The sequence below is a fragment of the Gastrolobium bilobum genome, unplaced genomic scaffold (genome assembly GCF_033153095.1).
Source record: "Gastrolobium bilobum isolate Gb01-03AN ecotype WA unplaced genomic scaffold, APGP_CSIRO_Gbil_v1 utg3325, whole genome shotgun sequence".
Classification (NCBI taxonomy): domain Eukaryota; kingdom Viridiplantae; phylum Streptophyta; class Magnoliopsida; order Fabales; family Fabaceae; genus Gastrolobium; species Gastrolobium bilobum.
In genome coordinates, this window is record NW_026896131.1 from 71,914 (window position 1) to 201,739 (window position 129,826).

Genomic DNA, 129,826 nt, shown 5'->3' on the forward strand with positions numbered 1-129,826 from the left:
AGTATAACATTCAGATTGATAATGACCAAATTTATGACACCTGAAACATTCTACCTTGGATTTATCAGGGGCTCCTCCTCTGCCTCTGCCTTGAAATTGATCATTATTGGCTCTGAAATTAGTGGACCTTCCTCTGCCTCTGCCTCTGTCTCTACCTCTGCCTCTACCCCTTCCTTGAAAATTGTTGGAACGAGTATCGGTAGAAGCCTTTAATGCTTGCTCATATGTGTCTTCCTGTTTGAACTTCTGTTCATGCACCACCAATGAACTCTGCAATTCATCAAGTGACAAATCATCTATATCTTTAGATTCTTCTATAGCACAAACAACAAAGTTAAATTTTGCTGTTAATGATCGAAGAATTTTTTCTATGACAGTTATTTCTTCTATCCCGTCTCCATGAATTCGCATTTTGTTGACAATGGTCATCACGCGAGAGAAATAATCTGCAATTGATTCTCTCGACTTCATTCGAAGTGTTTCGAATTCCGAGCGTAAAGCTTGAAGCTGCTGCCTCTTTGCTCTTGCAGAGCCTTGATACTTCTTTTTCATGGAGTCCCAAATATCCTTGGAAGTTTCTTTGGAAAGAATGATTTCCAAGATAGAACGGTTAATGGCCTGGAAGAGATAATTCTTCGCCTTCAAATCCTTCAACTTTACTGCTTCATGAGCTGCTCGTTGTGCTGCTGTCAACTGAGCTCCTTCTGCTAGTGCTGGTTCAACAACACCATTGGTAACTACATCCCAATATTCCTTGGATCGAAGGAAATTCTCCATCAACATGCTCCAATGATCATAATGACCATCGAAACGTGGAATGGCTGCTTGCACAAAATTAGAATCTGTGGCCATGACTCTTCACTTTACTCTTTTTTTCACAACTCAATTCCCTCACGTGTTTAACTCTCAACCTGGCTCTTGATACCACTGTTGGGAAATTCGTTCCCTCAAACTCCAATGTTAAGCAGGTCCAGGGGAAGCCCGTGGCGGGGAACCACCACCAATGAGCTAAGGCTACACCAACCGTAGCAAGTGAATCCGACACCATGTCTCAACCCAAAACCTTAAGGCATTGGGTTCATGGGTCCTTTCACTTATATACTCTTCACTTAGCTCATTACCAACCAATGTGGGACTCATCACACTTGAATATCTCAACACTTATATCCAACATGTGTTGGAAGAAGGGAAGAATATTGCATTGAAGAACAGGCAATTGAAGCTTTACACCAACAATCCAAGCAATCATTGGTATGCATACAAGAGTACAAAGTGGAGCCACATAACATTTGAGCACCCTGCAAGTTTTGAAACACTTGCTATGGATCCAAAGAAGAAGGAAGAGATTCTAAATGATCTTGTTAAGTTCAAAAATGGAAAAGAGTACTATGCTAAGATTGGGAAGGCTTGGAAACGTGGTTATCTATTGTATGGTCCCCCAGGAACAGGTAAGTCTACAATGATAGTTGCCATGGCTAATTTCATGAACTATGATGTGTGTGATCTTGAATTGACTGCAGTGAAGGAAAATGCTGATCTAAGAAAGCTGTTGATTGAAACATCTAGTAAATCAATTATAGTGATTGAAGACATTGATTGCTCTCTCGATCTTACTGGCCAAAGGAAGAAGGAAAAGGGAAAATATGAGGTGCCAAAAAATCCTATTAAGAAAGGTAAAGCAGAAGAGAATAACGGGAGTAAGGTAACTCTATCTGGGTTATTGAATTTTATTGATGGGATTTGGTCAGCATGTGGAGGAGAGAGGATCATAATTTTCACAACCATCTTTGTGGAGAAACTTGATCCTGCTCTCATTAGGAGAGGAAGGATGGACAAGCATATTGAATTGTCCTATTGTTGCTATGAAGCTTTCAAGTTGCTTGCCAAGAACTACTTGGATGTTGAATCACACAGTTTGTTTCCTACTATTGAGAAGTTATTGGGTGAGACCAACATGACACCTGCTGATGTTGCTGAGAATCTGATGCCTAAGTCAATTATTGAAGATTCAGAGACTTGCTTGAAGAATCTGATTGATTCTCTTGAAAAGGCTAAAGAGGAGGCCAAGAAGAAGGCAGAGGAGGAAGCAAAGAAAAAGGCTGAGGATGGAGAAGCACTGTTGAAGGCTGAGAAAGAAAAAGAACAGATGGGTCAAGAAGAAGAGGTGAAAGATAATGGAAAATCTAAGGAAGAGGTGAAAGAGAATGGAAAATCCAATAATTGGTCAAAGCTAATGGAAAATCTAAGGAAGAAGTGAAAGAGTACCATCCTTTAATTTGAATTAGTAGGAATATTATTTCCAAGATATGCATGCTTTGCATCTTTTTTTGTAAAATCATAGTTGAATTATGCTGCTCTAATGTAGTTTTAATTGCTCTTCCTTTGTTATCAAAGTAATAAATTGAACTCACGATTCAAGGCTCATGTTTACCTTTTTTTAGCGATAAGGCAAAACAAGTCCTTTCTTTTTATTATTATTTTTCATCTTTCTTTAGATGTTTGAGTTTCAATGAAACATCTCATACATTACGGAGGTGTGCAACTTTTTTTCATGAAATTTGATAATTATTCTACGAATATTGGTTTTGATCTTCACTAAAGCCCAATAGGGCGTAGTGTGTAAGAAGAACCTAAGAAACTTAAAGCTTATTCAGCTTAAGGTAGGCTTTCTTGGAACTCATATATATTCCTCACTTATAGTCATCAGCCTCTCTATTCTTCGCTTGGTGGTTGCAGAGGCTGAGGTAAAGTCATCTCCCTGAAAGTTAGAGAGTGTCCACACACTTCCTATTTCCCCTTAAGGCATAGTCTGGAAGATCTGCCACTGTCCAGCTTCAAGAAGGTTGTTCGTGCTACGACGCTGAGGTGAGCAGTTTGTGAAGATGAATTGGGAAGATTTTGCACGAGATCTTTGCATAAAAAGGTAATTGTAAATGATGATGATCTTTTGCATCCCAAATCGCAATGGTCTAAACGCTTCCGCATATGTAATTGCTCCTACAATTGGTATCAGAGCCGGATTGCGCGTTTGGATGTGGATCTAGTTTTGATTTATAATTTTCATGTAATTAGTTAGCATCGTGAATTTTGGCACCTAGCTTTCTATATTTGTTATTATATATTGCCATATATCCTTTATAATTCTTTTTATAAAAATCAATGCTTTTATTTGATTTTTGGCTTTAATCCATGGTAGAGATTATAATGACCCTCACATTTATTATGGATTTAATATTGAAGGATAACTATAAAGTAAAAGAAATAAAGTCACTTTGGGTGAAAAATGAGTTAAAATATCAATTAAGGGGTAAAAATACGGGTAAATAAAGTTATCCAAAAAGTAATAGTAAAAATAGAAACATGACTAGAAAAATATTCTAGTCCATTGGGAAAAATAGGCTTTTAGGTGCTAAGAGGAGTAATGAGTGTTCTAAAGACCTTTTGGGACTATCATAAGACTAAGTGAATATGTGGAGATTTGTTGAACAAAGAACCACCCACTCATGATTTAATATGATTAAGTAAAAAGAAAATAAACAATAAAGTGTGTGTCTTGTATATTTACATGGCATTATATCATTTTATTGAGTTTTGTGTTGAATTCCTTCTCTAGGTGTGCGTAGGGACTGTGAACGTTTGGATTCTCGTGGAGCAAGATAAGTAGCTTGTTCTTCAAGTAAGCAAATTGTAAAGCTCCAAGAGGTAAGCTCTATGTTTATGGGGTTCGCTCCTACTTTGTGTTCCGCTATAGTGTACGAACTGTGGTCAGATTGCATGATATGTATGAGATATATGATATAGATGCATTCATATAGAGCTATATGATGTTGTGATATGATATGTTTTGATGTGTTAAATTTGATATGTTTTGATGTGTTTAATTTGATATCTTTTGATGTGTTTACTTTCATATGTTTCGATATGATTTCTGTAATGATTTCTGGACATTGATTTGTTTATGCACTGATGTCCGCTTGGGGTCCTCCCTTGGGATTGACTGTGTATATATCTATTATATGTTGAGTTCCGCTTGGGGTCCTCCCTTGGGAACATGTGCACTGATTTCCGCTTGGGGTCCTCCCTTGGGATTGATTGTGTACACTCTGTTATGCGATGATCTTTGGCCATTGATCCTATGTACACCGATGTCTTCTTGGGGTCATCCCTCTGGACTGATAGTGTACATCTCTGATATGTTTTGGTTCCTCTTGGGGTCCTCCCTTGGGAACATGTACGTTGATTTCTGCTTGGGGTCATCCCTTGGGAATGACTATGTATATCTCTGATATGATATGCTTTGTTATGATGTGATTATTGTGATGATTTTTGTATATGATATTTGTTACGTGCGTTGATTTCCGCTTGGGGTCATCCCTTGGGAATGATTGCGTACGTCTCTGATAAGATTTGTGTATATGCTTTGTTTAGTTATGATATTTGATTATATGATATGTTATACGAGATATGTTCAGTATAGTATGATATATGATGTTTTGTATATTATGTATCTGACTGTCATGCAGGAAGTGAGCCAGGGTATGGAGAGTTCTCTATAAACCTGGAGCTTACTAGAGATTCGTCTCTAACCCCGTTTGGGGATATGATTTCAGGAACACAGCTAATTGAAGAGCCCTCATAGGATAAGGACACTACCCGTGGCTAGAGGTACTAGTATGAGGATATGGAGTTCTAGGTAGCCGGAGGCTACTATTTATTATAGATGTTATTTTTGGAGAACATGTACTGTTGTATAGTGTTCTATTCATTTGGTGATCATGATGTCTGATCTTTTATTTTGTATATGGCCTGTATATTTTTTGTACATGTCTTTCAGTTGGATGCATATACATTTGAGTATTCAGGCATGTTGATATGATGACATAGTATTCAGTTTATGTGTTGGATTGCATGTTGTTAGACATAGTGGCACGGAGCCAAGTTATGCATGCGCCCATGGATGGGTATATGATCCTATATGGATATCCGGTATGTCTGAAAGTATATACTGTATAAATTGTCTATCAGGGTACCTTGAGAGTACTGTATAAATTGTCTATCAGGGTACCTTGAGAGTGGGATTTGCAAATCCCCAGTTGTCCGATTTACAGAGGTTACTCTGTCATATTTTCGTCTCCATCAAATAAGAATTAAATTAGAAGAAGTATGCAATGTGATATGTCATGTGAAAAAGGATTAAAGAAAAAGAAAAAATTAGCTTGTATTTTCGTAAATTAAGTCTTCCGCTGTTTCTATTTGTATCATATGTATGTTAATTGAACCGGCTCGAGACGAGGATGTTACAGAGATTTAGTTGTATTTTCTTGGGTTGTAACAAAGAGGCTAATCCCTTATGATTAGGTTCTCTCCTTGATTTTTATTTCAATTTTTTATATATATTTTCGTTGTATTACAAAATTGTAATGAAATAAGACAAAGAAGATGCAAAAACAAGACATTCATTGCTATTTTGTACTTGTTCGTAATGAATACAACCTCCGATCTAAAATCCGACCGTAGGAAGATTCAACATTTCAAACTCAAATTGCAATGCAAAGTGTTTAAAAAAATACAAGGTTCAAGCTCAAACCCGCGACAAATGCATACCAGATTCGTTTGATTCCATATTCGAACAAGAAGACTTTAAACGTTGCGCTGGAAGTGAGAGCAAAGAGAGACGGGGCAGAGAGTCGAGAGCTGCGCTGTTAAATGGAAACCCTAAGGCGTTTTTTTCCTTTTATACCACGGAATAATTAGTATAATAACTTTAAATTGAACCAGACTTTTTACGAGTCAAAGTGGGTTCACGGGTTAACCCGTGACCCGACACGATTTTTTTCGTGTTAATTTTTTCCAACCCTAACACGACCCATTTATTAAACGGGTTGACCCATACACGAAAATTTCGTGTCGGGTCCGGGTCGGGTTGGCGGGTCGTGTCACAAATTGCCACCCCTATGCGGAGGCCGAGAGAGCGAGGACCATGGAGTTGAAGGATGACTGAATTAAAAAAACATTCCTCTTTTATATTTATATCAAATGAAAATTGTTACTTTAATACACAAAATTTTGTTATCAAATATTTATATTAGTTCCTTTGTAGAGATTAATGTGGTTCTTTTTTGAATCTTTGAGGGATTATAATTTTTTTAAGGGATTAAAATAGATTCTGTGGTTTTTATTGAGGATTCAAAAAGGTGTTTATTCTAAATTTAATACAGAATTCTTGTTTATAAAAATTTGCCTTCATATAAAATGAAAGGTTATATTTATTATCTTTGTTTTTTACTACCTATTATTATTAAATATTAACTTGATTTTAATTGATTATAATTTATTGGAATTTAATAATTAATTAATAAGTGTCATTTAATAAATTATAATTGTTAGATTGTAAATTATAATTGATTAGAATGATGAAAATCGGTTAAGATTTGGTAGTAAGAGAAAAAGTAATAAGTATAATCTCCTCCTTATATAACGGTGGGAAATCATAAATGTGAAGATAGAAATAAATATAATTGTTGGATCGACATAATTGTTGACCTAATAGTGAGTTTGATTGATAGTAACTTTAATGGATTGTTATAATATTCTTCCCTAAATAAATATCAAAATAATAAAGTTCATGATTATGGATTATATAAATTTAAATAAATTCTTGAATCATACTTAGGAGCATTTAGATTAAATTTATATTTTATCTGGCTAAACTATAATAAGCCCGTAAAGGGTTAAAGCCCAAGAATAGGCCCAAATACATACAGGGCTCATGAAATGCGCAATATCGTCATCGCACAAAGGACTAGAAAGTGTAATAACCTTATTGCGTCTAAATTGCCTTATATGACTTAAAAGCTAAGGAAGGACTCTATGACAGACAAAGATCCACCGTGCCATAAGCCAATACACTAAAGAAAACTCCACCTTGCCACCATTCTAAGATGGTAGCCTAACATATAGATGTATAGCCAGAAAGGCACTAGCTGAGAATAGATAAGCCTGCAGCCCATAAACAATCAATTAGAAGACATATCACCTACCAAAGGTGGCGTCAGACTTACTATATAAACGAAGAGTACATACACAGGTATGATCATCTAATTCCAGTAAGTATACAATATTAGCTTAGCATTGATACTGACTTGAGCGTCGGAGTGTCATTGCAGGTACACCTAGCCAGAGCCATCGCCAAAGAAGTTCCACATCAGTTAACCACAAATCAGACGTCAACAGCCCACGAAGCACTTACCCATTCCAAAAGTCTTCACTCATCAACCGTGTGTGATTAGACCCAGCCCATATTGTATGGGACTGATCAATATTTAATCATAATAAAGTGTACATTTTGACAAAAAATAAATATAAAAATAGGAGCATAAAGTAATAAGTTCTAGTAAAAAGGAGTGTTGTTCAACGCTCGTTAAGTCTACTTTAAAAATATAATTTTGTATATTAATATAGGTTTTAATGTTTCTACAGTGAATGTAATTAAGTTATTAATATTCATTCTTAAAATGATGTGGTTTTGTGTTGAAAAATTAAAAAATTATAATTAAAAAGACTATTATAACCTTGAAATAAATTATAATTACAAAAATACCTTGATTTTCGTCCCAAAACGATGTCGCTTTAAGCTCAATGTAAATAACTTATCTACATTGACTGTAGAAAAAAAATGAACCTATTAATATAATAAAGGGAAAAAACGAACCATTAATATAATAAAGGGAAAACTATTTTGTGCTTGTAAAATGATGTAAGTTGTGTTCTTTTAGTTTTTTTACTCTATTATGTACTTCCGATCAATGCTGTGAAAACCGGACACTGGCCGGGCCCGGAACCCAATGAACCGGTCATTTGAGTGGTCCGGTTATCATAATGGGTCGGTCAAGTATCAGACCCGGTACGACCCGGTGCGACTTGGCCGGTTTTGGTGAAAAACCAATGACCCGACTAGGGTTTTTTTAAAAGAATATTTTCAAAAAAAAAAATTCCAAAAAAGAAAATCATAATTGACATATTTGAGTCATCTGTTACTTATTGACTTACATAAGTTATATACCTACAATATTAATATTATCTCAGTTATGTACTATGCAGGAAATTTTGATTTGATAGTTAGAGATGTCGTTTACCGAACTTGAAACACCAATATAACAAGCATTATGTGTTTGTTTGATCATTTATTCGACAATAATGTATAATTTATTATTTTTTATATTAAGATATTTAGAATTTATATTATTTTTTTCAGCTATTTGATTATATTTATAATTTTTTTAATATAAATTATAGATTTATATATAATCACCAGGTCATGCGGTTCAACCAGTGATCCACTGGTTAAACCAGTGACCCAGTGACCCGGTATCTCGATCGGGTCATTGACCGGGCCGGTTTTATTAACATTGCTTCCGATAGTACATAGTTATAACTTATGAAGCACCGTCACTTCAAAAATTCTGAGGTGTCGTGTTCGACACTCATCGGCACTCTGACACTTCCTGACACTCTAATACTCGTTGCAAAGACTCAAAATTAAGGGTCATAAGCACCCTTTTATAGACTAATTAAAAATTGATTCAAAATTCTAAATCTAAAATTCTAAAAATAACAAACTTTCTAAAATAAATATAACAGTAATTAACATCTAAAAATAAATAAAAAATTATAAATAAATAAAAAATTATAAATAAATAATTCAAAAAACATCCCAAATCTTTAATCTCAAATCACGCAAATATGTTGCTTTCCTTTTCTTCCCAAACAAATCACAATCATATTTGTTGCTTTACTGGGACTTGGATTCAATTGTAATTTGTTATATTTCAAATCATTGCCTCTTTGAACAATTGGGCCATACTATTAGGTCACAATTCTAGTTGACTACGAGTTTCTCGAATCAATGGATGGACCATGTACAATGGGCAAACTATAAGTGCATCATGATAATAAGCACAACTCAATATGAATGCTGAAGCTTAATGTCAAATTAGGAATCTTATCATATTAACTCAATGAATCTTTTTCACAATCTGCCTGTATGTAAATTCAATAAATAATCAAACTGAATAATCTCATAACATAAATAATGTATCAAGTCATGGAATTACAACACATAGACCAAACAAATTCTAATACAATAATACAACTCTAGTCTGAAATAAAAATAACTTATTCAAATGTGGTATGGACAACCCTCATGCTCACCAAATAGACAACATAATCAAATCATGTCTCAAGTACAATAGCCATAGAGATATAGCAGCAAGGCAGAAATCATGATAAAATGGCAAAGTGCATGCATCATCTCAACTCAACTCTGGCCTTCTGCCACTATAGGTCTCAACCTCAGAAGTACCTATACCTGAAAATGTGCCCCCACATGGAGTGAGATCTCTAACAGAAATATTAGTAAGACAAAGGGTCCTCAAGGATCTCTCCACCCCAAGCTTACTTGTGCAATATAAGTTCAAAAATGATAACAGTAGTATAATAGCAAATATCTGTGCAATGCAGCATATGTCTATCTCAAATGTGTCATCCTACTGGCCAGAGAATAAAATGTAGGCATTACGTACGTCTACAACCCATAGTATAAGGAGTCCACCATATACCTCACACACGGAGTTACCATCTTTCATGTGGCCCGACATGCTCAGGGATTACCGTCTCGTGTGGGATACCCCATATACATATACATATGGCAAAAGCACTATATCATAATCCAGTTCAATAGCATATCCAATATTCATAATATAAACAGATATATTTTTAGAAAATCATATCATGCATATAAACCATCCATCCATAAGGTATGGTGGAACCATCAATGGGTAAAACCGAGAACACAAAAGCTTACCTGCAGTGCCAAAATCCCTATCCAAAGGCTCGGTATACATAGATACACCAACAGTCACATAGTCCGACAATTGCAGTCTGTTTATTTCATGAATATTATTAAAAATCAGAATTTTGAATTTCATAGCAATTGGATAACGTTTTCTTTTTCGTTTAATGACCGCAAGTCCTTCCTGAAGCCATAATTATAGCATTTTAAACCTTTTTATTATTTGTATTACATTTCCAACAGTAACACTAATTCCCTAGGGTATCATATCCTAATTGGGGTTTCCCTACGCATCAGAATTGGTTTCTGGTCTTTTCTGACAGGGGTAATCGATTATCATGCAGAGGGTAATCAATTACCTTACACGGTAATCGATTATCATGTGTAAGGTAATCGATTACCATGCGGACAGAATACGAAATCTGCAGATTTTTCTGTATAATCCGCGGGTTCCATGGCTTCCAAGGGTCCAAGGTCCGATTTTTCATCAAACAGAAGTTCAAACCACATGATTAAACATAGATATACTATCTTTTACTTGAATAATTAATGTTTCCCCTTTTTTACTTCACAAAATAAGCCATTTTTAAGAAAGTGCAAGGGAAATGATTTATAGTTACATATGCACCTTTGAAAACAGAAAAATGGGAAAACTTTGAGGACTTTGAAGATGCTCCAAGTTACTGACTTGGTGGTGCACGAAAATCATACTCAAAGGTAGGTTCTTTCTTCACAAAGTTTGTTTCTTGAAGCTCCCTAAAGTGTAACAATGGTTCTCACACTCAAAACTCAAGTGGACAGCCCCTAACTCTATGCAAACAGAAACTCAAAACCTTAATAAATGGTTTTTCTCCCACAAAACTAAAGCTTTACAAGGATTGATGATGATTCTATAGCATAGGAATATAGAAACATGGAGAAAGGTGGCTTCGTGGCTAGGTTTCATGAAAAATACTTAAGTCTTCATGGAGAATGGGAGGTGGCAGCCATGAAGATCAGCCTTGGGATCTGAAAATTGACCTAGGGTTTTGTATCATTAGATATAATTAGGTGCACTAACTTAAACTAACAGTATTAGTTTAGTTAGTTCTGCTCTTCGTTTAACTCTAAAATTTTATATTATCAACCTAATTTTTTTTAGGAATTATCATATTTTTACATTAATTTTTCGAAACACTTCACCGGTATGCATTTTAACATAGCCGATATTAGTTCTGACACTGCTTATTTTTTTACCCCAAACTTGATATTCTTAACCTACACATTTTTCAGAGAATATTTATATTTTTATCATAATTTTTCGGAATACTTCACCGATACGCATTTATACCCCGAAACAGAACCGGTATCTGCACTTTTCATCATAAAAGAAACTTAAGCATTATTGGACCTTCTAGATAATTATTTTACCATAATTATGCATAATCTTTATTAACTCCATGCTCCGGGATCGATAATGTTATTTAATTAATTATTTAGTGTGCAGGTTTTTACAGCTCCTGCCAACGGATTCTCCTGCACCATCAGTACTTGAAAAGAGGGACCCCAAAACGTGGGGTGAGATATTCATATATATCTCAGTAAATTAAGGGCCGTTGGAGAATCTCTCCTCCCCAAAGCTCACTTCAGGCAACAAGCAATAAATAACATAATCATGAATGTATGCATGTCAAGTGTGCAAATAGCTGTCATATATATACCTTCGTTTTATTATAGTTTCTTAGGGAAAGGTTATATTTACTAACTAAATTATTTACAAACTCTTATAATTAAATCTTAACCATTGATTTTCGTCAATCTAATGATTATGATTTATTAGAAATTAATAATTAATTAATAAGTGACCCAATAAATCATAACCGTTAGATTGATAAAAATCAACGGTTAAGATTTGATTTTAAGAGTTTGTAAATAATTTAATTTGTAAATACAACCCTCATTAGTTTCCTATTATGTTTTTGTTCTAAAAATGTAATATCATCGGTGCTCTAACTATAGCTACATTAATTAACACCCCCTCAATACCAATACCTGTGAAATGAATAACTTCCTGTGAAATCTGTGAACTTGTCTAGTTTAAATTTAAATGTCATGATAATTAATCTATGAATATATAACTAAAATTTTGTTTTAAATTATGAATGGTCAGAGTTTTCAAAGTCCCTGTATGACTTGTTTCTCAATGTCCATGCAGTATTCGAAAGCTTTTCTTTTCATGCAATAAAAGGAAAGAAGAAATCAGAGGAGTGTGTTCTGTTTTGTCAATAATTTTTGAGATATTACTTAACATTTAATGCTATGTACTTAATTAGGAGCCTCAAACCCTTTTCCTTCTTGGAGGGAGCTCATAACCAATTTTGGTTGAGGCCATTGGTAATCTAATTCAGTCGTCAAAATTCAGGACAGGTTTTAAGCAAGAGCCTGACCAATTTTCATGTCTTGATATGATAAAAAGAAAAGGCATAACAAGTCATCTATTTATCTTCACTAAACTTATGGTTTAACCGCATTTTTGTAGCAAAGCCATAAAAATTGCCTTACCATGGTGGTGGCTGATACAACACGTAAGTCATCCAACTGTCTACGTGGGGCACCAGCTTGGGCACGTGACTACACTTAAGGATGCAAGGTGGCAACTGAAGCGGTTAACCATTTTGGAACGTGTTAGAAGGGTTAGTTAGTTAGAAGGAGTATTCACTGGTGTAAGAAACGACTTGTATAAATACATGAAACTAAGATGTAATGAGGCATTGATGAAATAAAACAAAACTTTTATCTTTTTTTTCTAAGCTTCCCAAATCTTCTTTTGTTCCTCTTCTCTACAACCCTAGGTTGTAACATTGGTGCTTTCATCGTTGTTCTTGAGCCTTCACAATGCGGGTACAAGAGGTCGTTGATGAATTGGCTACTGCGCGTGCTGAGTGGACCCAGCGTAGTATGGAATTGAATCAGGGAATCGATCAAATCTCTGATTCCTTGGAGATCCGTTTGACGAATTTCTTTGAAGCTCGATTCAATACCTTGGAACTCACATTGCCGAAGTTTGTGCATCAAGAAGCACACCAGGTTCCTCCAGTAAGTTCTCACAGCCAGCCACGTTCTGATTCGCAAATTGGGGGTAATGCCATGCTTGATCAACGCACTGCATTGAAGTTTATTAAGATGGAAATTCCACCGTTTGATGGCCAAAATCCTCATGTTTGGTTGTTTAAATTTGAGCTTTTCTTCAACATGCAACTCATTCCTGAAGAATTCAAGATTCGTTTGGCTGGATTAAAAATGGAAGGTGCTGCCGCATCTTGGTTTCAGTGGGTGCATGCAAGTGGAACGCTGAGATCTTGGGATGAATTTGCCCATACGGTTCGCCAGCGATTTGGAGGCACTGCCTACAGAGATCTTCGTGGTGTCCTTTCCAAGCTTTCACAATCTGGCTCTCTTCAAGATTATGTGAAAGAATTTGAGGCACTCATGAATCAGGTTCCTGGTTTGGATGATAGCATGCTTTTGAGTTTTTTTGTCTCTGGCTTGAACATGGATCTTCGTAGCGTGATACAAGTCCATTGGCCATCCAATCTTCAACAAGCAATGCAGTTGGCGTTTGCTTATGATGCTCATCATCAAGAGCTTCGTTCCTCTTTTTCTGTCCAATCCAAAAAACCAGCATGGAAGAATACTGCCCCATCCACTTCCAAGTCCTTATCCATGCTACAGAGCACTACCACTCCAAATATACCTTTGTTACCAGCTCCTCATTCTTTACCAATTAAGAAGCTATCTCAAGAGGAAATGAAAAGGAAACGTGAGCTTGGTGTGTGTTACACATGTGACGAGAAATACACTTTCGGCCATAGGTGCAAGTCCCGAATGCTGCTTTTAATTTCTGAACCTGATGATGATGTTGGTGTGGAAGGTGAAGAGCAAATAGTTTGGTGTCCTGAAGCACAGAATTCTGTTTCACATGAGGACCTTTTGAATTCTTTATCCATGCCTAGTAATAATCAGATCATGTAGCTGGAAGCAATGATCAGAACCAGAATGGTAGGAGTTCTTGTCGATTTTGGAAGTTCACACAACTTCATACAGAAGGAATTGGCTTTGGAGCTTGGCATTCCTTTGGTACAAACAAAATGTATGAAGGTAGTGTTAGGTAATGGTCAATTTTTATTGTGTAATACAAAGTGTTGTGATGTATCCTTTGTCATTCAAGGGAAACAATTTGTGGCTGAGCTCTGGACATTGGATCTCCAAAATCTTCAAGTCATTTTGGGCATGCCATGGTTAGCTTCACTGGGAAGGGTCACCCATGACTATACCAATCTGACTATGGAGTTTACTTTTAATAAGGAATGTGTCCTGTTGCATAGCTGCAATACAGTGACAGCAAGACATACTTCATGTTTTTTAATTCAGCCTGATGCCATTTTTTTCCATTGGTCAATGCGGAATTGAGCACATTGGCAGCTACGGTTCCTAAAGAATTGTGGGAAGTTTTACTGCGTCATCAGAGAGTATTTGATGTTCCACGAAGTCTACCACCTTCAAGGGATATTGATCACTCAATTCATCTGATTGAAGGTTCCAAACCAGTCAACGTGAAGCCTTACCGCTACCCACATTTCCAAAAGGCGGAAATAGAGAAGCAAGTGAAGGAGTTGATGTCCACAGGGTTCATTCAAGAGAGTAAAAGCCCTTATTCTTCCCCTGTCCTGTTAGTGAAGAAACATGACAATACATGGCGAATTTGCATCGACTACCGGGCTTTAAATGCAATCACGGTACGGGATTGTTTTCCTATCCCAACTATTGATGAACTCTTAGATGAACTTTGTCATGCTTGTGTCTTTTCTAAGTTGGATTTACGTGCTGGCTATCACCAAATTCGATTAAATCCATATGCCATCCCTAAGACAGCATTTAGAACACATGATGGTCATTATGAATACATTGTCATGCCATTCGGTCTCACAAATGCCCCTTCTACCTTCCAATCCACCATTAATAACATTTTTAGACCATTTTTACGTAAATTCATTATTGTTTTTTTGATGATATCCTCATTTACAGTAATTCTTTACAAGACCATGTACAACATTTAGATATTGCTTTGAATTGTTTACACACTCATGAATTTTTTGTCAAACTAAGCAAATGTTCTTTTGCTGTTGCTGAAATTGATTACTTGGGTCACTTGGTGTCGGGTGAGGGAGTGAAAGCTGATCCTGCTAAGGTGGCTGCAATGGTTCAATGGCCACAGTCTCAAACAATGAAGAAACTTCATGCATTCCTTGGCCTCACAGGCTACTATAGGCGTTTTGTCAAAGGATATGCCTCTATTGCTACTCCTCTTACTAATCTGTTGTCACAAGATGCATGGCAATGGTCACCCGAAGCACATGCTTCATTTGACACTCTGAAGCATGCCATGACTTCAACACCAGTGCTAGCTCTCCCTGACTTCTCCTTGCCATTTTGTGTGGAAACTGATGCTTCCAATTCAGGGATTGGGGCGGTCTTAACTCAACAGAGCAAGCCAATTTCGTTTTTCAGCAAGAAACTTGGCCCTCGGTTGGTAGCTGCATCCACTTATTTTAAAGAGTTCACAGCCATCATTGAGGCAATTAAGAAGTGGAGACCATACCTCTTGGGATCTCATTTTGTTTTGCGCACAGATCATAAGAGTATAAAGGAAATTTTGTCCCAAGTTATCAACACACTACAAGAAAACTGGTATTTGGAGGCTGTTTATTAGAGGCTGTTTCACTTAAATCGCCTCCAATTGATACATAGAGGCGGTGCTTCCGGCGGTTTAATTGATTCGAGGCGGTTAACGTGAAACCGCCTCCAAATGTAAATTAGAGGCGGCTAAAATAACCGCCTCCATTTAACAGTCAGAGGCGGTTACATTGAAACCGCATCTAATTACTACATTTAGAGGCGGTTAAACCATAACCACCTACAAATTTATATTAGACGCTGTTAAAATAACCGCCCTCATTGACCATTTAGAGGCAGTTGAGATATAATCGCATATAAATGTAGCAATTAGAGGCGGTTATATTAAAACCGCCTCTGAATGGTAAATGGAGGCGGTTATTTTAACCACCTCTAATATACATTTAGAGGCGGTTTCACATCAACCACCTCAAAATATACATTAAAGGTGGTTAAAATAACCGCCTCCATAGCATATTTAGAGGCGTTTCATGATCTATTGTGCACTGAGATTCAAAGAAGAAAATCTCTTTGTTCAGCCGTTGGATTGTCCTCAAATTTGGTTAATGTGTTCTTCTCTTGTAATACTTTAATCTAACCGTTCAGATTTTTAAGTTGAATTATCTGGTGTTATATATAAATTTCTAAAGATGACTGTTGCACATTGAAAAAAACCATCTCTCCTTCACTTTGAAGTCCCACATTGGATGTCACTTGTTCCTCTTTCTCTATTCTCTTCTATATAACAACCCACACTAACACACACATATACAAAATTTCATAAGTTATTTATATTCAACTAATAACAATTATATTAACTTTTAAAAATAATTTTTTAAAAAAAATTATATTAACCAATCATTATAAAAAATATATTAAAAATAAAAATTTAAAAATAGAAATTATATTAAATTTTAAAAGTAACAATATTAATATTAAAATTTTAAAATTTATATAATTTTAACCATTTGGAGGCGGTTACACGTTATTTGGAGGCAGTTAATATAATCGCCTCAGATTGTCTTTTGGAGGCGGTTAAAATAACCGCCTCAGATTATCTTTTGGAGGCGGTAGTGGAGGCGGTTAAAATAACCGCCTCAGAATATGTTTTGAAGGCGGTTAGAATAACCGCCTCAGATTGTCATGTAGAGACGGTTAATCCAGCGGTTTCTAAAAACTGCCGCATTTTGCCTCGCGACGGTGATAAACGAGGCGATTTATGAACCGCCGAACGTAGCATTTAGAGGCGGTTTGAACCGCCTCTAAATGCAAATATAACCGCCTCTAAATACCAGTTTTTTTGTAGTGACACTCCAGAGCAACAAAAGTTTGTTTCCAAATTGATGGGATACTCATTTTCCATTGAGTATAAGCCTGGAAAATTAAATTCGGTGGCTGATAGGCTATCTAGACAGCATGATGGTGAAACAGTTTGTAATGTGGGTTTATCTGAAGTTTCTTGCAATCTGATCGAGTTGATACGCAAAGAAAATGAAACAGCAGATGACTTGTTAGCATTACATGCGAAGTTGGGTAATGGTACATTGCTCGATGGTGCCATTTCTCATAAGGATGGCATTCTCTTTCATAAGCAGAGATATTTTTTGAGTTCGTCTTCTTCTTTAAAGCATACTTTAATGGAGGAGGCTCATTCTTCTCTCGTGGGAGGTCATGTTGGCTCCTTGCGCACGTTCTTGCGATTATCAGCATCATTTTACTGGCCTCGAATCAGATTGGATGTCAAGCTCTTTGTTCAACAGTGTGCTGTATGCCAATCGGTTAAAACGACTACATCTCCACCTGCTGGACTCCTGCAACCGTTGCCTATTCCTGAGGCTGCATTCGATGATTTAACCCTTGATTTCATCACAGACTTGCCATTTTCCAAGCGATTTTCTGCAGTTTTAGTTGTGGTGGATAGGCTCACAAAGTATGCACACTTTGGTGCTTTGCCTTCGGCCTTCACAGCAGCTATGGTTGCTCAATTATTCACTGAGATCATAGTTAAATCTCACGGTTTTCCTAGATCCTTGGTTTCTGACCGTGATAGCATTTTTCTCAGTCAATTTTGGCAGAGTCTTTTTCGTTTCAGTGGCACGAAGCTGCACATGAGTACAGCTTACCATCCACAATTGGATGGCCAAACTGAAGTTACAAATCGCTATTTGGAGCAGTACCTTCGCGCTTATTGTTCTGAGCAACATGCTTCGTGGTCTTCTCTTCTTCCATGGGCTGAGTTTCATTATAATTCAGCGGTGCATTCCTCAATTGGCATGTCTCCATTCCAGGCATTATATGGTCGCCTGCCACCGTCCATCCCTCACTACCCGCATGGCTTATTGAAACTGGAAGCTATGGATACCATTCTGGCTGATCGTTCCACCTTGCTGCTTCGTCTCAAGCAGAATTTGTTAAGGGCTCAAAATCGAATGAAGGATATTGCAGATAGCCACCGTCAGGAATGTTCCTTCAAAGTAGGGGATTATGTGCTTGTCAAGCTGCAGCCTTACCGCCAAATTTCAGTGGCCAAACGTTCCAACCACAAACTAGCCAAACGTTTCTTTGGCCCATTTCCCATCACAGCCACTGTGGGTCCTGTGGCATACAAAGTTCAACTTCCAGATGGTTCTCGTATTCATCATGTATTCCATGTTTCGATACTGAAGAAATTTCATGGTGATCCATCAGCTTCTACTCTTTCCTTGCCATTGGAGTCCATCGATAATTGCCCTGTACAACAACCGATAGTTGAACTTGACAGCAAATTGGAGCAAGGAAAACACAAGAATCAACGTCAGTTTTTGATTCAATGGTCCCAAGCTTTCCCTGAGGATGCTACCTGGGAGTTTGAAAGTGAATTGAGAAGAGCATATCTTCATATAGCCCTTGAGGACAAGGTCTCTGTCGCTGGGGAGGGCAATGATACAACACGTAAGTCATCCAACCGTCTACGTGGGGCACCAGCTTGGGCACGTGACTACACTTAAGGATGCAAGGTGGCAACTGAAGCGGTTAACCATTTTGGAACGTGTTAGAAGGGTTAGTTAGTTAGAAGGAGTATTCACTGGTGTAAGAAACGAACTTGTATAAATACATGAAACTGAGATGTAATGAGGCATTGATGAAATAAAACAAAACTTTTATCTTTTTTTTCAAAGCTTCCCAAATCTTCTTCTGTTCCTCTTCTCTACAACCCTAGGTTGTAACAGTGGCCCAGTGTTGAGATAGTTATCTTAAAGTTCCAAATGATTTTTAGAATCTTTTTGAATCTCAGAATACACAAGCAAAGGTCTTAAAGGAGTGCGGATGGAGATTCCATTTTTCAATGGAACGACACCGACTGTATGGATCTTCAAAGCTGAGTTGTTCTTCCATCTCCAACTAAGGTTCCTTTGGCAGAATATATTAATGGCTCGTTTGGATGGGTTTTTTTCTCTCCAAAAGCTATTTTTTTAAAGAAAAAAAAGTTCTTCTTACTTTAAGTTCGTTTGGATATTTGCTTTTAAAAAAAGTAGAAGTCACAAAAAAAGTCAAAAACCTACTTTTTTTTAAGCTAAAAATTTTAACTTCTAAAAAAAATGAAGTCAAAGCCAAATATTTTTATAAAAATATAAATAACTTTAACTTTTATAAAAAGCACTTCTAAACTAAGGAAGAGGTAAAAATTACTTTTTGTAAAAGGTGAAACAAACGGGCTCTAATTACCAGAATACATTAATCTTTTATAGTTACTTACTGTTACTACAACGCATTTTAATTTTACGAAACGTAATTAGTTTTCACAAAGAACAATTAAACTGCATATTGGAAAAACTGAAACAAAGAAGGAACTATCCTTGCTAAATTCAATGAGATGAAGGATTTGCAGTCTGCACAACGTTAGAACTACTTCGATAGGGAGTTCCTTTAGTAAATGATGAAGAACGACTTAAACACACAAAACACTTCCAAAATCATATCCTGTTGACTCGAATGAAAAGTTGATGGACATAAAACCCTTCTTAATTTGTATTGATGTAAACCGCCTCCATTATTTATTATAACAAACAATTGAATGGTTTCATTATTATTGATATTAATTATCAGAAAAATATTTCTGCAGTTAATGCAAATAAGTTATATGCATTTATTTTCAAAACGACGTCGTTTTGAGATTGAAATCTTAAAAAATTATAAATATAAAGACTATTATAACCCTGAAATAAATTAGAATTACAAAAACACCATGATTTTCGTTCCAAAACGACATCGTATTGGGCTTATTGCAGATAAGTTATCATGGTGTTTTTGTAATTTTAATTTATTTCAGAGTTATAATAGTCTTTATATTTATAATTTTTTAAGATTCCAATACCAAAATGACATCATTTTGGAAAAAAAATGCAGATAACTTATCTGCAGTAACTGCAGAAATATTTTTCCCTTAATTATAATGACAATAATAGAAAGTTGATTGGTTCCGTTAATATTAATAACGAAAAATTTATATGCTCTATTTTTTAATAGAAATAAGGACAAATCAATTACCTCAATTATGGTTGACTAGAGTAATGCACGTGACATTCCTCTAATTTGTGCAAATTTATAAGGATGGCATAAAATGTAAAAGGGAAACAAGAGATTGTACTCAAATATATATGTAATTAAAATCGAGATATTAAACCCCAAAATGGTAGTTCAGTTGGTAACAGAGCAAATTCTTGGATCTTTGGGGTCAGATGACGTGTCTTTCTTCTCAAATAGGAGATTAGTCTTATCCTTCCTCCGATGGCGAAGCTCAATACACCCGCTGTTCCAATGAGAGGGTAGCTTTCGGGGCTGTACTCCGAGCTCAATGCACCCGCTGTTCCAATGAGGGGATAGCCTTTGGGGCCATACTCCAAGGACAAGGTGACCGGATGAGGTTGAATGGAGATACCTTCAGATTATACAAAAAAAAAAAAAAATCGAGATATTACTTGATATCACTTAAGGAAAAAAAGACATCTAAATCTCGGAATTGTAGTATGTATCCTAACTAACATATTATTTAAAATATAAAATTATATTCAAATATATATATATGGAAAGATATACTTACCACCAAAAAAGTTTACAACATTTACAACTAACTTAATCACCGTTGATTTCCATCGATATAATAGTTATAATTTATTGAAAATTATTAGGTTGCTTTTATTAATTAAATATTAATTTCCAATAAATTATAACCGTTAGATTGATGAAAACTAACAGTGATTAGATTGATTATAAAGGTTGTAAACTTTTTGGTGGTAAATATATCATTCTCCTATAATATATATATATATATATATATATATATATATATATATATATATATAATAACCGATTGAAGTTATTAACTGCCAAAAATAATATGCAGCAATCCTATCGGAATTTAAATTTTTTTAATATTTTCAATTACATAATTTAGAAGAGAATCTAAACGAGAATATTAGAGGTAATTAAGATTGAGAAATAAAAAGATAAATTTAAAATATTTTATTTCAATAAATTTTTATTATCATAATTCAATATTTAACGAACACTTTTATAATATAGCCAAAGATAATTAAAAATAAAAGTATTTAAATACAATAAATAAAAATTTTAATTCATGATTCAAACAAAAAATATTTAATTTACAGTTCATTCGCTACGGTGTGTCGTAGTTAGTATGGAATGAATGATAATATTTTTTTTTCTCATGCGAGATTCATATTTATTTAATATATATTTTTCTCATGTGAGATTCATATTTATTTTGAGATAGGTTATATTTTCTATCAAAAGATATCCTCCAAAATTAAAAGATGTAATTTGAGAATTAAAAAGGGAAAGGAAAAAAAAATAGGGAGATTTAGCGAGGGGTAATAAAAGGGAAAATCGTCCTCTGTTTGTCCGGAAAATCGTCCAAAAAGGTTTCCTTTTCTTTGTCTTTTCTTTCTTTCTTTTTTTTTCTCTGTCTTTTCCATCTCAATGGATTCTTCCTCTTTGACAAAGCCAAACGTACGAAAAGGAAAGGTTGAGGTCAAGAAAGTGGAAGAAAAAAGCAAGCGTTGTGTGACCTTCTCAAAACGCAAACAAGGGCTTTTCAACAAAGTCACTGAGCTATCCCTTCTTTGCCAAGCTGAAACTGCTTTGATCATCAATTCTCAGAAAGGAAAGCTCTATGCCTGCGGCTATCCTGATCCTGACTCTGTCATCCACCACTACTCTGTCATTGCGGATGATTATTCTCGCTATACTTGGACTTTATTTCTTACATATAAAAGCGATGCTTTTAAATCATTCAAGAGACTAGCCAAGCTTATTCAAAATGAACAATCTTCAAATATTGTTTCAATTAGAACCGATCGTGGTGGAGAATTTGAAAATCAAGAATTTGAAATGTTTTCTGAAGAAAACGGTATTGAACATAATTTTTCCGCTCCTAGGACTCCACAACAAAATGGAGTTGTAGAAAGGAAAAATCGTGTATTGGAAGAACTTGCTAGAACGATGTTAAATGAAAATAATCTTCCAAAATATTTTTGGGCGGAAGCCGTTGGCACCGCGTGTTATGTTATGAACCGTGCTTTAATTAGACCTATTTTGAAGAAAACTCCCTATGAACTTTACAGAGGAAGAAAACCCAATATTTCATATTTTCATGTCTTTGGTTGCAAATGTTTTGTTTTAAATAATGGAAAAGAAAACCTTGGCAAATATGACTCTAAAGCCGATGAAGGCATATTTCTAGGATATTCACTTACAAGTAGAGCTTATAGAATCTATAACAAAAGAACAATGGTCATTGAAGAATCTATTCATGTTGTATTTAATGAGACTAACAATGCCTTGCCTAGAAAGGAACCTTGTGATGATGAGGTTATAGAAAGCATGGAAAACATAAACTTGAATGACAAAGAGGAAGACGAAACAAACAATGAAGAAACACCAAGTCAACAAACCAATGATGGAAACAATATACCACAAGATTGGAGAGTAGCTAGAGGACACCCCATTGATGCGGTAATTGGTGATATATCCAAAGGGGTAACTACTAGAAACTCAATTAGAAATATTTGTAATCACTTAGCTTTTGTTTTCCAAATTGAACCTAAGACCATAAATGAAGCAATTATTGATGAACATTGGTTCTTGGCAATGCAAGAAGAACTAAATCAATTTGAAAGAAATCAAGTTTGGGAACTTGTGCCAAAACCAAATGATTATCCAATAATTGGAACCAAATGGGTCTTTAGGAACAAGCTTGATGAAAATGGCATAATAACTAGAAACAAAGCTAGACTTGTTGCTAAAGGATATAATCAAGAGGAAGAAATTGATTATGATGAAACTTATGCTCCCGTTGCTAGATTAGAAGCTATTAGATTGCTACTTGTGTTTGCATGTATAATGGATTTTAAACTCTTTCAAATGGATGTTAAAAGTGCCTTTTTAAATGGTTATATTCAAGAAGAAGTTTATGTTGATCAACCTCCCGGTTTTGAAGATCATGATTTACCTAACCATGTCTTTAAACTTAAAAAGGCCTTATATGGTTTAAAGCAAGCTCCAAGAGCATGGTATGAAAGACTAAGCAAATTTTTTTTAGAAAAGGGTTTTTCAAGAGGAAAAGTGGACACAACTCTTTTTATAAAGAAGAAAGATGATCATCTATTATTTGCACAAATTTATGTTGATGATATTATCTTTGGTGCCACTAACATTAATCTTTGTGAAGAGTTTGCTAATCTCATGCAAAGCGAATTTGAGATGTCTATGATGGGTGAGCTAAACTTCTTTCTTGGTCTCCAAATAAAGCAACACAAGGATGGGATATTCATCAATCAAGCTAAATATTGCAAGGAGTTACTCAAAAAAATTGGAATGGACAACTCCAAGGCCATCGATACTCCCATGGGTACATCTTGTTCTTTAGACAAGGATGAAGGAGGTAGATCCATAGAAATTACTAAATATCGAGGTATGATCGGCTCACTTCTATATTTAACCGCAAGTAGGCCCGATATTATGTTTTGTGTGTGCATGTGTGCTAGATTTCAAGCTAATCCTAAGGAATCACACTTAAGTGTCGTAAAACGAATTATGAGATATCTTGTAGGCACTTCACACATGGGATTGTGGTACCCTAAAGGTGCATCATGTGAACTAATAGGTTATTCCGATTCCGATTTTGCGGGTTGCAAATTGGATAGGAAAAGCACTAGTGGCACTTGCCACTTTCTTGGTTGCTCACTAGTTTCTTGGCATAGCAAGAAACAAAATAGTGTAGCATTGTCCACGGCCGAAGCGGAATATGTGGCGGCCGGTAGTTGTTGTGCACAAATCATATGGAACAACTAAAGGACTTTGGGGTTGATCTTGATCACATCCCCATTAGGTGTGAGAACACTAGTGCCATCAATATCACCAAAAATCACATAATGCACTCAATAACCAAACATATTGATATTAGGCATCATTTTATTCGAGATCATGTGCAAAACGGTGATTGTATTTTAGAATTTGTAGAATCTTCAAAACAATTGGCCGATATTTTTACCAAGCCTCTCCCAAAAGAAGTGTTTTACAATTTAAGAAGAGAAATTGGTTTAATTGATCCATCATATTTGTGAACTTGTATGGATAGTTCCTTGGCTTCGATATCTTCCTTGAACTTGAATTGCTTTAACTTTTTCCACTCTCCTAAATAGTTATTTTATGTGCCTCTTAATTCCTTGCTATGTTTTGTATGCCATATGTCATGTTATGTTGGAATAAGAGTATACTTTCTAATCTTTTTCGCATCTGTCTGGAAATATCCGCATATCTCAAAGTGAATATCCGGATATCCAGTATCCGGATATCTTGCACCAAATATCCAGATATTAATCGCGCCGGAGGTTTTTTTTTTAAAAAAGGGGTTGACCGTTCATTTCCTACATCTTTTCATCCCTACGCGTTCGCTCCCTCCCTCCCTCTTTCTCTCTGACCTTACTCCACTTCCTCTCACAACTGCCGTGACCCTCTCGTTCTCTCTCCTCATCGCGGGCATCACCTTGGATCGTTGTTGTCTCTGCCGTCTTCTGCCAGTTCGTGCGCAATTTTCTGGACTCCATCTCAGGCCCAGCTCATTCTCCCTGTGCTTCGGCATCCTCCATTCCACCCTGCTACTATGGCTGATGGTGCTCGTGAACGTCGGTCCAAGAGGAGAGCTAACGCTGCCTCTTCCCCTGCCCCCACTGCTGCAGATGTTGATCGTTCTGGCTTCGGGTATCTCTTCGATGGCAATGCCGAAGAGATACGTACAATTATTGAGAGATTCTCTACTCGACCCATTTTGGAGCCGAAGTACCTGGACGTCGCTTTCTTCACTGCTCAGGGATTTGATATCTGTCAGATTCTCGACGCCATCAACCTACGCCATTTTGCTGCGCTCCGATGCTCTTACTCGGAGGTGCGTGTTAGAGCTTTCTACAAGAACCTCGAGTACTCTCATGGCACGTTACGGTCTCGCGTCAAGGGAGTCGACATTATCGTCTCCCCAGATGATTGGGACGAGCTTGTTGGTTATACTTTTCAGTGGGATGATGATGAAGTGGTGACTGTTGCTGAACCAATCACTTTTGATGGCATTCACTTTTCAGATTTTCAGTCTTACGATCGTCCAACATTCGTGACTACTATTCTTCGACCTCGGACTGCACGGACCAATCTGGTCCGAATAGGAGCTAAGAAGCTGACCATCTCCGCCTGCATTCTTTTATATGTGATATCGCACATCATTCTTCCTAGGCATTCTAATCATGCCATTGTTCAGGAGAATGATATATTCACTATGTGGGCTATCTGTAATCAGCTCCCCATAGACTGGCGCCACACTTTCTGCTCTCAGCTGCGAGAGGCCTCCCATGGCTCCACTACTCATTTGCTATACCCATGCTCATTCAGCGCATCATGGAAATGAAGGGTGTGTCAATGTACGGTGAAGCAAAGAAGAAGCTGATGACGGGTCACCACTGCTTCGGAGAAAAGCTGCTAATAAAGGCCAACATCATCCGATCCCATGGCCAGTGGCAATGGGATGATGAAGCACTATATGGAGATGCTGATGCCTCTGCTGATAATATGGAGGAGGACTTGAGCACCCAGCAGGCTGCTGATAGGCCAGTAGATCCACCCTCTACTCCTGCGACTCGACTTCCTCCGTTGCCTCATCCACTCACCACCTCTCGAGGCTACACATGTCATGATCTTATGATTTATCTTCAGCAGCAAGAAGCTGCTCATATTGCTTTCCGTGAGGATGTCTCCGCACGTCTCACTCGCATCGAGACCTCACTTTGCCTTGATTCTCCTACCAGTGGTGCTGGTGGCTCTCATGTTGATCCTGATGGAGGAGGAGAGGAAGATGAGGCCACTACTTCAGATGAGGGAACTTCCAGTGATGAGCACATTCCTTCCGCTTCTGGCTCCGAGGACGACTCTTAATCTAGGATTGCTTATTGTTATTTTGTTTCCTAGCTAGACTATGATTTTTTGGACGCTTGTACTCCTTTTGACTGCTATTATGCTTTGAGTACTACGCGTATCTACTTGATGTATGTACCGCTTTTTGCTTAATGATATACATCGTATTTTCTTTGACGTTTCATTGCACTATCTTCTTTTTGATATACATCGTATTTTCTTACTTGCATACTCGTTTCACTATTGGATTGCTTCTTTTTGATATTGCCAAAGGGGGAGAAAGATAATACTAAATTGAGAAATATTCAATTAGTCAAGTTAATAACCTATACCATGAACTAAGGGGGAGATATTGAAAATTAATAAATAACCTATACCATGAACTAAGGGGGAGTACTTTATTTCAATTGAATGAATTTATGCAACACTAACTCTCTTTCTCAATTTAAAGTTTGTCATCATCAAAAAGGGGGAGATTGATGAATCAAAGTGATGATGTGGATACAACGTACACTTGATGATTCCACGTCAACATAGTTTTGATGATAACAAAGAGGAATGATTCAAAGACGAAGCAATATCCAAAAAGCAAATGTGAAAGCATGCACCAAGTCTGAAGCATCAATCCAAGTCCAAAATCTCAAATGGTATATTTATTTAGGACTTAGGAAAAACGTGTAAAGATGTATAGATACAAAGCATTGCATGAGCTCAAGGTCATTCATCACTCATATTTCAAAAGCATGCATCCTTAAAAGAAAAGTCAAGACAAATGGTTTCATATGTACAATATTGGTTTGGAAGAAGTACCTACGTGATACAAACTTTTCTAGATAATTTCCATAACCAATAACATGCAGTACAAGTCATAAAAACCATTTGGAAAGAAAAGAAACTCAGAATTCGTACAAAAAGGATGCTGCCATGAAATATCCAGATATTTCAGTTTGAATATCCGGATATTCAATATCCGGATATGGAACCAAAAATATCTGGATATCCAATATCCGGATATGAGCCCGAAGAATATCCGGATATATACGGATTACAACGGCTATAAACGGCTAGAAACAGCTAGTTTTCATAGGAGGTGTCATTATAAATACCCACATCAACTGGGATGAACAGTACACGACCCTAGATCATTTATTGAAGCTTTATTACTCTTGCTAGCCTATTATTGCTCATTAATTACTTACTTTGATCATTGCATACACTTGAGCTCATCTTTCCTTTGAAGTTATACATCTCTTAGTTCTTCAATTTGTTTAATCTGTACTTTGAGAGTACTTAGCCACTTCTAATCACCTCAATCTTACTTCTTGATTTGAGAGGGGAGAGAACCCTATACTTGAGAGGTTACCAAATTCCTAAGTAAATTTGGAGTGAAAAATTGTGAGGCATCAAGAGCCCGAAGTCTTGAAAGGTTGTAGAGGTTTGTCAAGCACCCTCAAGCTTGATAGTTAGTGAAAAGAATTGATCGAGCGGCTTCAGTCTGTACGTAGGTCACGGTGGTAGTGACCGAACCAGGATACATCTAGTTTGCAATTTCTCTAACATTTACCTCTTTACTTTATTATTGAAATTGCATCTTTGTATTGTCTTTATCCATTCGCATGCTTACTTTGTTAATCTCTACACTTGATCTCACACTTAGATTTTTCCTCATTAAATCACTTTATTGAAGAAATAGTCTTTAAAATATCAAAGAAGGCACTTTGCGAAAAGATTTTGTAAAACTCAATTCACCCTCCCCCCCTTGAGTATTGAAGCCATTTGTCCAACATTTATATCATTAGATTAGCTCTCTAACTCATATTTGCTAGATTGAAGCTATTCTACAGACTGTTACTGCATCAGTAGTAAAAAACAACAGCTAAAAACTCAACTGTTCAGAATACCCCCAATATGGGTATCAAACTTCATCAATCTTATGCTTACATCATTTATGATATTCATATCATTAGGATAGCTCTCTAACTTAAGTTCACCGTACTAGAGCTATTTTACAGTCTATTACTGCGTCAGCAGTCAAAAACAGCAGATGAAAATTCACCTGACTGAAATACTCTCAATATGGGTATCCAAATTCTTAAAATTTCATTCTCATTCTATTTATAACCATAAGGTCCTCATCATAACCCTCTAATTTAAAAATCATGTAATTAGGGTTATTTTATTCAGCATGCTGAATAAATGATAAATTTTCATTCTTCCACGGATAATAATAATCGACATTAAGAAACAGTCACTAAGGGTTTGTTTGATTGTGTTCTTGTTTTTTTGTTCTTAAAACAATTTTCTAGAATTGTTTATAAGAACCATTTTTCAGAATAAAAGAAGGAAAAAAATCGTTTGATAAAATTGTTATTAAAAGAGTTTTAAAACTTAAAAAACAGAAATATTTATTGGGAATTTTGTTTTGAAAACATAATTTTAAAGTTAAAAAATTGAAAACTCGTTTGGTTACTATTTTTTTAACCATATGTAAAATTTTAAACATTTTAATAAAATAATTTTTAACCTCATACTAAATCACATTATAATTACGGGGTTTGTATTTGTCATTTAACATGACACAACAAACTTTCCTACACGCACAACATTTTGTGGGGCCCACACTTTTTGAAGAAAAAAGAAAAAAAAGAAATTACGGCACGCAAAATGAATCTCTATAACATTACACAATCACTTTTCCTACAATATAACTCTTATAAAACCCTATAATTAATTTTTTAAGATTAAAGTAAATCACGTTGCAAACTAATGAAAACAAAATAAAAGTTTTAATTGTAAATTATTTTTTTTTTAATCAATTGAAAGTTAATTATCATGCTATTGATTTATTAAACATAAAAATAGAATAAAAATATATGTGTGTGTTTATTATTCACTTTAAGTCATTATTTAAAATAAAAATAGAATGAATTTTTTCCATTCGAAATAACTCAAAAAAAGTGTTCCCGATCCATTGAATACTTCGTTAATAAATTCACGACCTGTTAATGCAGATGTTTGAACCTTGATTTTATTAAAAAAAATTCTGGTTATAATCGCAAACCATATTAAGAATGCATAGCTCAACTAATTGATCATTGCTTGAATCGGACAGAGATTCATCACAACTAGCCAGAAGCATAGTTTTCTAATGAAGTATTAAAAACATCCATTATATGGCAATAGCTTGTCACAAATTCCATAACAAATTCCTTATACATTAGAAGTGGAGGTCCTCCCACGAAGCAAGAGAATTTGGTCAAGCATTTGATGGTGACAATAGGCATACATCAAGAACTCAAATTGATGAAGAAGATGTAAAAATTTGGACAAGCTTTCTCAATCATAAGCTCACTCTATATGAAGAATTTTAACCGCATGATTTGCTCTGTTTTAATAAGAATACATGGACTCATACTATGAAATATGAATTTGCCCATATTATATATATGTTTTACATATAGCTCAATAACAATAAAAAAAAAATCTTCAAGAAATTAATAGGGACCTTCTTCTCTTTTGTGCTCGTGGTCTCAAAACAGCTTTATTACAAAATCCACTATTAAGTGTTATTTCGGTGCTAAGCCAAGTGAGAATATTTAGCAGACAAGTTGTAACCCCACTTCCTTTTATACAATGACAATGGTCAGGAACAAGGGTAGCTTTCATTTTTTCAACTTTCTACTTAATTAGGGAACTCATAACCAATTTTGGTTGAGGCCATTGGTAATCTGATTTAGTCGTCAAAATTCAGGATAGGTTTTAAGCAAGAGCCTGACCAATTTCCATGTCTTGATATGATAAAAAGAAAAGGCATAATTAACAAAAGTCATCTATTTATCTTCACTAAACTTATGGTTTAACAAAAATAAATGCCATAAAAATTGCCTTACCATGTCGGTGGCCCAGTGTTGAGACTTGAGATATATATAGTTAGTTATCTCAAATATAACAAAGCCATAAAATAACCGATTGAAGTTATTAACTGCCAAAATTAAATGCTGCAATCTTATCATTGGCGCTTTCAATTTCATTCTTCTCTGTTTTTTCCTCTGCCAATTAGGGTTCATACCCTGGCTATTAGACCATTTTTTCCCTCATTAATTAATTAATAACAATTTTGCCTCTGATTCAAAACTATTCACCAATCTGCTCCTCTTTAGTCGACTACCTTGCATTTTTAATCGATTAAATGGTTGTTGGGAGATTTAATCGACTAAATCTCCCTACTTAATCGATTAAAAAATCATACTGACTTGTTTCCCTTTGTTGCATGTTGGGAGATTTAATCGATTAAATAGGGAGATTTAGTCGATTAAATCTCCCAACAGCCATTTTTGTCTGTTTTGACCATTTAATCGATTAAAAATTCAAGGCAGTCGATTAAAGAGGGGCAGATTGGTAGATAGTTTCGAATCAAGGGCAAAATAGTTATTAATTAATTAATGAGGGACAAAAAGGTGAAAAAGCCTTCATACACTATCATTGGCGCTTTCATTCCCTTTTCTCTGCATTACCATCACTCAAACACACAAAACACTTCCAAAATCATATCCTGTTGATTCGAATGAAAAGTTGATGGACATATATAAAACTCTTCTCAATTTGTTTTGATGTAAACCGCCTCCACTATTTATTATAACAGATAATTGAATGATTTCATTATTATTGATATTAATTATAATGACAATAACAGAAAGTTGATTGGCTCCATTAATATTAATAATGAAAAATTTATTGGCTCTATTGTTTAATAGAAATAAGGACAAATCAATTAACTCAATTATGGTTGACTAGAGTAATGCACGTAACTTTCCTCTAATTTGTGTAAATTTATAAGGATGACATAAAATTTAAAAGGGAAACAAGAGGCTATAAAAAAAAAAAAGGGAAACAAGAGATTGTTACTCAATGTAATTAAGATCGAGATATTACTTGATATCGGTAAAGGGGAAAAAGGCATGTAAATCTTGGAATTGTAATATGTATCCTAACTAACATATTATTTAAAATACAAAATTATAATCAAATATATATATATATATATATATATATATATATATATATATATATATATGTATGTGTGTGTAAAATAACCGATTGAAGTTATTAACTGCCAAAAATAAATGCAGCAATCCTATTGGAATTTTTTTTTTAATATTTTCAATTCCATAATTTAGAAGAGAATCTTTAGAAGAGAATCTAAAGGAAAACATTAGAGGTAATTAAGATTGAGAAATAAAAAGATAAATTTAAAATATTTTATTTCAATAAATTTTTATTATCATAATTCAATATTTAACGAACACTTTTATAATATAGCCAAAGATAAATATAAATAAAAGTTTTAAAAATACAATAATTAAAAATTTTAATTCATGATTCAAATACAAAAAAATTAATTCACAGTTCATTCGCTACGGTGTGAAGTAGTTAGTATGGAATGAATGATAACATATTTTTTTCTCATGTGAGATTCATATTTATTTGAGATAGGTTATATTATCTATCAAAAGATATCCTCCAAAATTAAAAGATATAATTTGAGAATTAAAAAGGAAAAGGAAAAAAAATAAGGAGATTTAGCGAGGGGTAATAAAAGGAACATCGTCCTCTGTTTGTCCGAAAAATCGTCCAAAAGGTTTCCTTTTCTTTGTCTTTTCTTTCTTTCTTTCTTTCTTTTCTTTGTCTTTTCCATCTCAATGGATTCTTCCTCTGTAAGAAAGCCAAACGTACGAAAGGGAAAGGTTGAGATCAAGAAAGTGCAAGAAAAAAGCAAGCGATATGTGACCTTCTCAAAACGCAAACAAGGGCTTTTCAACAAAGTCACTGAGCTATCTCTTCTTTGCCAAGCTGAAACTGCTTTGATCATCAATTCTCAGAAAGGAAATTTCTATGCCTGCGGCTATCCTGATCCGGACTCTGTCATCCACCGCTACCACAGCGGCAGCGAAGGAGGAGGGTATCACAACCATGCTGCTAAAAGGAGGTTCCAAGAGGGAGTTGAAACCTTAAGGCTAAAATATGAGACAACTGAATTTAAGTTAAAAGAGGAGAATATGCATCAAGAAGAGATCACTGAGGCAAAAAAGAATGGTTTGTTATTCACTGAATGGTGGGATCGCTCCATTGAGGATATGAGTTTTGAACAAGTTGAGGAATTTAAGAATTGCATAGAAGATTTGAAGATGAAACTTGTTGCTGCAAGGGGAAAGAAGAAGAAGAAGAAGGTTGATAATTCACTTCCACCATTACCAGTTGCATCATCACCGATGCAAAGTTTATCAGATATTTCTTTCTTGAACGAGGGTTTTGATGGGTATGGTGCATGGAACTGTGGTGATTTTAGCCATTATTAATTAGGGCATGCATGACTATAGGTAGCAGTTATTAATCAGGACTTGTTTCTTTTCTTGTGAATTATTTTTCATCTTTTTTGCTTGACTTTTGGGTTTGAGGGATTTCGTTCTTGACAGATAATATCTCTGTTCATGTGACCGTGCAATTAAACCCGTGCGAATATTGTGTTCTTATAATCTTTCAGTTATTGATGTGAATTGCACAAAAAAAGAGTTACTGATCCGAATGAGGACGAAAACAGCGTCACCGACATTCCAACGCTTTTAATTATATGTACAATTAATCGCTTGAAGGGAAACTTTCATCGTACATGTTGCAAAAGTAGTATTTTTGTATGGTGTTGCAAAAGAAGTATTTGTTATAACGGTATTTCATACTCAACTGAACAAAGCCGTATTCAGTGTTTTGGCATTTTTTGTTTTTTGGGACTTTGAATAAACTTGGAAAATCTTGGTGTGGTTTCAATTTATTATGTTTGGTTTAATTTATTTTAAAACAAAAAAAGTAGTTTCTTATAAAAACTTTTGAAAAAAAATTTACTTCTCTTAGAAAATTTTTTTATTATGTTACGGCATTTACAGCTGAACGCAGGGGTGTGGTTATTGGCTTACAAATGGCTTGGAATTTGAGGTATAGAAGATTAATTTTGGGGTGTGACAATCATTTTTTAATACACAGATTGAAGAAGGCTGATCATGATACATAAGTTGAATCTCAATCCTGACTTATGCTCTGTCCTTACTATCAAGAGATCGAAAGATTTGTACACTTGAGCTATGTGTATTGGGAGGACAATGTTTGTGTCGACTGAATTTAGAAACGCGATTTATTCACACATCTCCTTACTATTTTTACAATCTCTGATGTAATCTAAGGTTGGAAATTTCAACTAGTTGGTGGTTGGGTTTTTTTTTTTTTTTCATTTTTTTTTTTGCCCTTATACCCTTTGCTTTAGAAAAATAAAAGCAAATAATTTTTTTTCTAACATTCTATATATTAGGTAAAGTAAATTTTTCATTCTTAGATTTGGAGCACACTGGAAAGCGACTGGAGCTAGCCTAGTGATTAGGGGATGAATAGTGGATAATAGGTGCTATGAATAGTGGATAATGGGTGAATTAAGTGTTTGTTGTCATTGATTTATAGGTATTTGAATTTGGGAGCTTTTTGTTTTAGTTGTTGTAAGTAAATATATGTAATGGATAATTTATTTTTAAATGTTAGATTTGAATTATTTGAAGGTTTATTTTTTTAAATAACAATTGCTATCATTTTCGTCTACAACTAAAATAGATGTCACAATTCCAAATAAATGTGAATAATAAGAATTATAAATCATTTTAAGAAATTTATAACAGTGACAAAAAATTTGGTAACTATTTTTAAAATAATAGTGACAAATAATTTGTCATTAAAGTTATTATTATAATGTGATGATTAAATCATCACTGATGTTGTAAATATCTGTGACAAATTATTTGCGTCATTATTATTTACAAATATTCGTGGCATAATTTTTTATCACAATAAATACCTTTTATTGTGTCAACAAAAAATATCGTCACTAATTTAACAGTGACTTTAGCATTAGTAACGAAAGTTGACGAAATAAAATATCGCCACAAAAGTGTTCTTGTGATGATTTTTATATTCTTGAGTGACAATTTTTGTCATCACAGAAAGTGTATTTTTTTGTAGTGAATCAATTAACTCAATTATGGTTGACTAGAGTAATGCACGTAACTTTCCTCTAATTTGTGCAAATTTATAAGGATGACTTAAAATTTAAAAGGGAAACAAGAGGCTATCAAAAAAAAAAAAGGGAAACAAGAGATTGTTACTCAATGTAATTAAGATCAAGATATTACTTGATATCGGTAAAGGGGAAAAAGGCATGTAAATCTTGGAATTGTAATATGTATCCTAACTAACATATTATTTCAAATACAAAATTATAATCAATATATATATATATATATATATATATATATATATATATATAAAATAACCGATTGAAGTTATTAACTGCCAAAAATAAATGCAGCAATCCTATTGGAAAAAAAATTTTAAATATTTTCAATTCCATAATTTAGAAGAGAATCTAAAGGAAAACATTAGAGGTAATTAAGATTGAGAAATAAAAAGATAAATTTAAAATATTTTATTTAAATAAATTTTTATAATCATAATTCAATATTTAACGAACACTTTTATAATATAGCCAAAGATAAATATAAATAAAAATATTAAAAATACAATAATTAAAAATTGTAATTCATGATTCAAACAAAAAAAATTTAATAATCAGTTCATTCGCTACGGTGTGTAGTAGTTAGTATGGAATGAATGATAATATATATTTTTCTCATGTGAGATTCATATTTATTTGAGATAGGTTATATTATCTATCAAAAGATATCCTCCAAAATTAAAAGATATAATTTGAGAATTAAAAAGAAAAAGGAAAAAAAAATAAGGAGATTTAGCGAGGGGTAATAAAAGGGAACATCGTCCTCTGTTTGTCCGAAAAATCGTCCAAAAGGTTTCCTTTTCTTTGTCTTTTCTTTCTTTCTTTTCTTTGTCTTTTCCATCTCAATGGATTCTGCCTCTGTAAGAAAGCCAAACGTACGAAAGGGAAAGGTTGAGATCAAGAAAGTGGAAGAAAAAAGCAAGCGATGTGTGACCTTCTAAAACGCAAACAAGGGTTTTTCAACAAAGTCACTGAGCTATCCCTTCTTTGCCAAGCTGAAACTGCTTTGATCATCAATTCTCAGAAAGGAAAGCTCTATGCATGCGGCTATCCTGATCCGGACTCTGTCATCCACCGCTACCACGGCGGCAGCGGAGGAGGAGGGTATCACAACCATGCTGCTAAAAGGAGGTTCCAAGAGGGTGTTGAAACCTTAAGGCTAAAATACAAGGCAACTGAATCTAAGTTGAAAAAAGAGAATATGCATCAAGAAGAGATCACTGAGGCAAAAAAGAATGGTTTGCTATTCAATGAATGGTGGGGTCTCTCCATTGAGGATATGAGATTTGAACAAGTTGAGGAATTTAAGAATTGCATAGAAGATTTGAAGATGAAACTTGTTGCTGCAAGGGAAAAGAAGAAGAAGAAGGTTGATAATTCACTTCCACCATTACCAATTACATCATCACCGATGCAAAGTTTATCCGATATTTCATTCTTGAATGAGGGTTTCAATGGGTGTGGTGCATGGAACTGTGGTGATTTTAGCCATTATTAATTAGGGCATGCATGGCTATAGGTAGCAATTATTAATCAGGACTTGTTTCTTTTCTTGTGAATTATTGTTCATCTTTTTTGCTTGACTTTTGGGTTTGAGGGATTTCGTTCTTGACAGATAATATCTCTGTTCATGTGACCGTGCAATTAAACCCCTGCGAATATTGTGTTCTTATAATCTTTCAGTTATTGATGTGAATTGCACCGTAGTTATAATTGCGGTCACATGAACAGAGATAGTATCTGTCAAGAACGAAATCCCTCAAACCCAAAAGTCAAGCAAAAAAGATGAACAATAATTCACAAGAAAAGAAACAAGTCCTGAGTAATAACTGTTACCTCTAGCCATGCATGCCCTAATTAATAATGGCTAAAATCACCACAGTTCCATGCACCATACCCATTGAAACCCTCATTCAAGAAAGACATATCTGGTAAACTTTGCATCGGTGATGATGCAACTGGTAATGGTGGAAGTAAATTATCAACCTTCTTCTTCTTCTTTTCCCTTGCAGCAACAAGTTTCATCTTCAAATCTTCTATGCAATTCTTAAATTCCTCAACTTTGTTCAAAACTCATATCCTCAATGGAGAGATCCCACCATTCAGTGAATAGTAAACTATTCTTTTTTGCCTCAGTGATCTTTTCATGATGCATATTCTCTTCTTTCAACTTAGATTCAGTTGCCTCATATTTTAGCCTTAAGGTTTCAACACTCTCTTGGAACCTCCTTTTAGCAGCACGGTTGTGATACCCTCCTCTTCCGCTGCGGTCGTGGTAGCGGTGGATGACAGAGTCAGGATCAGGATAGCCGCAGGCATAGAGCTTTCCTTTCTGAGAATTGATGATCAAAGCAGTTTCAGTTTGGCAAAGAAGGGATAGCTCAGTGACTTTGTTGAAAAGCCCTTGTTTGCGTTTTGAGAAGGTCACACAACGCTTGCTTTTTTCTTCCACTTTCTTGACCTCAACCTTTCCTTTTCGTACGTTTGGCTTTCTCAAAGAGGAAGAATCCATTGAGATGGAAAAGACAAAGAAAAAAAAAGACAAAGAAAAGGAAACCTATTTGGACGATTTTCGGGACAAACAGAGGACGATTTTCCCTTTTATTACCCCTCGCTAAATCTCCCTATTTTTTTTTCCTTTCCCTTTTTAATTCTCAAATTACATATTTTAATTTTGGAGGATATCTTTTGATAGAAAATATAACCTATCTCAAAATAAATATGAATCTCACATGAGAAAAAAATATATTAAATAAATATGAATCTCGCATGAGAAAAAAAATATATTATCATTCATTCCATACTAAATACTACACACCGTAGCGAATGAACTGTAAATTAAATATTTTTTGTTTGAATCATGAATTAAAATTTTTATTTATTGTATTTTTAATACTTTTATTTTTAATTCTTTGGCTATATTATAAAAGTGTTCGTTAAATATTGAATTATGATAATAAAAATTTATTGAAATAAAATATTTTAAATTTATCTTTTTATTTCTCAATCTTAATTACCTCTAATATTCTCGTTTAGATTCTCTTCTAAATTATGTAATTGAAAATATTAAAAAAATTTAAATTCCGATAGGATTGCTGCATATTATTTTTGGCAGTTAATAACTTCAATCGGTTATTATATATATATATATATATATATATATATATATGTATATGTATATTATAGGGAAATGATATATTTACCACCGAAAAGTTTATAACTTTTATAATCAATCTAATCACTGTTGATTTTCGTCAACCTAACAGTTATAATTTATTGGAAATTAATATTTAATTAATAAAAGTAACCCAATAATTTTCAATAAATTATAACTGTTATATCGATGGAAATCAATGGTGATTAAGTTAGTTGTAAAGGTTGTAAACTTTTTTGGTGGTAAGTATATCTTTCCATATATATATATATATATATATATAGGTAGGATCCTTTGACACCTCATCTGAGAGCCATTAGATTAAAAAAGATCAATGGTGTTACATGCTTACAAATCAGAGTCGTTGATCTTTTTTGATCTAACTGCTCTCAGTTAAGGTGTCAAATTACAAATTTGACACTAGTGTCAAAGGATCCTACCTCATATATATATATATATATATATATATATATATATATATATATATATATGGTTAGGATCATTTTACACCAGTGTAAGTTACACTCTTAATCTTGTCCAATGATCCCATTTATATCTAAGGGCTCAAATTTTTTAGTAATATGAGTCATTCCAATGATCCCATTTATATCTAATTCACAGGATATCTCGATTTTTTTTTTGTATAATCTGAAGGTATCTCCATTCAATCTCATCCGGTCACCTTGTCTTTGGAGTACGGCCCCAAAGGCTATCCCCTCATTGGAACAACGGGTGCATTGAGCTCGGAGTACGACCCCGAAAGCTACCCTCTCATTGGAACAGCGGGTGTATTGAGCTTCGCCATCGGAGGAAGGATAAGACTAATCTCCCATTTGAGAAGAAAGACACGTCCTCTGACCCCAAAGATCCAAGAATTTGCTCTGTTACCAACTGAACTACCATCTTGGGGTTTAATATCTCGATTTTAATTACATATATATTTGAGTACAATCTCTTGTTTCCCTTTTACATTTTATGCCATCCTTATAAATTTGCACAAATTAGAGGAATGTCACGTGCATTACTCTAGTCAACCATAATTGAGGTAATTGATTTGTCCTTATTTCTATTAAAAAATAGAGCATATAAATTTTTCGTTATTAATATTAACGGAACCAATCAACTTTCTATTATTGTCATTATAATTAAGGGAAAAATATTTCTGCAGTTACTGCAGATAAGTTATCTGCATTTTTTTTCCAAAATGATGTCATTTTGGTATTGAAATCTTAAAGAATTATAAATATAAAGACTATTATAACCCTGAAATAAATTAAAATTACAAAAATATCATGATTTTCGTCCCAAAACGACATCGTATTGGGACGAAAATCATGATATTTTTGTAATTTTAATAGTTTTTCCAATATGCAGTTTTATTGTTCTTTGTGAAAACTAATTACGTTTCGTAAAATTAAAATGGGTTGCAGTAACAGGAAGTAACTATAAAAGATTAATGTATTCTGGTAATTAGAGCCCGTTTGTTTCACCTTTTACAAAACGTAATTTTTACCTCTTCCTTAGTTTAGAAGTACTTTTTACAAAAGTTAAAGTTATTTATATTTTTATAAAAATATTTAGTTTTTGAAAAAAATATTTGACTTTTGACTTCTGCTTTTTTTAGAAGTTAAAATTTTTAGCTTAAAATAAAGTAAGTTTTTGACTTTTTTTGTGACTTCTACTTTTTTTAAAAACAGATATTCAAACAAACTTAAAGTAAGAAGAACTTTTTTTTCTTAAAAAAAACAACTTTTGGCGAGAAAAAAACTCATCCAAACAGGCCCTTAACGTATTCTGCCAAAGGAACCTTGGTTGGAGATGGAAGAACAACTCAGCTTTGCAGATCCATACATTCGGTGCCGTTCCATTGATGGAATCTCCATCCGCACTCCTTTAAGACCTTTGCTTGTGTATTCTGAGATTCAAAAAGATTCTAAAAATCATTTGGAACTTTAAGATAACTATCTCAACACTGGGCCACCACCATGGTAAGGCAATTTTTATGGCTTTGCTACAAAAAGGCGGTTAAACCATAAGTTTAGTGAAGATAAATAGATGACTTGTTAATTATGCCTTTTCTTTTTATCATATCAAGACATGGAAATTGGTGTCAGGCTCTTGCTTAAAACCTATCCTGAATTTTGACGACTGAATTAGATTACCAATGGCCTCGACCAAAATTGGTTATGAGCTCCCTCCAAGAAGGAAAAGGGTCTGAGGCTCCTAATTATGTACATAGCATTAAATGTTAAGTAATATCTCAAAAATTATTGACAAAACAGAACACACTCCTCTGATTTCTTCTTTCCTTTTATTGCATGAAAAGAAAAGCTTCCGAATACTGCATGGACATAGAGAAACAAGTCATACAGGGACTTTGAAAACTCTGACCATTCATAATTTAAAACAAAAGTTTATTTATATATTCATAGATTAATTATCATGACATTTAAATTTAAACTAGACAAGTTCACAGATTTCACAGGAAGTTATTCATTTCACAGGTATTGGTATTGAGGGGGTGTTAATTAATGTAGCTATAGTTAGAGCACCGATGATATTACATTTTTAGAACAAGAACATAATAGGAAACTAATGAGGGTTGTATTTACAAATTAAATTATTTACAAACTCTTACAATCAAATCATAATCATTAGATTGACGAAAATCAATGGTTAAAATTTAATTATAAGAGTTTGTAAACAATTTAGTTAGTAAATATAACATTTCCCTAAAAAACTATAATAAAACGAAGGTATATATATGACAGCTATTTGCACACTTGACATGCATACATTCATGATTATGTTATTTATTGCTTGTTGCCTGAAGTGAGCTTTGGGGAGGAGAGATTCTCCAACAGCCCTTAATTTACTGAGATATATATGAATATCTCACCCCACATTTCGGGGTCCTTCTTTTCAAGTACTGATGGTGCAGGAGCATCTGTTGGCAGGAGCTGTAAAAACCTGCACACTAAATAATTAATTAAATAACATTATCGATCCCGGAGCATGGAGTTAATAAAGATTATGCATAACTATGGTAAAATAATTATCTAGAAGGTCCAATAATGCTTAAGTTTCTTTTATGATGAAAAATGCAGATACCGGTTCTGTTTCGGGGTATAAATGCGTACCAGAGAAGTATTCCGAAAAATTATGATAAAAATATAAATATTCTCAGAAAAATGTGTAGGTTAAGAATATCAAGTTTGGGGTAAAAAAATAAGCAGTGATGTCAGAACTAATATCGGTTATGTTACGGTGAAGTGTTTCGAAAAATTAATGTAAAAATATGATAATTTTAAAAAGAAAATTAGGTTAATAATATAGAATTTTAGAGTTAAGCGAAGAGAAAAACTAACTAAACTAATACTGTTTGTTTAAGTTAGTGCACCTAATTATATCTAATGATACAAAACCCTAGGTCAATTTTTCATGAATCCTAGCCAAGAAGCCACCTTTCTCTATTCTTATGCTATAGAATCATCATCAATCCTTGTAAAGCTTTAGTTTTGTTGGAGAAAAACCATTTATTAAGGTTTTGAATTTCTGTTTGCATAGAGTTAGGGGTTGTCCACTTGATTTTGAGTGTGAAAACCATTGTTACACTTTAGAGAGCTTCAAGAACCAAACTTTGTGAAGAAAGAACCTACCTTTGAGTATGATTTTCATGCACCACCAAGTCAGTAGCTTGGAGCATCTTCAAAGTCCTCAAAGTTTTCTTATTTTTCTGTTTTCAAAGGTTCATATGTAACTATAAATCATTTCCCTTGCACTTTCTTAAAAATGGCTTATTTTGTGAAGTAAAAAAGGGGAAACATTAATTATTCAAGTAAAAGATAGTATATCTATGTTTAATCATGTGGTTTGAACTTCTATTTGATGAAAAATCGGACCTTGGACCCTTGGAAGCCATGGAACCCGCAGATTATACAGAAAAATCTGCAGATTTCGTATTCTGTCCGCATGGTAATCGATTACCTTACACATGATAATCGATTACCGTGTAGGTTAATTGATTACCCTCTGCATGATAATCGATTACCCCTGTCAGAAAAGACCAGAAACCAATTCTGATGCGTAGGGAAACCCCAATTAGGGTATGATACCTTAGGGAATTAGTGTTACTGTTGGAAATGTAATACAAATAATAAAGATATTTAAAATGCTATAATTATGGCTTCAAGAAGGACTTGCGGTCATTAAACGAAAAAGAAAACGTTATCCAATTGCTATGAAATTCAAAATTCTGATTTTTAATAATATTCATGAAATAAACATATTGCAATTGTCGCACTATGTGACTGTTGGTGTATATATGTATACCGAGCCTTTGGATAGGGATTTTGGCACTGCAAGTAAGCTTTTGTGTTCTCGGTTTTACCCATTGATGGTTCCACCATACCTCATGGAGGGATGGTTTATATGCATGATATGATTTTCTAAAAATATATCTGTTTATGTTATGAATATTGGATATGCTATTGAGCTGGATTAAGATATAGTGCTTTTGCCATATGTATATGTATATGGGGTATCCCACACGAGACAGTAATCCCTGAGCATGTTGGGCCACATGCAAGATGGTAACTCCGAGTGTGAGGTACATGGTGGACTCCTTATACTATGGGTTGTAGACGTACGTAATGCCTACATTTTATTCTCTGGCCAGTAGGATGACACATTTGAGATGGACATATGCTGCATTGCACAGATATTTGCTATTATACTACTGTTATCATTTTTGAACTTATATTGCACAAGTAAGCTTGGGGTGGAGAGATCCTTGAGGACCCCTTGTCTTACTGATATTTCTGTTAGAGATCTCACTCCATGTGGGGGCACATTTTCAGGTACAGGTACTTCTAAGGTTGAGACCTTTAGTGGCAGGAAGCCAGAGTTGAGTTGTGATGATGCATGCACTTTGCCATTTTATTATGATTTCTGCCTTGCTGCTATATCTCTATGGCTATTGTACTTGAGACATGATTTGATTATGCTGTCTATTTGGTGAGCATGGGGGTTGTCCATACCACATTTGAATAAGTTGTTTTTATTTCAGACTAGAGTTGTATTATTGTATCAGGATTTGTTTGGTCTATGTGTTGTAATTCCATGACTTGATACATTATTTATGTTATGAGATTATTCAGTTTAATTATTTATTGAATTTACATACAGGCAGATTGTGAAAAAGATTCATTGCGTTAATATGATAAGATTCCTAATTTGACATTTAGCTTCAGCATTCATATTGAGTTGTGCTTATTATCATGATGCACTTATAGTTGGCCCATTGTAAATGGTCAAACCATTGATTCGAGAAACTCGTAGTCAACTAGAATTGTGACCTAATAAGTATGGCCCAATTGTTCAAAGAGGCAATGATTTGAAATATAACAAATTACAATTGAATCCAAGTCCCAGTAAAGCAGCAAAAGTGATTGTCATTTGTTTGGGAAGAAAAGGAAAGCAACATATTTGGCGTGATTTGAGATTAAAGATTTGGGATGTTTTTTGAATTTTTTATTTATAATTTTTTATTTATTTTTAGATGTTAATTACTGTTATATTTATTTTAGAAAGTTTATTATTTTTAGAATTTTAGATTTAGAATTTTGAATCAATTTTTAAATAGTCTTTAAAAGGGTGCTTATGACCCTTAATTTTGAGTCTTTGCAACGAGTATTAGAGTGTCGGGAAGTGTCGGAGTGCCAATGAGTGTCGAACACGACACGTCAGAATTTTTGAAGTGTCGGTGCTTCATAAGTTATGACTATGTACTATCGGAAGCAATGTTATTAAAATCGGCCCGGTCAATGATCCGATCGAGATACCGGGTCACTGGTTTAACCAGTGGGTCACTGGTTTAACCGCATAACCCGGTGATTATATATAAATCTATAATTTATATTAAAAAATTATAAATATAATCAAATAACTGAAAAAAATAATATAAATTCTAAATATCTTAATATAAAAAATAATAAATTATACATTATTGTCGAATAAAGGATCAAACAAACACATAATACTTGTTATATTGGTGTCTCAAGTTCGGTAAATGACATCTCTAACTATCAAATCAAAATTTCCTGCATAGTACATAACTGAGATAATATTAATATTGTAGGTATATAACTTATGTAAGTCAATAAGTAACAGATCACTCAAATATGTCAATTATGATTTTCTTTTTTGGAAAACTTTTTTTTTTGAAAATATTTTTTAAAAAAAAAAACCCTGGCTGGGTCACTGGTTTTTCACCAAAACCGGTCAGGTCGCACCGGGTCGTACCGGGTCTGATACTTGACCGATCCATTATGATAACCGGACCACTCAAATGACCGGTTCATCAGGTTCCGGACCAACCCGGCCAGTCCGGTTCGGTTTTCACAGCATTGATCGGAAGTACATAATAGAGTAAAAAAACTAAAAGAACACAACTTACATCATTTTAAAAGCACAAAATAGTTTTCCCTTTATTATATTAATGGGTTTGTCTTTTCCCTTTATTATATTAATTGGTTCATTTTTTCTACAGTCAATGTAGATAAGTTATCTACATTGAGCCTAAAATGACGTCGTTTTGGGACAGAAATCAAGGTATTTTTGTAATTATAATTTATTTCAAGGTTATAATAGTCTTTTTAATTATAATTTTTTAATTTTTCGACACAAAACCACATCATTTTAAGAATGAATATAAATAACTTAATTACATTCACTATAGAAACATTAAAACCTATATTAATATACAAAATTATATTTTTAAAGTAGACTTAACGAGCGTTGAACAAAACTCCTTTTTACTAGAACTTATTACTTTAAGCTCCTATTTTTATATTTATTTTTTGTCAAAATGTACACTTTATTATGATTAAATATTGATTAGTCCCGTACAATATGGGTTGGGTCTAATCACACACGGTTGATGAGTGAAGACTTTTGGAATGGGTAAGTGCTTTGTGGGCTGTTGACGTCTGATTTGTGGTTAACTAATGTGGAACTTCTTTGGCCCGATGGCTCTGGCTAGGTGTACCTACAATGACACTCTGATGCTCAAGTCAGTATCAATGCTAAGCTAATATTGTATACTTACTGGAATTAGATGATCATACCTGCATATGTACCCTTCGTTTAAATAGTAAGTCTGACGCTGCCTTTGGTAGGCGATATGTCTTCTGATTGACTGTTTATGGGCGTATGTACCCTTTGTTTATTTAGTAAGTCTGACGTCACCTTTGGTAGGCGATATGTCTTCTAATTGATTGTTTATGGGCTGCAGGCTTATCTGTTCTCAGCTGGTGTCTTTCTGGCTAAACATCTACATGTTAGGCTACCATCTTAGAATGGTGGGAAGGTGGAGTTTTCTTTAGTGTATTGGCTTATGGCACGGTAGATCTTTGTCTGTCATAGAGTCCTTCCTTAGCTTTTAAGTCATATAAGGCAATTTAGACGCAATAAGGTTATTACGCTTTCTGGTCCTTTGTGCGATGACGATATTGTGCATTTCATGGGCCCTATATGTATTTGGGCCTATTCTTGGGCTTTAACCCTTTGCGGGCTTATTGTAGTTTATCCAGATAAAATATTTAAGTATAATTCAAGAATTTATTTAAATTTATATAATCCATAATCATGAACTTTATTATTTTGATATTTATTTAGGGAAGAATATTATAACAATCAATTAGAGTTACTATCAATCAAACTCACTATTAGGGCATGTTTGGTGTATAGTATATATAGAATAAGACCTGATAGTATAAGACCTGATAGTATAAGGTCTGATTGTATAAGACCTGATTGAATTTTAATACTATACAACGTTTGGCACGGTATTGTATAAAATAATATATTGTACAAGATAATATCATCTAATATTTGGTAATGCACTGTATAATACGATATATGATAAAAATAAATATTTTTAATAAAAATATCCTTTAATAAAGAAGTTATATAATTCTTCAAAAATGTCATATGATATTAATTTTTATAAAAATTTATTGATCAATGTGTTCAAAATATAAATTTAATTTTTAAAAAAATAAAAATATTCAATATTTTAAAAATTAATATATTGAAAAATTAATTTTTATTTCAATAGATTAATATTAAAACAATATATCCCTCATTTTTAATACAAAATATAAATAGTCTACAACAATATCTTATCAGACTTTATCCCTCATTCTTAGGCCGAATTAAGTTATATTGTTTTGATGTATTAAGGGATTATGTTGTATAAGCTTATACTATACGATGGTCACACCAAACAACTGAAAATGTCGTAACGTATAGTATAAGCTTATACTATCATGTCTTATATGTCACACCAAACAGGCCCTTAGGTCAACAATTATGTTGATCCAACAATTATATTTATTTCTATCTTCATATTTATGATTTCCCACCGTTATATAAGGAGGAGGTTATACTTATTACTTTTTTTCTTTCTTACAACCAAATCTTAACAGATTTTCGTCAATCTAATCGATTATAATTTGGATTTTATAATTCTCATTTAACATGAGAATTATAATTTTCTTACACACCCTTCGATTTCCGTGCTGACATGGATCCTACATATAATTTTTTCTAACACATGGGTCCCACATGCTTTTTATCTCTACAACATGAGATTTCAATTCTCCTTCAACATGAGAATTATAAAACCCTTATAATTTACAATCTAACAATTATAATTTATTAAATAACATTTATTAATTAATTATTAAATTCCAATAAATTATAATCATTAAATTGATGAAAATCAAGTTAATATTTAATAATAATAGGTAGTAAAAAACAAAGATAATAAATATAACCTTCATTTTATATAAAGGCAAATTTTTATAAACAAGAATTCTGTATTAATTTTAGAATAAACACCTTTTTGAATCCTCAATAAAAAATCACAGAATCTATTTTAATCTCTTAAAAAAAATTATAATCCCTCAAAAATTTAAAAAAAACCACAATAATCTCTACAAAGGAACTAATATAAAATATTTGATAACAAAATTTTGTGTATTAAAGTAAAAATTTTCATTTGATATAAATATAAAAGAGGAATGTTTTTTTTAATTCAGTCATCCTTCAGCTCCATGGTCCTCGCTCTCTCGGCCTCCGCACCCTGGTCCTCTACTCCCTCAGCACAGTGAGGAGACAAATTATCCATTGAAACCGGAGGGGTCTTTTACGATACCTCCATATGTGGATGATCTGACGAGGGAAAATATTCAGCGATAAAGTAGCGTGCCGTGAAGGACCCCCCAACCTCAACATTAGTGGTGAGGGAGCATAAGAGGAAGCTGAAGATAAAGAAGCTGAGGATAAGGGAGGAGGGTCGTAAATTGTTTTTTATAAACTACAGTGCGTAGGGTTGTAAATTGTTTTTTATAAACATTATAAATTGTTTTTTGGAATATTTATAAACATTATAAATATTAAAAAATCCCTAAGGGTGGGTTTGGTTGAGGTTTTCTTTTGGGATAGATGGGGAAGTGTGGGTAGGTATCCCAAAATGCTATGTTTGGTACAAGTTTATGAAAAAAAAAGTCTAGGAAAGAAGTTTGCGTAGGAAACCATATTTCAGTTGATTTTGTGCTCAAATTCACTGTTTAAGAAAATCTCTTGAGATGTGGTATTTATGGAAAATTAGGAAAGTAGAAAACTGAGAGTGGCTAGGTAAAATTACTATCCCGTTAATTAGATTGGCTAGGTAATTAGATGGCTCGGTAATTATCTATAGTGATGAACTAAAGGAAACAATTTGAAATGATTGATCAATTGTAGGATTACTGATGTACTTGTACTTGTTTGTTTAACACTGAATTTATTGCCTGAAAAGAATATGGCACTCTTAGTGTAATGATCTTATAACGGTGAATCAAATTTTTCATTAAGGAATATCGATGAAATCCAAGAACAAAAAAAAGAAAAACTTTTTTTATTTTGGAAAGAAACAAAGGGTTCTATTCTAAACAATGATCTGTGACACAAATATCTGGACATACAAGTTCATATCTCTCTCACTGAATACGCGTTTCAGAGTTTCACTGTTCTGTGATCTCACTCAAACAATACAAATACTAGACTCCATTGAATCCTTTTCCCAAATCTAACAATCAAATTTCAAACTTTCTCGAAATGTGAAAGGAATCAACCCTAAAAAAATTAATAAAAAATATAAAAAAAAAACCTTACTGAGCAGAAAAATTGTTGAAAAACAAAATCCTAAAGTAATCCCCGCATAATGTGATAGTAAACGAAGTAATCCAAATCGCGCCAAAAATAAAGAGAAGAAGAAGAGGGAAACAAAGAAAAGAAAAAAGAAACCTCTCAAAATAGAAATCAATCATAACCTAATTGATTTAATTACAATGAATTTCTCACCTTCTACTGATAAATAAATTCCTCCGATCAGATTAAAGGGACTTGAAACTCAACGCATCAATGATCAGATTCCACCTCCTTGGTCTCAAAAAAATAAAAGATAAAAAGAGAATCCAGATTTGATTAAGGAACAAGGCACATATCGTGAAATTCGCGGGCGAAGGTAGTTTTGTGATTTTGAAGCTGAGAGCAAGAACCGGAAAGCAAGTAAGAGAATTAAAAGAAGAAAAAAAAAATTGATGATTTCGGGTTACCAAAAAATCTTCATATGAAAAACATAATAATAAAAAATAAAAGGGAATAGGAGAAAACGATTTCAGTTGGGAAAAAGGAGCGAGAATTAAGGACAAATGTTTTTACTATGAGAAAAATATATTACAAAACTCAAAAGAATTAAACAACCTCGTATTCATACAGTAATTTGAGCCACTAAAACAGTGATATCATCTTTCTTTCCACCCATATGACTGCGTCCTTCTCTCTCAGAAGGATCCTGAAAAGGGGTTCGAAAATCTTTAGACTTGGAAAAGGACAGAGCAATGTCTGCTATATGCTGAGCCAAATCATTAACTTCAAATACTCCTTTTGTCCACCTCAGAATTTCTTCAATATCATCAGCGTACAAATTATCAAAAAGTTCATCACTACCTAACACTAGAATATCCCCTGCCTTTACTGAATTCTCATACTCATATGCAGAGTCAGGGCTGTCACTAATCTCACTATTCCCCAACTGAAATGGTGTGTTGAAAGAGTGCTGCTGGATGGGTGATTGAACCAAAAACCTATTATTTCTAAACAGCATTAAACCAATATCACCCACATTAACTCCATGAAACACCCCTTCTTTCAGAGTAACAATAGATGCGGTAAATGATCCTTTTGCTTTGGTATTCAAGAAAGCATCATTCAACACTTTTCTTGGATCAACAAAGCCCTTCTTTGGGTTATCATTTGGATAGTAGAATTTCCCAGCAACCCTCTTCAACACCTTCAACCGTTTCTTTGGCTTCTCTCTGGCAACAACGTATTTATCACGAAGACGCTTCTTGATAATCATCGTCGACTCGAAGGTTTCAAATTTCAAAGAAAAGAAAAGATGGCGCAAAGAAAGAAAGAAACAAGTGTGGGTTTGATAAAAGAGATAAGGACGCAGTCATACGGATGGAAAGTAAGATGATATCACTGTTTTAGTGTGTTTTAGTGGCTCAAATTACAGAATGAATACGAGGTTGTTTAATTCTGAGTTCTGTAATATTTTTTTCTCATAGTAAAAACATCTATCCTTAATTCTCGCTCCTTTTTCCCAACTGAAATCATTTTCTCCTATTCCCTTTTATTTTTTATTATTATGTTTTTCATAGGAAAATTTTTTGGTAACCCGAAATCATCAATGGTAAACACTGAATTTGAGCACAAAATCAACTGAAATATGATTTCCTATGCAAACTTCTTTCCTAGACTTTTTTTTCATAAACTCGTACCAAACATAGCATAATAGAATCAATCAGCCAATAATTTGTCTCTAGTGTAATGAATTTTAAAAAGAAATAAAGAGGTAAAAAATTGAATTTTTCTTTAATTTTGAAAAATCAATTTTCTAAAATCTCATTTTTTTTCTTTTACAAATTAAAGCAGAAATATTAAAAAAATAAAATGTATGTCTCATGGCCAGTCCTAAATGGTAAAGGCGGCGACGCCGCTCCACAAGGCTATGGAATATGAGACAGCTACCGGCGGAGATGCCACCCGTAAGGGCGGCGCCGTCGACGCCAGCGAGCATTGATTTCTGACGGTTACTTGAGAACTATGCAAACACCGATTCGTTTGCTCTCAAAAAGTATCGAGACTCTTCTCAGAAATCTCCCGTCATAATTCCTTATTCATTTATAAAATTAAAAAATAAATAAATAAATAAAATTTATAATTTCTGCTCAGTGAAGAAGAATGTCATTCTCATCGATTTAGAAAAAAAATCTCTGAAGTCTGACATGTGAATATTGATTCTTAAATCATCACAGCAGAACCACAAGTACCAAATCAAAACCTAAAAAGAAAAAATCAACAATTTTCAATTTTAATTTGAAAAACAATAAATTGAAACTTGTTCAACAACACAGGTAGCAATTGCTCTCATATACAATAAAATCTCTACTCAAATTTTGAATCGGAATAGCGTATACTGCAACGAAGGCAGAAAATCATAGAGCCACTGCTACCCGAAAATTCAAAAAATCAACCAAAATATTAAAAAAAAAAAAACAATTTAAAGAAAAATTAGAAAAGCTTACAGAAAGAGATCAGAAATTGGTAAGAGTTGTCGGTCACGGTAATTCAGAAACACGGACCAATGTAAAACTCATCATGTCTCTTTCAAACAAATTTCTATTATACTTAAAAAAAAAAAAAAAATATTCTAAAACCGAATAAGATGAAAAGATTTCTTCATCAGAGACTTAAATACATAGAATCATGGAATGAATCCAATCATATTGTTGCAGTTTTTTTCTCATCACTTGATTGATGCACATGAAGACTACAAAATAGAGAGCAAAATCATCTCTAAAAAACAAGAAGAGAAAAAAGAATTGAATTGGATGAATACTGAGTAAAGGAGGATTCAACTGTGAGAGGAGGCAAAGGAATGAAACACTGTGATGGAATGACTTGCTTTACCTATTTATACAACAACGATTATGTTGAAACCCTAAAATTTAAAGAAAGGTTGGGCCGGATCCAAAAAAATTTGGGATCTTTCTAATCCCTAATTTGTTTCCTGATTGCGGGGTTTTTTTTTTGGTAAGGAATGATATATTTATAATCTCTTTTTAATTTATAAAAACTTACGGTCAAATTTTAATTGTGATTTTTGTCAATATAATTATTGGGTTTAGGGTTTAATATAATTATTGGGTTTATGGTTAAATAAATTATAACCATTTAATTGACGAAAATCAACGATTAAGACAAAAGATTTTAAATGAAAAAAAATTATAAATATAACTTTCTTTTTTTATACATTTCTTGATTGCTCTTTTTATATATATAATCTGCATTTATATTGTGTAAATTTTTATATTGTTACCCACCTCACTTAATAAATTATTAAATTTACATAAAATTTGATTTTTTATATCATATTATTACATTGTAGCTATTTTTTATTTTTATTAATTATGTTAAATTTTAACCAAAAAAAAAATAAAAACAAACATGTAATAATCAAATAATTCTTTTAATTATTGTAAAAATATATATGTTGATAATCTTAATATATACTAATATAGTATTAAATAATTCTAAAATAATCTAAGATCTTATAAATAAGGTGCATGTAATGAGCAATTTTAATCTAATGAGATATTTTATAATATGATAATTTAATATAAAAAATAAATAATATAAGAGAAATTTTAACTTTAAAAGACATATAATTGTGTCATTTTATTCAAAACTATTGTGTTTTATGGTAAGAGAAACAGAAATCATAGGATCAGTATTTGTCCCTTTAAATAACATAAAATTATGTCATTTTAGTCAAAATTATTATATTTTGTGGTAAGAGAAACATAAATCCTCACCAAAAAAAAACATAAATCATTATGGGAGAGAGTGAGAGGTTTTTTAATTTAAATATTAAATAAAAAATTTTAGTTTTAACTAAAATGACTATCATTTAAAAGGACAAATATTTTTCTCATTGATCATTTCTTGTGATTTTGTTAAAAAATATAATATAAAATATAAAAAATGATTAATTCATTTAACATCACTCAACAACTTAACATTTTGAATTGAATTGATTGCTTGATATCAGAGTAGTGACCAAGTAATGTTGATAGAGAAATCTTAATATACCCCTTGGTAATTTCATGTTGAAAGGTATATGTTTTATGTGAAAGATACATGCAAATTGTGTTAGAATAATCAAATATAATAAAATAATTTCTATGTTAAATTTTGTTGAAGCTTATTACATGTAATAAAATAAGGATTTTTTTTACAGCAAAATAGTAGGAAGGATAAGTTAATCCAAATAATGTTTAGAATTTTAAATAGAGGAAGGTTATTCTTACAACCTATTTTGGTTTACAACCTCTTACAATCATATCGTAATCGTTGATTTTCGTCAATCAACAGTTATTATTTTCGCAAATCAAACGTATTAATTCACAATAAATAATAAACATTGATTGACAAAAATCAACTGTTAAGATATGGTTGTAAGAGGTTGTAAACGAAAATATGTTATAAATATATCTTTTCTCTTTTAAATAATTATAAAAGAGATAAGATATAATTTACTGCACAAGTTAGAGTAGTCATTTTAAAATTTTATTTCCTAATTTTTGTCTTCAATAATAATTTCTTGATATTTTTTGCAATATTTTTTCTTAAGTTTGAATATTATATTTCTTATTTTAAACATATGTGATCTGCACTTATCACACACGGGATAATTGAGTCCAACTCATAAATGACCCAGGAGGCCCAACAACCAATGCAATGCTTAAAGACTAAGAAAACGCACATCCATCTCATATTAAGGTTATATCCCAGGAGTACAACTACGACATCAGCAGCTCAAGATTCTACAGCCTCCCTAATAGTCAATATCTAAGGGACATACACATGGTTCTAGCTATACATAAGAGACATGGCCCACAAATAGGCATCACGAACACACAATACCTGCAAAAGCTACTTGAGCCCACCAATGGGGCTATATGCTGTTATACTAAGGCGATATAAGCAGGACGACCAACTATTATATAACAAAGACTTGAAGCTCGAATATAATAACCCTAATTTGTAAAATGTGAAATTACAATGGATTATATAATGACCCTAACTTGTAAATTATGAGTTTATTAAGAAATGATCATAATTAGTGAAGAATTAATTACAGGAGAAGTCTACTTACAAAATTTAAAATCACATTTTTAGTAAAAATTGTGAATACTGATAGTTATTGGGTAAAAACATAGGTAGGCAAAGTTACTCAAAAGTTAAAAGTAAAATAGTGAATATTACCACAAAAAATATTTTAAGTCAATATGTCAAATTTGAAAGAGAGTTAAGTAAACAGGATAAATAAGTTTATACCCACTTGGTGAGTACAACTCACTTAAGTGTATTTGAAACACCACATCTCCTCACATTTCCCTCTTCACCGTCGGACACCCTCACTCTAAACCTATGGATAACCTTCATTTTCGTCCACCATTGTGCTCCATCAATTGCTTAGGGAAAGAAAGGAAACACTTGACAATCTTCATCTTCATCACATCCCTTTCATTTTTTCCTTTAGCGAGTTGTTTGTGAAAGAATGAGGAGCCTACCTTGTGAGCTCATTTTTGGATTTGGGCAAGGAAGAGGAGTTTTGCTTAGATAAAGACTTGAGTTATTCTTGCAATCTTGTGGGTTGAAGTCCGAAGGTAAATACCACAACCCCTCTTGTGTTTTATTGGAAAATATCATGACTTAAGGTATGGAAAATTATGGATTTGATGGTATGTGAGTTGAAGTATGAAACTATGTGTAGAAATGCATGTTAGGTTAATGGGAGAGTTGAGTTTTGGGGTTAAGTGACCAGTTATGCAGAAAAATGTTGTTGTTTTGGCCTCTATCCAGGAGGGACTCAAATCCCCACTGTTAAAATGATGAAATTTAGCTTCTGTGAGGGAGGAATTCAAATCCTTTTCAAAAGGATTCGAATCCCTACAACGGTAATGATGACAGCACAGTAAAATGTGAATATCTTGAGCTACGAAGCTCCAAATTGAGTGTGGTTTGGACCGATGCGAAGATAACACATAGAGCTATCACCCTATGAAAGTTCAGAGCCAATAGACAAGTATCAATTGTAGTTTAAGTTTAAATTCACTATCTACTTTATGAAAATTAAGTTTGCAGCAGTCGATTTGCGAAAGACATAACCTGAGTTATACAACTACAATAGAGACATATAATATGTCATTGGAAAGCATAAGAAGTCTAGTTTAACATAGTAAATTATTGGAACGTAATGGACTAGTATATGTACTAATTGTCTTCATATTTCTGAAATAGGTTGTGATTTCTTGGATACTAGGAGTACGTCAAGGGTCATTGCTTTGACGAGTAAACTTTTGGTCCTTGGGGTTAATTCCCCATTTGTTCCATCAAACTCCGAGGGAGGATGGTTCTTTGATATGGTATATTGAAAATGAACTGTTATATATTGCATGTATATGTATGTATGTTTGTGTGCGAGGCATAAGACATGTTTCTTTATGCATAGTACAAGACGAGTTTCCTTGCGTAATGCATACATGTTATATTTTCTGGCCCATGGGATTCATTATTGCACACATGCATTGATATACATATTCTCATGCATACATTGATTTTATACTATGGTTATACATGAAGTAAACATAGGGGTGGAGGAGCCTTCCAAGGACCCGTAGTTTACTGAGATGATATCTCATCCCGCGTTATGGGGATCACCATTTCAGGTACAATAGCTGATGGTGCTGAGGCATCGCACGACTGGAGGCTGGGAGAGGGATATTACTTGACATGATATTCATGATTTTGACTATCATTTTGATATGTACATGACATTCTTATTAGTTTTACTATCTTTTGAGATGTATATATCATATTATTCTTTTGTAGAGCATGGGGGATATCTATGTCATTTGATAGTTTATATATGTTGTTATTGAGTATGCATTGGTCTATGTTACTTATTTAATTACATCTCTTTTGTTTATTTGATGTAATCATGTAAGTAACATTATGGATATTATTTTGAGACCTGATAGTTATGAGATAGCCTAGGCCATGAATGGCTGGGCAATATGATTTATGCATATATATTTATCTGAGTCCAATATGTAAGAATCCATGTATGGACTCTAGGTTGTACTAGTGGATATGTCGTGTTTTGCCTAGATTATATTAAATTGTCAATTAGGCACCCTTTTCTATGTGGAAATAATCCCCAAAGCCTTTAAAATACAAAGTAGATGTCGACCATTTTATTTTAAATAGAACGTGATATGTAAAAGAGTATCATATGACATTAATTGGATTTGAATTAATTGGTGAATTGCAATACATGAGGAAAAGAAAAAAGTTTATTCACGTTTTCATATTAGAGCTATTAGTTAATTAGCGAGCAAGTTTTCATGATTATTTATTTAAAATATGTTGCGCTCATTATCATATGTATGTTAATACACCAGGTACACATGGAGGTATTACAGATTAAATGTTTAATCATCCATAACAGAGGTTAATCAAGTAGAATACTTAATTAAATAACTATTAAGTGATACTTATGAGAGGAAATGGGAAAAATATGTTAGAAACCACTGTCAGTAGCTTCTCGCATATGTGCTCGCTGAAGCGAGCTATTCAGCGAACATTGAAATTGCTCGTTGGTGTAGCTCGCTGAAGCGAGGTGCCCGGCGAGCATACGCGTGTTTTGTTTAAATTGGATGAAATAAGACTTGTCATTGTATCATCCTCCCCAACAAACCGAGGCAATCATTTTTAGGGAGGGGAATGACCTAGAAAAAACCTAAAGTGAGCTAGAGTGGATGAATCAACTTACTTCAAATGTGTGTAGAATCACTTGAAGAACACAATCCATCAAAGAAATTCCTTTGAAAACCATTCAGTGAGGAGATTCTTCCTTGTGAAAGTGGCTACCCACTCTTGAAGGTGAAGCATGGGGAGTTGTTTGATCACATTGGGAGTTTGGAAAACACTTCTTGGTTGATTCTAAGAGCACTCATGGTAAGAAACTCCATTTTCCTTCAATTTTTCTTGTTGGTTGAATAATATAAGGTTTCATGGAAATGTTGAGTCGTTTAGTGTGTTGGAGCATGAATTAAGCTTAGTTTATGTTGAAAAGAATGTTTGGGAGATGATTTAATCGGTGAAAAGGTGTTTAGATCATCGTTTTGGTACATTACATGATTTTCATGTCATAAGCATTGTGATTACTTGTGTTTCTAGTACTGTTGGATGTGTGGATATTGAATGTGTTCATGTGTGTTTCTAGGTTGGAAACAAGTGGGCACTTGATTGATCAAGAATTGGAGGAGCCAATGGAGCTTGATTTGGTTACTTGAATTAGTATAGGTAAGTTCATGACTTTTATGATTGGTTTTGAATTGTCTATGTTGTGGTTAATATAGATACATTCAAGTGAGCGAGGAATAGAGCACCTGGGAAATAGCCACTGCCTAGGGAATTAAATTGCTCGCTGCAATGCTAGCTTCAGCGAACAGTGCAGAGAGGAAATGCGATTTGCTTGCTTAGGAGCTCAGTGAGAAGTGTAATTTGCTGAAAGTGTGAAATGAAGCCATATAGTGTATGAGCACTTCATGGTAGTGTCTAATAGGACTTGTATAATACGTTTAAGCTAGATTTAAATATTCTGCAATGTCACTTTGTTATAATTATAATTTTGGTTATTTCAAATACGGTATTGGCTTTAAATGGAACATGCAACGTTTAAAAAGAAAAAATTTAGTTGTATTTTTAATTGAACTATTGTGATTGTAACTGCGCTTAATATCATATGTAATGATAACATCCGATACGTAACGAGGTGTTACACCAAATATGAGCACCATATCCATCTTTACTAAAGCTTATTGATCAAATATTGACCTAAGCGTCAAAGTGTCTTCTAGGTACCTCACATCATTGTAATGGTATATCACTTAACACTTTGTGGTTTTAAACTTTTCTTTCACACCTATTATGGTTAAATATGTTTATTATTTAACGGTTTCAAACTTTCACTTACACTTATCATGATTACAAAAAAATATTTATTTTTTCCTAACTTTTATTTGATATAATTATAATATTATCAATTAAAATCTTAATAAAATTAATGATTAAAGATTAAATTAAAAATATTATTTAAGATAAATGAAAAACGTATTAGCTAAATAAATTATTTTATTACAAAAAAAATATTTTAAATTTTTTTTTCCATACTATTATAATGATACCAGATACAAAAATAAATAAAATAAAATAATATTTAATTTAAAATAATATATATAAAAAACCATGAGGGTGAGTTGATACATTTTTATACCCATATGGATATACGTGACGTTTTAAAACCTTAAGGGGTTAAATAAGACATTTTTATAATTACAATAGGTCTAGGTGACAAGATTTCATAAGGTGTTAAATGATACATTTTTATAATCACAATTGCCTAAATGACAAATTTAAAACCACGTGGGTCAAAACAAAATTATCCCTTTTAAAACACATAAAATATATAACAAAACTCATATTATGTTCCGTTTTATGGTAACATATTTACCACTCTTAAAATATTCACCAAATTAAGTATCAACATATCCAAAATAAACTTCACCTAGTAAAATAAATCATTCAAGCTTTGATTTACGAATTTACCTTAATATATAAACAAATTTAAACGGATGAGTACAAATTGTCTGAAATTTTGAAATCTCTTTACGAATATGACTAAAGGAAAAAGGAAAAATAATGTGTAATAAATGTCCCTAACTTTCTAAAGATAATGAGAGAATTGAGACCTAGAAACGAATAAGAGATAACGAAGAAATAAAAAAATTGTAGAAAGAATAAAACAATAAGGCAGAAGCTATATGATGCTCACTGTAAATTCTTCTAGGAAGGTATGATGAAATACAAGAAAAAAAAAAAAGAATTATCTCACTTTTTTTACTGTTACAAATACTCCTTTTTTAAAGCATTTACGCTTTTAATTATTGTAAAAGAAAAATTACAAATTAAAAGAGAGAGAGAACAATTGGACTTTTACATTTATCAGAATGAATAAATGCAATTTTCCCTTAAATAACTACAATATACATTGGCCTATATATCATATTCCATATACTTGATTACACATTTGTAGCTCTTACTCATACAACAATAGCATAAATATTACCCTCCTAATTTTTCATCATAGGTATTGCCGTAGGCTTTCCCCACTCATAGACTCCATTTCCTGCAGAATGTCCTGGGCAAGAGATTTAACTGAAAGCTCCACATCCTCAAGCAGTTCACCAAGGAAGGGGATTGTTTCAGCCAGGAATACTAGATATTCTTCTTTCAAGTTCTCCACAAGATATTTAACAATTCTGAGGCCCAATATTCTAGCTCGCACATTTTCACTCCGTGTCTGCATCAACACCTGCAAAACCACCAGCAGAAAGATATTCAGCTGCTTTTGGAAAAAAGATACAAGAAGCCACTAGGAATGGTCTAGTGGTGAAAGGTTTGGGTAGATTATATTAGGTTATGTGTTCAATTCTCACTTATATCTAAAAATATATATATACAACAGCATAGTGACATAAATGAGATTAAATACTAGTACGTATAGGGTATAAGTATATAGCATTCTAGCGCTCTGCATATTTCAGAATACCCAAAACTAGAATAATTAATTAATAAGCCAAAATTCCACAACAAATGACATATGAGCTATGTATAACTAGAAAGGAACAAATCTGATGAAATGAGGATGTGAGATAACACAAAATCCAGTTCAGATCTTTAAAATCATTGACTGGTGGATCAGAAGCAGCATTTGGACAAAGAACTTAAATTGAGTCAAAATTAAGCTGATTGGCATGATAATTAAAGCCGGATCAAAATAGCAGAAAAGCTAATCTACAACCAATGCTCCCGATCAGTGTTTTAAAACTTGGCCCGGTCATCGATTTGGTCGAGGTACCGGATCATTGATTCAACCAGTAGGTCACTAGTTCAACCGATTTAATTAAATTTATATTAAATTATATAATAAATATATTATAAGATGCATTTTGACCAACAATTAAGCGTAGCGTAGTAGTGTAAGTGGTAACACTACTCACTCCTAGATTCGATTCCCAGCCATTGCAGTTTTTTAAAAAAACAACTTGACCCGGGTTTCATATGACCGGTCGAGTCACCGAGACTCTGCCAATATAAATAAAAAATTCAATTTGATATAAATTTATCATATTTATTTGTGTTGAATAGAGTCAACGGGTCGAAACCAATTTAAATGCATGGTCGATCCAATGGCCAGCTCGAACCGGTGATGGTATCGGGTCACCCAAACACGGGTTGACCCGGCCGGTCCGATCTGGGTTTTAAAACACTGCTCCCGACAGCTCCAACGTAAAACAAGATACTGAAGCATGGTATGCTATACCCATATCTCTATCAAATTATTCGAACAACAACAAAAAGTAGCAGAAGGGAATAGAAATCATAAACTTCACCTCGTGGTTCAAAGGTTTCCACAAAAGGTCAGATCCAGCAGTCACTGCCATTTGACCGATGCACACAACCAGTAGGTCATCAACTTCCTTCACGCTTGGTATATTCATGCTGTCATCCAGCGAAGCCGGTGGATCTATGACAAGTTGTGAAACAATAGGTCTCAACAACATCTGCAACAAGCATATACAGTCAGTTTTAAAGGAATGAGCCAATTACTCAATAAAAAAAAATCAATCCCCAATTAAATCCGACTAGAGAGCGTGGGGTGAGAGGGCAATCCTTGTACGCAATCTTATCCTTGCAAATAATTGCAAAGAGTTTTACATATGGAATGAGTCACAAAGGAACAGTTTTACCACTGCTCTGGTTCGCCCTCTGTTAGCCAATTACTCAATAAGATGAAAAAATAAATAATGGTCTAATGTAAAGAATTCACTAGCCTGGAAATTTGAGGAGTCAAGAAATTTCAAGGTCCCAGTGTCATAGAGGAAACACTTGTGCAAGGATGACAAGACTACTGTCCTGAGATGCCAGCCCTTGATAGACACACTGCTCGCTTCTTGTATATTGCCATCGTCCTGAATCTTAGCCTTCTTTTTCTTCCGACTCAGACTAGACACTTTCACATCTCCACCACCACTAAGATGATGAACACAGCTATCAAGCAGGTGTTTGAAGTAAGGAACAAACAATGACCTACAAAAAAGAATATAGCAGCATTGTAAAGGGATGTCGTTGATCATTCTTTTGAGAAAACAAAACAAAGTAGCATCATTATAACTGATTATATAGCTCTATTTATTGGTGGCGTGCATAATAAATAATTAAGGAAATCCTATTGAAAACTATTTTTTAATTTAATACATGACCAAATTGGATAAAGGTATGTATGTATCTACTATCTCAACTGTCACAAGTACTTGATATAAAATTCCTGTGGTTGGATATACAACAACTTTCATGTTAATATTAATATAAATAATATAATACAATACAATTATAAAGCTAAATTACTTTTCTGAGAATGAAATACCATAAACCTACCAAGAAAATTCTAGAGAAAGAAAAAGTGACTTTAGACATTCAAAATCTCATAAATCATGCTTATCTAAAAGAACATTATATAAGAAAAATAATAACTACGTAATAAGATATAGAAAATATGGGAGTGGATCCTCTCATGTGAAAAAGTTGTCTTGTGGTCATATTATTTGATCACAGCCGCTCATTTAAAAATTATACATTTTTCTCTCTCTTATCTCATTATCTCATTATTAATGAGTGGTTGTGATCAAATAACATGACTACTTTTTCACATGAGAGGATCCATTCCCAAAAAATATAGACACTGACTTACCGATTGTTCTCTGCAAGCTTATTTACCATGCCATAGAAAGATATGGCCCTATCAATGCTTCCTGCAGATGCAGTTTCATCCACCTCGGATTCTGCCCACTCAATACTCTTTATGAAAAGAGGCTTGAACATGCTCTCAGTAAGTTTTAGGGTCAGAGCAATCACTGCATTAATCACACCTTTTTCCACTACATCAATGTTCTGAATCGAAAGATGACTTTGACGGCGAAGATCAAGAGCAACCAAGCAAAGGTCAAAAATCTTTCCATGGAATGCCACAATAGATGATCTGTCCATTGTACCAACCAAGGTTGCCAACATATCAAACATAATTATTAAGCTTTTATCCCCAGCCTCAACGGCAGCAGGGTATAATTTTAACAAAGGTAGTAGGGCAAGTCGAACCTGTCAGAAAAAAATGTGTTTGGTAAAGAAAACACGGGTATTTATTTCATAACACAGTTACACAACACTAAATTATAACAAGCCTTACAGGAATTTTTTCAGCAAGAAGCTTGCGTATTCCCCGAATTCTAGATTCCACCTTTGCATCCATTCCTGAGACATATTCAGGATGAAGCACCAGAAGTTCCATGATATTTGTGATATATGGATTCAGAAATCCACCAAGCTTGTCCACAATTGCCTCCAAAGTGAGGAGAACAGAAAAAAAATGGGATTCATTTGAGGCAGATAAAACATCATTAGTTTTGGCTTTCATATCCAGATTAGACAATACTTGATGATATGACTTCATCACATTGTCCATAATCTCAGGAAGTTCTGCCAGTGCTTTTGGACCTAGAACATTGATCAATGCAGCAGTTGTTCGAAGGCATATGGAAGTCACAGCAAAGTTATGAGATGTAATACATCTTGTAACAGATCCAAGGCATAAACTGAAGATGGAACTATTCGAAGGGAACCTTTCGGCCAGAACTTCTAATGCTGAAACTGCTGCCACTTTCAAGGAGGTATTTGATGAATCATCAAGTACTCGAATAATTTCTAAACACAATTTATTAAGTGATTCTTGAGAACTTTCATCCATATGAAGCCAAGGAAAACTTGGACTTGACCTTGAACCTTTGCTGCCTTTAAGCTTTAAGCTGACAGTTATATAATTTCTTACAGCCTCACAAAACAGCCCAAGAGCCTGCAGCACAAGAAAAGCAGTATCAAATAACAGTTTATCAGTGTCTCGCGTTCACACACTTAAATTAAATTTTTTACCAAGATGAGTGTTCAAGTCCAACTAAAAGATCTTTTAGTAGATATGCAACCAATGCAATATGTAATGCATGTGAATAATACGTGTATTTTTCAAATAACCATCAAATGAAAAAACAATAAATGTCCGCTATGGCTACCCACCTAATTAAGGGAACCTCTCGAAGCCCTGATGTCTAATACTATGAAGCAAATAAAGACACCAACATAACTAGGGAACCTCTCAAAGCCCAGATGTCTAATACTATGAAGCAAATAAAGACACCAACAAATGATGGTCTACCCTTTCATCAAAGTTTCAAGATCCTAAAAAAATTTTGTATTTAGTAATCTTATTAAAAACCATACCTTTTTTCCAACATTTATATCGGCATGGCGGAGCAACTTAATTATGCTCTTAAAGTATGCTGAAGGTATCATGAGCATTGTCATATTCCTCACAACAGCACGCATAGTTTCCTTCAACTCTTTCCTCACAATGACAGGTAAATTCAGTTGTTTTTTTCTTGCATCTACAAGTTGCAAGAGGAAAACAACCTGCTCCATAAGCTCTCCCAGTGCCCTCTGCAATATTGGAGAACCCATCAGATCTATTTTGAATATGAATATGAATATGTTCAGCTAGAATAAACAGAAGTGTTTCTATACTACTCAAAAATTAGAACATTCACCCAAGCATAAGCATGCAACACCAGTGCTATCCAAGTGAGAAACCAAAAAGAGCATCTCAGCATGAAAACAACAATGAAATATCAAACAAATATGAACTTCAATGAATGTTTCAGTTCATAATGCCAAAATATGCTTCAGCTTTAATATCAGCCTGAGATCTGTGTATCTCCATAAACTCAATTTCTGATTAATGGAAAATTAACAATTTCATCCATATAATCATATTAATTTATAAATTTAGAGATATCAATCTCTCAATTATGCCAAGATAAGATACTGTGTCTATTACTGATAACTAGGCATTGGTCATGAAAAAATGGAAGCTCTTCATAAAAATCATAATAGTTAAGATCCAGACTTTGCACGATAGAATTGAATAAAGACGTTAAAAAGGCATAAAAGTCTCTTGCATCATTTATCTGATCTGGATTTATACCTGAATTACAACTGTATCTTCTCCAGATTCCAGCTTAAACACAAACTCTGGATCTTGCAATTTTTGCAAAGAAAATTGCATTGCAATAAACAACTCCAGAAACAATGCCTGGTCAGCATTACTATTTCCCCTCTGTTCAAGCAGCATAACTAAAGAAGGAAGCCAAGTCGTACTTGTATATTGTTCACAAATTTGCACTGCAAATTTAAATTCCCACTCTTTGGTATAAAATGTTAAAGCATCTGGAGTCTCAATATTTAGGAAACAGGTAGCTTTCCTTGAAACTAATGAACCGAAAAGCAGTATAAGCAATGAGGCCAAGCTTTTACCCTCACCCAAAGTTCTGCAAAACAGCTACCACTATAAACCAATTGCTAAAGTTATGATAATAGGATAACAATGTAGAACAAAAATACCTTAACAGATATAAAACAATTGACACCCTCCTGTGCTCGCCAATATCAGGCAATATATCCATGAAAATCTGAAGCAAGAAAAACCAAATCAGAAGGTTAGTGTACACAGAGTTACTTCCAATCATGTAGAAGAGACATGAAAGCCCATAAGGGTTTTCATGAAAAACCAACCTTCAGTAATTTCTCCACATCATCTGTCTTAGACAGCCAACAAGGAACAATTGCAGATATAAGATCTTCAAAAACATGCTTCGAATGACTGTCAATCTACAGTTACATAAGCAGAGAAACGGTGACACCACAGCTCATATAATGGATTAGTTATCCATAATAAATTGGATTATGAAGAATTATACTCTCAAACACTTTGTAACTAAAAGTTTACAGTAGTTGTAATACATAATATGTATGTAAGCATGCACTTCACTTACTCAGTTTCAAAATCAAATCTCAAATGGTGACAGAAAAGCAATGATTAAAGAATGGAAGCAGGAAAAAACGAGAGGATATAATAAGCATTCTTCCCACATAAAATCTGTTCTCCGTAGAAAAAAGGATATAATAAGCTATTCTACACAAAGAATGTCCTAAGTTCAGTACAGGGAAAGCCTATTTTAACAAACCTGTTTGACAGCTGATTCTCCAATCACTGCAACAATATCAAGTATATGCTCCAAAACTTCTTCTGGGAAGACTCTAGTAACAGCAGAAAGCAGAGAAAATACATGGTTGCGGGTGACTACCAGGTTGGAAGTCTGGGCACACTCTATCAGTAGCTTAATATTAATTTCATCTGTCATTTTTCCCTGTCAACAATAGTTAAACTTAAGAAAAGGAAATAGCCAAAATAGTGAAGAGGTAGTCAAAATAATATTCCTCATATCATAATAGATGTTCCAGCTTCATGATTAGGTAGCATACATTTAGAGGAGCCGTTCTTTTAAGAGACATAATTATATCCTCCAGGATTATCAACAGAGTCTGCTGAATATGAGATACTACGGTAGTGCTGGCTTCAGAAGGACTTGATGGAGGTTGGCTTAACCTTTTTTCCAGGAAGAGGGTACCATTTACCCATTCTTCTGAAAATACCTTGCTAAGAAGCTTAAATAAGGAGTCTAAAAGCAAATGCCTGCAAGAATCAAACTGATAATTTAGCACAATGAAATGCTTTAACCACTTTTTTGGCATGGTAATGATGTAGTCATCTTCTTTCATGGCAGTACCCACAATGTCATTATTGAGATTCAGAAGAAATCATGTCACCTGTTTGTTATGTCTTTCTTCAGTAGCAAAACATCAAGAAGGGAACTAAGCATGTAGACGGGATTATCTCTTCCGCATATGTCATTAGCGGGAAGTTTTTCTTCTTGAAGTACAGCCAGTTTCTGTTTCTTTATCTTCTTTTCATTGGCTGAACTAATTACGCAACCTTTCTGTGTAAGTATACGATCAAGTATGTGGCCAACAGTTGAGAAACTAATCTGCAATTCCATGATAACCACCAATTATTCTCAATTTCATTTCTTTTTTTCCTTCTATGGAATAAAAACACGGAAGAACCCTTCCATTACATTGAAAAGAAACATAATACCAAAATAAATAGAGCAAATAAAAAGACCATAATGCCAAATAGCCAGTAGATCCAAAAGGTTATGTTAAGTGATGAAATATAGAATTTATATCTCTACAATTTCTCTTCAGGTCCTAATTGGGGCCTGTGACTAACACAATCATAGGTATCACGCAATTTAATAGTTTTCTAGATTTAATAATACCAAAGATTAAGTTCTTTTCAAGCAACCATTAAAGAAATCTAGCACATACACACTAAAAAGAAACAAGCAAAGAACACTAATTGAGACAACACATGGTTGATAACATTTAACCAACAGCAAGAAACTCACATCTATGCGCATTAAGGCCTCTTTAGTTGCACTTTGAACGTCGCCATTAGCAATATAGCTCAGAAAGACAAGCTTGCAAAATAAATGCTCCTGGAAGACACGAGAAAAGAGTAGTAGTTTAGGCTATAATAGAGCACATTTACCTAATGAAGCAAATAATCAGAACATTTTAATGCATCCAGCCAAGATAATGTACAGATCTACTTATCATGAATGACAATAACAAACTCTGGAAATAAATACGTATATTGAAAATAAGACCTTCACGTCATTCTTCAACCCCATGTAGAATTGACGGTTAAGTTTGTTTAAGACAGTGATACAAGGCTCGACATAGGCAGGGTCATCTGAACTCATAGCATCCAACTGAAAAAGGCAGTGGTCCAGACTATGAAGTAAGAAACTCAAAATAATGACATAGGATGTAGGAAAAGCATACATCCTTAGTATCTCACCTGCAAAGCATTCAGTAAATGATCTTGAAGATCATTTCCACCAGAGGGAGACGACATAACACAGCTCTACACAAGAAGGGTAATGAGTTCACACCAAACATCAGAATGAAGGTTCCATCAGCTAAAATACAATACAATATACATACCTCCAGCAAAAGGCACATTATCTGAATTTCAATGTTTGACAATTTCTGGCGAGACCTCTCGAGCTTCTTATAGTATTGTTCCATAAAAGAGGACAACAATGGTCCAACATTTTTAACATGCATAATAACATTCCCAATTCCTTTCAGCAAGGATAAAATCATTAGCTGCCAAGCACATCAATGCCCAAAAATAAGTTACTCCCTTACAGTCTCAGCTTTGCATAAAAATCCACACATAATACTACATTAAATCTGGAAATGAATACATGAAACCTTGATCTATATCACAATTTCCAAAACTAGAATCATATAAAGAGTAAAATAGAAGATAGTAAGTGTGAAGATATCAAACCTTTCCATAGTCAGAGAACTTCAAAGCAGAACCCAAAATGAAGCCAAGAATTTTTTCTTTTGTGGACTGATCAAACCTGAAAAGATGTGTGGAAATGAAGCAGAATAAAAAATCTCGGAAATTAGTACAAATGAATATTCATTTTAATTTTTGAATGAAGATAATGAAAAATCTGAGAAAAAATAGAAACTACCAATAATCAAAATGAAAATGTAAAATTTACATGGCGAAAGTCACAAGATACATAAGTAATCCAAGCCAATCACAACAGAATATCCCTAAAACCAAAACTTTCCCATAATCCATCTCAATAATACAAAGCAATAGCTTAAACTACAGTAAAAAGCTAGGCCACACAATCTATCTCAACAATACACACATTATAAAGAAATAAACGATAAGAAAAACACTATCCTAAGCAAATAAAACAGTGAAAAAGTCAAAATATTAAAAAATATTCTTGCCATAAAATGGATGTGAACCAAAGCCAGAGGATACAATTCGATAAAACACTTCATATTGCACGGTTTCGAATTTACCATAATTTAGGTAATCACTTATTTATCAAAGAATTCATCAGGAGAAAGTAAATAATTTCAAGAAAGGAGAAAAGTAATCATCCTAGAACAACCATAATAATAATCTCAAAAGAGCTCTCATGTGAAAACCCAAAATTACGAAATCCAGAAGTAACTTGATTGACTGGCATTTCAACTAATTAAGGATTTTTATTTTAAATAGGATTACCTGAATGTGAAGGTAGGGTTCTCTATCCAAACAGATTAAGCATATGTTCAGTATGATTTTAATTCTCAGTTTTGGATGAGTGTGTATCATCGAATGAATGTGATACGATCCCAACTTTAAGGGTGCGTGTGAGGAAACACTGTAGGGGAATAGTCATTTTGCTGACTCAAGTTAGTTATAAAGAATATTCTAGATGGAAGGTGTGGAGTGTCACGTCCGTAGGAATAGTATTGGGGGTTAGTCAGTTATAAGGAGGAGGGCAATGTGTGGAAGGGCATCTTGGCATGTGGAAAACCTTGGCTGGGCAACCACATTGGGCTGGAGAAATCCAGATTTGGGAGAGTTCCATGGAGTCTCTTGAACAAGCTCTAGGACTATCATTTTTTGTCTTCCTTTTCATTTCCAATGTAATCGTGTTCTCAGTGTAATCTTTCCTTCTATGTGGTTTAGTTATTACCATGTATTTTTCAGCTTATTGTTTAGTTATTACATTATGTGTTGATTTGTGTCTCATTTCCCTTAGCTTCCTTGTTTTTTACTGGTTGGACTCTATCAGAATGTCATTGTTCTCCCTCTACCATCTACCTAAATTTCCCCCTTCTTTCTGCCCCCGCTCTCTATTTTTCCCTTCTACATGCTACTCTGTTTGTTTCATGCATCACCACATCAATGTACCTAGTCCTTCCAATCCTGCTGAACTTGTATTTTGATTAAAGGACACCCTAAAAAAGCCATTGGCTTTCTTTCATGATGAAGACCAAGAGAACAGATACTTCCCATAACGGAAAATTTCTCACCAAATATTAAATCATTTAGATTATAAAAAGACAAGGGAAGGAAAAAAAACTCTGGCCAAATGTCACTCCCCACATGAAGATCTGGCTAATTCCAACAACAGAAAAAGGAAGCATGGAAATACATTTGATAAGCAGCAGCTAAGTCAACGAATATATCAAATAGTTGTATAGTGATAAAAGTGGTGCCATTGAAAGTTGTCACGTAACATTATAAATACCTGGTTTCAATATTTTGAGGTACTACGATGTTATGACAGAATGAGCTCAGCATGGATGCAAACAACGACGGAAGAAATTTCTTGTCAGACAATATAAGTGTTCTTTGCTGATCCATCACCAATAAGAGCTCACCCAGAAAATGGATCCAGTTTGCATTGTTCCCTGCTCGTACAAGTTTAGAAACTTATTAAGTACCAAGTAAAATTAATTAGACATTAAGGGCAAAATCTAATTATTCTGACAATGAAGTACCATTTTTCTTGCCAGAACGTTTAATATGACAACCCAATGCATGTAACTCAACAATACAGTTCATGGCAGCAATCCTTATAGCCTGGAAAAAATTTCAAAAGATAGATATTTCCTCAATGAGATCATTAGACCCAATGATATTTCCTCAAAAACCAACAGAACAGAAAAAACAGGACTGAAAGTAGATAGGCTCTACAGTTATAAACAAGAAAACCATTTGTCGACAATCATAAATTTGCATTGCACAGAAAAGGAGAAAAAGACAAACAAAAATGCCAGGAGGTAAAGCTAAGAAAGAGACGTACCTGGTTATCAGCAGCCAATGGAACAAGAACAGAAGGAAATTCGGCTAAAAGTTCAATTTGCCATCTATCTTGTGACGGACTACAAAGAGCTGCATAGCACTGAAGACTTTCAACCTGGACTACGGCAGGAACACCTGCAGAATTGAAGAACCAACAAAAAATCAAACCAATGGGTACTTTCTCAGAACTATAAAATACCAACATAATCTGGAAATACCATTCAAATAACCATGACTTCAATAAGCTTTAAAAAAATTAAAAATCAAACTATAACTTAATTGCATTTGCATAGATGACTAACTCTGATGGTGCTTATATTTTGTGTGTGTGTGTGTGTGTGTGTGTGCACACACGTGTGTGTATATAGCTTTGGAATCATGTGCGCAAACATAAACACAAGCTCAGCAATATAGACCAAAACAGATATGAGTAGTTTGTGAATGCTAGATGAATAGCATTTGACAGCCAAGTATGGAACATAATAAATTTTAACAGAAAAGGAACACATAACTCCAAGGGAATGCAAAGAAAGCATTTATACTTGCCAGCATTCGCATGGGTACATGGTAACTTTACTAACTTAGCTTTTTAAAAAACACAAGTCCCAAATCAAATCTGAATGGCAATAAAATAAACTTGTGATAAGGTGACACTAGCAAATTTTCCCTATTTTGCATTTAATTACTTGATTTGCACTCCAAATCAAGGACTCAAACATGCTACAAAAAAGAAGTCATAATTAGATAAAGGACCTCAAAAATTTTTAGAAATATCATCTTGATCATGCCACCTTGATTGTCTTTAAGCCTTATTTTTAATATCTTAAATGATACATGCAACTATCAACCACAAACACACATTACTAGCAATAAAAAGCAATTCATTCTTTCTGACAGAATTAGAAATAAAAATCATTAAGCAAAGACAGGAGGAATGATTGTTTTGATTGATGAAATTCTTCCACAATCGCAATCATAATGAAATTGTCCAGCGAATCATTAAACCGACAGAACAAGTTCCCACAAGAAAATTTGCAAACAATGTCTTGTCCTAATGATAAATTTCAAGAACCAAAGAGAAACTGAGAAAAACTTTATGGTAGAAGATTTGAGAGAAAGTTTATGTGATTGCTCATATTACACACACTACACAACAGTATTTATTATGTATGATGTGAGATCGCGGCATTTACAAGATAAACTGTTATATTCAATCATACAAGCAAGAATTTCACATTAGAAGCAACACTGCATTGTCCACTCAACATATAGAGTAAATCAAAACAACAGAGAATAAGCTTAGAGCACCTTCTTCTGTGAAAAACTTGGATAAGAGGCGGGGAGGTGATATTCTGCATTGTGCCACTAGGTAATGAAGGTGTTTACTGAATGCATGTTTGAATTGTGAGGAGGCAAAAAATACAAACAGATCCTTTATCTTGCTGACCCACTTATCATCATCGTCATCATCCTGCATTTTGTAAAAGGTTCATTCATCCAACCAATGGTGAACAATGGAAGACTAACAACAACAAAGTCCAAGAAGGAAAGCAGGTTCACAAGACAACATTGATTACAGACTTGCAAATACTAAAGGAATTACTAACAAGTGGAATGTCCGAAGGCACTGCTGATATTAGTGTTGCTAGCAGCCTCCAAAATATGCAAACCATAATTTTTGCATTTAGAGGCCTGAGATTGGCATACAAAAGATGGTCCAAGAATGCACTGCAATCCCAGTCTAACACTTCAGAATTGAACTGTGAAACAATCCCAGCAATCAAAAAGGAAGCAAAAAGTTAGTTTCTCATCACAAAATACAAGACGAATAAAAGCACCCATATGTTCGTAAATCCCGTGTACCTCATCCAAAAAAGCATCACCAGCAGTCACAAAGGATTCCCACTCAGCCTTTAAAATAGGAAATACACTTTCAAATAGTGCAGAAAAGTCATCACCTTTGATCAAAAAGAAAAGGTCAAAATTTAGCATTCTGCTAACTTCTTTGCGAAATTTTAGACAAAAGAATCTAATAGAGAGAAAAGGAAAGAGCAAAAGGTGGAGGATAAGATGTAATCCAAATAATTAACTTCTGAACCAAAAAAAGATATGTATGTACTACTTCAGAAAAAATGGAATTCAAAAAGAGAAAGGGGAAAACAAACCTTTTGGATTCCTCAAAAGAGACTGCAATAAAACAAAAAAGAAAAGTGTCTTTGACAATTCCAAATCACTGCAGCTTTCAATAAACCAAGCAATATGATCTTCAGGGTGGACCATGAAATTATCAGCCATGTTATTGATAGTCTTCAAGTTAATTGAAGATAAACTCCCAGGTATCAGTGTCTGCAATTGCACTTTAAGAGTCAGTAAAGTGAAAGGTGATTGATCACTTCATTTGACATAAACATATTTATGAGTGGTCGTGATTAACAATTTAGAATTCTGATAAAATAAAAATGTCTTTGAGAAAACCCCAACTCCAAGTACTATCAATACAATATCAAGATATTAATGTACTAGACATGCTCCTATTGGGTTATTCCACAATCCCAGTTCATGTAAAATCATTAAAAAGTGTGAAATTTCAATTTTCAAAGTTTTGCATTTCCAAAGGAGGTAGGACCTCATGATTGGTCCTTATCATTAATTCACCATGGCCAATCACGAGTAGAATCTTGAGTTTGACAAACTTACTTATTGAACAACAGACTAAAGTTTCTTCAAATTATAAGCGTAGATTAAATATAAAAATATAGAGCAAACCAATTCACAAGTAGATATTTACCACTTCTCCAGAGGTAGACACAGCAATATTCCGATAAAGTGGCCAGTTTACTTTGTTGACAAATCCCAGGGCCTTTAAGTTCAAGCTCTGTGTCTGCACATGGCAAGATACGTAGTTATGGGATAATCACCCAGACAAGGGAACATCTAAATGCAATGAAGTAAGAAGACACCAGGTCAAAAACATATCAAACTTTCTATCCAAAACAGAAATATTAAATACAACCTGTGGTAGAACAAGGAGTAATGGAAAAATCATGGCAGCAATGTTCTTCAAGTAATCAGTATGATCATAGAAGCATGAGATTGCATTCTTTAGACAAGTGACAGCAACTTCACCAGTTAGACTAACGTTATCAGTTGAACCTGCAAGAAGAAAATGAGGAACAGTGTGTAAATTATGTGTACATCACAAAAAGAACTGCGAAATTTATCTATTTTATTCAATTATTCCTGCAAGAAGAAAATGAGGCTCAGTGTAAATTATGTGTGCAATAGACAAAGAACTACAAAATTTATTTATTTTATTCAATTATTGAATCAACCCCACTTGGGCTAGACGCATTAGCCTTGAATGAATCATTACAAAAAGGAACCAAGCAAAAGTATATTTTGAACCATTGGAAAAGCATGAAGGAGATTAGACTATTATTCAAAGCTTTAAAACTGCCACATCTATATTCTTAGCACATAACTCCACCACCATCAGCCATCATTCGACAAAAGTACATTCAGAGAAAAGATTCCCATTCCCAGCATCTTGTTAGTAGTCAATATGTATGCATGCCATCTATCATATGTTTTACAAAGTGTGTGTGTGTGTGTGTGTGTATAGTACCAATTACCATGTTATATTTTATAACACAGACAAACAAGTTTGTAATCTTCATCTTTGTAAAATTACATAGCCTGTACCATAAAGGAATAAAGGAGGAGGGTTGCATCAAGCGTAGGAAACCGGTTGTGAAAAAGTAGTTACTTTTATGAGGTGAACAGACAAACAAGTTTGTAATGCTTTAATATAACACGTAAAGAAAAGATAAACCACACCTGATAGTAGCTTGCCAATACATCTTCTTAGCACATTCTGCAGTGCATCAATAAGCTTAGAAGAACTTACTACATTTGGCAAGCCATCAACATGTAAAGCTGCTTGAACAACTGTTAGATCTTTATCATCAAGCTGTCTCAGTATGGCCTCTCCGATGTCTATAAAACTCTGATCAATAACACAACAATTTGGGGTGTGGGGTTGGGGGGTAATAGATATTAAGTTAAAGATTTTGAATATGGAATTAGAATCACTCAAATGCTGTATAATTAGGAAAACATTTACAACAAAAGGGGTTTCTCACATGTACATGCAAACACAATGACAAGCATCATTAAGACATCCTAAATAATACTTTGATTAAATTATGAAGATTTCCCCCAATCCAACTTGAAATCAACTCAATCCATATCAAAATAGCACAAATGACAATGTTAATAGACTATTTTGCTGCCATTATAGCATATACTGGTGTAGAAAATCAGAATCCAAACATGTTTCCGTTTTTATTTCCTATTAATTAGGATTGATTATGATTGATTAGGATTGATTGTGATTAGGATTGATTAGTCATCGCTTAGTCATTCTTAGCGATTTTTTCTTGTATAAATACTCACTCATGTAAATTATTCAAAATCAATATACAGAAACTTCTTTTCAATATGGTATCAAGAGCGGGTTCGTTCCTACCCTAATTCAAATCTGAAATAACCATCCAAACCCTTCTCTTTCTATTCATGGCTTCCTCAAAACACTCTTCCTCTTACTCTGATGGTGTCTTTCTTAGCAAGACTAAGTTTGAACAACTTCAGAGACTTTTCACTCAACCTCCTAAGGCCACTAGTCATGTGGTCCAGCAAGGTATAGCTTTCCATGTTGATAGTCAAAATCATTGGATCCTTGATTCTGGAGCCTCTGATCATATGACAGGTAATCTTGGCTTGTTTTGTTCATACACTCCATATTCTGAACCTTCTCGGGTCAAGATCGCTGATGGCAGTTTTTCCCAGATTGCGGGACACGGAACCATTAAACTTTCTGAGCTGATTACTTTGACATCAGTTCTTTATGTTCCTTCTCTGACTTGTAATCTCATTTCTATTAGCAAGCTCACCTCTGAGTTGCATTGCTTTGCTAAATTCTTTCCACATGGTTGTGTTTTTCAGGAACAGGACTCGGAGAGGATGATTGGCAGTGCTAGAGAGGATGGTGGACTTTACTACTTTGAGGAGGATGTGACTCATGAAGCTGTTTTCGTAGAAAAAAACTCTATGTTTCCTTTTGATTCATGTAATGATGTTATGATGTGGCATCGTAGGCTAGGCCATCCAAATTTTATTTAGCTTCAGAAGTTGTTGCCAAACTTATTTATTCATAAAAGTCCAAGTTTGTTTTCTTGTGATATTTGTCAACTTGCCAAGCATACTCGTGCTCATTATCCTTCTAAAGTTCACCATGACTCTTCCCCATTTTCCTTAATTCATAGTGACATATGGGGTCCAGCCCGTGTTAAAAATATTTCAGGTACTCGATGGTTCATTACCTTCATTGATGACCATTCTCGAGTCTGTTGGGTGTATCTTCTAAAGGATAAGTCCGATGCTGCATCCGTGTTTAAAAAATTTCATGCCATGGTTCAAACCCAATTCCAAGTTGCTATACAAATTCTTCGTACAGATAATGGCAAAGAGTATTTTAACTCTATTCTTGGAGAATATCTTTCCCAACATGGCATCCTTCACCAAAGCTCGTGTCCTGACACACCCCAACAAAACGGAGTTGCGGAAAGAAAAAACCGACATCTCCTTGAAGTTGCTCGGGCTCTTATGTTTACCACGAGTGTTCCTAAATATCTTTGGGGAGAGGCAGTTCTCACTGCCTCGTATCTGATAAATCGAATGCCATCTCGCATTCTGAAATTTCAGTCTCCTCTTTCTAGTCTTGTTCGTATCTTCCCTTCCTTCCGAGGTGTCTCCTTCTTACCTCTCAAGTTATTTGGTTGCGTTGTATTTGTCCATATTCCCTCCCATCAACGGTCTAAGCTTGATCCTAAGTCTCTCCAGTGTGTCTTTATTGGTTATTCTCCAACTCAACGTGGCTATAAATGTTATTCACCCTCTCTTTGTAAGGTCTTTGTCTCTATGGATGTCACTTTTTCTGAAAATGACCCTTTCTTCCCCTCGACTTCTCTTCAGGGGGAGATAGGAGTAGATGAAGATCAGTCATGGGAACCTACTGATGCCACGGTATTACCTCTAATTTTGGAAACAGGGGGAGCTACAGAATCCTCACCATCAGGAGCCTCCTCAAAATGGGGACAAGTTTATAGCAGGCGAAAGCCTCCTCAAAGTGTGAATAACCCAGAGCCTCTACACTGCCAGGATTCTGAACCATGTTCTAGTTCCAGCACCCCAATACTTGAGTGTCATGGTGAAAATGATCTACACTTGCCCATTGCTCTTAGAAAAGGTACTCGATCTTGTACTACTCATCCTATTTCTAATCATATTTCATATGGAAAGTTGTCCCCAGGGTTTCGTGCTTTCAATACTATGTTGGATAGTACAAAGATACCGAGAAATATACATGAGGCTCTCAATGATCAAAAATGGAGGGATGCTGTCTTTGAAGAAATGAATGCTTTAAAAAGAAATGGAACTTGGGAGATAGTGACCCTACCCAAAGGAAAACAGGCAGTAGGATGCAAATGGGTGTTTACAATAAAATTCAATGCAGATAATAGCATCAACAGATACAAGGCAAGATTGGTTGCAAAGGGTTTCACTCGGACTCATGGGATAGATTATCATGAGACTTTTGCTCCGGTTGCTAAAGTCAATACCATCCGAGTTCTCTTATCTCTTGCTGCCAATCTAGATTGGCCTCTGCAACAGTTAGATGTGAAGAATGCATTCCTAAATGGTGACTTACATGAAGAAGTCTATATGGATCCTCCACCTGGTTTTGAAAAGGGAAATGGATCAGTGTGTAAACTAAAAAAGTCTCTATATGGATTGAAACAGTCTCCCAGAGAATGGTTCGACAAATTCACACAAGCAGTCAAAAGAAGAGGCTTCATTCAAGCACAGACTGATCATACTCTCTTCCACAAACACTCTAAGGATGGTAAAATTGCTATTCTTATTGTATACGTAGATGATATAATTCTTACAGGTGATGATATTGAGGAATTGAACACCTTGAAGAAATTTCTAGCAGCTCAATTTGAACTCAAAGACCTTGGCACTCTCAAATATTTCCTTGGTATGGAAGTTGCTAGGAGCAAAACAGGCATCACTCTAACACAAAAAAAATATGTTCTAGATCTTTTGTTGGAAACAGGAATGTTAGGGTGTAAACCTGCTGAGACACCTGTGGAACCTAATACCAAGTTAGGTATTGAAGATGGGAATGAGGTGGATAAAGAACAATATCAGCGATTGGTTGGTAAACTAATCTACTTATCTCATACGCGTCCTGACATTGCCTTTGCGGTGAGTATGATTAGTCAATTCATGCACTCACCCAAGGAGAAGCATCTTAGTGCAGTCTATAGGGTGCTTAGATACCTCAAGAATACTCCAGGAAGAGGATTATTCTTTAAAAAGGGGTATAAAAAGACAATTGAAATCTACACTGATGCAGATTGGGCAGGCTCATCAGTAGACAGGAGATCTACCTCAGGCTATTGCACCTATGTGTGGGGAAATCTTGTTACTTGGAGAAGCAAAAAGCAAACAGTGGTTGCAAGAAGTAGTGCTGAAGCAGAATTTCGAGCTTTATCTCATGGAGTTTGTGAAGGAATCTGGTTGAGAAGACTTCTTCAAGAGTTGAAGATTTCATATTCCCTACCAATAAAACTATATTGTGACAACAAGGCAGCTGTTAGCATTGCTCAAAATCCTGTGCATCATGATCGAACAAAGCACGTGGAAGTTGATCGTCACTTCGTCAAAGAAAAATTAGATGATGGAAGTGTGCGTTTGATATATGTTCCAACCAAAGAGCAAACGGCAGATATCCTTACCAAGGGCCTACACCGTCCAGCATTCGAAGACTTGATTGGCAAGTTGGGAATGATCAATATTTACCTCCCAACTTGAGGGGGAGTGTAGAAAATCAGAATCCAAACATGTTTCCGTTTTTATTTCCTATTAATTAGGATTGATTATGATTGATTGTGATTGATTAGGATTGATTGTGATTAGGATTGATTAGTCATCGCTTAGTCATTCTTAGCGATTTTTTCTTGTATAAATACTCACTCATGTAAATTATTCAAAATCGATATACAGAAACTTCTTTTCAATAACTGAGATAATTAATTAACGAGTTACAGCAACCTCCAGGAGCTTTGGATTTGCCCCAAATGAAACTGAGCTTTTTTTACTAGCAATTGGTGTTTGTGGTTTGACATTGAAGCATGATGCAATAATTCTCAATAGCTTTTTATGCCATCACGTTTTCTTTTGGAGACTTGGCTTCATTATGTGTCAAGACTCGGTTTATAGAGGGGTTTCCTTCGACAGTTTTGCAAGGGGATAAGGTTTACTCTTTTAAGTTGTACAGTCTTTCCCCTGTCACTTTTCTTTTTCCTTGATTTTAGGTGTCTTTTGAGGGATATATAATCCTCCCACTTTGTACACCTTCTCTTTCTAATGAAGTCTTCAATCAAAATCAACTAAGTCCCCAACAATTATGCGTAGAATCAGTGACCTTGTAACTTTCAATCTCATTAACAAATCATACACTGGATCTTAAATGGAACTCAATTCAAGTCATTCAAAATGGAACTCAAACATACAAAAGACATTTCAAAATAAAACTAGTTTGACAGTAAAATTTTGTGATGCAACCTTTTCAGAAAAATAAAATCAAGAAAGCAAAAATGGATTTTAAGTAATATGCCACCAACATCAGAAATTTTAAAAAAAAATCATCAATGAAGGAAATAAACCACATTGAGCAAACTCTTCAATTTTTCCAACCAAAACGAGAAAACGTCAAGGATGTTCTTCAATGGTGTCATAAATGAAAAATATAAATTACTAGGAACATAGAATTTTAAAAGACGATGGGGGAAGATTTATGAAACATAAATACCTCTGAAACAACCGCTCTGGATTTCAGGATGCCACTAGAATTTAAATCAAGCAGTGCAGCACGTCGAACATCAGCCTATACCACATCAAATAAGAATTGTGAAGCTCTTACGTACCAAGAGAAAATTAATGACCAATGAACAAGAGAATACACACTTTTAGGATTACAGACACCTAATATTCAAGAGGCAGTCAATAACTGATACCTTTGGATGATACAAGGCAAACCAAACTTTTGAATCTAAGATATCACGTGATGAATCCAAATTCCCATCCAACATCTTACATAAAATCTTATACAATGAATCGTCTTTCTTAGAATGAACTTTGTTATCCTGTTGAACATTTTCAAAGTTCAAACAATTAAAGACTTTCTGACAATACATGCAAACAAAGAAAAGCAGAAATATTATCAGCAAACCTGAAGGAAATGATGAACTGCACTATGTAGGTCAGAAGGATACTTCGTATTAACAATAATCAGAATCTTTTTCGCCCACCCAGCTAATTGACATTTAACAAACCAAGATTGCAAGAATAATAAGCAAGGCATCAAAAAATAATCGACTATTTGACTAGCTATAAATTTATATAAGAAATGATACATTAAAAGGGAGCTAGAATATTTGAAGAAAAAAAAAGGCACCATGATAAGAAAAGCAGACAAAATTATTGAGGGACAGAAGCTTTAATGTCGATGCTGATGCATGTAAAACAAAACATATACTGACCATTGCAAATATAACACAATATATACATATATGTAAGGGAGGGATCAATTTACACCACTGTAAAAATAAAAACTCATACCCATTATTAACCATTTATTCTACTTGTATCTAACAGTTCATGTGAACTCGTCTTCAAAAAATTAGAACCATTACCGAAATATGCAATTTTGGGATAACCTATCCGGATTAGTGGCTTTGTTGAAGATACTATTTCATTTTAAATCTCATATTCAATTGCATTAAAGAAGATATAAATTCAAAATTGGGCAAAGCAGAGTTAGTGTCAACAAGGAATATTGACAGCATTGATGTGTTGGCCAGCTGTAATGTGCAATTCCTCTCTTCCTATGTATTTTTCACGACCTTAGGGGTTTCTTCACAAATTCATTTCCGGGAATGGTATTATTTTAAGGTGAGAAGTAATGGCAGGAAGAGGATGTAGACATGTAGTTTCTTAACAAATTAAATTTATCTTGTTGGATGCATATTTTAGACCATAGTTATCAAATGCGGATTGCGGCATGTCGCGGCCAACCCCGAAAAACGCTATAGCGTTATAGCGGATTGTGGTTGCGGAAATAGCGAAATAGATATATGACAAAAATGATGACAAAAAGAAACATTTTTTAAAGGCAGAGATATCAGAAGTGACAGAGAGAGACGCGGATAGGCTAAAAAACCCTTAGGTAGTGTTTGCTTCAGGTTTTCTGAAAATATACCTAGGCATTCATAATTGGGTTTCAATGTTGTCGTCATTTGGTACAAGTGTTTTAAGATTTTTCCCATCAAACGGTGTTGCCTAGAAATCATGATTTGTGCGAAAAAAGCAAAGAGGAACACTGTGCAAGTTTACCACTTGCAATGTGGTATTTCAAAATAAAACTGGGTAAATGGGGGAAGTAGTCATGCAAAGTGACAATATTACCCTTCTGATTAAAGTACTTCTGTGCACAAAATTTAATTACAAGGTTATTTTTGTCATTTCATTCTATTTTCCCATCAATATTTTAACTTCAACCAATCACAGACTCACAAAATTTAACCCAATTTTCTTGGTAATATTTCGGCCAACCAAACTACTTTTTTTTAACTTTCCTACCAAACTCATTTTTCAACCATATTCCTAGTAAATGTATTTACCTAGTAAAAAAATATATATCCTCTACCAAACACTCCCTTAATTTTTTTTGTTACACATTTAAATTTAGGACAAAATTGACATTTTGCCTTATGACAGCAATATGGCCGCAAATGCAATCGCAATGGCCGCTATTGCGTTCCGGTACGGCGCAACGCGGTTTCTTGCAGCGAGGCACCGCAACGCCCATACGGCGCGGCTCGCGGCGCTATTGCGGCACAATTAACTACTATGTTTTAGACTCCAACAACAAATTCAATCTTTCTTTTCCCTGTTCCCACGCAGGGTTAAACTGTCCACGAATGAATTAAGAATCCTCAGAAATAAGGCATTGTAGTTGTGATTCGAGGAGAGTTTGGTTATTCATTTTGAGGTGCTTCTTTATATATCATAGAAATGGAGAGGTGTCAGCATTTCATAAAATGCAATCCTTTTATTCTGCTGTTCCAAACTCCAGTACTTACTATTTAAACAGACATTGCAAATATTCTATTACTTAGGTAATACGGATACAGAAAACAAAAATGATAATAATTAAACCATTTTCAATATTGTGTTTTTATCATACTTATTAATCTCGGATAACGCCGACCCTCCAAACTGCTATAGCGTGTAGCGCTACAACGCTACTGTGCAAAGTGTACCTAAGTGATACACTAAATTGTACTCCATAAATATAAAACTTAAAAAATGAAAATGTAACATAAAAAACAAATTTGAAGGATGTCAAACTCAAACATAAATGATTTCAAACATTAAAATTCAAATCATAAGCAAATTGGAGGAACTAAAGTCTCAAATAATGTAACAACAAAATAAAGTGGCAAAATAAATAAAAAGTCCAATATAAAAACCAGTGTTTTAAAACTCGGACCGGTAATCGAACCGGTCGAGGTATTGGGTCACTGGGTCACTGGTTCAACCGGGTTCAACCGGGTTGAACCGGTTTTACTGTTCACATATTAAAAATATAAAAATATTACTTATATTAATAAAAATTCATATAAGAAAACTATCAATGAGCTTCAAGAAATAAATTGGTTTTCAATGATAGCAAATATTATATACTTCTAAGCTTCTAGCTCTAGACCGTATCCTAATATTGGATTAAACCATGCAATATAAGTTAAATGCACTTTTTGTGCTTGACATGATACGGATAAATTAAATTATGATAACAAATAGTATGCATGAAATATACACTATAAGAAAAAAGTGTCCTCCGTTGAGATGAGATCATGAGACCATCAGTGTTTATCACCACTTAACTTCATGAGATCATTATAAGATGCAACTAAATTACATAAACGAACTACACTAATCTAAAATACCTTATTATTTTCACCTTACTTTTAATCATATTCATCATAAAATATTAATATGATTTAATTCAAGAGTTCTTATCAACAACAAAATATTTTACCAAAAAAAAAAAAAAAAAAAAAACGGTTTAACCCGAGTCAACCGGGTTTCGGCCGGGTCAACCGGTCCAACTACCCGCTCGGACCGGGGAACCCACCGGGTCACCGAGTCCCGAGTCGACCGGCCGGTCCGAGCCGGGTTTTAAAACACTGATAAAAACAGAAAACAAAACAGTCCAACATAAAAAAATATAATTAGTCTAACAAAAGTAAAATAGTCCAACAGAAAGAAAGAGAAAAAAAATGAAGAATAAAAGAAAAAATAATAAAAAATAAAACAGAAAATAATTAGTCTAACAAAAAAAAACATATAATTTATATAATACAAAAACTATAAACACCTAATTAATAGACTAATAGAAAAAACAAACATATGAATATATTTATATAATAAAACAGAAGTACAAAAACAAAAAATAAATGGAGAGAAAATAAATAATTGAACAGTAAAACATAAATAAAATATGCATTTGCAGAATGTAGATAAAAGTTAAAACAGAAAATTAAAAGTCTAACAAAAAAAAAAACATATGACTATAAAACATAAATATAATAACAAAAATAATTAGAGAAAAAAATAAATACTTAATGCCTTGAATAATAAAAAATAGAAAAAAAAATTGAAACTTAATAAAAAAAAAAGCATTTGCTGTAAAATAAAAATTAAAACAAAATATAATAGAAAACTAACCAGTCTCAGCAAAGTCGAATGATTTGGGAGAAGGAGGAGAGGAGGATTTTGAATGTATGGAACGATTAGGATTGTGGATGATTTTTGAGAGTATGTGATGATTTGGATTTAATTTATAGAATAATTTGATTCTGTTTTGATTGTCTACCGTGTATCTGATTGTCTAATTTATTAATGAGGAAAAAATATTATTTTTACTGTTTTACCTCTCTTAAAAAGAATGAGATTTAAAATATTGTTTTTACTTTTTACTTTTACCTCTTTTAAAATGAATGAGATTTAAAATTTACTTGTACTTTTTACTTTTACCTCACATAAATCAGATAGCTTTAAGAGGGTAAAAACTAAAAAACCCGACCTTACTTCTTCCCAGCTGCTTTCTTCTTCCTCGATAGTTTTTGTTAGGGTTACTGTAGTTGCGCGATTCAGGCGCTATTTCGCCACGATAACGGCCGCAACAGCCGCCACACTTCGGCCTACTTAGTGATGCGGTCTGTGGCGGCCAGTCGCACCGCACCGCAACTCCGGTAAAGCGCGCTAAAGCGGCACTATTAATAACTATGGTTTTTATTAAGATCAAACTTGATAAAAGACCACTCCAAATGAAACCCCAATTTACAAGGTTAAGGGTGAGGGAAATTCTTGTACGCAAGCCTTATCCGTGCACCTTGCAAACAAGTTGTTTCTTGGATTTGAATCCGTGACCTTTCGGTCATAAAGGAGCAACTTTATCACTGCTTCAGGCTCGCCCTCTTATTTAAGATCAAACTTGATAGTGAAAGAAATTTTCATATAACTTAAAATGCCTACATGGTCCTTGCTTTCAGAAGAAAATTTTCTCAGACAGATACTCAAAAATTATTCTGACAGAAGCGCTTTTAGAAGTGACTTCACAATCACCCAATGTGATCTTCATTAATTATTACTTTTTTTATAAACTTGATTATTCATTTTCAATATATAAATTGATATTAACTCAACCTTATGAAGTACATCAGGACAGATTGGACAACATGACGGACAAGATTTATACAATAAGATCTAAGTGACCAACTTATGATTCAGAATCAGAATACACACCTGCCATTGAAGACGTTGAGTCACTAACTTTTTGTGATAATTTCACACAAGTTGATAGGACCTTGGTGACCACATGATAAACAGAACCATTTATGGGGACTTTTTCTATCAATGATAGCAAAGCCCGCTGACAGTAATCATCAGAAGAACTGCAAATGTGTTATAATCAGCGCAAAACACAACCTTTTATAAAACAAGAATTAAAGCATAGGTCTACTGAAAGAAAATCATAGAATTCTCACCTGCATTCAATCAGGGAATCCAAAAGCACGACTAAAAACTTTTCAATATTGAACTCCTTAGACAATTCTAATAAAATCCCTGCCAAGTCCCTGTACAAAAAAGGATTTTAAAAATCATATATGTAAATAGACATAACAACAGCCAAGGCATAGTGATTATGGATAAGTTGTGCAGTTTGAGGCAAACTACCTTATTTCCTTTAAAATCTCCAAGGCCTTAGCTGGGAGAATTTCAACATTTTGAGACTAAGAAAATTCCAGCAGAACAAAGTAAGAATAAAAATATAGCCAAATTCAAAAATAAATATAGCACACCAAAAAGAAAATTGGATAAATAGCATATACCAAAATAAAAGGATTAATACCTCTGTTTAAACTAGACACATGTAACTCAACACTAATGATAAAAGGTTACACTAGTACCTGAACAAGATTGATCAAGGCAATAAGGGATAACCGAAGCCAATGAAGATCCCCCAACTCTTTAGCCTCCTCGTGAGCAACCTCAGCAATTGAACGTATTAAACTATTCAAAAGCTTGGGAGCTAATGCAGCTTTGTTTCCAAGCAAACCAATGAGCATCAAAGAACCAGCCTGCATATAATTGACAAGAAACAATGCATAAGAAATTGCCAAGAAACATAGCTCAGGTACACAAGAAGTATTCACAGCACCAAGGACCAATTTATAAAATATAAAGGAAATTAAGTCCTAAGATTAAGGTGACGCAGACATAGAATCACATTTTTATGGAGGCATATTATGTATGTTGTTCTTTGGTTTTTTAGACAGGAGAGAATCTTAGGATTGTACAGACTACATAGATATATTATTCCTTAAACTTATGTGTCTGAGAAAGAGTTGGTTTATGGTCTCTGTTTGGTGCACAGTGCACGTTCTTTTTTTTTTTTTAGGGAGTCTACTTCACAATTACAATTATGGAGAGAGATTAAAGGGCACTTTTTTATATTGGTGAATTACTTTTATTTTTAATTTGAATGAAAAATATATAGGGTATCTAAAGCTAGATGGCACTCAATCTGTATCACAGCCTAACTAAGAAAAAGTGAAAATTCATCACTGAACAGTTGAGAACCATCTTATTTTTCTCAAATAATACAAAAATGATGTACGGAATGACTTTCATAACATGCTTACCAAAAAAAGTAATAAAAATAAAGCATAAAACTCACAATAAAACAACAACCACCAAACCTTATCCCACTAGGTGGGTTCAGCCACTATATATTTGCGTGATGTAGTATTCTAGAGTTTGAGGGTTTTAAAAATCAATGAATTAGCTGCAAAATCAAGCTATCAATTGCATGAACAGAGCATAGGTTATAACATGACCTAATCCAAGCATATTCTACGTTTATCAAAATAAAAATTATAAAGAATGTAGAAAATATTTTAGGACGATAAAAGCAATTACAGTGAATAACAATTATTAACAAAAAGGTTTAGGCCAAGAGAATGTTATATTACTATTTCTACTTGTGATGAATAACTATGCATAATTGGATCTTGTGGAGTCAAAATGCAAATTCATTTCACCTGGTCTACAATTTGACAGTAATTACATTGCCCACTAATCAAAAGGTAATCACAAAACACCAATGGTTCAAATGGTAAGGAGCTTGTTCCCCTTAACCAAATGTCTCGAGTACGAGACCAAGGAATGGAAAAATAGTCTTTGAAGAGCCACCCTCTATATGGGTACGACACTACTCGAACCGGATTAATTGAATTACCAATGAACTGGTTGGGAAACCTTAAAAAATTAAAAAGTAATCATAGAACTATTACCATATGATGCTCAACTATAATTGGTTTTAATGCGCAAAAATAATTTCCTTGTAACTAACCTTGTGTTCTGAAACTCCCTTAGTGCCGGGCTGAAGACCAGATACCACAAAAGGAAGTATTCTCTTGACAAGATCATCATTAACAGGCACAACAATACCCAAAACTTCAACAAAAACAGCAGTACAAAATCCTATTACATGCCTTGAAGGATGAAACTTTTTTGACGGAGATGCCTGAAACCAAATACTTAGTTATATAATTATACAATTCCATCAAATTCACAACTAAACACAGAATGATTACTCACATAGTTGCATAGAACTTCTAATATGCCCTTATCACGGATGCACTGCTGCACTATGACCATTCTAGGTGGTGGTGCACCAGAGACTTTCACACCGTCAAGAAACCCCCATTTAGTATTCCTTTACAGAGCTTAGGAGAAACATCAGAAAGTATTCCAACCAGTAATCTACATCACAAAACAATATAACAAATAATGATATCTTTCTAACCTCGTATCAACTATCTGTACTATTCGAACAAATGCATGGGTGTCATGGTACGGCAAAGCACACAGAATCAAGTCCTCATTGTTGTAAACATGAACCCTGAAACTCAAAACAAGACACATTAAAAATTACAAAAAAAATAAGATGAGGTAATCAACAACCTTAGAAAAAGACAATTCATAACATCAACCACACGAATTATCAAATAAACTACTCACTTGTATCTACGTATCAAGTACTCAAGCGTTTTAAGAGCAGACGGAATAAGAAAATATCCAGAAATTAATCTTAAGAATGAAGCAATGGAGACATTAAGATGATTATTCTGTTCCACGCCCATCAACTCTCTTTCCAACTCTTTACTCCGTTGGCTAAACAAATCATTCTTATAGTTCCTGAACCGTTCATCGGTGCTTACAAGAACCTCTAAACCTGAAACAGTGCATAATTTTCAATACAGCAACAGAATTCAAAGTAGCATATGGATAATGATAATAATAATAATAATAATAATAATACACAATATAAAATTGGATTGCTTTGTACAAATAAATTTTCTTCAAATTAGAGAAAAAGAAAAGCTGTGAAAATCGAGAAGAGTGACCTTGAAGTGCGATTGTGAAAATGGATTCAATATCGATATCGGCAGCTTCTTTTGGATCGAACAAGATAGAAGGGCGAGTGAAGGGCTTTTTGAGAGGCTCAGAGTCAGCTTTTGCGAAGGATCTGATAACTTCTAATTGAGACGCTATTGAGGTTGCCATTGTTAGGGTTTCACACCAAGACACTTTTTCTTCTTCTTCTTCTTCTTCTCTCCACAATAATGCAAAGACAGAAAGAGAGAACTGAGCCGCACGCAGAGTTTAGGGTTTATGTGTTCTAACCACCGATTCCCGCGCTAAGATGACAGAGGGAGAAAACTGAGCCGCATTCAAGCAGGGTTTAGGGTTTATGTGCTCTAAACACCAAAGCCAAGTATACGTTGATCTATGTTCACCTCAAAATATGTTTAGTTACATCAAAAAAAAGCTTTAATGTTTACATAACATGAAATTAGATAAATTATTTATACGAAAAATGTTTTCGGCCGTTAATGCAGATAGTTATCTGTATTTAATATCAAAACGACGTCGTTTTGGTATTGAAATTTTAAAAAATTATAAGTATAAAGACTATTATATCCCTAAAATAAATTCAAATTACAAAAACACCATAATTTTCGCCCAAAACGACGTCATATTGGACTTATTGCAAATAACTTATCTGCAGTAACGGCAGAAAAAACGAACCCATTATTTATATTCATGGTTAAAATGATGTCATTTTGAATTAAAAAATTATAATGATAAAAATAATTATAATTTTAAAATAAATTATAAATTATAAATATTTTGATTTTCGTCTAAAATAATATTATTTGAACTCAATACAAATAATTTATCTGCATTTTTTTTTAGAAAAACCAACACTTAAAAAAATTAGTTCAAATCAATTTTGGTCCGATTGCCTAATAATTACAAATTTTTTTAGTGTATATGGAATATTTATAGATTTTTGAATTAAACGTGTAAGAAAAAATAAGTTGAATCATATGAAATTAAAATATCAAAATTTTATATTCACTGTTGAAAATATAATTCTTAATATTTTAAAAGGTTATTGTGCTTGTTTCGATATTATTACTAAAGTTAAAAAATTATTCACAATTTTCAATGAGATTGTGATGTGAAATTTTAGTGAATAAATATTCTTATGTATAAATTTACATGACTTGATACGTAAATTTTGTATTTGTATTTCTTTTTACAAACATCAAATAATGAGGTCAAATCAGGCCATTTGACCTTAGTAGTTCGATTTTTAAAAATTTTGACCGGTATAGTTTCGCAGTGAAAGGTATTACCAATGTAATGCATTACGACGCGGCTTATTAAGCATTACGTCCTTTGCACGCATAACGGCCAATCACCGGTGAAGGAGAATATTGGAGATTGGAGGTGGTACCTGCGCAGCCGCGTCCACTGCACAGGACGCGTTACCCAAGAAGACGCGTCTTAGTCATGTCAGAGGCCATCTGACGCGTTCTTGGTAGGGCCGTGTCCAATCAGCCAATCAGCACCCTACATCTGACACGGTTCTGTTGCCGCCGCGTGTTGAACATGTTACCCCACCAACCGTGTTCAAGCTTATATATTCCGCACTCAAACCATCACCGGCTAAACATTTCCTTGTGCATTTTCATTTTGCATTATACTTTGTGTTTCCTCGTTTTGTTATGCAGAAGTCTTTTATATTTAAACAGCTGTGTTGAGGTTAGTTGTGTGAAACCAATGCGATTAAAATGAAGAGTTCATTTATGCAAGAGTTTTGATGATAACAAACAAGCATAGAAGCGACGTCAAAAATAATACAACTCGCAACAATCAAAAGTCCAAGGAAGCAATTCAAACAAGAAAACAAGAGCAAATCATTCAACACACACGATCAAGATTGAATCATGCTCTTGAGAGCTTAGATCTAAATGTAAAGGTAATTGATTAATGATGCATAAATGGGCTCAAAGAATATTTTACTCTATGCATGCATTATCTATGTCATCAATCACTTCAAAGCTTTAATTATTATGAAAAAGACCCTTGACATATTTCGTAACCTCAAAACATGCTTTACAAGTCAAGGAAATACATTAAAAGTGATTAGAGACGAAAAAGAATGCACTACAACTCATAAAACTGCATTATAGATATTCTGTCAAGAAAGTATTCGAATACTTTCTAGATGGTATTCGAATACTTGTGCTGAGAACAAAGTATTTGAATACCTTAAGAAAAGTATTCGAATACTTACTGGACAGTGAGCAGTGTAACGGCTATAAACGGCTAGTTTTGTCCCAACACCTATATAAACTTATCCATTACGAACCAGCAAGCCAAGTTTTACTGTTCCATTGATTTTGCAATCATTCTTGATCATTCTCATTGTCTTAAAATCATTCATTGGTTGTTCTTTCTCATTTTGATCATAAAACTGCTTTGAGCTCTATTCTTGTGTCATTGATCAATACCCATAAGCTTCAACTTGTATAATCTGTATTTTAAGAGTACAAATCCATTTCTAAACACTCTCATTCTGTTTATTTGAGTTGAGGGTAGTGAGACCCTAGTCTAAAGGTTGCTCATAGCCTTAGAAAGTGAGTGGAAGTGTAAGGGTTTCAAGAACCAAAAGACTTTAAGGTTGTAGCGGTTTATCAAGCACCCTTGAAGCTTGATCATTAGTGGAGAGTTGAACGAGCGGCTTCAATCTGGACGTAGGTCACGGTGGTGGTGACCGAACCAGGATATATAGTGTTTGCAATCTCTCTAACCATTTATCTCATTACTTTAGCATTATTTGATTACTTGAACTTATTTAGATTTACGCTTTGCATATTATTTGCTTGTATTGATTTATATTCTCTTAGACTTACTTGTGTATAAATCATATTAATTCAAGAAAATCTTTTTCAACAAAGAAAGTGAGGCATTTTGCGAAAATATTTTTAAAACTCAATTCACCCCCCTCTTGAGTTTGAGGCCACTTGTCCAACAAGTTGAATTTCATATATTATGGTGTTTGTTTTATGTATTATCGTTTTGTTCTGACATACTAATTTCTTTTGTATTTATATCTTTTATTGAATTATTTACAGTAAAAATGAGCTCAAATTTACAAATAGTTCGTGCGCTTATATACTATAATGGTAGAAAGGTAATGGGTCGTCGTGGTGTAATATTTGAAGGTGAAAAATGACCGATGCGAATTACACGAGGTACTAGTTTTGAGGGCTTGAAAGCAAACATTCATCATAAATTGGGGTTACAAGAGAATCAACATATTTCTGAAGTCACCGTAAGAGCTCTTGCTGGCAATTCTGAATACACAGCAATAACAATTACAGATGATGATGATGTTGATATTATATTAGATATATTTGTGGAACAAGCTGAAACGAGTTTTGATCAAAGCAATGCTATAAAGTTTATGGAGATATACGTGAATTTTGAAAATACCGATGATTTGTCAATACCGATTCGGTCACTTGATCTGAATACAGCACCAGGCATTGATATGTTGAACAAGAATGCATCATCATCTGTGCTTCCAGTAGTGCCCAACAATGCTATATTTGATGATGAAGACATTCCAACATATGACCACAACAACAATGATGAACAAGAAGAAGACGAGGATGCGTGCCTGGCAGCTGACAATAATGACGATGAGTCAAATAGCGAAGATGATGACGATGAGCCGATAGGATCCCAGGACAACGTCAATATATCCACATCAACGGGTATCGTTGGTTATCAGAATGTCATTCAAGGTTAGTACACAAGTGATTTTAATAAACAAATTTATAATATATTTTTCTTATTCAACTAACGATTTAGTTGTTTGTATGTTATGAAGGTAACAATGTGACTCCTAATGTAGGTCACAATGTAGGTCCCAGTGTGGGTCATAATGTAGGTCCAAATGTGAGTCCTAATGTGGGTCCTAATGTAACTCCTTTTTGGAATGGCATATCACATTTCTCATACTTTAATTATGAGTATCCGAACGAAGATAGAGAATACAACGAGAGAGAGTATCGTGGTGCATGGACCATTGGGGATGAGTTGTTTGTTAAGAAAAATTTGAATCTAATGAATTAGTGCAGATGGCTGTGAAGTCGTATTGTATGAAAATTAATAAGGAAGCTGTTGTTGTTGAGAACACGACTATGAAGCTGGTTTTGGGGTGCAAGAACCAAGGGACGGGTTGTCCCTGGTGCATGAGGGCAATGAAACCAAAAAATGGATTAATATGGGTTGTGAGTAGATGGGAGGGACCTCACAATTGTGTCATTTGTAATCTGTCCCAAGATCACAGACAACTTGATTCCGCCTTCATTGCATCCACTATATTGGGTGAGTGGATTGTTTCCAAGTAAATTTGTGGTGTTTGTAACAAGTATATCCACTTGGAATGTGTATTTTTTTTTTACAGATATGGTGAAGGAAGAACCCCATGTGTCGATCGATTTAATACATGAAAGAATATGAAACAGTTATAGATTTACTATTTCATATAGGAAGGCTTGGAAGGCTAAAAATAAAGCCATGGCAAAAATCTATGGCGATTGGGACCAGTCTTATGCTTATTTGCCCAGATGGTTTAATTACATGCTGACATTTTCTGAGGGTTCTGTTTACCACATTCAGACATATGACTACGTGGTAAATTACCGGGTCCTGAATGGTTACCGTGTCTTCCATAGAATGTTCTGGACCTTTAAGCAATGTTGTGATGCGTTCAACTTCTGCAAACCTGTTATCCAAGTTGATGACACGCATTTATATGGGAAGTATAAAGGTACATTGTTGATTGCCATAACCCAGGATGGAAACGATGAGGTATTACCATTGGCATTTGCAGTTGTAGAAGGTGAGACGAAGGAGTCATGGGAATATTTTTTGTCATGTATATGTTTGTATGTCACTCAAAAAATAGGTATATGCCTGATCTCAGATAGGCACCGAGGCATATTATCAGTAGTTGCAAACCCATATCTTGATTGGCAGCCTCCTAAGGCGTACCATGTTTTTTGCCTTAGACATGTTGGAAGTAACTTCAACCAAAGATTCAAAAATGAGGAATGGAAACGTCAATTGAAGAATCTAGGTGACACGATAAGTTTTATAATCAAATAGTATTGTAACTGACTGCGAAAACTAATGCTCTCATTTGTTGTTAATTGCAGGTTATACTCCATTGAAGGTCAATTTTGATGTTAAGTTGGAGGAATTTCGGAGCAATAGTCCAGAGGTAGCAACTTGGATTGACAGCATTTCGAAAGTGAAATGGAGTCGTGCATATGACGTGGATGGACGTCGTTATGGTCATATGACAACAAATTTATCCGAATGCGTAAATAGCATTTTTAAGGGAGCTCGTGGTATGCCAATCACAGCCATGGTGAAGCATACTTACAGTAAGCTTGGCCCAATAAGTGGTTCCCCGTCACTTGACAAACCAAGAAGAGCAGCAACATCTTGAAGAGTTAACGTAACCTCGCCCTATGGCATGTGAAATGTATGTGTTTCAAGCCACCAACGTTCAACTAAAGCACTAATGAGTGCATGATCGATCTGTAATACATTTGCAATACACAAAATTCATAGTCATTGTCCAACAAATCAATTGCAAATATTTAACCTCACAATTAAATAACTAACCGGCAAATGTCGCATGCGCGCGACATGATAAAATCCTGCACGCCTAAGGTGCTCTGCCACGGGCTCCAGAATGTTATCCGGATCATGCAGATCTGCTTCACTCCCCTGTGTTGCTCTACAAACTTTTAGAACCCTCTTCAATCCCGAACTCCATAGTGCCTGGGACACATGTGTTTCTTGCACATCCAACCTCAACACACTATATTCTTCAGGACCTGGATTAATCACCTCATGCGCCATGAACCTGTGTTACGATGTATAATTAAATTACAGTATATAGCATAATTAACAACTTTAATACCATAATCAAAACAATAATATAAATATAAACAAAGAATAAAACGTTGCGTTCCCAGTATGAATTATGCATGGAATGTGTAAGAACCTGCACCGTTAATTAAGGTATTTAATTAATTAATATTGCAAAATTAGGAAATGATTCCACAATTGACCCTAATAATTATTAAGAGGCTTTAATAATTATGGTAAGTGATTAAGAATGCTGAAAGTCGCTTTTCGGAAGAAAAGTGCAGATACCGGTTCTGCTAGTCGGTATAAATGCGTACCGAAAAAGTATCCCGAAAAATTAATGTAAGTGCATGATAATTACTAGAATAATATATAGGACTTGTAAAACGAGTTTCAAGTCCAAATAATGAGAACTGGTGCCAGAAACTGATACTGGCTATGAAAAGCGTGTACCGGAAAGGTGCACAGAAAAATATAATAAAAGTATGATAATTCTTGTAAACTGAGTAGGTTAAGAATCCAAAGTTTGGGATTAAAATGCTAAGCGTAGTAATTAAAGCTAATACTGCGTGTTTAATTGTTAAGTGGCTATATATACACTTACTAATAGCACAGTGCCCTAGAAAACTGCCTCTTCTTCGTGGGTTTTGGTGGCTAGTCTGATTGTGTCACTGTTTCATCCCTTTCTTCACCATTTCTTGAGCTTTGAGGCTTTCTCTTCCTTGAAAGCTTCTCTTAAACACTTGTGTGAGGGAGAGTCACCTTTGGGAAGGGGTTTGTGGTGCTGTTTCTGAGTAAGGAGGTCAGCTTGAGGGAGTGTTGGGGGCTGACTTTGGGTTGGTGGAGTGAGTGAACCTTGTGCTTCATTTTTGAGGTCCAAGGAGCCACCTTTGGTGAGGAAGAGCCTTGCTTGTCTTCCATTTTCGCACACCCTGTGTGGTCAGTAGTTGAGGGGTTGTTGGTGAGCTCCAAGAGCATCTTCATCCTCTGTTTTTGAGTTGTGGTATGATCACCAACCTTTAACTTGAGTTTTAATGCTTAAAAATGGAAGCTTGATGCATGTTAAGGCTAAAAGATGATAACTTGTTGTTGGGTAATGCTTAACACACCTATAAATGCATGTTTAAGTGTTTAAAATCGGTAAAAACCCAACCTTTGAAGGATATCTTCACGAAATGCAGTTTCTGCATTCTGTCGTGAAATATCCGGATATCTGCCCGAGAAATATCCGGATATGTGATATCCGGATATGGGAATCTGGATATCCGGATATTGCATATCCGGATATGGACAGTGAGATATTCGGATATGTTCCCGTGGAATATCCGGATATTCTGAGATTTCGTAGAACAGTAGGTGTGCTGTGTGTACAGTAGGCTATTGGGGGTTTGTGGACCCTAGATTGATGAAGTTGAACTTCTGTAATTAATGGACTAAGTCAGAATCATGTGATTAAGGGCTTGTGGCTTTGTTGGAAGCCTTAAGACGTAAATCGTTAAAGGAGAATGTAGTCTTTATGTTAATGCTTTTGAGTTATGTATGTTGATACACTTGCTGGTCCTGAATCAGATTGTGATCTGCTGTGTGTTGGACTCGAGCTGTGAGGACTCTTGACATTGGATAAAATATGATAACCAATGAGTTTATCAATATTTTCTATTGGCGAGTGATCGAGATTTCATCTCCAAATCCATTCATATTAAAAATATTTTTTTCGTCTTTTATCAATACTTTTCTAGTTGTCACAACAAGTTAGATTAACCATCCTTGACATATTTCTCCCCACATAAATCACGTATTGTTATTTTTTTAATAGAAATATCCAATGTAGATAATGTAGCAATAACATTTAAATATAATTTTAGTCCCTACATCTTTCCCAATTTGGGACAAATTATTTTTCGTTTTTTATCCCTGTTAAGGATGGATTGTTCAGTTTTTCATCCCTATTAGAGACAGATTTTTTTCCATCCCTATTAGGGACAGAACGTTTTCCGTCCCTAGTAGGGACGAAATATTTTTCGTCCCTGTTAGGGACGAATTTTGGAACAGATTTTCGAAACAATATCCTAATCCTATCCCGAGCTGGGACGAACAATATTCCGTCCCTATTAGGGACAGAATTAGAAACAGATTTCAAAAATTGAAAGTTTTTTGTCCCTAATTCCATCCCTAATAGGAACAGAATATTTTTTCATCTCAAAATCCATCCCTAATAGGGACAAAATATTTTTTCATCTCAAAATCTGTCCCTATTAGAGACAGAACTTATTTCATAGCTAATTTTGTCCCAAATAGGAACGAAATGATTTTTTTGTCTCTAAAGCCGTCCCAATTTGGGACGGAATATTTTCCTTCTCTAAATTTCGTCCCTAATTCATACTTTTTTAGTAGTGAACTCTTTTGCAATTATACAACGGTAAGGCTGCGTACAAGGATTCCCTCCACCCGACACTCACTAGTCGGGTTAAACATGGAGTATTTTTGATTTTTTTATAACATAATTTATATTTAATACATATAACAGCTCATAATAAGTCATATGATCAATCAAATATTCAAATTCTATAACATAAATATAAAGAAAAAATAATTTTTCATGCCTTGTTAATTTTTCAAGTAAAATTTTATAACATAAAATATTTGATTTGTAAATAAAGTTTTCATGTTTAGTTAAAAAGATAAAATAAAATAACAATTGGATATAAAAAAATGTGTTAGAAAATATTGACCCTATGTCGAAAGCGTGTCGAAGCATTTACCGCGTGTCAAAAAATATTGGCTGCAATGTTCGACACACATTTTTTCTTCCCAAAACAATGTGTGCGTGCATAAGAGCATTTACCTTTAATCTATTTTGAGAGTTAGAATTAGGGAAAATATTTCAATACATCTTTTTTAAAATAAGAAAATTATTTTTCTATTTATATCCTTATTTTTCTTTATTATTTCCACTAAATCCCAAAAACTTTCCCTATTAGATAAGGATATACTTACATTTGATGCACCCAAAACTTTCCCTATTAGATAAGGATATACTTACATTTGATGCACCCAAAACTTTCCCTAAACACTGAAGTTTAAAACCACATGGGATTTATGTATTAGTACATATTAAATATGAGGGGAATGTTATATTTACAAACTACACTATGTCTGACCAGTTATACTCTAATCAAGAGTGTATGACCAATTATACTTAGTGTAATTTATAAAAAATAAAAATAAATTATAACTGGATCCTTCCCTTAAATATGAACACCATAAGTAGTTAGATTCCTAGATTTGATTTTAACTTTAGAGCGCGTTTGGTACGCAGATTATATTAAAATACCTGGGAAAGCATTGTAGGAAAACTTATAATGGTACTTTTGGTAGCAAAAAATAAAAAACTTTCCCGAGCATAAATTTTTAGAAAACTATTTTTGTAGTTACTGCAGATAAGTTATCTGCATTTACTCCAAAAATGACATCGTTTTGGGTTGAAATACTAAAAAATTATGATTATAAAGACTATAATAACCCTGAAATAAATTAAAATTACAAAAATACTATGATTTCCATCTCAATACGATGTCGTATTGGGCTCACTGCAGATAACTTATCTGCAGTAACTGCAGAAAAAACGAACCCATTAATTTTTGTCGGTTATATTTTGTCATGTGTAAAGCTATGTATGGATCAAATATTAGAAAGTCCATTGACTAGGTGGGATATTTTTTTGCTCGGGGAAGTGAAAAAGGGACGAAGTTTTGTGGACCAAAGTAACCCTCGCTTTTTGTACGAACGGCGAACGAATGGAGTTCGGAGTTCGTAACGACAGATTCAATGAATTACTTATTTTCTGCATATTACAATGAACAAGGCTGATTTTCTTAGCATTTCACTTACTAACTTTAACCTAGAAATAATTGGGAGTCATGGGATCAGGATTGCATGTGGTTGAGCACATTGACAGACGAGGAGTTACACATGGGGACAAACAAAAGCACATACATGATCGTAACAAATCCCCTGTAACCGAAACAAACATCCTTAAGTAATGTTTTTTTGTATGTATGTACATATCATGTACAAAATGAAAGCTACAGCCGTAGACGAAGAATATTTATAATATTTAAATTCTCTGTTTTGTGTATATTTGCTCCATTGATTTCTCTGTTTTGTGTATATTACGTGTACAATTGGATTTGTTCTTAATCATGCGCTGATATTCACCTTATTTATGTAAGCGATAGTTAAATTTGCAGGGAGGCACGTTTTGCGGTCTGATATTCACCTGGGTGAGATCTCCGGTAACCCCACAACTGGAAATAAGAAGAGAGCTGAGCGGAAGACTTCGGGAAAAAAGAAACAAACTGATGAGAGGAAGACGATAAAGTGTTTGATGACTAAATTTTTGTCATTTCAATATTCAAAAAATAAGGGTAATTTTGTCATTTTACATAACATTCCCATCAATATTTTACAATCAACCAAACATAGCATCAGTAAAATTCACCAAATATTCTCTGAAAGTTTTTTGCCTACTAAATATTTTTTCGTAACTTATCCGGGAAAAAATATTTCCCACCATATTCTCGAAAATCTTTTTTTTTTGGGTAAAAAAAATATCACCCCTATCAAACGCCCTTATTTCCACCCACCGTCAATAAAGCATGGACAAGCGAAAATTTAAAAAATTAGTGTCGGACATGTGTCGTAACCAACATGTTCCGACACGCGGTCAACATTTTGGGACACACGATCAACACTTCGAAACTCCGATACGCTTTTCCGACACACTATCAACTTTTTCCGACATGTATCTGACACATTTTTTTTTAGGTCTAAATTTTATTTTATTAACTAAGCATAAAAAATAATTTATAAATCAATTTTTTTCTGTATGAAAAATTATTTTTGTTGATATTTATGTTATGAAATTTGAACATTTGATTGTTTATATGACTTATTATGGGTTATTATATGTATTAAATATAAATTATATTATATATATTAAAAATATTATTTAATATCAAAAGGTGTCCCAACTTGTCAAAATATAATATTTTTTAGAATTAACATGTTAGTATGTTGTATCATGTCATATCTCATATCATGTGTCAGTATCAGTACAACATAATTCACCGTAGTCGTGTGATTTATCATTTGATCTTAGCCATATCATTCAACTAGTACATATTTAATGGAATGGCATTTCATTTCAGTTCAACCTAACCAATGAAATAAATAAAGTTCAAATGATCAGAGTCAATTTATATGAAAGCAACTCAAGCAAGCTAAAGTGACGGCCGAAAATGAAACTTGGAAATCAGCCGAAAAAATCTTGGAGCTTGTGACATAAACCTAATTGACCAAAAATTGTTGCTGGGAAAGAGTCTTCTTAATTTAGTGTGATTTGGTCTGACCTCCCCATCAATCTCAGTCTCATCATTCATCACAGTATTCATTAAAATTTTATTTTCATCTTAATCCATACTCTTTTTTTATATTTCTTTTTAGTATAGAGAATTTTTTTTTATCCGAAAAATCATAATTTTGAAAATATGGTAAGAAAGTGAATTTTTCAAAAATATTATTAAAAAGTAAGTTATTTGATAGATAAAAAATAATATAAAAAATGTTAGATAAATTTTCTGATTCTTGTCGGCTTTTTCACTTATTTTTCCTATTTTTCTAGCAATCTAAGAATTTGGATGACATTCTTGGATGAAATTTTTGTACACAATTTACACATAAAACGGTCAGATAAATCACTTTCCTAAATAATTTTTTTTTTCAAAATGTGATATCAAACATAACCTTCTTCAAAATACACTGAATTTCCCGAGTATCTAAAAATACCAAAAGTCATCTTACAAAAAATAAATAAATACCAAAAGTCCTAAAAACTCTCCTTTGTGATCAAGCCATCTTTTATACGTTTCTCCATTTCAAAACCAATCATCATTGCGTTGAGGATCTGGTCAATAATATTTGGTAAAAGCACCATGTGACACTTGTTCACATCACAAGTGTCGTCTTGTAAAGATCCAAATCCACAATGGGTAAAAAAGCACCCTACTTGTTATCAAAAAAAAAAAAAAAAAAAAAAAAGCACCCTACAGATGGGTGGTCCAGAATTAATTTGTTATACCAATTGTCCTTGAACTGACCCTCTCTTTGAATCAATCTGGCAAAGCTGTTTCATCTGATTTATCAATTTTAAAATATAAATCGTTAATATTTTTTATTAATTCTTATAATTATAATAATGTTATTTAATTCAACATTTAATTTATTAAATATAATTAAAATAAATAATTACAAAATTTAATTTTTTGGTGTAGAAGTACAAAATATAATTTAATTACAACGTTTAATTTAATAAATATAATTAAAATAAATAATTACAAATTATATATATATACACCCAATCAAAAAATCGTATATAATCTTACAATGGAATAAAAAATATGTTTTTTTACAAATACATGATGGCATGATGTCTAAAAACTTCGGCATTTTTTTGTTTTTAATATTTGGATATATTTTAAAAAAGTTCTGTTTGAGAGCTTAACTTCTCGTGCCATGCCATGTCATGCTTATTATTTTTTAATATTCAAAAATATTTAAAGAGTTATGTTATGGACCACTTATGTGGTACTCACTTTCTATCCCCACTACATAGAGCAATTAGTTGTAATAAATGAAAGTTCATCTATGAGATAAAATATAAAAACTTAAATGTGACTATAAGAACTTTTGTGTGAATAAATATAAAAATCTATTGCATGCTGATAGTTAGAGGTGGCAAACTGGGCCGGCCCTCCAACACATTTTTATAATTAAATTAATATTTCATTCTTCTTCTTTTATAATTAAATTCCTAAATCTGATTTTAATTTTTGTAAATACAAATTTGTAAAATTCAAAATACTAATGACACAAATCCTTGAAAAAAAATAATTATATACATAAAATGCTGATAGTTAAAGGTTGCAAACTGGGCTTGGCCAGAGGGCCTGCTCGCCCCGCTGCCAACACGTTTTAATAATTAAATTAAAATCTCACTATTATTCTTTTATAATTAAATTCCTAATTCAGATTTCAATTTTTGAAAATACAAATTTATAAATTTCCAAATACTAACAACACAAATTCTAACAAAAAATAATTATTTATTATTATTTTGTAAATCTAATTGTAATAAATGAAAGTTCATCTTGAGATAAAATATAAAATCTTAAACGCAACTATAAGAGCTATTTTTTGTGAATAAATATAAGAATCTATTACATGCTAATAGTTAGAGGTAGCAAACTGGGCTCGGTCCGGAGGACCGGCCCACCAACACATTTTTATAATTAAATTAAAATTTCATCTTTTTTCTTTTATAATTAAATTCCTAAATCTGATTTTAATTTTTTAAAATACAAATTTGTAAAATTTCAAATACAAATGGCGCAAATCCTTGCAAAAAATAATTATTTATTATTATTTTTTAATCTAATTGTAATAAACGAAATTTCATCTCTGAGATAAAATATAAAAACGTAAATGTGACTATAAGAACTTTTTTGTGTGGATAAATATAAAAACATATTGCATGCTGATAGTTAGATGTGGCCCACCAACACATCTTTGTAATTAAATTAAAATTTCATCCTTCTTCTTTTATATTTGAATTCCTAAATCTGATTTTGACTTTTGTAAATACAAATTTGTAAAATTTCAAATACAAACGACACAAATCCTTGCAAAAAACAATTATTTGTTATTGTTTTATAAATCTGTTTGTTATAAATGAAAGTCCATCTTTGAGATAAAATATAAAAACCTAAATGTGACTATAAGAACCTTTTTTTGTGGATAAATATAAAAATCTATTGCATGGTGATAGTTAGAGGTGGCAAACTGAGCAGGCCCTCCAACACATTTTTATAATTAAATTAAAATTTCATCCTTCTTCTTTTATAATTAAATTCCTAAATCTGATTTTAATTTTTGTAAATACAAATTTGTAAAATTCAAAATACTAATGACACAAATCCTTGAAAAAATATATTTATTTACATAAAATGCTGATAGTTAAAGGTTGCAAACTGGGCTTGGCCCAGAGGGCCTGCCCGCCCCGCCTGCCAACGCGTTTTAATAATTAAATTAAAATTCCACTATTCTTCTTTTATAATTAAATTCTTAATTTAGATTTCAATATTTGAAAATACAAATTTATAAAATTTCAAATACTAACGACACAAATCCTTAAAAAAACAAAATTATTTATTATTATTTTGTAAATCTAATTGTAATAAATGAAAGTTCATCTCTGAGATAAAATATAAAATCCTAGACGCAACTATAAGAGCCTTCTTTGTGAATAAATATAAAAATTTATTACATGCTAATAGTTAGAGGTAGCAAACTAGGCTCGACCCGAAGGGATGGCTACCAACACATTTTTTATAATTAAATTAAAATTTCATCATTCTTCTTTTATAATTAAATTCCTAAATCTGATTTTAATTTTTGTAAATACAAATTTGTAAAATTTCAAATACAAACGACGCAAATCCTTGTAAAAAATAATTATTTATTATTATTTTTTAAATCTAATTGTAATAAACAAAATTTCATCTCTGAGATAAAATATAAAAACGTAAATGTGACTATAAGAATCTTTTTTGTGGATAAATATAAAAATCTATTACTTGCTGATAGTTAGATGGGGCGCACCAACACATTTTTGTAATTTAATTAAAATTTCATCCTTCTTCTTTTATTTTTGTAAATATAAATTTGTAAAATTTCAAATACTAACTACACAAATTCTTGCAAAAAAATAATTATTTACTATTATTTTATAAATCTGATTGTAATAAATAAATGTTCATCTCTGAGATAAAATATAAAAACTTAGATGCAAATGTAAGAACTTTTTCGTGTGAATAAATATAAAAACTTATTACATGCTGGTATATAATGCTGACAATTAGATGTTGCAAAGTGTAGTCGGTCTGGAGGACTGACCTGCCAATATTTTTTTATAATTAAATTAAAATTTTGCTCCTCTTCTTTTATATTAAACATAATAAAAATTTGCCAACTCTATATGTACAAAAAGTTGGAGTTAGGTAGCTAACCGTAGATGACTATATATTATTTATAAAATATTGATCACTTTGGATAGCAGATTTTTGTTTATGGTTGATATTAACAAAGTTCTGTGTCAATGCTGTAATTTTTTCCTCCTAAAATATAGAACAAGATTGCAACACAATTTTTTGTAAGTATAAAATTTGTAGTGTGATTAACCAACCACGACGGACGACAAAAATTTTAATCTTTTTTCTCCGTGCATCGCACGAGTAATATACTAGTTATTTTTAATATTCAAAGATATTTAAAGAGTTATGTTATGGACCACTTATATGGTACCCACTACATAGAGCATCTCATTCCATCACGCTCCCATAACTTCCATCCACTACCAATAACCACCCATTAAGCATTGCATCATGTCATTAAGTCACCTGCAAACTACCCACTAGGGGCAGAATCTCCTAGTGCATTCATCTATATATAACCCCTTAATAGCTAACAAAAGGGATCATCTCATAACTTATCTAGGAACTCATCTGATAAACTATATCTTAGTATTCACAAGGTTGGTCACCATGGCTACAACTTACAAACTTGTGCTCAAAGCACATCTTATCCACCGCAGGTGACTCATACACACATCTATTGTTCATACCAACGGACTTTGACCTAAGGTACACCGCATGACTTCTTATTGTCTGTCATCTTTACCATAAATTCCGTAGATACAAATACTAGCTATCCTGCTAGATAATTAATGTCGATTCTACAACAAGTTAAAATCTTTTTTAATGTTCTGGATAAAGGATGTGAGAAATCAAACTGCAAAATCTAAAACTTTATGGTTACAAGTTCATACGATTCTGCTGCCTTATGCACTGTTTTTGTTATTTTTTAAATTATGTGATTTCAAGTTATTTTTAACATTCTGAAGATAAGATAATTTAAACATCTTCATCGTAACTCTATTGTATTGCACCAAAATTTGAGAAATAACACGTAAAAGTAATTAGAATGCATAAAGAGTAATTAATGGAGTTGCATGTGATTTTGAAACGAGGCAAAACACACACATAAAATGAAACATAAACTGAATGTAAGAAAGGGAGAACAAGGGGTTTAGGGTGAGAAAGCTCTCTTTCTAGCTAATTATTATTATTTTATTTTTTTTGTATAACTTCTAGCTAATTATTATTACTATTATATGTTTAGATTTTTTTTCACCCTCACAAAGATAGAATACAAAGATACTCATTAAAGAACTTTGTAGATTTTATAACTTCTCTATGGAGGAATTCTCTAACCAACTAATTTTTTTCTTTCTTTATTTCTAATTCCATCCTATTTTATAGAAGGAAAAAGCTCTTCATCTCTTTTTTCTAAAATCTTCTTCATTAATTTGGATGCTCGTCCAACATTTTTTCCCTCCAATATGTTTTTTGTGTAGTGGTTGTTGATTTTGAGAAAGGTTGAAATTCCAATAATACAAGTTATGCTAGGATTGAATTGCATTTTTCAGATATGATTTTAGTTTCTTATGGAAATGAATCATCTATGTTTAAAAAAATCATGACATAATTATGTGGGACAATTATAATCATACAAAATGAATCAAAAGTTATAATTTAGTAATTACTTATTTTAATAATTTCTCTCTATCATCTTTTACATCATTATTATATGATTATGATTGCTCACATGATCATATCATGTCTTTCCAACACGAGAAGATCCACTCCGTTTCTTCTATATCTCTCATGAATATTTTTCTTGCCGTGAGATTTGATTTGTTCAAGCTAATTAAGAGCTGATTTGAATTAGATGCAAATATGTGTCAATAGCTCATTAATTACATACCCGATTTTCTTTTCTTCTTTATTCAAGTCATGAAAAAGGTTTAAGTTGTATTTCAGCATCCCGCAAAGCGAAATCGTTACTAGCTGCAAGACATTCATATTGGAAATTGGTCCTAGTTATTAAAACCGGCCCGGTCATTGATTCGGTCGATGTACTAGGTTAGTGGATCACTGATTTAATCAGTGGGTCACTGGTTCAACTGCATGACCTGGTAATTATATGCAATTTTATAATTTAATTAAAAAATTATAAATATACTCAAATATCTAAAAAAATAATAAAAATTTCAAATATTTTAATATAAAAAACAATAAATCACATACTATTATCCAATAAAGGATCAAATAAAAATATAATGATCGTGATACTGGGCTTTAAATTCAGAAAATGACATCTCTAACTATAAATCAAATCAAATTTTTGTGCATAATGCACAATTAAGATAATATTAGTATTGTAGGTACATAACTTATGTAAGTCAATAAGTAACAAATATTTAAATATATTCATTATGATTTTTTTTTTGAAAAAAAAAATTCAAATTTTTTTTTAGGACCGGGCCGGGTCAACGATTTTTATGAAAATCGACTGGGTTGGACCGGGTCACACCGGTTCTGATACATGACTGTTCCGTTGCTTTAACCGGACGAATTATATAACCGATTTACCAGTTTTCGAATTGACCCGACCGGTGGGTCCAGTTTTAATAACTATCCCTCTACTATTCTAGACTGAAATATTTTCTTCTAGTTGCATCCTATAGTGATGCGGATGGTTTGAGCCTTATGTGTACTGTAGGGGCAGTAGGGCCCAATAGCCGGATCCATCATACTCTTATTAGTTTAAGGAAATATATTAAAAAATACAGATTTAGAAATATTTTTATTATTTTAATTTTACACACATTATTTAAGACACATAAATTATAAGAAATTAGTATTTGTTTTTTTAAAAGATATAAAATTGTATAATTTTAGTCAAAATTACTGTATTTTATAGTGAAAAAACAAAAATTATGGGAAAACAAGTTGGGTTTTTTTAATTTCAATATTAAATTAAAATAATATTTTTGATTAAAATAACTGTTCTCTAAAAGGATAAATATTTTTCACAAATTGTAATATTATGTATTTTGCTTATCAATTTAATAATATGAATTATTAAAAAATTGTGTTAACATTATAACTCTATTTTAAAAAATAAGTATATTTAAAAATAAATATTAAAATAAATTATTTAACAATATATTCTTTAAAATTGATAAGTAGAGTTTATAATAAAATCTCTTTATTCATTAAAATCATTTATTATTCTCTTAATTACGTTTTTTTATATGTTTATAAATTAATAAACAGAATAATATTTTTAATGTTATAGGAGATAATTTTATCTACTACTTATACATAAAAGTATGTGGGACTTATGCGAATATTTTTGTGTGTGTAGGAGATAAAATTTTCTCCTACAATATAAGAACATTAAACCCATTAATATAAATAAGGTTCGCTTTTTCTGCAGTCACTGGACATAAGTTATCTGTAGTACGCCCAATACGACGTCGTATTGGGTGAAAATCATAGTGTTTTTATAATTTTAATTTATTTCAAGATTTTTATAGTCTTTATAATTATAATTTTTTATTCTTTCAATCCCAAAATAACATTATTTTGAGAATAAATGCAGATAACTTATTTGCAGTGCAAAAATATTTTTTTGATATAAATATAACAAAACATTTCCTCGAGCACTCTTTTTTTTTTTTTTAGAATAACAAAGTATTTCATTGTTTTAACCTTTGAGTTTCAAAACAAGTGAGTGTTAATAACAATCAAGTGCACATTAAATTGAATTAATAAGATAATTAATCAAAATAAAAACATTATTTTTTTTATTAGTTAGCATTTCAAAGTGAAAGACAAAAATAAAAATAAAAATAAAGATTTAGATGCTTGGTTGAAACTTGAAAGTATAATTCCTCCTATCTTTCCTACATTTTTTTTAAGTGTTTGTCCTTTTAAATGATATAATTTATATCCTTTCATTCTCACAAAAAAGAAAAATGTGAGACTCATTTTTTATATTTTTTTATTCACTCTCTCTCCTTCTTTATCTATCTCTTTCTCTCATTTGAAATGACACAACTTTACATCCTTTAAAATGATACACACTTTTTATTTTTTTATGGTAAAATATTCTTTTCTTTCTCATATATATTTGGATTGATGACGAATAATAAAATAATTGGGAATGACATGACAAGATTTATAAAATAAGCATCTGAAAGTTTTTTTAGAATGAAAGAATGCAAGGAAGGGGGAGAAACTTCAATACACCTCCTTATTTAGTACTCTCAAATCTCAATTATAATTTTTTTTTTTTATCCCAAACCGACAGTCAAGAAAAAAATAGCATGAATTTTGACAGGAGTTTTCTTTGCCGTGGCTAAAAGACAAGAGTGTGTAACATATCTTTTTGTTTCATTTTTCATATTTTTAATGTTAGTATTAGTCATTTTTCTTCATTCTATTCAAAATGTGTCATACATGGAATGGATTTTTTCACATGATTTTGTTTTTTGATACATTTAAGATTTAGAACACAGAACCTATTACATCCTACCTACATCCCTCGTCATTAGGTTAACCCTAGTGACTTTTCACATGATTTTTTTATGTAAAAATTTGGTGTCTATAAAATCATGAAAATATTTTGTATCTTAAGTGATAGCATTCAATAACTGAGACTTTATTTAAAATTTATCATGACAAAAATAGATACAAATGGAAAAAAATTCGATTTTTATTGAAGATTTTTTTTAATACACTCACATAAAAGTGAGTAGATATCATTATAGATTTCATTATGAGACGAAAATATAGAAGAAAAAAATAACTGATCGAACTCATTAAAATTAATAAAATTCATTCACTTTTATAAAAGTATAAAAAAAGCAGAAATATTATTCTTAAGGAGATTTTACTTACTACCCAATTGATTATTATTAGATCAATTTGAAATCAAAAGTAGTTAATTTAGGGAATGTATTTTACTAACGAATAATAGAAATATTTTTTATTACCTTTGATTTCAAATTAAATCCGACGATAATCAATAGGATAATAAGAGTGGTAAGCCAAAATGATAATAAATATAACCATCACAATATTCTTAGCGATTAATGTTTGTTTTTTTGTAAAGGATATAAAATTGAGTTTGATGTTTGTTCTTTTAAATGACATAAATTATGTCATTTTAAGAGAAAGATTAACACAAGAATTGAAAATTATGGGAAAAAAAATGAGTGATTTTTTAATTTAAATTTTAAATAAAAATTTATTATTTTGTGTCCATCTCTCTTAAAATGACATGATTTTATATCATTTAAAATGCCAAACACTTTTTTTAATAAAATTATGTTATTTTAATTAGAATTACTTTATTTTATGGTGAGAGAAACATAAATCATAACGAGAAAAAATAATTTTTTTTTAATTTAAATATTAAATAAAAACAATATTTTTAACCAAAATAACTGTCATTTAAAAAAATAAACATTTTTCCGATATTGCTAGTCAAACAATAACTCCCATTAAATCACTATGCTCATTTTTTCTTGTGATTTTGGCAAAGGAAGCTTCGAGAAAGTGGGATTAAGGAAGAGCAAGAGCCAATGGTTATAAAACCGACAGAGTGGAGAGAAGCCAAATCCTGTGGGCTTCTTTCTTGTTGTATTAATTGTCTGAAACGACAAAATCAAGGAAAAACAGAATACACACTCAATTCACATTTTTCAACGTTCTCTCATTCTATATCTCTATGTTAGTTCTTTAACTACATTTTGCACCCTTCTCGTGACACCCCACCAACCTCTTCATCATGGTTTCTTTCCATTTTGTTCCAGTTTTATTCTGTTTCCTCTGTTTTCTCGCTGATCTCTCTGTTTCTTCAATTCGATTGCCCGGCTTAGAAGAAGACAAGCCCACCAAGTATTTGATATAAATACCACACACCCATTTGTCTGTTTCTCTGTTTATATCTGAAAATGTCAAAAAAATCTGACCTTTCATTTTTTTTTCGTGTTTTCAATTTGTGTTTGTATCACAGGCATGGATCGGTGCTTAGATTACACAGAGGTGTCTCTTCAGTGAAGTTTGATCCCACACGGGTCACTCAACTCTCGTGGAGCCCCAGGTACAATTTAACCCTTTTCATTGTTCTTTTCCTGTGTTAGACAAAAGGGTTGCTTTGATTTATTTTATTTTTTTTTTAATTTTTAATTTTTGTGAATTATGGTGTGCAGGGCTTTTCTATACAAGGGATTTTTATCTGAGAAAGAATGTGATCATATGATAAATCTGGTTTGGATTTTATTATAATAATTAGCATTGGATTTGGGTTTGAGATTTTTTTTTTGGGGGGGTTAATTAATAGTGTGTATATTGTGTTCAATGCCTGAATTTTTGTGATATTAGGCTAAGGATAAGCTGGAGAAGTCTATGGTAGCGGATAATGAATCCGGTAAAAGTGTAATGAGTGAAGTCAGAACGAGTTCTGGGATGTTTCTTAACAAGGCACAGGTATAATCAATGAAAATTTACTTTATGTCTATGTCAAAACTCTTAGGTTCTTCATGTAATTATAATATCTAGAATAAAGAGAAATATGGTTGACAATTTTTTATTTTTTTTTTAGTTTTGGCTTGTGTTTTTATTGGAATATATGGTTCTTGTTATCTTCCGAGGATAGGCATGTTTATCGGTGATGCTTGATGTTGAAAAAAGTACTAGAAATTTGTTTAGTGTCTGGATGATTTGGTGCGCTTAATACAGGGTAAAGAAACATAAGATAGGCGAGGTATTACTTTCAGGCTTGGGAATGATGTATAAGAATTGGGGACCATCTAGTTTAATTTCTTTGCTGAAACTTATAATCTGGGAAGGTACTACATTAGTATCTAGGGCCTTCCTTCAAATACACAGAACTATAACTCTTGAGTAGCTATCGAGTATATAGATTTGAACACTTAGAACAATGACTTGTGAGTAAATAAAATATATATTGCTTTCAAATAAGTATTATTTTTCTGCACTCATCTGTTCCCTAAGCAAAAATTTGCTGTTATGGATGAACAAAATAATGAAAAGATATTGTTTAAATGTTTAATGATGTCTAGGGTTGTCTTGTGAACTGCCATTCTATTCTACCTTCTCTATCCAAAATTTTATTATAAATAAATTTATTTGGGTGTCATTAAGCAATCAAAACCTAGTTATAATAAAATTTATTTTGGGAAGACTTCTATAATGTGCTCTCAAAGGATATGCTGGTTGGTTGAAGATATCCTAGATCAGAAAATCCACTTTTACATATCCTCACAATAATCTGCTCCTCTAACTAGGTTAGGAAAATTTATGCAAAGTTTCTCTACAAATTCTCATGACAAATAAGTATGCTTTCATGAGCTGAAGTTTTACTCTAAACATGCTGTTTAACATTTGTGGTTTTAATTATTGAATTTGAATGTTTAGTTCCTTTTTCATCTATTTAATCTTTAAGGACGAAATAGTTGCTGATATTGAAGCCAGAATTGCTACATGGACATTCCTTCCTGTAGGTAAGTAGATAATATAATTCTTTGGTCCATTTCAGTTTTCGTTTTTGTTCACTTTAATTTTATTATCTGCCTATAATGCATCAGAGAATGGTGAGTCTATGCAAGTATTGCACTATGAGCATGGTCAGAAGTATGAACCACATTTTGATTTCTTCCATGACAAGGCCAATCAACTTATGGGTGGCCATCGGATTGCTACTGTATTAATGTATTTGTCTAATGTTGAGAAGGGTGGGGAAACAATTTTTCCTAATTCTGAGGTGAAGACTTCCTCATGTCTTTGATTCTATGTTGTTTCCTTTTAATTAACCCCCCCTCCCCCCCAACACACACACACACACAAAAGAAAGAGAAAAAGAAAAAGAAAAAGAAAAGAAATATAAAATCATGATTAATTTGTCTGCTTCTTCAGTCAAAGTTGTCGCAGCCAAAAGATGAGAGCTGGTCTGAATGTGCTCACAAAGGATATGCAGGTATCAATTTCATGATGTTTGACTTGTTAACTTTAGATTATTCTTTATTTTGATCTATATAGCAGAGAGAACATACATTCAAGCTACCAGTGCTTAATATTGTGGTGTGCATAGTCCTGTGTTATTCTTTTAGGCAAGAGGATGTTACAAGAATATGTTGGAGTGTTCATGGGCTTGTTTGGACTGTGTCTGATTACTCCTGTATTTTAATTAGGCTAATTCTTTGGACCCAGTCCTGAGCCTGATTAATTTCCGAGTGAAGATTGGTCTGACTTGAGATTCAGACATATTGTATAAATTTTGACATTATGCATAGCCAAGTCATAAATTTTAGAAGTTGGAAACCAAAACCAAAGGATGTTTTGCAATATATATTTCCGTTAGAGATATAATATATAAAAACTGTTAATGTGACAGTTACTTAATAACTTAAGCTTTTGGGTTGAATTAGTTCTTTACATGGTATCATCGATCCTCACTGCCCCCTTTTTTTAATAAAAATAAAAATAAAAGTATGCTAAAAATCAGCGCAACATAAACCAAAAATAAAATAAGCCTGTGCGCTATGCACACATCAAGGCCAAGGGCTCTTGCGTGCAAAGGTGTGGTAGAGATATAGTATATAACAATCATCAATATGACCTTTCACTCAACAACTTAAGCTTTTGGATTGAATTGATTCTTCACACCAACATGTTATATCAATATGAAAAAATCATCATTTTATGCATAGTATAATATTTTTATTGTATGTTAGAATATCTTCAGATTTCAGAATATTTCAAAAGATCTATAGAAGATATTGTGAAATCAATTAGTTATCTAATTGAGGAAGCAGTCTTAGTCATTGTTTGATTTGTTTCCTAATTTTAATATTACTGATTTAATTCTTTAATTAGGGACGTAGTCTTATTTATTAGTGGGCTTATGTTCTTTCTAGTAATACTTAGCTTGTATTTGACTTAATTATTAGTATACATATATTTCTAGCTATTTTGTATTGTATTTTTGAATCTTATATGGTTCAATACAGTCTCTATTTTTTCTTTTCCTCCTTCCCTATCTAAAACTCATTTGGGTCCTTTCTTTGCCAAAATTTAAATGAGTGGGGGTAAATGACTATTTTACCATTTTTTGTAACATGGTTTGGTTCTTAGCTGCCTCATTTGGTATTACTAAGTTGGTTGAAATCATTGTAGTTATGTGTTGCTCTGTTGAACACCTTTGTTTTGCCAAAAGGATTTTGTAATGTGATTGTCAATATTGATCTTATGAAACAATAAGCATTCGATGACTTGTCACGTAGGAAATGAACCAAACCGACCTTCTCTTTGATGTCTTACTGTTGTTACAATTATTAAAATCTCTTGGGTTTTTTGACTTATCTGCTTATATAATCTAACTGTCACCTCTACTGCCATATTTTTTTGGCATAGGATCTAAATTCTAACTCTTTCAGTTTCTATCATTTCAGTAAAACCTGAGAAGGGTGATGCCTTGCTGTTCTTTAGTCTTCATCTAGATGCAACTACAGATACTGCCAGCTTGCATGGAAGCTGCCCTGTCATTGAGGGTGAGAAGTGGTCTGCAACTAAGTGGATTCACGTGAGTGACTTTAACAAACCACTCACGCGAGTAGATAGTGGAGAATGTGTTGATGAGAATGAAAATTGCTCTAGGTGGGCTAAAGTAGGTGAATGTGAGAAGAACCCACTTTATATGGTTGGTAATGAAGAAGTCAAAGGAAACTGTATGAAGAGTTGCAATATGTGTTCGTCCTAGGGAGGCTATTACATTTTCTCTGCTCTGAAATGCGTGTAGAATTATAATACATTGTCAAATATATTGTATATAACAACATTCATTATTACTAAACTGTAACATGGAACTCCTGCAGTAACTTGCATAGCAGTTTCTGATACCTGTTTATTGGTTTTGTTGCTTTTGAAGGGTGAAAACACAAGAATTTTAGCCATATCCCATATATCAAAGATGAGAACTGGATGTACCACCTTTTTTGGCCAGATAGATAAGTGGTGAGGCCTGCTTTATTAAGAGGGTTTTTGGATTGCTTGACATCCTTTGCATGGGGGTGTTTTGTAGGGAAATGTAATAGACAGAGAAATGATTGGAAAGATAGATAAAGTGAGATAGGTAGAAAAATGTAAAAAAAAGTTGTTTGGTAGGGAAAAACTTTACTGAGAAAATTAGGTAACTTTATGAAATCAACCGTGCATTAAAAGTCAGATAACCGATTTTCCGAAAAATTCCACCTTCAAATTGGGTTTCTAAACAGTGCGGATATCTATATTTTTCATAAATCCAGACAAATTGGATAGATGGGTTTTTGGTGAAAATGCGTTGAAACAAACATGATGTTTCTAAAAGTCATATTTCAGAAACATAGATATCCGGTGAAAAGCTCGCAACCAAACACCACCTAGAGTGTCTGATGCTTTCACTTTGATTCCTCTACTTTCTCGTTCTTTTTTTCTGGGTTGGACGAAGACGAGTAATGGATCATTCATCACTATCCTCTCACTTCCAATTCTTGGGGTGTTCCTATAAATGGTAGTGAAAGAATATTTCAATATGCTGTTTCATTTTCCGCGGATGAATCAGTAAAGCTATAATAATAAATTAATCATAAAATATTATACTCGCTAGGTAGAATGAAGTTGTAGGCACATCTCTTGAAAAAATAAAAATGGGATCGTTATTCTAAGCTTATAACTTGCTATATTACATAACACGTTGTGATGGGTCGCGTTGTTTTTGCACACTATTATTCCCATGTAGAACTGACACCAATTTAATCCCTCTAAAGGGATTGGGGTTAGTTTTAGACACGTTGCCTCCCATGAGTGCAAGAAAGTGATGTAAACAAAAGCTGGTGGTAGGATTAAACAAGGTTGACAAAAGGTGTTGGGTTTAATTTCATTTTTCCCCCTTATCAATGGATATATATTGTTGTGTGAGTACCACTATAAGCTATATGCAAGGATGCACAGACACTCCAAAAAACAGGGAGTGTCGTGTCCCACAAGCCGACACGTTCTGACACGGTCAAATGACATTTTCGTAAAAAAAAATTATTTTTTTAAAAATTGAAATAAAAATTATTTTTTAAAAAATTGAAATATATTAATAAAGCTTCCACCTGATCATATCAATTTTATTTTTTTTGCCTTTTTCCCCTTAAGAGATCATCTGTTGTCAATTCCTATTACACTCTTGCTGTATCTCCTTTTCTCTGATCTCTCTCTAATTTGATTTGATCTCTCTATCTGATATTATCTCTCTCTCATCCCAGTTCCTGTTTTTTTATTAAAGCTTCCACCTTTATAAGGTGTTGATGAGTATTATTAATTTAGTTTTATTTTTTTGTTAAATTATTGAATATTAAATGAAATATACGCTATATAAATTAAAAATATTATTTAATATTAAAATGTGTCTTAACGTGTCGAAATCCATATTTTTTTAGGATTGACGTGTCGGAGTGTCGTGTCGTGTCACGTGTCGCGTGTCGTATCGGTGCTACATAGGCTATATGGGACAACTTTCCTTTGCCTAAAAAAGAAAAAAAGGAGAAAAAGAAATGTAAGGAAATAGTGTAAGATACAAAGATTCATTTTTCATAAATTAGTGATAGAATGCTTACACAAGCTCTTCAGTATGAATCTAACTTGTGACAAGGATCTATGTATATGGACGTTTTCTTTGTTATTTTGTTGTATCCGAAGGCATATGTTCTGTTGGCAGTTGGCATTGTACTAATGAAGAGAGGCTTATCAGCCAAGGAACATAAGATAAAAGAATTTTGATTGCATGTCATTCGAAGGTATAAGAATCAGTTAACTAAGTCTGTTTTAACCAAATAGGTCATTCGAATTGTACCTGAAATAGATATTGCTTTGGGAGCCAAGCATGAGAGAGAGAGAGAGAGAGAGAGAGAGAGAGAAGGAATGGAAGGCACTTGCATAATGTTTCTGATGTCATACAAATGGTTTTGGTTTTTTATTTTGTTTACAAAAAGATGAATATTATCATGCAATTGTTGTTATTTAGAGCCAAAAATTGCATGCTTTTCTTGCCTCTTCATATCTTAAACGTTAGTCCCTTTCACCACTTTATAATTGCCCTTCAATGCATATTGCATCACCATTACATAATTCACTCAGTCCTTCCCATACATATCTGCATTTTTTCTCTTTCTCTCATTCAAAAATGGGAAGACCTCCTTGCTGTGACAAATCCAATGTGAAAAGGGGTCTTTGGACTCCTGAGGAAGATGCTAAAATACTTGCCTATGTATCCAATCATGGAATTGGAAATTGGACATTGGTTCCAAAGAAAGCAGGTTTTCTCAATCCCTTCCACCTGAAATAGTGAAATGGGAAATTAAGAGACATAATTTCATATGATGTAAGTGTACTCTTTTTCTTGAACTTTATTGCAGGGCTGAACAGGTGTGGTAAGAGCTGCAGGTTAAGATGGACCAACTACCTAAGACCTGACCTCAAGCATGACAATTTCACTCCCCAAGAAGAAGAGTTCATTATTAACCTTCATGAAGCCATAGGAAGCAGGTATGTTCTACTCTTTTTATTTGGAAAAATTCTTGTGTAGCCTTATTGTAATGTATTAAGTGAATATTAAATGCGACCCAAATTAAAACTACTTATTTAGATTGGCTTTAAAGTAAAATATAAATCTTTCAGTGTAATAAACCTGCTGCATAAGAATCTTACATCATATTCTTATGTTTTAACTACATCATATTCCATTCACCTATTTGCTTCATTTTGGAAAGGTGATTTAGTTTCTGAAGTGCTTATAATTTATTCCAAGCCTTCTGATAACAACATAAGGTGCAACTTTCTAAATTCTATTTTGTAATATAGCTATTAGTCTCAGAAAAATAATCAAAATTAGCGGGACAAAACGTTATGCAGTTGTTGGTTTATGACATGAGAACAATATAGCTTGTATTGTTTAGGTTTATTGAGAGAATGAACTAACCATAAACTTTGGCATGCATTACTAACGTGCCAACTATAAACCCTTTTTTCTCTCCTTTCCTTTTATTTCTTTTTTTTTTAAAGATAAAAATCTCATCATCACTTTATTTGTGTGATCTCATTACAAAGTACAAACATTGCTTTTTTAATGCAGATGGTCTTTAATTGCTAAAAGACTACCTGGGAGAACAGACAACGATGTCAAGAACTACTGGAACACAAAGCTGAGGAAGAAGCTTATGAAGATGGGAATTGATCCAGTGACCCATAAGCCAGTGTCACAGGTCCTCTCTGACTTGGGAAGCATAAGTGGACTTCCAAGCACCAACCAAATGAGTTTTGTCAACAAGGACTTGATGAGCAACGTGCTACCAACCAGAACTGAACCAAGTGCATCCCAGTACTCATCAGGAATGGCCAATGCAGGTGCCAAGAAGAATCCAATGGTGGAGCACACACAAGAGGATCAAGTTCACTCATGGGAACATCAGGTTCAGTACCAAGTCATAAGTCCAGAGAATGTCCAACCACATTTCTTTAGTGAATCTGCATCCTCAAGCTCTTCCTCATCTTCCTCTAATTTCACAGGATTAAGCTCACCACAGTCCTATTCTTGTAACACTTCTCAGGCTCAAATTACCCCTCCTTGTTCCTCCTTTGATTGGAGTGAGTTTCTCCACAGTGACCCTTTTATGTGGTCAGAGTTTCAACAGCTTCAACAGTGTGACCTGCACAAGGTTATGTCATCATTGAAACCCTCAGGTCTGATGCTAAGTGAAGTTGAACTTTCCAATAATAACAAAAGCAATGGCCATGACAAGCAAGGAGGTGCAAGTGAGTGTTCTGGGGATGTAGCTTGTGATACAAGCATGGGAGATCAAATTAACAATCAGTGTGAAGGTCATTCAGCTTCAGGGAATTCCTTCGTGGATGGTATTTTGGATAGGGATAGTGAGATAAGGGCAACATTCCCTGAACTTTTGGATGCTTCTTTTGATTATTAAGTTCTTGTTTTGCTTTGTTTGCTGTTTATTAATTATTAGTAGGATAATTAAATACAAGACTTTCACATTAGACCCAGTTATTTTATTATTGTTTGCTTGTTTCACATTGTTTGCTTAGTTGTGATTTTTATTATGATATATCCTCTTCACAAGGATTCCTTTATTATTTGCACTTAATTTTTCTTCCTTGGCCTCCTTACTAGTCTTAGGACCTCCTACACAACAAAAAAATCCTTAATATGTATGAATAAATATTTGTATGAAATATCTTCTATTAAAGATCATTAAAAAATATGTTTCTTATATGGGATTAACGTTTCTGGTGTAACATGTGATAAAATTATCTCTTACAACTCCAAAACGACGTCAATAGGAACACATTTTAATAAAATTCATGACACTAGAAGAAAGTAAAATTTTCAAGATACCCTACATTTTTTTCCCTAATCCCCCGAACGACTTCGTTTTAGAGTACATAAAATTATAAATGTTTGCTAAAGTTTATGGGGAAGGATATTGTAACAACCAAGTTGTGTTACTACCAATCAATCTCACCGTTAGATCGATTATGTTGATCCAACGGTTATATTTATTTCCATCTTTGTATGGTTATGATTCCCCATATTTAAAGTGAAAGCATTAAATATGAAAAATCATAACCATACAAAGGTGGAAATAAATATAAAGTATTAAATTTAAGAAATCATGACCATACAAAGATGAAAATAAATATAACCGTTGGATCAACATAATCGATCTAACGGTGAGATTGATTGGTAGTAACTTGGTAGTAACACAACTTGGTTGTTACAATATCCTTCCCCAAAGTTTATATTGATTTATTATAGATTGTTAAAATCTATATTTAGTCAAACAAAAAAAAGAATGGAAACACAAATCATGAAAAAGGAGACCTGAAAATAAGTAACAGACCAACAATTGCTGTATTATTATATCCCTGAAATATAGCTTCGCCAAAGGAGTAGATAACAACACTTGTTACTTGTCAGATTCCAGATATAGCAATTGACAGGAATGAATTAGTCAAAATTGTATGGATAAGACATAAATATAGAAGGCTATTTACTATATTTGCATTTACAACCTAAATGAATCATAACCATATCCTTATTACAACCAAACAAAAATGCTTTGTCCACAACTTATGTAATCTTCTCTCTCTAAATCAAAAGCAGTTTTTTGATCAGTTAAAAAGAATTATTGAGAGAAAAAAGTGTTTCATAAACAGATCAAAAGAAAAGCATACAACAGAGGAAATTCTAACACATCATGAATACGTTGCAGAGATCAACATCTTCATTTAGAAGACAAGGATCTTCTGGTAGGATATGGCAAGATCAAATGCAATTCATAGAACCAAAAGCATCTTCTGGGATGAACAAAAACAAGGAAGAGAATGTGTCACAAATGGAAAGAAACATACAAGGAAGAAGAAGGTTGCATGATGATGAATTTGCACCTCATTCAGGTCCTCTCAGTTCATCTTCTTTATCTAAATCTGAAAATAAGGTACACAGAAGTTTTTTCTCTTCCATTTTTGGGCGATGTATGAGTTCTCCAACAATTCGTGATTGATTAAGAGTTATTTTCTTCATGTTATTATGCAAATATGTCATCCATTCTTCCTCTTTTGTCAATGAACTTTTCTTTTCGTTGTTTTTGATAGAAACAAAGGTTCTTCAATGATCATATTGTTGTTCTGCTTATGTTTTTTGCTAGTTTCATCAAGAGAGAATGTTCAATTATACAAAAGAAAATAAGCAAAAATGTGAAAAATGCAAATATTAAACCCCTAAAAAAAAAAAACTCGATCATCACCACTATCAATTGGTAATGGATTGTTCCAGCTTAATCAGTAGTTTCAAATTCGGTTTCCTGATAACATATCTGTGTTAAAGAGTTTTGCCACCGATATAATTCTATTGGTCCTGAATTGGACTAGTCGAATAATCAATAAAATAAACTAATAAATAATAATAAATAAATAAATAAACTCGGAGCAATGCACAAAAGAATAAATGAGATGTTGGTGTGCCTGTGGGGGCATAAAATAAGGATGATAGCAAGGGACTTAAACAAGCTAATTTTTCATGGCTTATTTTATGAATGAGTAGCGTTATTTTTATAACTTTTTTTTTATTATTGATTTTCGTCAATTTAACGGTTATGATTTATTGAGTCATATTATCATTAATAATTAATTTTCAATAAATTATTACTGATCGATTGATGGAAATCAACAATAAAATAAATAAATTACAAGAGGTTGTAAAACTTTTAGGTTATAAGAATAACGCTCCTCTCTATAGATATTGTAGAAGTTACTTCACAATTTTAGTTTTTTAAGGGAGGACTCATCAAGGTCAGTACTTAAAAAACTCACAAAAGGTCTCATAGAGAAGGAGGGGGAAGTAAATGAAAACGAGGATAGAGTGTATCAGGCTTGTTTGAAATTATAAACCATAATTACATGAATTTATATACCATGATTGAAATTACATGTCACACTTGCCTCCAGTTTAAATTTCTAAATCGTAAAGTGTGCTTTCCGTTTCCCTTAAAATTATTAAATGATTGAGATTATTATATACAATTAATTTTGATTTTCGAAGGAATTCATTACAAAAATCAACAGTTCATTTTATCTTTAAATTCTCTTTCAAATTAATTAAACCATTCTTGTAACGATCCTTTGAATTGTTGCCATCATTTATTAACCGTTTGCAACTTTGTTTGATTAGAAGAGAGAGATTCAGATGGGACATTTCACACTCATAATTTACGAACGTGTTTATAAATCGACATGTAGAAATTAGTTAGGTTCTAAAATCTACTCCCTTTACAAACTGTTCAATCCTAAAATTGAGCTCATCTTGTAAGCTTTCACGATAAATATTTACTCACTGTTATATAGGTAATTCTGTAGCTTTTTTTGTCCTATTATTCATGTTGTCCATATACTCTAGAAAGATATGCAATGACATCAATTCATACTATGATAGGTGACATGACCTCAATTCATAATATAATACGTGAAAACTATGTTTAGGTGACAGATTTTATCTAGGGTAGGGTAGCAATTGGTTTCACCAGATTGTGTTCGTGTTTGGTCAAAATTGGATACGAATATAAATATACTTAACCAAAACACAACACAAATAAAGATTCTTGTCCAAACTTTCAACATGAACAAAACCTACTTATTATGTGAATTAACATGACACGAACAACCTACCAATATCAAATCTATTTATTCTCAATACTGACGGATTAACACAACATAACATCAATAACCTATATATTTAATGTTGCTTTAACCAATTATCAATAATAATTAAACAATGACTTCGCACAAATGATCAGCTAGTCAAAATGTAATTAACTACAAAAATGCAGATCAATGTCACATTTGTGATTTGACATGTAACACAATATAAATTTTTTCGTGTCGGCTTTCTGTCAACACGAGTAAGACAAGAATTTTTTCATTTTATTTTTATCAATACAAATACAACACAATTATAAATGTGGGTCAACCTTAACACAAAAATCTCGTGTGTGAGCTGGTCTTGTAATCAATCCACACCTACTTGTATCTTTGGTAAAGACAAATTACTCATTGATTATTTCCAATCTTGATTAATCCCCATTACTATACATTCTACAACCTTTATGTCAATGAGTCAAGAACTTCATACATCGCGGTTTGCGATAATATCTCATTTCAAAACAACATATATGAATAACACAGTTGTAATCATTATGAAATATATTAAGGTTAAAACTCTTTTTATGTTGAAGCTTTGACTTAAAAGCCAATCTGGTTGAAATTGCTATAGTCAATTTTGTTCAGCCGAATTGCACATAATACATGTTCTGGCAAGTCTTCTGCCTTGTTTCCCTAAATCAAGAAGGAAATAGATATATATCATATACCGGGACTTGAAACTTCTTATAATAAACTAAATTTAAGAGAGCTATAGAGAATATACACGGAGCAGTTAAGTTTAACAGTGTTATTACAAATGAAAGTTTATGTTGCAAATAAAATGATAAGAAGATTACCTGAATCGTCAGACCAAAATCAAGGTTACATAGCTTCAGCCTTTCGATGAAGCCTTCGAATCCTTTTCTAGCAATATAGCTAAATCTGTGTACGTCCAAATCTATCTCAAGATAGTTTTCTCCCTGTGAAAGAAATAGCATCAGGAAACAGAAATGGTTGCTTTAATGCAAGATTAAATGGCCCACAAAGAATTTATTGAAGAATTAAATCTGTAACTAGAATATGAAGTGTATTTACCAAGTAAAACTCATGTTGAGGACGTGTGAGAACAGGTTTTTCATTGTAAGCATTCATAAGCTTCTTTTCAGCAGCGCCTAAAGAAAGATTCTCCACATTTGCCACTCTACCTAAAATTTTTAATCTCTCCCTAAAGGGTGCAATTGAATCTAGAGGGAAGCCTTTAACCCTCTCCACTTCATCGTTAATCAATTTCTGTCAGGGATCAAAAGAACAGGCACACAACTTGTTAATGAAGTGTCTCTAAAGACTAAAACAAAAAGTTACAGAGGAAAAATCTTCTCTGTAACATGAGGCAGAATGATAGAGTAAAAAAGGCAAGAGCGCATATCCCCCTTACACTGATATTTTCTCGGAATTGGTCTGGAAGGTCTTTAGAATATTTTTCAGATAATTTGAAGTACAAAACCACATTCATTCCTTGACCATCATTTTCACTTTGGAAAATAGTGGCAGGATACAATGGTATCTGCATTTGAAACAAGCATAAATATGTCACAATCTTCATGAAAAAAAGTCCACATTGTGATGAATGTGTACGCTTTACATTTTCAGCACATATATAGAGATTATAAATAATATTGCCACCCATATTCAGAATGGGAAAAAGCTCTGTACTTCGGGGGTCCAACATAAATTTTGCACCTCAGTAATAAGGACGAGAAATTCTCAGTTCAAATTAAATTTAAACAGGAAAAAAATACAGCTACCTGAATATTTACAACAAGAATAGAAGGAACATCCCCAGGAATATTTATTGCAGGAATTTGAAGAAAACGAGCAATATGATCAATTTTCCGAGGAGACACAAAGAGGTCAGCACCAAGAGGATAGAAAGCAGCACTGCTTGAAGAAAATTCTTTCTTCTTATCCCTACCAACCATACAACAAATTGATTATAAAACTATAAAGAATGGAACAATGCTTGATTGTTTAGCGATAATGTCCTCCACATGAGGGTCATCCCTAACCACAGGTTAAATCACCGAAAGAAAGTCTAGTCCAAAATAAGCATTTGGTGCCTACCTTAAGTAGTTTTTTCCTCTGACTCTGAAGGAACTTGGCTCAATTGGTGACCAAGAACCAGGGGTTTGCTTATCTATTGGACAATATGGAATCGACGAACCTGCTAATGGTTTTTGTTTAAATGCCTTTGGGGAATCTGAAACAAAAGAGAAGCCATGAATTATTAACAAGAAAAACCATAAAAAGAACTAGTAGCAAACCACTCCAAAACCACTTCCCATTAAACCCTAACTAGAAAGAGTGAGAGCAATCCTTATATGCAGCTTTATTCTTGCATATTTGCAAAGAGACTGTATCCCGGGTTTGAACCCATGACCTTTTGGTCACAAAGAAGTAGATTTACCACTGCCCCAGGGTATCTAAAATCTAGAAAGTGCATGATACAGCAAGCTGAACAGGAAGAGCTAATAAAAGTAACTGATGCCTTTCATTTCTTTCTTCATTTTTACTTTGTTGTCAGCACAGCAGAGAATTAAAAGAAGCTCAATTATAAGCAAACACGGTATCTCCACTTTCACAGTCATTCTAATTATTCCACTCACATAAAACTGGAAAATACAAAAAGAACAAAAACAGAAAGCAATTATTGCAGGCAAAAAATATTGAGAACACTCACTTAATGTCATATCAGAAGACCCTTCCCTGCATTTGAAGGAGAGTTTAGAAAGCGACTTCCTCCGTGAACTTGCGGTATCAGGACTTGATGGCCTTCTTTTCTCAATAGCGAGGGCACTAGAAGAAAGGCAAGGCAAGCAGGTGTTTGGCAGAATCCCCCAATGATCTGGGGCCAGTTTTCTGTCCTCTCCAATTTCATCTGCATGACCAGTAAACACTTCTCCTGTTGAAACAAAGTTTAACTCAGTTTGAGGGCTATCAGATTTCAATGTAGAATCTTTTGGTTTGGCTTGATTCTTAGCAATCTTTTTTTTTTTTAATACAATGATAAGAATTGAATAAATGATCTAATACAAACTACCCAAACCCTTCACCACTAGACCAATCATAGTGGCTTGATTCTTAGCAATCTTCAAAGAAGAATTGCTACAACAAATATTACAAGGGTGCACCATTAGTTTCTGTTGTCGGTGATCAACAAACACATAACCATGCTGGCAAGAAAAATAAATTAAAATGCTAATTTGATACTCAAAATTAAAAAAGAAAAAGAAAAAAAAATCCACATACCATCGTAGACGCTATAAAAATCGTCATCACATTCCGAGTCCAACGCTGAAGTCGAATCAAACCAAGCAACATCTATAAACAGAAAAGTAAAGAAGGAGCCTCAATTCAATGTCAATCCAAAGAGAATTAAATTTTAACCCCCCAAAAAAAATATTCACAAATTTCAACTCAGAGAAAATGGCATTAAATTTTAACCAAAAAAAAAAAAAACCCATAAATTTGAACTCAGAGAAAGTACAAACCAATAATAGCATTCATTAAACTGAAGCATTCAATTTTTTTTTTATAATAAAAGTACAACAATTAAAAAACAAAAAAAAAACTGAAAAAAAAAAATAGAGGTTATCATCAATCAACCAAAAACAAAAAATCTCAAGTACAAGTAAGTACCTGAAGCACGATTAGAAGATAAAGCAGGATTAGAGTGACTGATGTTGGCTTCGATCTTGCGAGAAGAAACGCGTCTGCGCAGGATTCTTCTTCTTCTCCTGCGATGATTCTTCTTCTTCGTTGTTAGGTCCTCGGAGACCTTGGGCTTGGACCCACAACCACCCATTTCTTCTCCGTGACCCTCTTCCTGATTCTTCTTCTTCTTCGCAAAAATCGCTGCTTTTTCTCAGTGGGTGTTCGGAGAATCAATTGAGATAGCTCTCCAGCATCGTGGTTGAGCTGGTAGAGTCATTCATGATGACGCAACTGTTAAAGTGTGTGGGGTCATTTGAGTATTCGATCAAACGGTGCACAATAGGATACGTGGAGGCGCGTAATTATTAACGTGGATGCTACCACTCCCTTAACAATTTAACATGTTTGATTTCTTAAGATAACTTATCCGTAATAAAATCAACCATATATATAACTTATCCGTAATAAAATGAACCATATATATATATATATATATATATATATATATATATATATATATATATATATATATATGACTTTAATGTTTCATGTTTCTACTTTGAAGGCAGATAAGTTACTTATTTTCACTTCTAAAATGATATTGTTTTGGATTGATAAATTAAAAAATTATAATGAGAAAAATTATTATAACTTTAAAATAGATTATAATTACAAAATACCTTGATTTTCATCCCAAAATGACATCGTCTTGATTTAATGTAGATAACTTATCTACATTGATCGCAGAAAAAACAAACTTTGTATATATATATTATTTCAATAAATAATATGTAAATATTTAATTCAAATAATACAGACTTTGATCACAATAAAAGAAAAAATTAAATATAAATAACTTTTATTCTTTTATTATCCCATTACTTATATTGTATTATATTTATATATAATATATATTAATGAATAGCATAAAAGATATTATGATTAAATTATATTATTTCTTATAAATATTACAAAATTTAAATGGCATGCATTAATGATTAAATTTTTAATGATATAAAGATTTGTTCAGTAATTAATTCCCGTGTACTTTATTGTTCCTTTTGTGCAATTACTCAACACCCATAGTCGCATAGAAACTTTATCCATCGCATTCTCTACATAATTACACTTAGGCATGTTTTGGATGACATAATATATAATTAGTGATACTTCAAAAATCTCGTTTTGTGTCTTATATTTTTTGACATTATCTGACACTCTGGCACTCTTCGACATTTCAACGCGCATTGTAGAAACTTAAAAAATGATTTAAAGATTACGTTGCGTTACATTTTTATTTCTAACTATTAGATTCGTTGGATTATTATTATCATTTTATTAAATTTAATATAAATATTTATGATATCTTATATTTCTATGCAAAATTAATAAGTATTATAAATTTAGCTTTATTTTTTTGTTAAATTATTGAATATCAAATATAATATACGCAACATTTATTCAATATCAAAACGTGTCCTAACGTATCGAAATCTAATTTTTTTTAGAATTAAAGTGTCGAAGTGTCGGTATCGGTGCTATAAAATAATGTTGAGTACAAATTAAAAAATAATATAAAAGCCATTATTATTATTTTTTTGGTAAACTATTTTTTAATTATCTATAAGTATAAAATGTGTTTTAATATTGAAAAATATATTTTAAGAGAATATTGTAACTGCATAAACATATTTTTTAATAAGAAGAGAATATTGTAAAAAATATATCTTGTGATGGAAATACTGAAAAAAAAAAAACAACAAAGCGTTGTCAATTGAAGAGGGCACGTTTTTTATTCTTGGAGAACCATAAATGGACTTTCAATTCATCATTTTATTTAAGGATTATATTTAGCTCATGTTATATAAAAGAAGGAAATTTTCTACATACATAAAAAAGGATAGATCTCATCTCTATTTTTTTCCTCTTTTTTATTTGTGAATCTCACTTGTAATTCTGTTTCTGATATAACTATTTTTCTACAACATAAAAAAATTACTTCCCTTTATTTAAATAATTAAAGTAAATTAATAATTTCTTCATATATTTTTGCAACATTCTTCTTTCTAGCGAAAGTAAATAGTATTCTTTTCGGAAAGAGAAGTTACTCTTCCAAATTATCTTACGTTTGAACTTTTAGAAAAAATAAAAAAATAAAAAAACTATTATTCCTCTTCTTCCTTAACTAATTTTTTTTTTGAAAATATTCCAATCAGTTCATTGCTTCGCAACTAATCCAATTCGGGACGAATCCAGGATTAAGAGTTTAAACTCTTTTTAAAGGTAGTGCTGAGCATGTCTTTATTATCATGTTCCTTATTATTATATATATTGTTTGTAACTTACCCATGTCATTTTTACTGCAAGTGACAATAATTGTTGTGCTGAGCCCTTTTCTAACATGTTGAATATTTTGATCATTCAGTAATCCAAAAAAGAGAGAGAGAATATTTTGATCATTCAAAATTGTTCTTTGCATTATGATGCTCGAGTGCTCTTCATATCTAATTATAACATTTCTATATTGATCATATTCATATACTATTATCGTCCATTTAGACCACCACCTTACTGAATTGCGCTCTTACAACAAATTTATCTAATTCTAACCTTTTCAGTTTAATCATATGCACTCTAGAAGCTAATTGTTGGTTAATATTTTTCTCAAAAGAAAGAGTTCAGTTTGTTTAGTTTTCTTTTTTTAATTACTATTTCTAATTTCTTGAATTTAAGTAATCAATCTTTTAAAACTAAGAAAAGACTAAATGAAACAAGGTACTTATCAGATTTGTATTAAACAAAATTTAACAGAGAGATATCTAATCACAAATGTAACAATTATAAGGTTCTGGAATTCTTGAATCATGGATGAAGGAAAAATTTCGCATTCCTGCGTTTGATAACTGCTACGACACTTTAGTATCAGAATTCGAATTACTATGGCTATTTTATCTGAAACTTCCCAGTTTCAGATTTTAATCTTTAGAAGGATCTTTTCCCAAAGTCTTCTAAATCTTTAAAAATTGTATCAAAGACCTCCTTGGGTTATCCCTAACCTCAAGGGTTCAATTAACAAGAGACATAACCTGATTTCCCAATCATAGTTATGCAAAAATACTCCAAGATCCATTCTCATGGTGTACTTGGACTTAAAATCAAAATCTTGCTAATCAAATGAAACTAAAGCAAGCCATCACAGTATTCAAAAAAATAGAGATCACCCAATCATCGTGAATCCCAAAAAGGAAAAGATTAGAAACTCATATTCAAAAATATTACAATTCTAAAAGTAAAGAAACAAGCATTACAAACATTCATTAAAGAAAACTCAAGTCAAGTTACAAACCGGTTCTTCAAGAGTCAAAGATCCAAAACTAGAGCTAGGAAGAAAACTTGCAGAAGTGTGAAAACAGTAGCTCATATGCAGATCCATGGTTCTCTTCCTTGAAGGTGAGTTGTCAATGCACTTCGAGTACAAGAATTGAAGAATTAGCATCCAGCTTTCAAAGAATTTCTCAACACTCAGATTTAAAGAACGAAATTACAAAGATTCAAAACTAAAACTGAAACTAAAGAACTGTGTCTGACCCTTAATGACTCAGACTCCTATTTAACTAAAAACTAAAAAGCTGCCTCAAAATGCATTGCTGTCCATCCATCTCTTTGTCCATCCAATGGTTCAGATTTGATCTTGCTTTCAAAGAGTTGATCTTGCTTTCAAACTGCAGTAAAAATAATAAAAGAGAATAGTAAATCATCAAATTACCTCTTTCTCTCTTTTTTTACCTTTGGGCTGATTGGCACTCATTTGGCCCATTACCATGCACTAATATCCAGCCTTCAACTCAAATATTATAAAAACTAGGCCATTAAAAATAGTCATAATTTATAGCTAACAAAATACCCCAAACTTAATTAATTGCTTGCCCTCAAGTAATCAGACAAACTTCACTCATAAGTTATATATCAACACAGATATAATTTCAATAACTTAGTTAAATTAAATTAACCATCCGTGCAAAACATCACTCTTTTTAAAGCATTGACCAGGTTTAATGTCAACCAATTCCTACAACCAATTAATCACCCAACTCCAGTCAATCAGCAATTACATAAACGTTCAATCAAAAATTCATGCTCATTCATTTAATTGCAACCCTTAACTTAAAATGATTCAATTGAAATTCCACTGAATTCCTTTCCAGATACATTCAATCAATCACACTCTCTCCTGTTTATAAGGGAGGTCACTCATTGTCATTATGCATGAATGCTTCCAATCTACACTACCATTTAGAAATTTGAAGTCCAATATGCTGCTTCCATCAAAAGGTCTTTAATGCTTGTAATGAGGCAGGGCTAGGATCTTTGTTTTTCTAGTCACTTGGCTAATTAAGCTAACCCTTAGTGTCTAACTAGTCCTCATTAGCTCTTTCTGATTTTTTTTTTAAAACAAGACAAAGGGAAATTAGTAACTCTCTTCCCCCTTTTGTTCAACTTCTTTTTTACTTTCTGCCTCTTCCCCTTTTTTACAAAGATTCAAGCTCAGAGATCTCCTTTCTTTTTCTTCTTTTTTCTTCTCTTTTTTTTTTTTTTTACAAAAAACAGAACAGAGAACTCTTTTTGTAGAATCACTGTTTCCCTCTTGATCCCCTTTCCTTCTTCTCTTTTTCTAATTTTTTACAACCAATTCCCCTTTGCCTCATTTAGCTTATTGTATTTCTGAGCTAATGAGAAGTAGCTAAATACTAAAACAACTATATAGGGTGGACAAGGAAATTGGCTCATAATATCAGGATACATGATCAGAAAAGAAAGGCCTCAGGCTCAAATATAGGGACCAAGGGATATAATCAAAGGGTAAGGCTTTTGGCTCTAGGCTAAACATTCAGAAACAATGCCCCAATCACACAGAAATAACATATTAGTCATCCAAACAGAATGCAGCATTCAAAACACCAATACACAATGACCACTCTCAAAGGAATAGAGTGTTTAGATTCAAACATCTCACATGGATTGTTAATCCAGTGGTTTTTCAGTGAATCATCAAGTTAAGGATCACACAAAATTATGGCATGTAAATTGGATTTGCAGCTTATATAACTACTTATCAACTAAGCATAGATCCTTAATTGACTAGGAATTAATTAAATTAAAACTGGCTATACTTAATCAGTGATAATGTTAAACACATCATGCTATAAATTATTTCCATGTTACCACTCAAATAATTCAACATACGAAACAGATATATTTATACAATTTTATGGACCAATCAACAAAGTAATGGTATGTAATTACAGCAAATATAATCACCCCAAACTTAAAATTAAGCTGGGTCCTCACAGCAGAACAGAAATACGAAAAAAACAATAAATGGAAAAAAAATAAAAAAAATAAATACTTAACAAAATAAAATAAATAAAGAACCTGGGTACCAACAAGAGATGTCAGCTTGCAGAAAAGGTGTCATCCAGATCAACCAACTCATCTGAATTTTGTGCAGCAGCTTGAGAAGTTCCTTCATGGAGGTGACCTGGAAACAAATGTTCTGGAAGCTCAGGGAAGTCTTCTTCAGGAAAAGTCTCTTGGTACGAAGCTGCACAGCATTGTCTCGTATTTTTTATGTACGTGAGGAGACCTTTGATGACATTTTCCAGCTTATCAATGCGCTCCTCCATGGCTGAAACCTTTCCCTTAGCTTTCCCTTGAGAAGGCGGAGCTGAAGATGTTCCTTGTGTAGGCGGAGCTGAAGATGTTCCTCGTGTAGGCGGAGCTGAAGATGTTTTTCTCTTCTTCCGTAGGCTGGCCTCAGCGATCCTCTTCAAGCATATCTCATTTATGGGAGAGTTAGGGATGGAGACCAGTGCTCCATCTTGGGAGGAAGAAGGCACTCCAGCAGCATCACATAATAACTTCACCAAGCAAGGGAAGTAGAACGGTCCAGATGTCCTCTTTGAATTCTCACACAACTCTTGATGTATGAGTCGCTCCGGGTGAAAAGGCAGACCTTGAAGAATGCAATACACCACTACACCAACCTTAGTTGATAAGTGATTCATGTGGAGCTTGGAAAAAATGCGGTGTCGAACAAATTTCGCCCAAACTTGAGCTTTCTTTGTCAGATCCGTGGTCAGCATTTTTTCAGAATCCCATTGGGTCGAGCCATCCCCAGTGAGCGTTCGTGCCATTAGAGAATAAACCTCAGTTTGAGTTCTATCGGAGAGAAGCTTCAAGAACCAGTTGTATTCTGAAAATGTGAGGTTGTACACCTACAGAATTTTTGCTGGAGAGATGTCCACCAATTTTCCTCTAACTGGAACTGCATGTGGTGCCTCCTCATCCGGAAAGTTGGCCACAAAATCGTGAACCAACTTTATTGACACCTGAACAGATGGATGATCAGCAAAGACTTCCCATTTCCATGGCGTGACGTGTTGCCAGACAAAAAGTTCCACATATGCTCCTCTTTTATCTGATAGGTCGAATCCTCTCTCATAATGAATTTTTAACTTGGATTGAGCCAACTCCTTGAGACGTTGAGAAACTCTTTCGGAGACTGGAAGGTCAGAAGAAGAAGACCCAGCTGCTGATGACCTTCGAGTTGCTGGTATGTGAACTGCCTTACCTTTGACTGCTCCATGCTTGATTTTGGTATTCTTGTTTGGTGCCATTGTTCACTGAAAAATAAATCAGTGAATACAAGAAACATAAAGGTAAATTTGTCAGCAAAGGAAATAAATAAATATTAGGACAACATGATTATATGACAAAGTGGCAGAAAATGTTAGAGAAGGAAGACAAATTCATACGAATAGAATGAGCACTTACTGTTTGTTATAAGAATCAATGAACAGGTGATTAGCTAAAATAAACATGTAGATTAATCTACTTAACTCAACCAGGGGAGCGTGATTATCCACTTAACATGTAGAAAGCCAAGAAAAACAGATGGTGGAACTCACTGTTTGCACACATATCAGATTTGTATGATGACAAGAATTTGTATGCATGCATAGAAGAATTTTAATCAAAGAGCCTTAACGCATGATACAGCAACTCAATCTATCAAAATGAATTTGATACATTCTAATCTATCTCCTACTGGTGATTTAAGTCTCAACACAAACCTATAAATAATTGGTTAATTGAATGAGTCACTCTTGCAAGCTAAAAATAAATAAATAAATAAATAAAATAGTTGGAAATGAAATGAAATGTTTCACAGGTATCTATTTTACCATTAAACAAATAATACAGAACAATAAAACTCAGACAGAAAGCATGCAAGTACAACGTTGGATTACACAAGTAAAATTTTTTGCACATGAAATCAAGCCAAAATAAAAATAAAAATAAAAATAAAATTAAATAAGCCAAAATTATTAACATGCAGAATGAGGAACAATGACAATGTAACAAAATGGAATAATCATTTACAGAGAAATGAAACTACTCAAGCTTACATTCCCATAAAAATATGTATCAATGAAGGAAGCAATACAGCTCAAATATCATTTTGTCTCAGTGCAACATAGTATAATCGAACACGGTTATCCTGTTGCAAGCTAAACGAAGATGGAAACAGCATTAATGGATTATGACTAACGGAAAGGAAAAATGCTATGCTGAGCGTTGTGTAAGACTACGAGGGGAAATGAATTATTCTTTCATAAAAAACTAAAAAAAAAAAAAAGAACTTAATGATAAAAGAGCTAGCCCTTTATTTTGTCAGTGAAAAGTAAATTGAGATATGACTAAAGCATGTATAAGTCAAATCGCCACCCTATGAGCAGTCCCAAGGTTTACTACCTGCTGAACAATTTCTCAGACGTGCATTAATGGTAGTGATTAGCTTCTGCAACCCCTTTCAGATAATTTCATGATTGAGACTAGTTGCTCAGACCAATTGTGCACAGCTCATTGGGCAAGAAGATGATATGAGGGAAGAAATTAAAATAAAATAAAATAAAATAAAATAAAATAATAAATAAATAAAATAGTAAAATAGTAATAATAATAATAACACTTCTCACCTCTTCTGATTTTTGAATTAATAAATCAAAAAAAAGGATAATGGGTTAAATAATTGGGCTGGTAGGATAGGCATGGCCCAAATTATTTCATACAATGGCTGAATTTTTTTTTTATTTGGGCCTAATGAATTGATTGAAACCAATTGCACAAGTGAGTAACAAAATTAATGGGCTCACCCGATTTTTTTAGAAATCCTCTGATCACAAAATATTTCTTCCTCACCCCAATTCATGTTACCCTCTTTTTAAAAGTCAGCACTCGATACACACAAATTTTATATCAGAGTATGTGCAAGTTATTGGGACAAGAACTGAATTTTTTTTAACAGAAGTGGCTCACAGTCACCCCAAACTTAGTGATCTGCACAAGCTCAAACAGTTTACTCAGCACAGCAGAGCCATTTTAACTCTTAATCAACTTTTTCTTTTTATTTCACAGAACAAATTCT

General features: G+C 33.3%; 10 protein-coding genes and 4 non-coding genes across 14 annotated transcripts in view; 6 read left to right on the forward strand and 8 right to left on the reverse strand.

Moving 5' to 3' along the window:
• The window catches only part of LOC133297924 (AAA-ATPase ASD, mitochondrial-like), a 2,896-nt gene extending 639 nt beyond the window's left edge, over positions 1 to 2,257 (forward strand). Inside the window, exon 2 of the mRNA XM_061497161.1 lies at positions 1,159 to 2,257. Within this exon, the coding sequence (XP_061353145.1) occupies positions 1,159 to 2,257 (1,099 nt within the window). The remainder of the gene's footprint in view (positions 1 to 1,158) is intronic.
• A 29,462-nt stretch (positions 2,258 to 31,719) lies between these two features.
• On the forward strand, positions 31,720 to 32,376 carry LOC133297926 (MADS-box protein AGL42-like). The gene has a single exon (XM_061497162.1). The coding sequence runs from the start codon at positions 31,720 to 31,722 to the stop codon at positions 32,374 to 32,376; it is 657 nt and encodes a 218-aa protein (XP_061353146.1).
• A 2,676-nt stretch (positions 32,377 to 35,052) lies between these two features.
• On the forward strand, positions 35,053 to 35,625 carry LOC133297927 (MADS-box protein 04g005320-like). Its single transcript, XM_061497163.1, has one exon. The coding sequence runs from the start codon at positions 35,053 to 35,055 to the stop codon at positions 35,623 to 35,625; it is 573 nt and encodes a 190-aa protein (XP_061353147.1).
• A 558-nt stretch (positions 35,626 to 36,183) lies between these two features.
• LOC133297928 (MADS-box protein AGL71-like) lies at positions 36,184 to 36,639 on the reverse strand. The gene has a single exon (XM_061497165.1). The coding sequence runs from the start codon at positions 36,637 to 36,639 to the stop codon at positions 36,184 to 36,186; it is 456 nt and encodes a 151-aa protein (XP_061353149.1).
• Positions 36,640 to 48,100: 11,461 nt separating this feature from the next.
• Positions 48,101 to 48,751, reverse strand: LOC133297929 (probable protein phosphatase 2C 80). The gene has a single exon (XM_061497166.1). It carries the CDS (start codon positions 48,749 to 48,751, stop codon positions 48,101 to 48,103), a length of 651 nt encoding a protein of 216 aa, XP_061353150.1.
• Positions 48,752 to 49,618: 867 nt separating this feature from the next.
• On the reverse strand, positions 49,619 to 49,718 carry LOC133297938 (small nucleolar RNA R64/Z200 family). The gene has a single exon (XR_009749698.1). It is a non-coding gene; the product is annotated as a small nucleolar RNA R64/Z200 family (small nucleolar RNA).
• Positions 49,719 to 49,819: 101 nt separating this feature from the next.
• On the reverse strand, positions 49,820 to 49,902 carry LOC133297937 (small nucleolar RNA U54). The gene has a single exon (XR_009749697.1). It is a non-coding gene; the product is annotated as a small nucleolar RNA U54 (small nucleolar RNA).
• An 85-nt stretch (positions 49,903 to 49,987) lies between these two features.
• Positions 49,988 to 50,062, reverse strand: LOC133297934 (small nucleolar RNA SNORD18). The gene has a single exon (XR_009749695.1). It is a non-coding gene; the product is annotated as a small nucleolar RNA SNORD18 (small nucleolar RNA).
• Positions 50,063 to 50,134: 72 nt separating this feature from the next.
• Positions 50,135 to 50,214, reverse strand: LOC133297936 (small nucleolar RNA Z199). Its single transcript, XR_009749696.1, has one exon. It is a non-coding gene; the product is annotated as a small nucleolar RNA Z199 (small nucleolar RNA).
• A 7,292-nt stretch (positions 50,215 to 57,506) lies between these two features.
• Positions 57,507 to 85,736, reverse strand: LOC133297915 (uncharacterized protein At3g06530). Its single transcript, XM_061497150.1, has 39 exons — positions 85,441 to 85,736; positions 85,055 to 85,268; positions 84,840 to 84,935; positions 84,632 to 84,749; positions 84,384 to 84,557; positions 82,939 to 83,109; positions 82,706 to 82,761; positions 82,516 to 82,605; positions 82,274 to 82,422; positions 77,634 to 77,716; positions 77,419 to 77,547; positions 77,214 to 77,288; positions 72,110 to 72,278; positions 71,286 to 71,425; positions 71,061 to 71,153; positions 70,438 to 70,618; positions 70,136 to 70,230; positions 69,880 to 70,032; positions 69,581 to 69,743; positions 68,274 to 68,407; positions 67,969 to 68,050; positions 67,716 to 67,878; positions 65,954 to 66,029; positions 65,602 to 65,766; positions 65,456 to 65,521; positions 65,262 to 65,366; positions 65,001 to 65,090; positions 64,360 to 64,577; positions 64,015 to 64,225; positions 63,717 to 63,899; positions 63,265 to 63,360; positions 63,094 to 63,161; positions 62,678 to 63,020; positions 61,918 to 62,133; positions 60,833 to 61,495; positions 60,341 to 60,744; positions 59,424 to 59,679; positions 58,983 to 59,153; positions 57,507 to 57,901 (listed from the first exon to the last, which is right to left on the reverse strand). Exons 1-39 carry the CDS (start codon positions 85,598 to 85,600, stop codon positions 57,671 to 57,673), a joined length of 6,450 nt encoding a protein of 2,149 aa, XP_061353134.1. The 5' UTR covers positions 85,601 to 85,736; the 3' UTR covers positions 57,507 to 57,670.
• Positions 85,737 to 88,628: 2,892 nt separating this feature from the next.
• Positions 88,629 to 89,808, forward strand: LOC133297930 (uncharacterized). Its single transcript, XM_061497167.1, has 3 exons — positions 88,629 to 89,199; positions 89,286 to 89,377; positions 89,536 to 89,808. The coding sequence occupies exons 1-3, from the start codon at positions 88,629 to 88,631 to the stop codon at positions 89,806 to 89,808; spliced, it is 936 nt and encodes a 311-aa protein (XP_061353151.1).
• Positions 89,809 to 106,011: 16,203 nt separating this feature from the next.
• LOC133297932 (probable prolyl 4-hydroxylase 7) lies at positions 106,012 to 110,326 on the forward strand. The gene is made up of 8 exons (XM_061497169.1): positions 106,012 to 106,269; positions 106,388 to 106,474; positions 106,584 to 106,641; positions 106,756 to 106,860; positions 107,840 to 107,897; positions 107,982 to 108,157; positions 108,310 to 108,370; positions 109,845 to 110,326. The coding sequence occupies exons 1-8, from the start codon at positions 106,160 to 106,162 to the stop codon at positions 110,150 to 110,152; spliced, it is 963 nt and encodes a 320-aa protein (XP_061353153.1). The 5' UTR covers positions 106,012 to 106,159; the 3' UTR covers positions 110,153 to 110,326.
• Positions 110,327 to 112,581: 2,255 nt separating this feature from the next.
• LOC133297933 (transcription factor MYB35) lies at positions 112,582 to 114,398 on the forward strand. The gene is made up of 3 exons (XM_061497170.1): positions 112,582 to 112,733; positions 112,833 to 112,962; positions 113,549 to 114,398. Exons 1-3 carry the CDS (start codon positions 112,601 to 112,603, stop codon positions 114,396 to 114,398), a joined length of 1,113 nt encoding a protein of 370 aa, XP_061353154.1. The 5' UTR covers positions 112,582 to 112,600.
• A 3,550-nt stretch (positions 114,399 to 117,948) lies between these two features.
• Positions 117,949 to 121,600, reverse strand: LOC133297931 (uncharacterized). Its single transcript, XM_061497168.1, has 9 exons — positions 121,324 to 121,600; positions 120,934 to 121,005; positions 120,365 to 120,586; positions 119,749 to 119,884; positions 119,433 to 119,595; positions 119,063 to 119,191; positions 118,723 to 118,917; positions 118,485 to 118,607; positions 117,949 to 118,320 (listed from the first exon to the last, which is right to left on the reverse strand). The coding sequence occupies exons 1-9, from the start codon at positions 121,487 to 121,489 to the stop codon at positions 118,228 to 118,230; spliced, it is 1,299 nt and encodes a 432-aa protein (XP_061353152.1). The 5' UTR covers positions 121,490 to 121,600; the 3' UTR covers positions 117,949 to 118,227.
• Between the last annotated feature and the right edge of the window lie 8,226 nt (positions 121,601 to 129,826).

Bases quoted from the DNA above. Each gene is read 5' to 3' on its own strand.
- LOC133297926 (XM_061497162.1), top strand. From the start codon at position 31,720: ATGGATTCTTCCTCTGTAAGAAAGCCAAACGTACGAAAGGGAAAGGTT.
- LOC133297927 (XM_061497163.1), top strand. From the start codon at position 35,053: ATGTGTGACCTTCTAAAACGCAAACAAGGGTTTTTCAACAAAGTCACT.
- LOC133297928 (XM_061497165.1), bottom strand. From the start codon at position 36,639: ATGGATTCTTCCTCTTTGAGAAAGCCAAACGTACGAAAAGGAAAGGTT.
- LOC133297929 (XM_061497166.1), bottom strand. From the start codon at position 48,751: ATGATTATCAAGAAGCGTCTTCGTGATAAATACGTTGTTGCCAGAGAG.
- LOC133297915 (XM_061497150.1), bottom strand. From the start codon at position 85,600: ATGGCAACCTCAATAGCGTCTCAATTAGAAGTTATCAGATCCTTCGCA. The intron at 82,606-82,705 runs GTAGTTTGCCTC...TTTTTTGTACAG, and splicing joins GAGATTTTAAAGGAAATAAG to GGACTTGGCAGGGATTTTAT. The intron at 63,021-63,093 runs GTATTTTTGTTC...GCTGTTTTGCAG, and splicing joins ATTGTTTTATATCTGTTAAG to AACTTTGGGTGAGGGTAAAA.
- LOC133297930 (XM_061497167.1), top strand. From the start codon at position 88,629: ATGCGAATTACACGAGGTACTAGTTTTGAGGGCTTGAAAGCAAACATT. The intron at 89,200-89,285 runs GTTAGTACACAA...TATGTTATGAAG, and splicing joins TTATCAGAATGTCATTCAAG to GTAACAATGTGACTCCTAAT. The intron at 89,378-89,535 runs GTAACTCCTTTT...GAATTAGTGCAG, and splicing joins GTCCTAATGTGGGTCCTAAT to ATGGCTGTGAAGTCGTATTG.
- LOC133297932 (XM_061497169.1), top strand. From the start codon at position 106,160: ATGGTTTCTTTCCATTTTGTTCCAGTTTTATTCTGTTTCCTCTGTTTT. The intron at 106,270-106,387 runs GTATTTGATATA...TTTGTATCACAG, and splicing joins GAAGAAGACAAGCCCACCAA to GCATGGATCGGTGCTTAGAT. The intron at 106,475-106,583 runs GTACAATTTAAC...TATGGTGTGCAG, and splicing joins CAACTCTCGTGGAGCCCCAG to GGCTTTTCTATACAAGGGAT.
- LOC133297933 (XM_061497170.1), top strand. From the start codon at position 112,601: ATGGGAAGACCTCCTTGCTGTGACAAATCCAATGTGAAAAGGGGTCTT. The intron at 112,734-112,832 runs GTTTTCTCAATC...ACTTTATTGCAG, and splicing joins ATTGGTTCCAAAGAAAGCAG to GGCTGAACAGGTGTGGTAAG. The intron at 112,963-113,548 runs GTATGTTCTACT...TTTTTAATGCAG, and splicing joins CATGAAGCCATAGGAAGCAG to ATGGTCTTTAATTGCTAAAA.
- LOC133297931 (XM_061497168.1), bottom strand. From the start codon at position 121,489: ATGGGTGGTTGTGGGTCCAAGCCCAAGGTCTCCGAGGACCTAACAACG. The intron at 121,006-121,323 runs GTACTTACTTGT...TTCTGTTTATAG, and splicing joins ATCTTCTAATCGTGCTTCAG to ATGTTGCTTGGTTTGATTCG. The intron at 119,192-119,432 runs GTAGCTGTATTT...TTTCAAATGCAG, and splicing joins TTCTTGTTGTAAATATTCAG to ATACCATTGTATCCTGCCAC.